The sequence below is a fragment of the Mustela lutreola genome, chromosome 6 (assembly GCF_030435805.1).
Source record: "Mustela lutreola isolate mMusLut2 chromosome 6, mMusLut2.pri, whole genome shotgun sequence".
Taxonomy (NCBI): domain Eukaryota; kingdom Metazoa; phylum Chordata; class Mammalia; order Carnivora; family Mustelidae; genus Mustela; species Mustela lutreola.
Window position 1 is genome coordinate 68,642,506 of NC_081295.1, and position 144,179 is coordinate 68,786,684.

General features: G+C 38.3%; 4 protein-coding genes, 1 non-coding gene and 1 pseudogene across 5 annotated transcripts; all 6 read left to right on the plus strand.

Moving 5' to 3' along the window:
* Positions 1-7,233: 7,233 nt before the first annotated feature.
* On the plus strand, positions 7,234-15,322 carry LOC131834605 (vascular non-inflammatory molecule 3-like; annotated as a pseudogene).
* Positions 15,323-19,883: 4,561 nt separating this feature from the next.
* On the plus strand, positions 19,884-68,410 carry LOC131833787 (pantetheinase). Its single transcript, XM_059177523.1, has 9 exons — positions 19,884-20,400; positions 35,020-35,163; positions 45,936-46,185; positions 47,480-47,610; positions 54,247-54,439; positions 55,267-55,558; positions 55,995-56,353; positions 64,169-64,339; positions 65,348-68,410. Exons 3-9 carry the CDS (start codon positions 45,973-45,975, stop codon positions 65,528-65,530), a joined length of 1,542 nt encoding a protein of 513 aa, XP_059033506.1. The 5' UTR covers positions 19,884-20,400; positions 35,020-35,163; positions 45,936-45,972; the 3' UTR covers positions 65,531-68,410.
* Positions 50,092-50,193, plus strand: LOC131834960 (U6 spliceosomal RNA). Its single transcript, XR_009355049.1, has one exon. It is a non-coding gene; the product is annotated as a U6 spliceosomal RNA (small nuclear RNA).
* Positions 68,411-81,654: 13,244 nt separating the features above from the next.
* TAAR1 (trace amine associated receptor 1) lies at positions 81,655-94,894 on the plus strand. Its single transcript, XM_059177524.1, has 2 exons — positions 81,655-81,817; positions 91,808-94,894. The coding sequence occupies exon 2, from the start codon at positions 91,913-91,915 to the stop codon at positions 92,927-92,929; it is 1,017 nt and encodes a 338-aa protein (XP_059033507.1). The 5' UTR covers positions 81,655-81,817; positions 91,808-91,912; the 3' UTR covers positions 92,930-94,894.
* A 20,242-nt stretch (positions 94,895-115,136) lies between these two features.
* TAAR2 (trace amine associated receptor 2) lies at positions 115,137-116,117 on the plus strand. Its single transcript, XM_059176340.1, has one exon. The coding sequence runs from the start codon at positions 115,197-115,199 to the stop codon at positions 116,115-116,117; it is 921 nt and encodes a 306-aa protein (XP_059032323.1). The 5' UTR covers positions 115,137-115,196.
* A 19,683-nt stretch (positions 116,118-135,800) lies between these two features.
* LOC131833159 (trace amine-associated receptor 3) lies at positions 135,801-136,907 on the plus strand. Its single transcript, XM_059176341.1, has one exon. It carries the CDS (start codon positions 135,876-135,878, stop codon positions 136,905-136,907), a length of 1,032 nt encoding a protein of 343 aa, XP_059032324.1. The 5' UTR covers positions 135,801-135,875.
* Positions 136,908-144,179: the final 7,272 nt, after the last annotated feature.

The window sequence follows — 144,179 nt, forward strand, 5'->3', positions numbered from 1 at the left end:
ATTAAGATCTAGTCTCTTAGAAACTTTGAAGTTCATGATATGGTATCCTTAACTATAATCACTATGCTATGCATCAGATCTCCAGGACATATTTGTTAGTTGCAACTTTGTACCTTTAAACAGTATCCCCAATTCCTCCTTCCCCTGAGTCCCTGGTAATCACTATTCTATTCCTTTCTTTTAGGAGTTCAGTGCTTTTCTGGATTCCACATATAAGTGATATCATACAGTATTTTTCAGTCTCTAACTTACTGAAATGCCTTAATTAAAATTTCATTTGGCTAGGTGGCTCAGTTGGTTAAGTGTCTGCTTTCGGCCCAGGTCATGATCCCTGAGTTCTGGGACTGAACCCCATGTTGGGCTCTCTGCTCAACAGGGAGCCTGCTTCTTCCTCTCCCTCTGCCTACTGCTCCACCTGCTTGTGTTCTCTCTCTCTGTCAAATAAATAAATAAATAAAATCTTCTGTTTAAAGAGATTTTTAAAAAAGATTTTTCTAAAAAATCTTTAAAAAAAAATCTTTTTAAGGGGAGCCTGGGTGGCTCAGTGGGTTAAGCCTCTGCTTTCAGCTCAGGTCATGATCCCAGAGTCCTGGGATCGAGCTCTCGACATCGGGCTCTCTGCTCAGCGGGGAGCCTGCTTCCTTCTCTCTCTCTCTGCCTGCCTCTCTGCCTACTTGTGGTCTCTGTCTGTCAAATAAATAAATAAAATCTTTTAAAAAATCTTTTTTAAAAAGATTTTATTTATTTATCTAAGAGAGAGAATGAGAAAGAGAGAGAGCATGAGGGGGGGAGGGTGAGAAGGAGAAGCAGACTCCCTGCAGAGCAAGGAGCCTAGTACAGGACTTGATCCTGGGACTCCAGGATCATGACCTGAGCAGAAGGCAGTCACTTAACCAACTGAGCCACCTAGGTGCCCCTAAATAAAATCTTTTCAGAAACATTGTATCTTTGTCAATCAATTCTTAAAATGCTAGTAAATTTCAATTTCTTTTTAAAATTTTTATGTAGAAAATAAATGTAGAGAGAAATTTTAATAGTCTCATTCCCAAGCTTGGGCATTTCCTACTTTGCAGACCACTTTATTAAACTCTTGACCCTGATTATTATGTTAGACTAAGTTAGTTTTTCACGTTTACCTGCAAGGAATCAAGGTGAATTGGATAAAACATTCATTTTCAACAGCAACTTTGAAAGCTGAGTAGGGGTCTCTAAAATTATTTTGGATGGAACGTGGTAAAGATGGAGGTGGCATTCCTCATCTGGTTAGCAGATACTTAATGTGCAGAATAACATGCACTATTCTTTGAATCCCTGATACCTAGAAACAAAAACGCTTCCTCAGCTTTCAAGGAGCTCATAGTTTTGGGAATTTACGTGAATGTATTTGGCTCCTAATTGGGCGGAAAGAGTAGGGATAAAGACAGACAGACAGACAGACAGACACACACACACACACACACACACACACACACACACAGAGGAGTGGGGGATTAACGGGGGATAGACAGAAACAAAGACAGAAAGAGAGAAACTGCATTTGTCCAGGTTTTCCTTGGAAATCTACTTCCGGTCACCAGATTCATGCACTTCCTATAGAGTTCCTGCTGTTGACTATAGCCAGATCACTCATTCTTTCTCTTTCCCTCAAAAAAATTTATGAAAATGTTTCAGACACACAGAAATTATAAAGGATTGCATAACAATCACCTGTGTACCCACTGCCCAGTTTATGCAATGAAGCAGGCTCCCCCTTGTCTTCTCTTCCAATCATTCTCCTCCTTTCCTTGGTCCCTTCTCTGGATGAAATCACTATCATAAGATTTTTCTAGATCATTCTCATGATTTCCTGGTAGTTTATTACATATATACATATTCCTACTTAGCACTATTTTGCATCTTTTTAAATTTTGTATATATGCATATTTATTGCACAGAAATAACATTTCTTATTTCTATATAAGAAATTGTGAGGTTAATCTACGTAAATAAGCATCACTTTAATTTCATGCATTTTCACTGATGTACAGTGTGCAGTTAATGTGCTAGTTATCAATGTGCTAGTTATTAAGCTGTTGTCACTCAGCTCCAAACCCACACTTCTGCATTCTTCTGATGGTGCGCTAGGACTAGGCAAACCTGTTTCTCCTTTGCAACCTGGCTCCCTATTAGACTATGCCGATAGGGGCCACTAGAAGAATACCAAAGGTTGGAAGAGAGGTGACAGGAACTTCTGGTTTGCTCACTATCAGAATTAGCCCATCCACCCGGTGGTTATAGTTTGTTCCCGTAGTGGATGCTCCTAATTTTCACTTTGTTCCCATTCAGACAGAACCAGTGTCACTGCCTTCGTCAGCTATTGTCTCCTCCACAGATTAGAGTCCTAGGTCACTGGGGATCCTCTTCTGGGGATCTGGCTCTCAGCTCCAGCTGGAGAGCACACCCACCTCGGGGTGGAGCCCCAGCTCCAGGGGCTCCTCTGGAAGCTCCTAACCCCTAACAGCCTCTGTTCCCTCTGTTCACCGACACTGGAAGTGGTATCAGCTTTCTGCAGTTGTTCTCTTTGTTACCCAAGGGTTGCTTTCATGTCCTTCATTCATCAAGTACTTCTTTAACCAAATTCCTATGTTAAATTCTCTTAATTTATTGGTGTGGATTCTGCTTTCCTGTGGCATCTTGTCTGGTACATTGGTGAGAACAATATTCATGGGTCCTTTCTGTTGTTGATGAATATGGTGAGCATGGCTAGGATGGCTGCCATGAGATCTCGGGTAAACTCCATGAGGTAGGAACAAACAATGTGGAGAGGAGGGCAGTGGTGGTTCCAGGATCCCCAGCCAACAGTAAAAAAGCGAAAGGCCCATCATCTAACTTCCTCTGACCTGCCATATTCACTTCACAAGGACTGTGGGAACCATGAACTTGGGAGGCACATCTGTGAGAACACAGGCTTTGTGGCCACATAGAAGCAGGTATTTGTATGATTTCTTAGTAACAAGCTGAACCAAGAAGCAGCATTAGCTGACTCTGAGTTATCATTTTTGATGGACTTTGTCCCTGGACCTTTTTCTGTGGTCTAGGCTGTTTAACAGATGCTTAGGTTTTCTAATTTGGGGTTATTTATTTATTATAGTTATGATTACTATTAATTCCTATTATAAATGACATTTCTTTGAACATCCTTGCATACGTTTCTTTAAACTTAAGTCAAAGAACTTTTTGGATGTCTACTATATGTCAGGCAAGACTTGAGCTGGATGGTGATTATGAATAGCATGAAATTTCAGTTTCTTAAGGGTCACAGTCTAGAAGAGGACACAGAGCATTGTTATCAACATCATTCATTACCATGGTAACCAAATTTGAATACTTAGAAAATGCCTCACATTGTGCTAAGTATTTTCAAACATCTCATTTAACACTGTATTAAAAGTCATAGAATGTGGGTGCCTGGGTGGCTCAGTTGGTGAAGTGACTGCCTTTGGCTCAGGTCATGATCCTGGAGTCCTGGGATTGAGTCCTGCATCAGGCTCTCTGCTCAGCGGGGAGTCTGCTTCTCCCTCTGACCCTCCCATTCTCATGTTCTCTCTCTCTCTCTCTCATTCTCTTTCTCGCAAATAAATAAATAAATAAAATATTTTTAAAAATCACCTTTTAAAAAAAAGTCATAGAATGATAATGCTATGATCAATATAAGGGCCAGGAATGGGTCCATTTTACACTGGAAAACAACAAGGATCCCAGGGGCCAGCTGGGTAAATCAGTCAGGGCCTTCTAGGTAGACTTAGTCATGCGTACAAAGAGGTGGAAGTACAGCATCCTATAAAAGAGTCCAGTATATTGAGGAGGGGATGGGGAGGAGAGGAGTAGAGGAGTAAAGGAGGAAGGGGAAGGAGAAACAATAAAAATAAGAGGCAAAGGGGACCCCTGGATGGCTCAGTTGGTTGGACAACTGCCTTCGGCTCAGGTCATGATCCTGGAGTCCGGGGATCGAGTCCCGCATCGGGCTCCCAGCTCCATGGGGAGCCTGCTTCTCCCTCTGACTTTCTCCTTGCTCATGCTCTCTCTCACTGTCTCTCTCTCAAATAAATAAATAAAATCTTTAAAAAAAAAATCTTAAAAAAAAAAAATAAGAGGCAAGGCCAGATCACTGATGACACACAAAGGAAGTTCTGAAACTAACAAAAAGACACGTTGAAGGATTTTAGACTATAATACTATGACAAATTAAAGAGTTTTAAAAAATAACTTTGATTGTGGTTTGGAGGATAGAGTAGATGGAAGTAGAAAGGGAAATTCTAAATGCGATGTGACCATAGAGGAGACAGTTTTCCTCAGGATAGTGGTGGCAGAACAGCTCTTGGGGACATGCTTGAGGAACAACAAGGAAACCAATACAACTGGAGCCACATGAACGTGGTGGAAATTACTAGGAGTTGATGTTAGAAGGAGCAGGAGGCTGGATCATAGTGAGGCTTGTTGGCATTGCAAGAACTTGGCTTTTTACTCTGAATGAAGTGGGATGCCATTGAAAGATTTTGGGCAGAGGAGTCACACAGTTTCATATTTTAATAGGACCATTCTGATTGCTGTTGAGCAAAAGTGGAAGTAGTAGTACCAAAACCAGGCAGGAGGGCACTGGAGTAATCCAGGACAGAGATGATGGTGGCTTGGACCAGGACTGCAGTAGCAAAAGGTCTCCTGACTGAGCAGAAATGAAAAGAGAGACAAAGAGAGAAATAAGTATAACTCCAAGGGCTTGGGCTGAAAATCTAGAGGACTAAAAGCCATTAACTGAGATCTGAAATCCAGATTGTAGAAGAACTTGAACAATGTCAGCTTTTCCGAAATTTCAGTTAATCATGTCATTATGTCATAGTCTCCATGATTTTTGCATTAACCATACACTATTTATTACTTACTTGGTATTGAGATTGATGGACATTTTTCATGTTGCCTCATCCTAAACTCTACAATCTATGAGTTTATGAATCATAAATTTTCTTTATTCCCCAAAAGGTTTTATTTATTTATTTTTGAGAGAGAGAGAGAGTAAGCTCAAGCAGGAGGAGGGGTTGGGCAGAGGGAGAAGCAGACTCTTCACTGAGCAGGGAGCTTAATGTGGGACTTGATCCCAAGACCCCAGGATCATGACCTGAACCAAAGGCAGAAATTTAACTGACTGAGCCACTCAGGCACCTCCCCCCACCCTTAAAAGATTTTATTTATGAGTCATAAATTTTCTAATAAGCATGGTATCTATAACTTTTAAAAAATATTTTATTTTATTTATTTATTTTAGGAGAGGGAGAATGAGATAGAGAGACAGAACAAGCAGGGGAGGAGCAGAGGAAGAGGGAAAAGCAGACTCCATTTTGAGCACGAGCCCGACTTGGGCTCCATCTCATGACAAAGAGATCAAGACCTGGGTCAAAATCAAGAGCTGGTTGCTTAACTGATCGAGCTACCCAGCTGTCCAAATCTGTAACTATTGAAAGTATTTATCTGTATATCTTTCAAAATCAACTTGCTTACCCCTCATGAAGCATGGACCACATTTGTAGAATTAATGTTTTATTTTTTTATTTTTAAAAAAATAATAAAAAATGGACATTTTTCATTTTGCCTCATCCTAAACTCTACAATCTATGAGAGGAACAACAAGGAAACCAATACAACTGGAGCCACATGAACGTGGTGGAAATTACTAGGAGTTGATGTTAGAAGGAGCAGGAGGCTGGATCATAGTGAAGCTTGTTGGCATTGCAAGAACTTGGCTTTTTACTCTGAATGAAGTGGGATGCCACTATATTTTAAAAAATTTAAAAAATTTTTTTTTTAATTTATTTGACAGAGATCACAAGTAGGCAGAGAGACAGGCAGAGAGAGAGGAGGAAGCAGGCTCCCTGCTGAGCAGAGAGCCTGATGTGGTCTCAATCCCAGGACCCTGGGATCATGACCTGAGCCAAAGGCAGAGGCTTTAACACACTGAGCCACCCAGATGCCGCTTTTTTAAAATTAAAAAAATTTTTTAAAATTAGAATTAATGTTTTAAACAATAGAAGATCGCTGACTCTTTTGGAGTCTAAATGACGTAACAGGAGCTGGACTTTAGAGAAAATTCATTTGGTGGCTATGGTGGAATGAACAACTTTGGCCATTGTGGCACATAGGGAGACAAATTTAAAGCAGAATATGGCTTGGCATAATAAATCAGAACATGAAGAGATGTTTAAAGGAAATTTTATGATGAGATGTGGGAGCAAAGGGAGAAGATAATGTCAGAAACTTGGGTTAAATAAATGACAACTATATCTAATATCTTAAACACTTTTAGCTTTCTAGAGGCACAAGGAAACCATCTCCTGAAAATGAGATTTTGGGTGATATTAGTACAAGTGTTTAGGGATGTGGACTTCACTTAAAAATGGGCACGTTCTATAAAGATGAAGAAATTGTATGACCCAAAGCCTAGCTTCTTGATTTTCAGCACACGAACACTACAACGTTAGCCAGGTTCTGGAGAGACCCAGACACTCAACTCAGTGGATGCTCATCGTTATTAAACATTTTATAATCTGTGTTTTACAAAACGGACAAATGCAATCTACATTTCAGACTATTTGATGGTCTTTCTAAGGGAAACTAGCAACTGTGGCTCCTGCTGAAATCCTTTTATAATGCAAAAGTTGAGAGTCACTGATCATGAACAAATGAACAGAATCACAAGCACGTATTTCTATTTTCCCTTGGTGTCTTGTGAGCTCTGTTAAAACTGGAGCTTGCCTAGAGTCTGTCTCTGTCTGCTCCAGCCACATACATAAGTTCTCAACAAATGGTTGTTGTGATGGCTACCTTCTAGAAGAGTTGAGTATTGGCTCTACTAATGGAAATGTTGAATTGCCAGGAAAATGTTTTATTAAAAAAAAAAAAAAAAAGAGTCCAAGAGTTTTTTGGATTGGGGTGGACTCATCTGATCAGCTCATTATGAATTGTACTTTGAGAGCAGAATGAACCTCTGAATCAGTGTCAGCAATAGCACTGCATACCTGGGTCAATCCAAATATGTACTTTCAGCTGTCCGTTTTCTTGTGCAACGTTCTTTCTTAATGTGTTGTGTAATGTATTTGTGAGAAAATACGAATAGCTGGTAGCAAGAGGGCTTTACCCTGAAAGTTTCTTCGGTGATACCACATATGAGGATCTGAGCTTATGGAAGGTCTCTAAATTTTAACTATGATTATGTCATATTTTCCAAAATACGTGGCAATATTTGCCCTCTATCCTGAGTGTGGGTGCGCTGGACACTTTTACAGCTGCAGTCTATGAACGTGCTGTTATATTACCAAACAGAACAGCAACACCAGCTCCAAAAGAAGCAGCTTCGCTCCTGATGAACAAGAACATAGATGTTTTGGAGAAAGTAGTTAGGGTGTCTGTGTGGCTCAGTTGGTTAAGCGACTGCCTTCAGCTCAGGTCATGATCCTGGAGTGCCAGGATCAAGTCCCACATTGGGCTCAGCAGGAATTTTGCTTCTCTCTCTGACCCTCTCCCCTCTCATGCTTTCTGTCTCTCATTTTCTCAAATAAATAAAATCTCAAAAAAAAAAAAAATAAACGGGCCACCAGACAGATATTATGCCCTTGCTTATGGTCGTTGGGGTACTGTAAAGGAAACTTGAAACTTGGAAAAAGTGTGGGTATTTCGGATTTATGAAGAAACTTTTTTGCTGTCACTTGTTTTGAACAGGGTGCATAGATCACTGTTACTCCAGAAGATGGAATTTATGCCTGGGTCTTCACAAGAGAGACCATTTACCCCTATCTGGAAGATATCCCAGACCCTGACGTGAACTGGATTCCATGTAGCAATTCCCCAGAGGTAATGTCATTACCCTTTGATTTTTGAACCCAAACTTGTGATACTGTAAAATACATATAACAAATCCATTAAGCTTGACTAGTTTTCTTGCTGGTAATCAATCTATGGCTCTGGACTTACAAGCCTCTAATGCCTCATAATATGTACCATCTGGCATGACGTGAGACGATGATGCTTGGTTGGTTATTTATTATAGTCTTCTTAATGAACAGTAGGTGCATATAGAGTTTTTATAATGTGCTTAATTGGGTTTCAATAAAATGAAAAAGTTGTAATATCTGGGACTTCTGATCCCAGATAAAGGAAGTTCACCCATAAACACTTGCCTCCTTTGCAGGAATGGTAAAAAAGATAAATGAGCTTATGTTTCCAAAGAGCTTCAAAGCTCTATCACTATCATGTGCAATGTGATCAGTAGAGTGAGTGGGAATTGTGAGACCACAACCCACCACCTCCTAGTTGAGTGATGTTTGGCAGATACCTATGCACTTGACCTCTTGGTTTCTTTATCCATAAAATGGAGATAGTAGACAAGACTGTCAAGTGAAGTAATACACATAGAATCTAAACACTGTTGTGCTGTCACCAACATCAGCTGTCACTGTTATCTCTTTTTAACAAAAAGAACTGGATCTGCACATCTTTGTTTTCTTGTCTGAGAGATGTAAGTAATTATTAATAGCTGTAGTTTCAGCATGACTTTCTTAGGAAAAATCTGTATAAAACTTAAAAAGGATCGAAGAAGTTACTGTAGGTGTATTTACTTTGTTAAATAGTTCATATGTAATTCCTTCAACAGGCAAAATCTATGCATTATAAAGTAATTTAATTTGCAGATTAAATTAGCAAACCTATACACATCTGCTCAGAACTATATCTGTTGAGCACACACACACAAAAGGAACGTCTTTAATAATTTTGACATTTGAAATTGACTGGGCAGTCAAGTCCAGTGCTGCAACATGGGAGCTCTACTGTGTGAGTCAGTCTCTCCCCAGGATTTTCATCTTTGGAAAAATATTCTCTGAGTGTTGTAAGGTCTGTGTTTACAGGAACCAGGTAACTATAATCCAATGTTTATTTGGTTATAAGTTTTTTTCCAGAGCAGGAAGGACTCATTATTTGCAATAATTCAAGAAGCTGATACTAAAATTCACTCTATTTTCCTGGGCTAATAAAACTGACTTTCCTAGGGCAAAGATGTCTCGAAGCCTAGTAATTAATCTCAGATGAATTATTTTAAGTTGGGAAGGTAGGTGACTAATGAAATTTTAACTTATTAGCGTCTTGCAGACATTTATTCAAATGGTAAGCTTTCAACTCTGAGTTATAAAAGAAGAAATCCAATATTTAATATAATTGTAATATTGGTTAAAAAAAGCCACCATTTCTTCCCTACTAATATTTATCTCTAAGGGAGATATTAGAGGGCCACATGCCCATCCCTGTGTATTTAAATACTATCATTTAGAATATTGACATGTCCTATACATCCTTGAGCTTTACCCTTGAGAAACTAACAGGAGAAATACCTTAATTATTTATCAGAAAAAAAGAAAGAAAGAAAGACATGTGGTAGTTTTATTGAAGGTCTTAGTGAATGTCAGCATTAACAATATTGCCCTGTTTTTCCTAAGGGCGGGAAAGAAAAGAAATGGTCTGAAGCAATAGTCATAAATCTGTCCTTTGTATTTAAAGATTAGCTCAACATGAACTGTAGAGGAGCTGAGAGATGATGGAGAGAACCCAATGGCTTCTAAAGGCAGTGAACCCATCAGTTTCCTGGGTTGTCTTCTTGTAGTTACAGAATCCATATTGGCCATTATTTTTTTATTGAGTACCTACTTGGTTCCAGGAACTGTACCTGGTACACTATACATATTATCCCATTCAATATATGTGGCAGGTGTAACTATTTCCCTTTTATTTTTTTTTTTAAGATTTTTATTTACTTATTTGACAGAGAGAGATCACAAGTAGGCAGAGAGGCAGGCAGAGAGAGAGAGGAGGAAGCAGGCTCCCTGCTGAGCAGAGAGCTGGATGCAGGACTCGATCCCAGCACCCTGAGATCATGACCCGAGCCGAAGGCAGCGGCTTAACCCACTGAGCCACCCAGGCACCCACTATTTCCCTTTTACATATCAGGGGAAGAAAGGAGGCTTAAGGTCTCATATTTATAATTAGCGTGGCAGAAATTCAAGCACAGGTAATTTCCATTTGAATCCTGTAACTTAATAGACTCTGAGTGCCTGGATGTGCCATATTATAATTGAAATTACCAGTGACCAGTGAATCCACTCCTTTGACAGAATGCTCTGGATGCTAAATTTTTTATTTTTTTCTGCATATCTGTCTCTATAACTTTTATCTTTCTTCTGCCTTTATTTTATGTTCATACATATGACTCAGTCCTTCAGATTAGAGCCTTTCAGATATTGGAAACCACCTATCATTCCACCCATTTCATCACCTCACTCCCTTATTTCTCCGATAATGCCCCCAGTGTGGATGGATTTGACACTACTTTGAGAAGCAATTTCATAGTATGTATTTATCTTGGGGCTTCTCATGAGCACCCTCTAGGGCAGGAAGGAAGCTTTTATGTTGTACTGACAGAAGAGGAAACTGAGCCAGCATAATGAAGCCCTTTTCTTTCTCTTTTCCTCCCTCCCTTCCTTCCTTTCTACCTCCCTTCCTTCCTGAAATATTTTGAGTACATCATGCTGCGTTTGCTCTCTATGGAATATAATTGACATAATATTTATTGCTTCCTAGTAAAACTATGACTTGAATTATAAAAAAGATCCTCCTCATTAGAAGAGTATGTTGGGTGCCTGGGTGGCTCAGTCCATTGAGCATCTGACTCTTGGTTTCCGCTCAGGTCATCATCTTGTGGTCATGGGATCAAGCCCTGAGTTGGGTTCTGTGCTCAGCAGGGAGTCTGCTTAAGATTTTCTCTCTCGTCTCCCTCTGCCCCTCCCCTTGCTCTCTCTCTCTCTCTCAAATAAATAAGTAAAATCTTGAAGGAGGAGGAGGAGGAGGAGGAGGAGGAGGAGGAGAGTGTGTTCTATTTCAACTCCTTCATTTAACCGTCTGGAAGCACTTTATGAGAGAAAGCATTGCTTCTCTTCTTTATCCTCTTCATCCACCTTCTTTCCTGTGCTTCAGTCTCACATGGCAGTTGAGAGTCTGGTACACTAAAATAGATTAGCTTTTAGGGGGCCTGGGCAAATCAGGTGAAGGAGTGAGAGGTACAGGCTTCCAGCTATGGAGTGAATAAGTCATGGAATAAAGGCACAGCATAGGGGATGTAGTCAGTGGTATGGTGATAGTGGTGTATGGTGCCCGATGCAGCTGCACTGGTGGTGAACACAGCATAGTGTATAGAGTTGTCCCATCGTTATTTTCTACACGTAAAACCAATGTAATATTGTGTGTCAATTATACTTCAAAAAATAAACAAAATAAAAGAGATCAGTTTTCATAAAGATGAAGATTATGTTGCTTGTGAAATGTTAGATCTTTTCTGATTAGGTTCTTAACCTAGAGCTTGTGTTCTAACTAACAGGCAAATAAAGTGCCATTTTGGAAGATTAGAAATCACTAAAATATAGTAAGCTTGAGGCAATATGTATAAGTTAGGTTTGGCTACACCCCGGTGCAACAAAGTCTCAACTGTCTGGCCAAGGGCAACTCTATCTACATTGTAGCAAATACTGGGGCAAGAAGTCATACAGTGCCAGTGACCCTCAGTGTCCTCATGGTGGTTGTTACCAATACAACACTGATGTGGTGTTTGATTCTGAGGGTGGGCTGGTGGCACGCTATCGTAAGGTGAGAATTTCTTCATTTGCTTATCTGTGGTATATGGTATGTATATATACTCTTCTGTTGAATGTGGGTGAAACAACTATAATGAATGAATTTCTTAATTATTATGTTTTAGTTGAACAGGGGTTTTTATTTGCCTTGGTCTCATATAAGGGTTCTGAGTTTGAATTAATTATTAAACAGAATATGGCAGAATATTGAAACAATGGGATAATATTCTCACAAGAATTTTAATAGTCTCTGAGAAAGAAGGCGAAATGTAGTTTCATCCATGATTTAATACCAAGGTTAGTTTTCTGGCTCAGTTTGTTAATATTTTACTAAGCTGTAGTCAGTCATTCATTCCATTAGGGCTTGTCTTTTCTTCTCTCTCTTTTTAAAATTCAAGTAAGTTCTATGCCCAGAGTGGGGCTTGAACTCATGACCTAGAGATCAAGAGCCATATGCTCTACCAACTGAGCCAGCCAGGTACCCCCATTAGGACAGTTTTTATTGCAACAATAGAAAACTCTAAACAAATTTACTTAAAAACACTCCATGTAATTTCCTTATGTTATCTGAAAAACTGTAAAACATACGAAGGGTGGCTCTAGTTTCAGATGTAGTCTATCCCTCAGAGGCTTTAAAGATGTCAACCGTTCCTCTAGCTCTCTCAGCCTGTCCTCCAGCTCTTACTCAGGCTGTCTTTTAGAGGCCACATAGTGCCCAACACAGAGCTTACATTCTGTAGCAGCAAAATTGAGAGGAAGAGCGCATTTCTTATTCTTAGAACACTGGCGAAAGGCTCATCACACCATGAGTCCAGTTAGGTTTTCTGCCGTCCTTGAGCTGATCACTGCAGGAGGGAGGATCATCTACCACCCAGACAGAGCAGGGAGGAGTCAGCTATCCTCTCTGAAGGGGAGGACATGTTGCCAGAATATGTGTAAGTACACATTGAGCCTAATCAAGACCTGAGCAAATACTCCTGAGCCCAGGCAAAGTGGAATTTGGGAACCATAATCAAGCTGGGAAAATCACAAATGGCTTACTGCTTAGCAAGGTTTCACTATGACATTGTCTAAATTCAGTTTAAATTTAAATGTACTTCATTTATATAAACTTAGCAGTATCATAGGGAGATATGGCAAAGTTAATCTTACTAACAAGAATTAGACTTCACACTGCCAGTGCTGTTGGTATTTAAAGAATATACCAATAAAAAAATCTGAAATTTGTAAGGTTCAAAATTTCAACCTGTGATGTTAAGACAGAAATACTCACTTTTTGAATATCATTTGTAGATATGATTTCATTCGTTAGTTGAGGGAAACTGATTTTTGATCAATATCATGGTAATAAAACTCACAGTGGTGGCTGGGTGTGATGCATACAAATCTTTTGTGTAATTGTTTTAAATATGTACATCAGCATGAAGGGGAAAAACTTTATGGATACAGAGCACCTCTATTTGGCAGTTTTCTTACTAATTTTCCCCTTCTTTGCTTTTTGTTAACAGTACAATCTTTTTGCACCTGAAATTCAATTTGATTTCTCCAAGGATCCAGAATTTGTGACTTTTGACCCTCCCTTTGGGAAGTCTGGCATTTTCATCAGCTTTGACCTTTTCCCCATGACCTGGTGTAGTGGTGGTTGATCTTTACGTTGACAGCGTTCTCTACCCTGTGGCATGGTACAACATGCTGCGCCTTCTCTCAGCTGTTCCCTTCCACTCTGCATGGGCCAGAGCCATGAGATTCAACCTCCTTGCTGCGAATACCCATAACACCATTGTGCACGTGACAGGTAGTTCACACCCATCCCGAACCTGCTGGCCATTACAGTCTCAGGAAATCTTCACTGATTTTCAATCCACATTTTTCTTTAATAATGCTTTTATGAGCTTTAATGTCACAAAATTAATAATAGCGTGGATTTCTGTACTGACATTATTTAAAGAACATTATCCCTGAGTACAGAAGGAGGTGGATGTTATTATCTCAATTTCATATGAGGGAAAATTGGAATTAAAGAGAAGTCAAGGGGTGCCTGGGTGGCTCAGATGATAAGGCATCTGTGTTTTGGCTCAAGTCATGATCCCAGGGTCCCTGGATGGAGCCCTGTATCGGGCTCCCTGGGAGCCTGCTTCTCCCGGTGCCTCAGCCTCTCTCTCTCTCTGTCTGTCATAAATAAATAAATAAAATATTAAAAAAAAAAAGAAAAGTCAAGTGACATAAACAAAAGGAAACAAAACAACACAAAAAACCAAGGCCAGATTTAAAGAACTGCAACAAGCATCCATTAGTCATATTGAAATATATCTTATTGAGGTGATAAAATTTATTTAAACTTAAGCAGATCTTTAGAATTTATCCTTCATAGCATCTGCATTCGAGGTAAGGCAGGCTCCTCTCTTGACTGCTTGGTTACTTGTTGATTCAGTGGAAGAAACTTAACCACAAATTAAGACAGGTCGGTGGGGAGCTAAAATTATTCTTTGTTTTTTTTTTTTTTTTTTTTTTTTTTAAAGATTTTATTTATTTATTTGACAGAGAGAGATCACAAGTAGGCAGAGAGGCAGGCAGAGAGAGAGAGAGAGGAGGAAGCAGGCCCCCTGCTGAGCAGAGAGCCCAATGCGGGGCTCGATCCCAGGACCCTGAGATCATGACCTGAGCCGAAGGCAGCGGCTTAACCCACTGAGCCACCCAGGCGCCCCTAAAATTATTCTTTGTATTTGGGGAGTTTTCTAATTGTTAAGTTGGCTGAAAAGGGGGTAGTTTACATAAAAAAGACAAGCCACCCAAGTCAATTGATAATTTCAGATCATTATGGGGGGTGCAGAGTCAAATTGGAACTATGCCAGTGTAACAAGCTATCTCCTTGATTATCCTGAAAGTGCTTACGGCTTGATATAGTTGTACCTATTTTCTAATGAAAATGATTCCATTTGTTTGAGACCATGCAAAATTTGGAACCAGTATTTGTGTGACTTTACGTTCACTTCTGTAGGGAGTGGAATCTGCTCATGGGAAGTGGTCCAAGGGAACAGAGAGTTGGCCTGCTGACTTCAGTATTGAAGTCCAGCTTCCAAATGAACCCACCTACCCAGAGGCTGTGGACTGGAGTGCTTATGCCAGAAGCTTCAAGCCTTTCTTGTCCCAGCAGTCAGATTTTCCGGGAATGACTTATTTTGGTGAGCTCACCTTCACTGAGCTTAAGAGAAACAAGGGACATTACACAGTTTGTCAGAAAGTCCTGTGTTGTCACTTAACTTACAAGATGTCTGAGAAGTGAACACATGAGATGTATGTATTAGGGGCTGTTGATGGACTGCACATGAAGATCAATATTACTTGAGGGAAAAAATGCTTCAGTGTATTAGAATAGATATTTTTATTTATTAGTTTTTTCTTTTTCTTTTTCTTTTTTTTTTAACTAGACCATCACTGCATTTCTTTAAAAATTGTGCTGGATTCAATTAGTTGGTATAATGCTAACATTGATTACTGAAGTTTTTCCCCCAGAATGCCTTATTTGTTTAGCTTTAGCAAAAACAGAATTAGTTTTCTTGGCTGCAAAAGAAAACACAAAGCAGATTGATCCATTCTTGGCCATCCAGACTCAGGAAGTTTAAAAGGCTGCAACTTCTCTGCTTTCTTGTTTTGTGTCAGGTGGCTTTAGAGCAGTTGTGTTCCAAATGGTCTTCAACTGGAGTCCAGAATAGGAACTTCATTTCTCACCACAAGGCCATTTCCCATCACGAGTCCAGAATAGGAACTTCATTTCCCATCACAAGGCAGTGCAGTCAAGATGTGTGAATGATTTATAATAGATTGGTTTTAAACAAATATCTTATTAATAATTTCAAATTAGAATTAGAAATCTTACAGGATTTTTTCCCCATCGGTGCCCTGGGATCTCGGTCATGCTGCTTTGAACAAGGAGGAAGTAGACCAGATGGAGTGACGAGCAGCAAAGCAAGGTTTACTGAATGAGAGCAAAGTGATAGTACAAAGCTCCCAAAGAATCAAGGGACCTGAGAGGGTGGGTTGCCACTGGTGTTTCTAAGTGTAGGGGTTTTTATGAACTTGTTGGCAGGCTGTTTTCATCTTATTAACCCTCCCTGCACCTGTCATCCAATCAGATTTTTTGTCACAGGGGAAAGGGTGGAGGGCTCTTTCCAGGGTGGTGTAAAATCCTTTCAAGGGTGGTTTCCTTTTAGGGTGGGGCCCTTCTCCCAGCTTGCCTTCCAACTATCCTTCATCAGAACTCTCTCTCAGGAGGCGTGGGTGGGAGGCATGGGTGGCTCAGTTGGTTAAGCTATAAGTTCCGCTCAGATCGTGATCCCAGAGTCCTGCCATCAAGCCCCACAAGGGGCTCCTGCTCAGTGGGGAGTCTGCTTCTCCCTCTCTGTGTGTTGCTCCCCTGCTTTGTGCTCTCTTTCTCTGACAAATAAACATAATCTTTCAAAAAATAAAATAAAAAAAAGTATCTCTAATTATGAGCAATGGTGCTCTGAATTTTTAAAATCTAGTTTATTGTTTTACACTTTATTAAAAAAGAGTTAATCTTGACCCACTGAATTGATTTTAGGATTCACTAATGGCTATGACCTGCAGTTTGAAAAGACTGCTTCAGAGGTGTAGGAAACAAAGGCTGACCACACCAAGATGAGCCATTTTAGCATGAAGATTATTGTGAGATAAAAAGAAATCAAAAGTCCGCAGACTCAGAAAAAGCTCTTTATCTCCCCCACAACTGCCTAAGAAGAATTCAGATAGAAGATCTCCTCTGGGAGAAGATCTATCACTGTAGATAACTCTGACTGTGTTGTAACATGAATGAAGAGTGACAGATAGGGAGGAACCAAACCCCTCACAAGGCCTATTTGAACAAATTATCTCTGTCCCTTGTTTCTGAGTGGCCCTGCAAACATTTGTTTACCAAATGGTTATTCTTTTTTTTTTTCTTCCTCTGAATTGCATTCCATCTCTTTGAAGTCCTAGACCCCTATGCCCTTCTCCTTACTTCAGAATGACATGTGTACCTCATTTCACCTGACTGCCTTTGGAATTTCCACGTCTGTGTGGATTCCCCATAAGTACAAAATTCAATTAGACTTTCTCCTGTTAATCTGTCTCATGTCAACTCAGTTCTTACTCTGACTAGAAGGACCATAAAGGGGACATGAAAGTCTTCCTCCCTGACAGATGCAACTTAACAAATTTTCCTCTATTCCTTGAGATTGTGTCTCTTCTGGAGAAAATATTTCCAAGATTTCTGACCTCTTCTATCTCTCCTTTGCTAACATAGATATGCACATTAATGAAGTGTCAAACCGCTGACCTGAGAACTTGTGGGGAGTCTGTGGGGCCAGCTTTCACCATGTTTGAAGAATTCTCCCTTAGTGGCACATTTGCCACATATTATGTTTTCCACAGATCATTCTCAGTGGAAGTCAACTTGTTCCTGAGAGACATGATGAAGTAGGAGGAATTCAGGATGATAAATTTCTTTGAGCAGATCGGGTAGACTTGGCATCATGAAAATCTTTGAAATTATGAAGCAGTTTTGCAGTGCCGTGACTCACATTATATGGCAAAACTTTAAAGGCAAGGGGGACCTATAATATGGAAGCAAAGTTGTGGTTCTAGATGTCTTTTTTTTTTTTTTTTAAGATTTTATTTATTTGTCAGAGAGAGAGGGCACAGGCAGGCAGAGGCAGAGGGAGAAGCAGGCTCCATGCTGGACAAGGAGGCAGATGTGGGACTTGATCTCAGGATGCTGGGATCATGACCCGAGCTGAAGCAGCTGTTTAACAGACTGAGCCACCCAGGCATCCCAGTTCTAGATGTCTTTAGGCTGTGATGGAAAATTTGGGGTTCATTTTTCTACATAAATGTGGGGTTGAGATCCAAGGCAATAGTAGGGATATGGAGAATTATAAAAAGAAATTACTTGTGGATAATGGCCCTTGTGTGATGTAGAAGGCCCAAGTTAAATGCACCTATAGCTTGCTTCATGGATATGTTATTTTATGAAGTTGTTATAATAGGAGCAATAATGATACTATTTCATGAGTTAAAAGAATTTTTTAATACATTTTTTTAAACCACCTCTGCCATAGTTTACTTGATGCACTTTCACCCAGCTCGCTCTCTTATTCGACCTTTAAATCTGGCACGTGGGTCTTCTGACACCGAATCCTGTGTGTGTGTTACTATTTTAGTGAGGTTGTTGGAGAAGAGCCTCTGGGCTGGAAACCAAAGCTCTGCATTGGAGTTAATCCTTTGATTTCTTTGATCAGGTTTCAGGAGATGGATGTCCCAGTGATGAAGTCCCAGAACCTAAGTCAGGTTCTGTGGGGTGAGGAGGTTCGGAGCTGATGACTAAAGAAAGAATTCTTAAGACGTCGTTGGTGCAAAAGGTGATTTATTAGAGCACGGGGACAGGGCCCGTGGGCAGGCGGAGATGCGGCTGCCCCAGGTTGTTAGGAGTGGTTGGTTATATACACAGGAGTTGGGTAGGTGAGGACAAAGGGGTGTTCAGAAGGGCTGTTGGGACAAAGAATACTATCAGAATATTGAAGGCTTAGTTACTATCAAGTAAAGACAATTGAGAGTCTCCTGGTGGAATGTTACATTCCTGCTATCAAGCATCCCTGTTAATGAGATTTAGGTTTAAAGACAATTGGGAGTCTGGTGGAATGTTACATTCCTGCTATCAAGCATCCTTGTTAATGAGATTTAGGTTTAGAAGAAATTTAACTTTATTTACTTTTCCTTCTACCTCCACCTCCTTCGGTTTTTATGGAGGGGAGGGTAACATTAGGCTTGAGGAACTGAGTTCTGTGTCTTTGGAAATTGGGTTATTGATAAGGTAACTTCTTTGTTGTAATCTCAAGGACATTTGCAAACCAAGGGAGACTCCTGTCTTGTAGGATTGTGATCTCAGCAAGTTAACTATTTATTTTATGGCAGTCAGGGGTGCCTGAGGAATGCCACACCTATGGAGGGGAGCGGATGGAAGGGGGGGTGCAAGGCGCCAGCTCTTGCTTTGTCCTCAGCCAGCCTCCTGCTCCCTCATCACCAGGAGCCAGAGCGGAGCTTCTGTGCCCGTCTGAGTTCGGGTCCTGTATGGGAGAGTGTTTGAGAAGGAGCTTCCGCACTTAGGGCAAGGACCTGGGAGATGATCATGAGCCCCTCCCCCCGGCACACTTTCAGGATTGCACTGGCAAAGAAAAGGAGAAAAAACAAAACAAAACAAAACAAAACAAAACAAAAAACCCGCTTCATGTCTGTTTAGAAGAGCTGTCACAAATTGGCCAAAACAACAAACTTAAAATTTAAAAAGCAGTGGATCTGTCTCACGTGTTTGACATTTTACATATTTGATTTAGCACAGACTCATTTGTGGGAGGTGCCTTTATCCTCCTTGGAGAGGTGACGTAAGTCTGCGTAAGCGTGGGTGTGTATATGTATTTAAATGGAATATATATTTAAATAGAGGGGCGCCTTAGAAAACTTATGTATTAACTATTCTAATGAATGCAAATGTCTTTCTATCATTTGTCAGCACACCAGGGTGAACACCAAATATGCAGAGGGTAATTGATCCTAGCTGACTAAGACACAGAAAGTTGAAAAACAAGGTCCTCTTGTAATTATGAATAACTTTTTAAAAAGTTATGAATAACTTTTTAAACTAGTTAAAAGTGTGGCATTATCTCTTTATTCCACTCTTAAGTTGTACTTGTATGGAAATTAGTTACTTAGAATGGAAATAAAAAAAAATAAATGACCTCCTTCAGACCACACCCTGTTCCCTTCTGACATTGTTCTATTGTAAAAGAAAGCCTCACCCTGGATACTCAGATTTGTGGCAGTCTGAGCTAGCCAGGGAGCCTCCATATCAAGGGCCACCCTCTCACCTTTCCCCTAGTCACTGTTGGTGCCTCAGTCCCAGGGTCCTCAGCTCTTTTTCTCTCCATTGGTCACTGATTAACTCTGGGAAGAGATAAACAGGACGGCTGGGGAGCTCTCGGGTTCATGTGGGAGTGGTTGAGGTTCCCTTGGAGGTGGAGACACCTTTTTCTCACAAAGGATAGGACGATTGCTCTCCTAGACTTTTCCCAGATGTTTATTTCCATTCCATTTAATTCTTCACAGTTCTGGTAGGCTAGAGATATTCTGGTCAGCAGATATAGCCCTTATCTCTGCTCCCATCAAGTCAGGATTCTCTATCCAGGGGCTATGATACTCAGATCCTAAAAGCCCCGTGCTGGTTCTAGGCTTCTTTCCTCTGTCTTCTAGACTGTTGTCTGGTGGCTACATTGGTACATGACGGTCCCAACCTCCTCATCACCCGTCGGCACCCCCAGGCACTGCTACTTCCTCTCTCTAGCCCCGGAAACTGCAGAATCACCTGATCCGGATGGTTTCCCAGCTTAATCACCATGACTAAACAACCAAGCTGCCTCTCTGCAACTTATTTGGATCCTTATCTTTTCACACCGCAAGCTTTTTTATTACTTCTAGCTATCTTATCTCCGCCCCTCTCGCCTACCCCTCTCATTTTATTTACCGGGACTTATATATGAAGACCTCTGACACACCACAATCCCCAGAGCAGAATCCCTACATTCTTTCTTTGGAGAGACAAGTTATTCTGGCTTCAACTAGTATTTCTGAGGCAGCAGAGTATAATTCACAGGTGAGCAAAAATAATTTTTAAATTTCTTTTCTCTTTATGGGAGCCAGTTCAAGCCAGAGAATAATGGTTAGGGGTAATGTTAAAAAAAATTAGAAAGTTTTATTAGGTCCTATGGCAAATCTATAGATACACACATAGGTATTTTTCTTACACTGTACCTGACTGTATCAGTTGGATTAATGTCCATAAGGAAGCCGCAAGTGTGCTAGTCATTAAATATTACTAAGTACCAAGAAGTCAGCTGAGTCAATTTAAACATCATGTTGGCTTCGTTTGATGATTCTTGAATCTGACAGCATTTCGCCTCTTAAAAAGTTCCGTTGAGTTTTCGAAAAGGGAAGGTTTTTGAAGGCAGAGAGGGAGTGAAAAAAGAAATTATTATCAAAACAATGCATTATTTTAGGCAAGGTGGCTCTCCTAAGGAGAACTTAAAGATTAATTCCTGGAGTGGGCACCCGGGGAAATTCTAGGTTGGCTGGTTAAAAAGTCCACATTTTTCTGGGAGAAGCTGAAGCTGCAGTGATGTTAGACATTAAGTCTTAGTTGATTTAGAATAAACGACTCCATTTTGGGCCTGTTGTGTTTTTAACAATTTAATATCTAGGCATATATATTTATAGCAACCCAGAGGCACATTTCTCATCTTTTACCATACAGAACACACAGTGACTCTCACTCAGTTCTGACAACACAATCCCTATGTGTTTCCCACACCATTAATTGTCCGACACTGGCTGTTGGCGGGGGGAGGGGGGGTCCTATAATTCAGCTCTATTCTGACAATGTGTACCTGGAGAGCGTGTCAGGTCAAACAGGTGAAGGGTCAGTCCCTCAGTCCCACAAAACTGCCTTCTCCCTACTTTAGATCCCAGTTGTGAGCCCAGATTGTGTCACCTGTGCATCTGACTGCCTGGCTATGGAACGGAGGGTCCAAGGACCCCCCTCTTTCAGTTTGGTTAATTTGTTGTAGGGGCTCACAGAACTCACACATTTTACTGACTGGATTACCAGTGTTACTCTTTTTTCTTTTTTTTTTTTTTTAAGATTTTATTTATTTATTTGTCAGAGAGAGCGAGAGCGAGCACAGGCAGACAGAGTGGAAGGCAGAGTCAGAGGGAGAAGCAGGCTCCCTGCGGAGCAAGGAGCCGGATGCGGTACTCGATCCCAGGACGCTGGGACCATGACCTGAGCCGAAGGCAGCTGCTTAACCAACTGAGCCACCCAGGCGTCCCAAGGATTACCAGTGTTAAAAAACAAAAATCGACGTGGTAACTTTGAAGATCTAATTTGTCTTTTTAAATGATCCAGGAATCAGGCAGACAGCATCCCATCTAGCAAGCAGAGGGGAGCTCCCCTGAGCTCAACAAGAGACAGGTTTTTTAAAATTATTATTAATATTTTAATATAATTTTTAAAAAGATTTTTTTAAGATTTCATTTATTTATTTGTCAGAGAGAGAGAGAGAGCACAAGCAGAGGCAGAGGGGAGAGACAGGCTCCCTGCCAAGCAAGCAGCCTGATGTGGGACTTGATCCCAGGATGCTGGGATCATGATCTGAGCCAAAGTCAGCTGCTTAACCGACTGAGCCACCCAGGTGTCCCAAGAGACAGGTTTTTAAAGGCAGGGAAGGGGTATCAAAATAAAGAATGTATTAGCAAGGAATTCATTGTTTAGGCAAGGTTGCCCCCTTAAGGGGGAATAATAGGGACCTATCAGAAAATGTTCTAGAATTGACCAGGAAATTCATTGTTGACTGGTGAAAGGTTACATTCGTGGGGGTATTACAATTGCATTTAGGTTAAATGTTTAGTCTTGGTTTATTGACTTGGAGCTTTTACCTAAGTAATGCCATTTTGGGCTGGTGGTTTTCTTTCCAACAATCCCCTCCTTTTGATCAGATTTTCAGTTTAACTGAGAGACAAGATCAAAATTTAAGGCATGAATGCCACTCATAGCTACTGCTCTGAGAGGTTCTTGAAACTTTTGCTGATCCCTTGTGTGGCTTTCACAGATCATGACCTTTGTCTCTGGGATATTTAGAGGTTATGAATTCAGGTTTATATTTTTTAAATCAGTTATCCTTGGTTCCTTTTCTGATGTGCTGCATTTAAAGCTTTTGAAAGAATATAATGTACCAGGAAGATTATTCTGATTACTACAAGTGAGATAATTCTCATTGTTTGGAGTGGGCTTTGAAGCCGTGGTTCCTAATGCAAAACAAGAATTCTAAGAATTCTTGGGACATTTTTACTACAAAAAGGTACCTTTATTAAGCATGGCAACAGAACCCATGGGCAGAAAGAGATGCACTTGTGATTGTGACATGTGATTTTGATTATATATTTTGGAGTTGGGAGGCAGTAGAGGTGGTAACAAGTCTCTGAAGGGATATCTGATGTTAAAGAAGACTTCAAGGATCCTGGAAGTCTGGTTGTTGTCAAGCTAAGGATGCTTTTAGTCTCGGGCAAAATGGCAAAGCGGGCAAAGCGTTAATATTAAAGCAGCTATGAGTTCCTTGAGGAATGTCACACTCTGCATGCCCAGGTATTTATCAATGGGCTGCAAGTGATAGGGAAATTTAATTTTATTTACATTTCCCCTACCTTTGTTCTCCTCCTTGGTCCCTAAGAGCCAATCCAATCAAAAATCAAGTTAAAAAGGGAGACCCCATGGAGGGAGTCACTTTGTTAAGCCAAACAGCTTGCTTTGTGAATTGTATATGATTGATTGAGTTTTAACTTCCCTAGAAGTGTTAATCCGGACTAAAGTTGTATCCAACAGATAACTGAGGGCTATTCTATTATCAAGAACAACTTTGGCCAGAGTGCCTAAGGATCCTAGTTGGGCAGCTGTTGCTTCGCAGTGGTTTCAAGAATTAAGGAGAAGTTCCCCATCAAAGCCTTGTTTATATTTATACCCTTGCCCAGGAAGTAGGAACCTGCCCAAAGGAGTGAATCCTGAATCCTGAAAGCCTCCTGGTAGATCTTTTCTAACTTGATTATGTGAATTCAGGGGAGTCAATCGATGAGGTGGAGTGGCTCAGATTTCAGGTTCCTAGTGTGAAATAAATAGTTTGCTCTAAATTCAAGAGGTTACTGTAAGGACCTATTTAGAAACTGTCCCTATTCCCCTTCCCCCCAGGGGATTTACTTGGAGACAAGTCCCGGAAACCAGCTTCAGGTAACAAAGCCCAGATACAAAGGTGGGTCAGGCAGGTGGAGACTTCCGATCAGTGGTGGTGGTGGGGGGGATGCGTGCTGTCTCCCTGGTTACCAAGGAGTATGGGCCCCGCCCTTTGGGAGCCTTTTGGGCACCAATCCCAATCAAGATGTAATAGGCTGGTTCAAATGTCTGCTAGGGTAAATTGTAACTCAATTGGTCACCTAGCATCACTCACTGTGTCACTCACTGTGAGTTTCCTCACAGTGTGGAGTTTCCTGTGTGTGTTACAATCTCATTGGCCACCTGTGCGTGTCCAGGCCTGACTGCATGGCCTTTGCCCTTAAAAGCTGTCTGTGAAACAGAGAAGGATCACCTTCTCTTGTAAGAGGTGCGGCCCCAAACGTTGGGTTAGATTCTTGATGCTTGGCGCGAAATAAAGCTTTGCTTGACCTTCGCTTTGTATCAGTCTTGCTCCTTTAATCACAGACCCATTATTGGGGCATAACAGTTACTCATCTTAGCAATGGCCTGGGGGATAAAGATGAGGATGTAACCTTTCCAGGCCAATGCCAGAGTGAAGGAAGGGAAAAGAAGGGGTTTCAGTGTTCGGTTTAAGTAGGAAGTCTTGATCTGGCTTCTTGGCCAGAGCAGTATACCTCAGTGTCAGCTACTTTTCTTCCTTGTCAGTTTGATTCGGAGGTCTCCAGTGTCTGCACAGGACCAGGTGTCAGGTGGAGTCTTTTTTTACCTGTGCGACTTGTACCCAAGGCTGAATACATTCTAGTTTTGCAGCAGTGTTAGTGGTCAGGAACACTTGGTAAGGTTCTTTCCAGAGGGGCTTGAGGTCTTCCTCTTATGATGTGTTCAGAATACTTGGTCACCAAGCCCTAAATTGTGATAAACAAGATCCTTTGAAATGGCACCTGGGAAGGCTTCTCCAACCCATTGATGACAGGCTTGAGCATAAGGCATTAGAGACTTAGAGTAGTGGTCATCTAGCATGAGACAAGGGATCAGCAGGAGGTTATATTTGATAGAATTCCAGGTCGGCAAGGTTTTCATTAAGGCCCATATGATTGACCCAGTGAAATGGGTGCCTTGATCACTGGAGATTATAGGAGATACAGTAAGTGGGAATCACATTTTTTAGTAGGTCCCCTCCCATTGTGAGAGCATCGGTCTTGTGGTAGAAAAAGGCTTCAACCCATCTGGAAAAACATGCATACAGTAACAAGGACATACTGATAACCCATACTTAGTGACAATTGAATGAGGTCTAGCTGCAGGTAGGTGTTCAAAGGGTCTACAGCGAGGAGGTTTGAGGACACTGGAGACAAAAATCAGTTTTTCCGGATTATGGATCTGACAAATGTTACTGGCAGACTGGTTGTTTTGTTTTGTTTTCAGTTTTATAGACATTTCTCCACGAATGGCTATAACTCAAGTCATCATCTTAAATGCCTTACCGTGGATAAAGGAATGCAAAAATCAGAAAAGAGGGTTTTCAAGGAGCTGGGAAAAAGCAAGCAGCCACCTTGGGTTTCCCATAGCCCCGTCTATTCATTTAATTTACAGTCATTGTTTACCCATCTCATTTTCTCCAATTAAGGAGCAGACTATTGCCACGTATAAGGAGATCAGGTTGGCAAAAGCCTGGCAGCGAGGAGCCATTTTTGTAGAAGCAGAATGGACCTCATCTGAGTGTATTACAATCATTATAGATTCTGTTGCTGCTGCATTTCAATGGAAGTCAGCTGATCACATATTCAGAGTTCCAAAGATTCCTTTTTCACAAAATTTCTACAATTTTTTTTACACTCTGATTTTGTCCTAAGTTTTCCCTCTTTAAATAGCCAGGCTCACTTTAGGACAAAAGTACTTTGTTTTTCCTTAACAAAAATGCTATCTCTATTCATCATAATTTTTTTCTTAAAAAATGCATCTTTCTTTGCATATAAACTTACTTTCCCTTATTATTTCCAGTGGTCTAATAAATTATTACATTTACTAGAATTTTTAAGTCTTAGAAATCTCAATTTCTAGTAAAAATTAAGTAGTAAATGAACTGTCCCTTTAACCACAATTCTTTAGATTTGCAAATTTATGAATATATCTCATAATATTTAGAAGCATATGCCTTTTTAAATCTTCCAGTATAGTGCAAACAGTTCCAGATATCTTTTAGTTTCTCTGTAATTAGAAGCCAAAAATAGATAAGACTAAGTTTAGTAATCAATGTTTTAGTATTTTGTAACAGGATTTTTTTCTGTTGGTGCCCCTGGTTCTTGGTCACACCACTTCGCTGAATGAAGAGGTAGACTAGACAGAGTGGTGGGCAGCAAAGCAAGATTTATTGAGCTGTAGCAAAGTGGTAGCACAAGGCTCCTGAGGAGAGAAGAGACCTGAGAGAGTTGCCACCAGAGTTTCTTTTTTTTTTTTTTTTTTTGCTTGTTTTTAATTTTTTTTATTTATTTGAGAGTGAAACAGTGAGAGAGGAACATAAGCACAGAGAGTGTGGGAGGGAGAAACAGGCTTCCTACTAGGTAGGGAACCCCACTGTGGGGCTCGATCCCAGAACTGGGACCATGATCTGATAGCAGATGCATAACAACTGAGCCACCCAGACTGAGCCACCCAGATGGGAGTTTCTGCTTCTAGGGGTTTTTATGGGCTTGTTGTCAGACTGTTTTAATCTGATTAACCCTCCCTGTATCTGTCATCCAGTCAGGTTTTTGTCACATGGAAAGGGTGGAGGTCTCCCTACAGGGTATAAAATCCTTTCAAGGGTGGTTTCCTCTTAGGGCAGGGGCCATTTGTTCCTGCCTGTTCTCCTTCATCAGTTTTACTTGGAAGTGATCTAGATATTTAACTTAACTCATCATTTAACCTAACTATGCAAGATTTTAAGGTTTTAGGTTACCAGTAGGATTTGAGAAAACAATTTGAAGGGTTACCTAAAATTTTCTTACTTATGTCTATTAAATTAACTTGCTATTAACAATTATGCTTAGATTACTCAAAAACTATTCAGTCATTCTTCCAAGCTATTTTTCTTTTGAATAGTCTGTAAAAGAGATAACATTGACTTATGACTTTTAAGTAAATGCAGGTAGAATAAAAGTTTGTTTTATTGCTGATAACTCTAAAGACATGTCTATTTTAATTAAACCAATAATCTTAAACAAACTTTAAAATTGAATCTTTTTCCAGATCATATGAACTTAAAAAAACCATTTGGGTTAGTTTCTTTTTGATAGGTTTAGAATGGTTAATCCTTATTAGCACTTGTCTTCAACTAACAGAGCTCTTTTGAAAATTAGCAATACCATCCAGAGGTAGAAGAATATCTCACATTTGTTTATTTTATTTTTTTTTCATTTTTTAAAAGATTTTATTTATTTGCGAGAGAGAACGAGAGAATACACACAAGCAGGCAGAGAGAAAGGCAGAGGCAGTGAGAGAAGCAGGTTCTCTGCCAAGCAAGGAGCTTAATACAGGACTCTATCCCAGGACCCTGGGATCATGACCTGAGCTGAAGGCAGTGGCTTAACCAACTGAGCCACCCAGGCGTCCCAATATCTCATATTTATAACAAACCCACAAACACATGAATGCAAGAACATTATCGTTACAAATGTTGGGGAATATTTTTAAGATTTGTACTTGTCCCTGGAATTCATCTTAAAGCTGTGCTAGAATCTGGGCACAAGAGACTTTAGCAGTTTATTTTATTTTTTGTTTATTTTTAAAGAATTTTTAATTTATTTGTCAGAAAGAGAGAGAGCTCTCGCTGGCACAGCAGGGGGAGGGGCTGGCAGAGGAGGAAGCAGGCTCCCCGCTGAGGAAAGAGCCCCATGTGGGACTTGATGGAAGAACCCTGGGATCATGACCTGAGTGAAAGGGGACCCTTAACCCACTGAGCCACCCAGCGTCCCTAGCAATTTATTTTTAAAAAGACCTCTCTCTCTCTTTTTTCTCCCTCCCCCTTCAGTCTCAGGTGATAGTGGGCTGTATTTACATTGCTTTTAGGATGTTTACATAACTTTAAGGCCAAGAGAAAAATAAGTTCTTCCAAGAAGAACTTTGGTTTTCTAAGGCCAGTAATTTATAGTGTGTTTCAGATAAACAAGGGAAGTTTGGGGATTGGTCAAAGAATAGGTGAATCTTGAATTGCCTGTATGCTGATTTTTGTTTCGTAAAATAAGGATGGTGTTTTCGGTTCCTCAAAAAATTGGGTTATAATTTAAATGACATCTTCTGTCCATTCACCTATCCTACTACATTATCTTCAATTTGTTGCTTTCCCTCTGTGTATGTAGTTTTGTTGGTTTTTAATTCTAGTATAATTAGCATACAGTGTTATTAGTTTTAGGTGTGTAATACAATGATTCAACAATTTTGTACATTGCTCAGTGCTCATTATGTTAAAAATACTTTCACCTGTTTAACCCACCCCTCTACCATCAGTTTGTTTTCTATATTTAAGAGTGGGTTTTTTTTTTTTTTTTTGGTCTCTTTTTTTCTTTGTTCATTTGTTCTGTTTATCAAATTTCCACATGAATGAAATCACATACTGTTTGTTTTTCTTGACCTGCCTCATTCCACTTAGCATTATACCTTCTGGATTCATCCATGTTGTTGCTAATGGCAAGATTTCATTCCTTTTTATGGCTAAGTAACACTTGTGCCTGTGTATACACACCACTTCTTTCACAATTCATTCATCCACGGACTAGGGCTGCTTCCATAATGTGGCTATTGTAAATGGTGCTGCTGAGTACATAGTTTCACTTTTAAATATTTCTGAGAGGATTGAGAAACACTCCGCCAGTGTCTGTCAGATCCCCAAAGAGGATGCAAAGGATATCATGTTGCACAAATCCAGAGTGACTCCCAAAGGCAACCAAAAGAAAGAAAGAACTTGCCAGTACCAGGCAAGGAGAAAGTCAAGCCTAGTTATGCAAAACGGGACAAGCAGGAAGGCCATTGCTCTCTCTGGGAGAGAGGAGAACGATCCACAGTGGGCTTGAATATGAAAATGTAGGGACAACAGTGAGATTTTCTTTTCCTCTCCAGACTGGGCACGGCAGACAGAGATTCAAAAGAATAGATTCTGGTAAGAGTTTTCATCCTTCACTGGCTTTTGACAGTTTATCCAGGATCCTGTCTGTAAGCTCTGTTACCCACCAGAGTTTTCTCTTAGCTGTTTAAGGAAATAATATAGCAACTTACCAGAAAAGTCCTCAGTTTCTTCCACTCTGGGAGGGGGACCTCAATGGGAGCCCTTCTTTGAAGGTAGATGTGGGAGTATCTGTAAAACCATTAACTGGCAGGCTTTTGCTTAGAATTATGTCTCTTTCCAGAGTGGAAAAACAACTCAGACAGATGATTAGTAGAATGAGTACTCAAAGGCAGATAGAGGTGAACCTTAGGAGTTCTTTTGTTGTCTGTATGTCAGGGAGCAAGACTTTCCTGTCCCTTTCAAGGCTCATCTAGTATATTGGGAATTAAACTGATACGAAAATTAACAGTAGAAAATCAGATTTCATTTCGGATATATGGGGAATCCACACGCATGTGAAGTTTCCAAAGAATCAGGCAGAATGAGGTATGTATGTCATTCTGCAGGAAGGGGGGGTTCTGGGATTTCAAAGCAAAGGAATGTAATTCACAGGAATATGAAAAAGAGTAAATGGCTGGTAAACATGTTTGCTGGACCACTCAGAAAAAAGGAGACCTGGGGAACTTTGACCCGATGGTCCTACAAGTTTCCTCCCTGTCTGCCACACCTAGTTCTTGTTACAACGTGCAGTTATCTATGGTGATCTCACTCTTGCTGGAGCAGATTATCTAAATTCTTGTTATGCAGTTGTGGGGGAGGTAAAGGGCTGTTCCTGAATCTGCTGGCTTTTGATGACTTTTTGGGTAAGATTTTATTTATTTGATAAAGAGAGAGATGGCTTGAGAGGGAACATAACCAGGGGAAGTGGGAGAGAGAGAAGCCGACTCCTGTAGCAGGGAGCCTGATGGGCTCCATCCCAGAACCCCAAGACCATGACCTGAGCCGAAGGCAGATGCTTAACAACTGAATCACCCAGCTGCCCCTTTTGATTACTTTTTAGACTCAAACTAATTTTCATGCAAAAGTGGCCCATGTTGGGGCTGCCGGCCTTTTGCCCCTATACTTCCTTCCTCTGAAACTTACCTGAAGTTTCACATATTAAAAGTTGAGTTGGTAGATTCTTTGATCCTGTTGAGCCAGTGTCTGTCCAGGCAAGAAGTCCAGTTTAGCTAAACTCCTTTCAAGAGGCGGTGATGCAGGTGTGTTCTCAAAGTTAGGCCTATGGCTCAAGAAATTAGGTATTAAATAAGAGGCATTTTTATAGAAACAAAAGAAAAACAATGGTTAATGGTTAGATCCTGTTATAAACCAATTTCTGAGTTTTAATGGTAGCTGGTCAAGAAGATGTCAGGCTATGTTTCTGAGTGACCCCCAGAGAAAGAGGCATGAAGATTATTTATAAATGAGCTATTGTGGTGATTTCTCTGAAATTTATATCAAGTTGTTTATATTCCATTTGTAGACCTTTGGGAAAAAGAGCCATTTTAGTTTTTAAATGATTCCAAGTCATAAATATGAGAGAAAAATTAAAACATGTTAGTTTGGAGACTGGTAGCTAGGCTAATTTTCATTAGCCTTCTAGGACACTAGAAGAAATCAGGATCTAGTCCAGTTTATAAGGAGGAGTATTAAAACCTAACATTTATGAAGGTGTGTCGAGGAAAAAGAATTTCTTCTGCTATCCAAGGTCCTTCTAGCTGGACTAAGAATCAAATTGACATGAGACAGACAAACAGACAAAAATCAAATTTAACTTCATACATACATGGGTCCACAGAGGCATGAAATTCCATAGACTTACATGAAACTTATATGAGTTAAGAAGAGGGGTAGGGGCCTGAGGATAGAGAGGTGAGAAAACCATCAGCAGGAAGTTGAGATGTTTGGAAAACAAAACTTGTCCTTTTATGCAGATGGATTTATTAGGTAAAGAGAAATCTCCATTAATACCTGTTTTCCTAGTACAGGGAGGCAGTTAAGGGGGAAGATAAAGAGTTTTCCTGAATCTGCTGGGTTTTGATGGCTTTTAACTCAAAGTAATATTCATGCCAAAGTGGTCTCTCTTGGGGCAGCCTGCGCTTAGCCCCTACAGGTACTTCTTATATATTAAAATTTTCATTAGCCTTTTGCAATGGATCTTTCAATGAAGCTGTTGGAATTTTGAAACTTTCTGGAGGCTTCTTCTTGCCAGTTAAAACAGGTAGCCCATTCTGTTTACCTTGGGAGCCCTTGCTTTCAAGTGCATTCCTTAGATGACCGTATTTAACTGAAATGTTCTATCAGGGCCCTGATAATTCTGTCTTGTTTTTAGTAAAACTTTACCATTTCTGTAGATAATCACAGCTCCTGGCACCATAGTTTTGTTTGTAGACATAAAGTAAGCAAGTGCCAGAAGGTAGCATGCTTGACTCTTACGATTTTAAGGATCCCATTAACTAAGCTTTTGTTTACACAAAACAAGCAAACATGGGTTCCCGAATGCAAAGGCAATAACCAAAAATCATCATTGTGGACTGGCCAGGAAAAGGCTGTGTCCACCACCTGCAATTCCCAGCATGGACTAAGCCAGTGACATCGATTATGGAGACTGCAGACTGGAACTGGGGAAAGGACTAAACCAGCACACCACAGTCCATGGGGACTGCAGGTGGGAAATCAAGAAGGAATTCCAGCGTGGAACTGTGGACTGAGCCAAGGGCTGAGGACTGGCACTCCATTCGACTATTCTATCTAGACTGACCTGTTAACCCTGGACGAGAAAGCCAATTAGGTCAGGAGCTGGAATGCAAAAAGAGCGCAGCTCAACTGAGTGAGATTTGCCCGTGGCCCTCAGAATCAGCGAGAAAGATCGGGAACTCGAAAGTGTTCACAGACCACCACCCCTGTGTTTCCCATTGTTTTCAAACCCAGTCAGAATTTTGCTTCAGATCCTGATGCTGCCACCAAATCTGTTTAAAAAATAAGGCAACCAAGTAAATCTGAGGATCTGGTTGGCTTTATTAAATGACTCATGACTTGGGCAGCACATAGGGGGAGCTCCCCTGAGCTGAACAAGAGACGGATTTTATAACTGAACCAATGAGAGTTTGCTCTTGGGTGGGTCAGAAACTACACAAGGTTAAGTCGTCGCACAAAGAAAGGTTTATTTGGGGGCACCTGGGTGGCTCAGTTGGTTAAGTGCATGCCTTTGGCTCAGGTCATGGTGCCTGGGTTCTGGGATCAGCCCCGTATCGGGAAGCCTGCTTCTCCCTCTTCCACTCTCCTGCTTGTGTTCCATCTCTAGCTGTCTCTCTCACTGTCAAATAAATAAATCTTTTTTAAAAAAGAAAGAAAGGTTTATTTGCAGCAAATAAGGAGATCACGGGGGTGGAGGAGTGGGGGATGGCTTCCAAAGCCATGACTGAGCAAAGGTGAATGGATTCTCTTTATTTAGGGTTAAGATGAATATTTAGATTAGGAAGCCTCATCATCTTGTGAAAAGGTGGGCGTAAGGTCGCACATGTGCCTTAAGGAAGCATGCCTATACATACATTACACGTATGTAGATGAGGCTCGAGAGCTCTTCCTTGGGCAGAGATTTTAGTAATAGAACGAAGTGAAGGTAGTCAGTTCTTGGTCTGTCTGCAGCTGTGAATCGGGAATTAAGGTCAAACTGGTCTTGTTTGTCTGGGCTGGCTGGAAGTCTTGTCAGGGCAGTCACTAGTGCCGGAAGGGTGGTTTTGGTTTCTATTTACCTGCGTTAAGACATAAACTGGAAAGAAGAGCTTAAGGGGACACCTGGGTGGCTAACTTGAGGCTGCCTTTGGCTCAGGTCAGGATCCCAGGATCATGGGATCAAGGTCGGTATCAGGTTCCCTGCTAGGCAGGGAGTTTGTCTCTCTATCTACTGCTTTCTCTGTTTGTGCTTTCTCTGTCAAATAAATAAATGAAATCTTAAAAAAAAAAAAAAAAAAAGAGCTTAAGGAACAATGTGGGCCAGAAGTTGGTGAGTATAAGCAAGTGAGCAGTAAAGGTCAGGTCTTGGGGTGTAGCTGGTGATGGTTTTTTAAGACAGAGGGAAGGCATTAATAGAGAAAAAAAGGGGGCACCTGGGTCTGTTAAGTGTCAGCCTTTGCCTCAAGTCATGATTCCAGGGTTCTGGGATCAAGCCCCATGTCGGGCTCTTTGCTCAACGGGGAGTCTGCTTCTCCCTCTCCCTCTCTGTGCTCTTTCTCTTTCTCAAAGAAATAAAATCTTAAAAAAAAAAGGGGGGGGGGGTTTGCACCTGAGTGGCTCAGTGGGTTAACCCTCTGCCTTCAGCTCAGGTCATGATCTCAGGGTCCTGGGATCAAGCCCCGCATCGGGCGCTCTGCTCAGCGGGGAACCTGCTTCCCCCTCTCTCTTTGCCTATCTCTTCCTACTTGTGATCTCTCTGTCAAATAAATAAAATCTTTAAAAAAAAAAAAAAGAAAGGAATTTATTAGCAAGAGACACGTTGTTTAGGCAAGGTTACCTTCCTAAGGGTAGTGATAGGGGCTTACCAGTAAATTTCTAGAATTGACCAGGAAATTCTGTGTTGATTGGTAAAAGGTTACATTTTCCTGGTGTTGCAATGACAGATAGGTTAGGTATTAGTTCTTGGTTTACTGACTAGGGGCCCTAAGTGATGCAGTTACAGGCCTGTGGTTTTCTTTTTAACATCAGTTTAATTAAAAAGGATATAACTCATGAACAGCCAGATGGAAGGGATGCATAGGGAAAGGGAAGGGACCCAGAGCCCCATGCCCTCTCCAAGCATGCCACTCTCCCCACATCTCCACGTGTTTGCCCAACCGGAAGCTCTCCAGACCCCTTTATTATATAGGCACACTTGATTAAATCATTGACCATGGCTACTAATTCAACTTCCAGGTTGAGTCCCCTCCCCTGAAGTCGGGGTGGGATTGAAAATTCCAACTCTCCAATCCCATGACTGGTTCTCCTACACCGACCTCACTTGGATCAGGGGCATCAGCTGGATCACCTGCGTTAGCTGGAATCACTGAGGAGATCAGGGAAGTATCCAAAGTGCTATGGCAAGCTAGTGGCTGTTCTGGGGCAATTCATTAAAGGATGCATTAGGCTTTTTGTGTACCAGGCACTGTGGTAGGCACTGGGGACATAGAGAAGTATGAGAGGCAATGCCCACCCCATTCAGTCTTTGCTCTCCCTCCTTTCCCTTGTTTTTGGTTCTTTCCACTTGGATGAGGTATGATTTCCTTTTGGGGCCTGCTACCTGGGTGCTGGTAGCGAATGGTCCTGCTGCTGTGGGTCTCCTTCCGACTCCAGGTAGTGGGATGTCGTACTTTCCCTCTACAGAGGCAATCCCTCCATCCTTGCAGAATTTGGTGGTATTAATCAAGGCTTCTCTCCACATAAAAGATTTGTTTTGGTCAAGGGCCATTCCAAAATGTGCCACTTTGGCATATTGATTATTTTAAACTAAAATGACTTAAGAAATAGATGATGTAGGGCGCCTGGGTGGCTCAGTTGGTTAAGTGTCTGCCTTTGGCTCAGGTCATGATCCCAGGATCCCGGGGTCAAGTCCTTCATTGGGCTCCCTGCTCTGCCTCTCCCTCTCCCACTCCCCCTGCTTGTGTTCCCTCTCTCCCTGTGCCTCTGTCAAATAAATAATATCTTTAAAAAAAAGAAAGAAAGAAAGAAAGAAACAGCCAATGCAAAAAGAACACTGACTTCTGGGTACCTGGAGGGCTTAGTTGGTTAGACATCTGCCTTCAGCTCAGGTCATGATCCCAGGGTCCAGGGATCAAGTCTTGGATCAGGCTCCCTGCTCAGTGGAGAGCCTACTTCTCCCTCTGCCTGCCACTCCCCCTGCTTGTGCTCTCTTTCTCTCTCTCTCTCACACTCTCACTCTATCTCAAATAAATAAAATCTTTTTTAAAAGTCTTAAAAAAAAAAACCAAAACACTGACTTCTTTATCTTCAGAAAAAAATAAATAAATCTCTTGTATAAAAAGTGGCCAATCTGTACCAGGAGATAAAGAGATTCTTATTACGAGGCATAGGAAGTTTAGAGTCAAAAAGGCTATATAAACAACCCTTGCTACCTTTTTAAATTTACTACTGCAGCCCACATTCTGTTTACAATTCCTTACTAACTGAAGCTTCCCAAGTTAAGTTTTCTTTGTCCTGTCAATTCCTCACAGATTTATTGCTTCTTTGTCTAAAAAGTGTAACAACTTCCTCCATTGGTCATTTTTTTAGGTCTCAGTGTCATTACCCTGTCTCTGTGTGCAAGTAATAAAACTTTTTTTTCCCCCTCCTGTTACTCTGTCTCATGTCCATTTAATTCCTAGACCAGCTGGAAATCCTTGGGAACACAGGAGTTGGTTCATCCCCTCCAGTTGGCGTGACCAGTGGGATCAACTTCCGCTGGATATTTGCTCTGAAGTTTCCATAGTTTCAAGATCTTGGGAGAACTGACATACGGCTGGCAGAAGGTAAGATTTCTTACCATGTCGGCCTCCCTGAATCTGTCTGTGAGGTCTGGTGGAGTGAGAATGATGACAGTCCTTTACTCTTTCTCTCAAGTTAAATTAGCAGGAGAAAATATTTGTGGAACTAGTTCCTTTGGCTTAGCGACTCTCAGAAAAAAGTTTGGTAGAGCACGGTTTGCTAAGTGATCCGTTTCCTTCCAGAGATGGTCTTTGTTTTCCTTTGTCTGTGTCTTTTGTCACAAAAGGGGAGTAAATCCATAAAGCGTAGCGTTCATGGCTCACATCAGACAGTGTCTGTGTGGACATACTTCATACTTCGCTGTGGGTCCCCTGTGTAAAGACTAGATGAGGTTTTTCCTTTTATCGTGTTCTCTGTCCTAAGAGCTTGGCTTTGTGACCAGTGAGAACATTTCCTCTGGTCTCAGCCATCTGGAAGGTGCATTTACTGGGGTGCTCTTTGGTGGCAGCCTTCTCTTTGCCCAGGTGAGCCGGCTCTCAGGGGGGTTTGTCCTAAGAAGTCCTAGACTGTAAGGGCCTTGGTCGTCTCAATCTTCATTGCTTGTGAGTGCTAGAAAAATCCCATTCCAGTAGCACCTGCCTCCTGTCACAGATTGGTGAGTCTGCAACTGGAAGCTTCGTACCTTTGTGGGAGACTGGAGACAACCTAATAATACCACGTCATTCCTCCCACCTGTCCCTGACGGTCTTTGCTTCCTTAGACTATTCTTGGAAGTAGACTGTTAGATCATGGGGGCTTCATCAACTATGCCCTCTCTAGGGACATCTCTTGTATCTTTGGTCAAACCATAAAAAGGCTTATTGGTTTGAGTGGTTGTGAATTGACATTAATAACAAAATCCTATTCATCATGGCCAGAGGATGGATCCTTGAAATTAGCTAAATTAAGGATTGCCTAGGTGGCTCAGTCGGTTAAGTGTCTGCCTTTGGCTCAGTTGGTTAAGTGTATGCCTTTGTCTCAGGTCATGATCCTGGTGTCTTGGGATGGAGTCCTGCATTAGGCTTCTTGCTCAGCCGGGAGCTTGCCTGCTTCTCTCTGCCTGCTACTCCCCCTGCTTGTGCACTCTCTCTCTCTCTGACAAATGAAATCTTTAAAAAAAATTTAAAATTGGCTAATTGTCTTATTAGTATAAGGCTATCCTTGACAAGATAAAAGAACAGACTCAGACTCAAGACAAAAATTAATATCTACATCCATTGTAGATTTCTCTTCCTCAAATCTGACCCCATCTCTCGTTTTTTTTTTTTTTTTTTTTTTTTTTTTTTTTTTTTTCAAAGAGGCAGGCAGAAGCAGAGGGAGAAGCAGGCTCCCTGCCCAGCAAGGAGCCCGATGTGGGACTCGATCCCAGGACGCTGGGATCATGACCTGAGCTGAAGGCAGCCGCTTAACCAACTGAGCCACCCAGGTGTCCCCCATCTCTTGGTTTTAACTTCTCTTTCCCTACAAGATTTTTTGTACAGTACTCCGGCTTAATCTCAAGTTCAAAGTATACAAACTACTCTTATAAATGCTAGAGGCCAAAAAGTGAATTTAGCATAAGAACCTGGGACAGACAGTGGGGTTTGCTTTGCTGTAATCAGGTTTTGCCAACCTTAGGCATTTCTATGCAATGACCTTGGCAGATGTAGCTTAGAACTGTGCACTCCCCCAGCCTGCCCCCAACTCACAGAAAATTCATGTCCCTTGAACAGCAGCAGATCTTGTAAATTATAAAGCCCCTTTTCCTCCACTTTCAAAAGATGCCTACCAAATTTAGAGGAATTAGAAAGGTTGATGGCTATTCACAAGCTCACTGAAAGAGAACTTGACTGGCAGCTAAGGGAAGGTTCTTTCAGCTTCTGATTATGCTATGGGTATGAGGCAAGACAGAAGGGCCCCAGGACACAGCCCCACTTCACAGAGGAAGCTGATGACCAGAATTTCTCCTAGGCCCTCCTGCAATTAATCAGTGGAAGACTTATCTAAGGACCTAATATCAAAAAAGTCCAAGGTTAAATTACGTACTTAGAAAAAAAGCTTTTATTAAAACACTTTATACAGAGTTTATCAAGGCATAAAGCTCTTGATTCCTGTTTTAGTTAAAAATATCCCTGGTATATATACATATATAAAGTTTAGTTAGGCAAATCCATCCCTTGATATTCAGGTTGCAATCCATGATCTTTGGGGGAATTAAAGGCAACTGTCTTTGTCTTACAAATCCCAAAAAACAAAACTAGAAATAAACTCTAAAAACAAGTCAAAGCCCACCTATTTTTACCTTAGGCAAAACCTTGCCTATTCCTCTTTAAATGCTTTATAGCTATTACAAAAGATCGAATATTGGAACAGAACTGTCCTGTACCTAAGAAAAGAAACAGTTTTTTAAATAGCAATTATCTCAAATTTCTTTAAATTTGCAAACAAAACAACTTGCATTCTTTCTCTGTCCCTTAGAGTTACAATTTCAACATGTCTTTGAAATGAAAACACAGTCCACAATTGTTTGAAACTGAAGAAAAAAGGCAGGGAAGGGAAGAGGGCTTTTTTTTTTTTTTAATGTCATTTTTAAAATTTATTTTTTATTTTCAGCATAACAGTATTCATTGTTTTTGTACCACACCCAGTGCTCCATGTAATCCATGCCCTCTCTAATACCCACCACCTGGTACCCCGACCTCCCACCCCCCCGCCCCCAGCCCCTTCAAAACCCTCAGATGGTTTTTCAGAGTCCATAGTCTCTCATGGTTCACCTCCCCTTCCAATTTACCCCAATTCCCTTCTCCTCTCTAACACCCCTTGTCCTCCATGCTATTTGTTATGCTCCACAAATAAGTGAAACCGTATGATACTTGACTCTCTCTGCTTGACTTACTTCACTCAGCATAATCTCTTCCAGTCCCATCCATGTTGCTACAAAAGTTGGGTATTCGTCCTTTCTGATGGAGGCATAATACTCCATAGTGTATATGGACCACATCTTCCTTATCCATTCGTCCGTTGAAGGGCATCTTGGTTCTTTCCATAGTTTGGCGACCGTGGCCATTGCTGCTATAAACATTGGGGTACAGGTGGCCCTTCTTTTCACTACATCTGTATCTTTGGAAGAAGAGGGCTTTTTAAAAATACAGAGTGCTAAGGGGGCAACTGGGTGGCTCAGTCACTTCAGACTCCTGATCTCACCCCAGGTATGGATCTCAGGGTCATGAGTTCACGCTCAGTGATGAGCTTTATGCTGGGTGTGGAGCTTACTTAAAGAATAAAAATACAAATTGCTAAAAGGGCTATGCCCAGACTCTAGCATCTCTAATGGATAATGTGTTCCAAAAAGTCCACCTTGGAGAAAACTTGGGTACTTTGTGCCTTTGTGGTAAAAATTTTCTACCACCTTTTCTAGGACCTAAGAGCCATTCTTTGAAATATAAACTTCAAAAAGAAAAAAAAGTTTCTCACCAGAAGGAAAAAAAAAAAAGAACAAGAAAAGGTATATAAAAATCAGGCCTATAATGTTCTCTCCACAAAACAAAAACTATAGGATCTTTGTTTACATCTGTAAGTATGTCCATATTGTTAAATAAGAGAAATCCATCAAAGTAAATGTTAAAGATTGAATTAGCTTATCAATCAGTTCATGAATTGGGCAGCATCCCATCCAACAATTAGAAAGTAACTCCAAAGTGCTACAGAAAAGGAACTGCTTTTATAGAGGTAGAGATGGAGCGGAAAAAGACAGTTATTAGCAAAGAATCCATTGTTGTAGGCAATTTGCCCCTCCTAAGGGAAATGGAAGGGGTCTGTCAATAAACTTCTTGTGCTGACCAGGAAATGCCATGTTGCCTGGTTAAAGGTTACATTCCTGGGGAGTTGAAACTGCAGTTTATTTAGGTATTAAGTCTTGGTTTACTGACTTGGAGCCTTAAAACTAAGCGACGCCATATTGGGCCTGTGGTTTTCTTTTTAACAATAGATAAGTTGTAAGTGTGAGATTTGCCTACATGTGGATGGTAGTACTAAAATTAGTTCATAAAAGAGCCCTGTTTAGTCAGTTTGAAGGCAAGAGCTTATTTTCAAGAACACATGATTTCGGAGAATATTCGTTGTTAAAGCTAATTTAAGGCTGTCAGTGTAGTTAAAATAGACATGTCTCTAAAATTACAATCTTAAAACTAAAACTTTTATTCTGTCTCAGCTTACTTAGAGTCAAATAGGCTGCTACTATCTCTGTTTTTAAAAAATAATTGACTTGGAGGGATAACTGACTTTGATATTTCAGAGTTTTTTATGGGTAATCTAAGTATAATTGTTAAGAACAAGTAAATTAGATATAAATTTTAAAAGTTTTTTTAGGTAAACTTTTAAAATAGTTTCCCTCATCTTTTTGGCAACTTGAAACCTTGAAGTCTTGCTAAGTGGTGAGTTAGGTTGAATCCACTGAGTATCTGGGTCATTTCTAAATAGACAAAATAATAACCATTAAATACTGAATATAGGTTTATCTACTTGTGGTTTCCTTATTACTTTAACAAAACTAAAGATTTGAGTCTCCTAGTAAACATGTTCTGTTCTTTATTAAACTTTTGTACTATGAAGAAACATATGTTGGGGCACCTGGGTGGCTCAGTGGGTTAAAGCCTCTGCTTTCGGCTCAGGTCATGATCCTGGGGTCCTGGGATCGAGCCCCGCATAGGGCTCCCTGCTCAGCAGGGAGCCTGCTTCCTCCTCTCTCTCTCTGCCTGCCTCTCTGCCTACTTGTGATCTCTGTCAAATGAATAAATAAAATCTTTAAAAAAAAAAAGAAACATATGTTTCTAGAAATTATGAAATATCTCCTTAAATTTGCCAATCTAAAAAATGCTGGAGAAACAGACAACTTACAGTTGTTTACTACTACTTCACTAGAAATTAAAGTTTCTAAGGATTAAGAGTTGTGATTAACATATGACTAAAGCTGCTAAAAATTATAAGGGAAATAACTCTGTCTGATGCATGTTTCTGGTAGGAAAAAGTATGAGGAAAGGCAATACATTTTTGTTGAGGGCAAAAATAAGTTTTCCTAAAGTGAGGCTAGTGATTTAAAAAGGGAAAACTTAAAATCTGATGTCCTTTGAAAAATAATTTTATATATAGCTAAGATTAGAATAAGTATATTTAAAAGAGGGTTTTGGAGAACAGTGTGGAGATTCCTCAAGAAATTAAAAATAGAGCTTCCCTATGACCCTGCAATTGCACTACTGGGTATTTACCCCAAAGATACAGATGTAGTGAAAAGAAGGGCCATCTGTACTCCAATGTTTATAGCAGCAATGGCCACGGTCGCCAAACTGTGGAAAGAACCAAGATGCCCTTCAACAGATGAATGGATAAGGGAGATATGGTCCATATACACTATGGAGTATTATACCTCTATCAGAAAGGATGAATACCCAACTTTTGTAGCAACATGGATGGGACTGGAAGAATTATGCTGAGTGAAATAAGTCAAGCAGAGAGAGTCAATTATCATATGGTTTCACTTATTTGTGGAGCATAACAAATAACATGGAGGACAAGGGGTGTTAGAGAGGAGAAGGGAGTTGGGGTAATTTGGAAGGGGAGGTGAACCATGAGAGACTATGGACCCTGAAAAACAACCTGAGGATCTTGAAGGGGCGGGGGATGGGAGGTTGGGGGAACAAGGTGGTGGGTATTAGGGAGGGCACATATTGCATGGAGCACTGAGTGTGTTGCAAAAACAATGAATACTGTTACGCTGAAAAGAAATTTTTTAAAAAAGTGAGTTTTAATATCAAAGGAACACTGATGGAAAATTAGAATTTGTTTTATCTCTCTGTTAAAAGAAATACTTTCTTAGATGATTGGTTTGGTTTTTATGAGAAATTACAAACAAAATTTTCGTTACCTTTTATGTAATCTGCCTAGAAAATGATTCTATGTTTTGTTTTTTATCAAATCTTTGATCATTCAAGAAGACAGTCTTCTTAATATTAAAATAGCTAAGACTTATTTACAACTATGAAAACTTCTGTATTTGCCTCTCATTGTCACTTTGGTTAAATCATTTAATAGTTTTATAATCTATGATCCTTCTTTTTTTTTTTTTTAAGATTTTATTTATTTATTTGACAGAGAGAAAGAGATCACAAGTAGGCAGAGCAGAAGGCAGAGTGTCATGTTGGGGGGGGAAGCAGGCTTCCCGCTGAGCAGAAGCCTGATGTGGGGCTCAATCCAAGGATCCTGAGATCATGACCCAAGCCAAAGGCAGAGGCTTAACCCACTGAACCACCCAGGTGCCCCATGTGATCCTTCTTTAATTAATGCTTGAAACTTTTGATGTTTTTGACATATTTCCTATAATTGAATTTTCTTAATGGTCTTATATTTAAGTAATCTCTACACCCAACATGGGACTTGAACTCATCACCCCAAAGTCAAGAGTCACATATTCTTCCAATTGAGCCAGCCAGGTGCCTCCCAAAATCAAATTCTTTTTTTTTTTTTTTTATTTAATATTATAATTTTATTTTTTTTCAGTGTTCCAAGATTCATTTTTTTTTAATATAATTTTTTATTTTTTATAAACATATATTTTTATCCCCAGGGGTACATGTCTGTGAATCACCAGGTTTACACACTTCACAGCACTTACCAAAGCACATACCCTCCCCAATGTCCATAATACCACCCCCTTCTCCCAAACCCCCCCAAAATCAAATTCTAAAATAAAGTCTTTTGCCTGCAATCTAACTGAAATGTTCCACAGGGCCCTTGGAACATTTCAGTGATTTTTTTTCTCATTGTTAAAGAGAGAAATTAGGCTTGTTTGGTATGTGAAATTACATGGGAAGTATTGTCAAACAAATATTACTAAACTGTCTTATATTTGTGTAGATATATGCTATTAAAGTAACTATTCTGGAAATTGTATGAAACTTCTAGAAATTTGATATGTCCTGGTATGTTGTTATCTTAAAATGTTAAGTGTCACAAAAATAACCAAATTTCCTTGTCAATTACATTGTAATGAATTTTAATCAGATTTTTAATCATGGGCATTTTTAAAGTCCTTTGTCATTCGTAGACAGTTACACTTTTACTCAGATGCTTTTACAAAAGCTTCCTGCAACTGTGTTTCTTCCTCAATGAGAAAGAACCTTGAGTATAGGTTTCTGAAACCTTAAGATCATAAGACTAAATTTGTTAAGAATTTCTGGAACTAGTAGAAAAACCAGATTCAAGCAGAAAAAAGATTAATAACATGAGACTAAATGAACTGAGAACAATTATAATTTTTTAAAAGATTTACTTATTTGTTTGAGAGAGAGAGAGAGAGAGAGAGAGAGGGAGAGAGAGTGGAGTAGGGGAGGAGCAGAGGGAGAAGCAGGCTCTCCACTGAGTAAGGAGCCCATTGCAGGGCTCGATCCCAGGACCCTGAGGTCATGACCTGAGCCGAAGGCAGATGCTTAACTGACTGAGGCACCCTAGGATGATTATAATTTTTATGACTTTCTTGTTTGAAACATTGTTGATCTTTTAACGTTTTATTTTTCCAGATTTAAGCAAACGTCCTCTTAAGCTAATTGTGACCTGCAATAATATGATAAAATAAGAACTTTTCAACAAATACTTTTTCTTTCTGTCTTATCCCTCCAGAATTTTCAGTGAATATTCTTATATTTTCATGGCAATGTTTTCATTTGCATAAATTCAACAAGAATCTGTTCTCCTTGTATCAGCACATAATTGGAAACATTGATTATATTACTGAGGCTTTGATTGGCATGTCATATTTGAGGGAAACCTGCAAAAACTTAGGTATGACCAGACAGCATTAAGGAAATAATGTTGGTTATATGGAGCCAATAAGGCCCCTTGAAAAAACAGCCTAATACCTTGCTTATGGGGTTGCTAGCAACGTTATAGGTAAAGGACATCACTTCTTGGAAGGTGCAGGAACCTCAGGCTATTTTGCAGATCTCAACAGAGAGGAATTAACCCGAATCTAAAGGTATTATAGCCAAAGTCTGATGGCAAGTATTTGGCTTGGCTTCTGACCTTGAGAGGCTGTTAAAAGTTCAATGTAGAGATTCTCTGTAAAAAGTTCCAGCAAAGCAGATTTAAAAGAGTATATATGATCAGTTGCTATTCTTGCTGAACTTACATATATAATCAGGCCAACATTGGTTCCCCCCAACCTTGGTTTATTTTATAAACAAATCAGTCTTAATTTGGCTATCTTTGGTAGAATGATAGTGATTATAAAGAGGAAAATTATGTTTTCATAACACACCTTTATGGATATTGGGTTCTAAAACAGTTCTTTATAAACAAAACTAATTTTTTCTAGGTGCCTTCAGTGTCTGGCCACAAATCCTAGTTATCATCTCCAATTTTTTCCCATAATTTTGACTGGAATCAATTCATAAATAAACTTCCCCTTTTCTTGAAGCCTTGCAAACTAATACAAACAACTTCATGTAAACTTGAGTGAAATCATAACAGCTCATTTATAGACCATCTTCATGCCTGTTGTTCTGTGGGAGCAGAAGGGTCACCAGAGACATTTGATGTACAAACTGAAAGTCTTCCAGATTACCACTGCCTGCCCTCACCCAGTTTGAAGATGCATTTAGCCTGACATCTAGAAATCTCCACTGACTACTCAGAAATCAGAAACCAGTTTTATAATTTATCTAATCTTAACCATTGCTTTTCTTCTGCTTTCATAAAAATGCCTCTTATTTATTATATAATTAATGCAATCCTAGGTTTAACTTTGAAAATACATAAGCATCACAGCCTTCTGACTTGAGTTTTATTAAACTAACCTATTGTCAGAAATAAAAGACCACTGAAGTGAGATAAAACAGTCTGCCAGCTCAACTTCCTTTGGAAGTTTCAGAGGAGGGAATCATAGGGACCAAGAGCAGGCCACCCCAAAATGTGACACTTTAGCATATTGATTATTTTAAATAAAAGTTACTTAAGAAACAACCTATGCAAAAAGAATATTCTGACACCCCATCCGCCAATGTTGTTTCCCGAAAACATGAAATGAATCTCCCTGTGCAAGGTAGCCTGTCCATACTGAGAGGTAAAGAGATCCTTATCCCCAGAGACAGAAAATTTAGAGCCAAAAAGGCCATATAAACAACCCCTGTTACTTTTATTAATTTATTACCCCAGCCCAAACTCTGCTTAGAATTCCTTACTAAATGAAGCTCCTCAAGTTAAGTTTTCTTTGACTTGTTGATTCTTCACAGATCTATTGTCTGTTTGTCTAAAAAGTATGAAAACTGCCCACTTTGGTTATTTCTTTAGGTCTCAACTTCATTTGAGGGCCTCCATGCACACTCCATAAAATATTACGTTTTCTCCTGTAGATATGTCTTATGTCAATTTAATCTCTAGACCAGCTGGAAGGTCCTGAAGGGTAGAAGGAAATTGTTTCTTCCCCACCAGGACAATTTCCCCAAGCTCTCTCCTCTGTAAGAGCAGAAAGGCTACCTTTCAGGAGTTTGGCTCTTGGTAGGTGGCTTAGCAAAGCTGACACAGTGACAGTACTGATCAGGGGACACAGCTCAGGTACCACAGTAGGGACTGATGGTCCCCAACCAGTTACTGTTTCAGCCAATAGTGTTCTACTCCAAGAACTGGTTATTCATCTGAAGACCTTCTCTTGATGTAATATATGCTACATAGGCCACAAATGATAGATTGACTAGGTGGTAACACATGAGGACAGGGGAAGGGTTATTTAGTCCAGTGATTAAATTTCTGTCATGTCTTGAGCCTGAGCTTCTGGGCTGCGACCTCCACTAGTGCTTCTCAAGTTCTCCCTCACTTGAGACAAGAAGGCTAGGAGGGCTGCAGTTTCAGTTTGAAACTTCCCTTTCCTCAGGTTAATTAGGCTCTAGTAAATAGTTTCCCTGGAGGCAGTCTTTTGTTAAGGAGAACAAAATGCTCTCCTTTTGTTAGGAGAACATTGGGCATATTTTCCCCCTCCCCCTCTAGGAAGCATGATGCAGAGGATTTGTCTCCACTGTTCTCCCAGGGGATCTGTAGGGTTCTTAGAGGTAAAGCTCACAAAAGTGTGATGGCCTCTCTGATACTGGGACCTCCCTAAGATTTTTACTCTTAAGCTTGTCCACACAGAGTGTCTGGCAATTAGTCAGTGGCAGTTAATGTGGTCATACCAGTTCTGGCCCCAACCACCTATATCTTAGAATGTGACCTCATTTGGAAACAAGATTGTTTCAGATAGAAGTTAAGATGAGGTCATTCTGGAATAAGGTGGGCACTAAACCATATGACTCATGTCCTTTTAAGAAGGGGAAATTGGGATTCAGACATGCATACAATTAGAATGCCATGTGCAGACACAGGGAAAAGGCAGCCATTTATGCAGAGAGAGAGAGAGAGAGAGAGAGAGGTCTTGAACAGATCCTTCCCTTGCCGTCCTCTGGGAGAACCAACTCCACAGACACTTTGATCTGAAACTTCTTGCCTCTAGAACCATGAGGTAATACATTTTTGTTGTTCAAACTGCCCAGTTTTGGGCACCTTGTGATAACAACCCTAGAAAACTAAAACATACCTATCCTTATTAGATCCTCACAGATCCTTGCAGTAAGAGTCCTTTGTTATGTAAGATTTGTTTACATCTGTGTCTACAATGCAATACCATAAGGCTTGCTTAGAATAGATTTTGTAATGTATTTATAAAGTAAAAGTCCAGGAAATCACATGATTAATTGTGTTTTCTCTCTGTACATGTCAGGACTTGCTCTGCTCATCAGTGGTCATCAGACTTCAGCATGATCACCTCTAAGTTGCTGGCTTATGTGGCAGTTTCAGTTCTCTGTGTCTTCAGAGTCAGCTCCCGGGATACATTTATTGCAGCTGTTTATGAACACGCAGTGATATTACCTAATGCCACCCTGATACCAGTGTCCCATGAAGTGGCATTAGCATTAATGAGCCAAAATCTGGATCTTTTGGAGGCAGCGGTCACTTCAGCAGCAAATCAGGTACCATCTCTCAGGCGTGTTGGATTCCACCAGGAGAAGGGGTAGGGTCTTAGGAAGCAGGATCCCTATCAGGTTTGGTTAATACTTTTGGAAGACATATGTGTCAGGGTAGCCAACAACTTTGTTGTACAATCAGACTCCTATCTCCTTCTCAAAACTATTATAGCTGGGGCTCCCAAATAATGAGACCAAGTTAAGAAAAGAATGGCTTCATCGTCATGAAGGCGGCAACAGACCGTTGAGGAACTTGCTGTACATTCAATGACTTAGTTGCTCTATTTTGCTACACATGGAGAGTGGAGGACAAATGAGTCAAGACCGGATGTTCTGCTCAGAGTATCAGTAGCCTTGATACACTTTTGTGCTCCTAAGCTTGTACAGGTTTTTGGATTAATTCATAACATCAAAATAAAGTTAAGTTGCAAACTACTTAACAAGATGTATTATGTACTTCATACTTCATTCTAATTATAGATTAACTGTATATTAATGCATATAAGTCCTGAGTTGAATGAAGGGTTAGGTATAAGTGGGTGGTTTGAATGGATATGATTGAAACAAGGTATTTGTAGATCAGGTGTAGAGGAGGACTTTGCAAAGTGGGATGAGTCATGACTACATACATATCACTGATATCTACCAATACATATTCTTAAACAATACAAACATTTTAAAGATTAATAAGAATTCTGAGGTTCTTTTTTATCCTTAGTAGGACTATTTTCTTAAAGGCTGCAGCTTTCAGGGTGACTCTCCCATATGAAGGTGCCCAGGTGCATCTGGGGTGTACCTCTGGGCTTGGCACCTTTAAGGGGAATCAGTGTCTGAGTGCCCTCCTCCTGAGAAACCAGAATCACTTTTGCAGGGTACAGAGCAGGGAGGGTTGGAGTGGAGCAGGAAGTAGAACAGAGACTTTGAGTATAAATCGATTCCATGTCACCCGGGTACAAAATCTACCCAAAGTCCAGGGAGGGGGCCAATTTTAAGAAGAGTTGGGTTTATGCTTCACAACGGCAGTGGATAGCAACCCTGTGAATAACCATAACCTCTTGATGTTTATGAAATAATGGAAACATTATATAGAAATGGTGATGTGGAATTAGACAATGCAATTGTGCAAAGAAAATAAATTTTAAAAATATAGAAAACAAAAGATTAAGATTGAAAGGAAAAGAAAAAAAAAAGGCCTAATGGCAGTTGCTCATCCACCCACTTCCTCAGGGCCTCTTACAGACCCTGTCTTGGATTCTTTGCTTCTCCGAGAAATATTTTAATTAAGCTACATTTTTAACAGGGTGCAGATATTATTGTGACTCCAGAAGATGGTATATATGGCTGGAACTTTAACAGGGAAACTATCTACCCATACCTGGAGGATATCCCAGACCCTGAAGTCAACTGGATCCCTTGTATTAATCCCAGAAGGTAATCCCAAACAGGTAGTAGACAATCCAATCATGAACATGCACTTAGTTTACCTGGGAGGACTTTTTAGTAGATCACCACCTAAGATCCACTATCAACTCTAAGTTCAAGATAGTTCTATTTTTCTTCTTCTGTGGATACATTTATTAGGAAAGTGATAGGAATTGTGAAATCACAGAAATCAGTGCTGGAAGGTAACATAGAAATAATCAAATTCTATGTGAATATATTTCCATTGAGGGAAGGAATCTGGAGAGACAATAGCATAACTTGCTTAGGGTTACAGGGGTAGTTGGTTAGCAGGAGAACCAGAATCAAACTCTAGTCTTCTGACTTTTTTTTTTTTTAAGATTTTATTTATTTATTTGACAGAGAGAGATCACAGTAGACAGAGAGGCAGGCAGAGAGGGAGGGAACAATAGCTAGCCCCTCAAGATCCTGGAGACCTTGCTTCCTCAGGGACTTACATCATCCCTCATCCTCTTTGTCCTTACCCACCGCTGAGTCCACTCCTACTCTGCCTTTAAAAACTGACTGTCATCTGGTTCAGGGTCCAAGTCCCTACTCCGCTGTGCTGGGTATACTTGGGCCGAAGCTTAAGCTTGTCAAATAAACTCTTGTGTGATTGCATCGGTGCTTGGCTCCTTGGTGGTCTCTCGGATGTGAAAACTCAGGCATAGTGTGTGTGTGTGTGTGTGTGTGTGTGTGTGTGTACATATTATGTACAGATACTATTCTGGACAGTAGGTGGACAAAATACATTAAAAATCTATCTTCTGGGAGATTATATTTTAGTGTGGGGAGATAATAAAGAAAAAAGATAATATCTGTTTAGATATCTATTAATCTATCTACATATCTATGATAGGTAGTAAAGGTAAATGCTGTGGAGAAAAGGAGGATAGGCGGATATGGCAGCCAGCGTGGGGCCTTAATTTTTGGTCATCAGTTGTCTTTATGGTGACATCTAAGCAAAGACTTGGAAGAAATGAAGGAGCAGGTCATACAGGGTCTAACAAAGGTTTTTGTAATCTTTCCTGGATATAACAAACAGTCTGAAAAATGTAGTTTAAATATATATATTTAAATATGTGATGCACTTCCAGGATTAATAGAGACAGGAGGGAAGTATGTAATCAATGTTTAAGAAATATCAATACCAAATATATACTTCATGTACCAATATATTCTGCCAGTTGTGGTGATCTGAAAAGACTTCGGCTAAATATGTTTCAAGGTTTGATGTGTTGTGTTTACATCTGTCTTTCAGACATTAATTGAAGCAAATGAGAGAGAGGAACTATCATAGTCATTTTTTTATGTAATGCATTAGAATAATTCTTTGTAGTTTCTCATCCTTCTTGGTCTTTTTCAAGGATATGTTTTTGTAGATAATTGCTATGGTTTTGCTTATATTAATTGTACCAATTAGTAGATTTGATACTCAAAGCTTTTACTACTATTGCCAGCAGATGGCACTAAATCTCCATACATTCAACAGTTACTTTACCCTTTTCAGCTATTCTTCAATAACCTATATGCTATTAACCATTTATTACTTAAAGGTTGTGCCAATAGAGTTTATTAAATATAGCTATAATGTTACATGTAGTGGGTTTCAGTTTTGAGGATTGCATTTTAATTGCTTTATTGGGACAACTACAGTCAACATGATAAAGAATAAAGAAATCAGAGGCACCTGGATGACTCAGATTTCTTAAGCATCTGCCTTTGGCACAGGTCATGATCTTGGAGTCAGGTCCTGTGGTTGAGCCTCAGATTGGTGTCCCTGCTTCTCCCTCTCTCAGCCTATTCCCCCTGCTCATGTAGTGTTCTCTCTCGCCATCTTTCTCTGTCTCTCAAATGAATAAATAAAATCTTAAAAAAAAGAATTTAAGAAATCAATTAACAAGTGTTCCAGTATTTCCATTTTCCCATACTGTCTGGCACTGCCCTAGCCCAATTCTTGTTGCCTTTAATCTGAGCCAATGCAACAACTTCTTAATGATTTCCTACATTTAGTCTCTTAATCATTCTAGTACATTCTATACCCTAATGGCCTATTATCTTAAAGAAAATTCAGATTATGTTACTTCTCTCCTCAAAATCTTTTTCTCTTAAATTTGAAAGAAGTTTTTTAAACTTCTTGTGCTGAGCTCTACCTTTTATGACCCCACATGCATCTTTTAAAATTCCCTTTTTGCTTTTTCTACCTACCAATGCCTCTGCTCCAACCAGATTGACTAGTTCCCTGAACAAGGTTTCCCTTTTCTTAACATCCAAGGGTATTTTTTCCTATTTTTTTTTATTGTGTTGAAATACACATAATATAAAGTTTACTACCTTAACCATTTTTAAATGTATAGTCAGTGGTATTAAATTTGTATTGCTAATTCAGCCATCACCATCCCTCACTTCCAGAACACTGTCTGTCTGACAAAACTCAAACTCTATGCCCATTAAACAATAACTCTACCTATGCTAATTTTGGCAGTACATATACTAAAATTGGAGCAATGCAGATGATTAGCATGTCTCTTGCACAATGATGACTTGCAAATTCCTGAAGCATTCCATATTCCTAGAAATGAAAAGAGGAGACATTACAAGTGATACCACAGAAATACAAAAAAATCATAAGAGACTACTTTGGATAATTATATGACAACAAATTGGACAATTTAAAATAAATCCATGGATTTCTAGACACAGGCAACCTACCAAGACCAAATCATGAAGAAATAGAAAGTCTGAACATAGCCATACTATCTCAGAAAGATATCCGCACCCCAATGGAGTATTATGTCTCCATCAGAAAGGATGAATACCCAACTTTTATATCAACATGGATGGTACTGGAAGAGATTATGCTGAGTCAGATAAGTCAAGCAGAGAGAGTCAGGTATCATGGTTTCACTTACTTGTGGAGCACAAGGAATAACACAGAGGACATTGGAAGATGGAGAGGAGAAGTGAGTTGGGGGAAATCAGAGGGGGAGACCAACGGAGAGACGGTGGACTCTGAGAAACAAACTGAGGGTTTTGGCGGGTGGGGAGAATAGGTGAACCTGATGGTGGGTATTATGGAGGGCATGTATTGCATGGAGCACTGAATGTGGTGCATAAACAATTTTGGAAGACTAAAAGAAATAAAATGGGAAAAAGGAGAAAAAGAAATAAATAAAATCTTTTTAAAAAGGGGAAAAAAAAGATATCTGCACCCTTATGTTTATTATAGCATTACTTAAAATAGCCAAGACATGGAAATAACCTGTATGACCAACAGATGAATGGATTAAAAAAAAGTGATATATACATATATTCAATGGAACTTATTCAGCCGTGAGAAAGAAAGAAATACTGACATTTGCAACAACATAGATGAACATTGAGAACATTAAACTAAGTGAAATAATCCAGGCAGAGAAAGACAAAAACTGTATGATCTCACTTATATGTAGAATCTAAAAATGCTGAGCTTACAGAAGCAGAGAGAATAGTAGTTGACAGGGGCTGGTAGTGGGGGAAATGAGGCACAGTTGGGCAAAGTGTATAAAGTTCTAAGTAAGAGGAATAAATTTTAGAGGTCTAATGTATAGCATGATGACTTAACAATATTGTATTGTTTACCTGAAAGTTGGAATGGGAGTACATTTTAAATGTTCTCACAATAAGAACAATAAAATGGTACTTCTACTAATTAAAAATGTGCTAACCTAATTGTGGTAAACATTATTAAAATATACATGTATCAGATCATCACATTTTACATTTTGAACTTACACAGTGTTATAGTGTTTTATTTCAGTAAAGCTGGGGAAAGAACACAATAACTCCCAATTTCCTCATCTCTGCAGCCCCAGGAAGCCATCATATTACCTTGTATATCTATGAATTTGATGACTATAACTATTCTAGTTACCTTATAAGTGGAATTGTATGGTTTTTTTTTAACTTTTTGTAATTGATTTATTTCACTTAGCATAATATCTTCAAAGCTCATTCATGTTGTGGCATGGGTCAGAATTTCCTTCCTTTTTAAGTTGAATAATATTCTACTGTGAATAATATGCCACAATTTGCTATCTTTCATCCATATCTTCAAGACACTGCTTTCAGGTTTTTGAAATCTACCCAGAAGTGTAACTGCTGAATTATGTAATGGTTCTATTTTTAATTTTTTGAGGAACTACCAAACTGGTTTCCTGGCAGTTCTTTTCCTGACCATATCATTTTTATATTTCCAACAATAGTGCCTTTGTGTTCCAGTTTCTTCACATCCTCAACACTTGCTATTTTCTATTTTGTTTTTTTTAATAGACATTCTAATGGGTATGAGGTGATATTTCATTGTGGTTTTGATTTACATTTCCCTAGTGATTAGTGAGTTTGAGCATCTTTTCATATGCTTATCAGCCCTTTGTGTGGCTATCTTTTTGGAGAAAAGTCTATTCAAGTCTTTTGCCCATTTTAAAATCAGATTGTTTTTATTGTTGAATTTTAAGAGTTCTCTTATATTTTGAATTATTAATGTATAATGTCTTTCCCCAAATCTTATAATCTTTTTTCTTAATTTAAAGTCTGTTTTGTCAGATATTAGCATAGAGTATCTTAATTTCTCCCTCATATTTGAACAGTGTTGCTGGATACCATATTCTTAGTTGACAGGTCTTTTTTCTTTCAGTGCTTCAAATATATTGGCCCCTGCTTTCTGGTCTCTAGTGTCTGATTAAAAACTGCTGATAATCTTATTGGGGAATCACTTACCTCTCGTGGCTTTCAACATTTTTATTTTGTCTTTGGCTTTTGACAGTTTGATAGCAATGTGTCTTGGTATGGGTGTCTTTGAGTTCATCTTTCTTGGAGATCATTGAACTTCTTAAATCTTTATATATTTGTGTCTTCAAATTTGGAAAATTTTTGGACACGATTTCTTCATATAATCTCTCTGACCCTTTATTTCACTCTTTTTGGACTCCTCTAATCTGTATATTATTCCACTTGATGATGTCTCACAGGCCCCTTAGGCCTTGTTCACTTCAATCTTTTTCTTGTTCTTTTCTTTTGACTTGATCACTTCAACTGGCTTAACTTTAAATTTATTGATTCTTTCAGCTCAAATCCATCTTTGAATCCCACTAGTAAATTTTTCATTTTAATCATTTTTAATTTTCAGCTCCAGAATTTCTTTTTGCTTTCTCTTAGGTTTTTCCACCTCCTTATTGATATTTCCATTTTGTTCATATATTATCTTCTTGACTTTTTCCACATTTGCTTTTAGTTCTTTGAGCATCTTTAGGATAGTTTTTTTAATCGTTAGTCTAGTCTTTAGTCCAGGTTTGTCATCTGGTCTTTCTCTAGGATGGTTTCTGCAGGTTTTTTCTTTTTTAATTTTTTTTTATTATTTTCCCCCCTTAGAGTGGGCTATCCTTTCCTGTTTATTTGTATATATTATGCTATTTTTGTTGATAAGTTCATATTTGAATCTGAAAATGTGATCACTCTGAAAGTCAAATTATACCCCCAGGGTTTACTGCCTTTTGCTTGCTTGTTTGTTTTGATTCCTGTATACTGTTTCTGTGCTAGGCATAAGCTTGATGTGTAAACTTAAGATCTTTTGAAGCATTGTCTTAGACTGTGTCTCCCTGAGAACATGTGATGACCTTTAAATTCTCCTATATATACGATTGCTTTTGTATGTCTTAGTTCTTAAATGTCTGACTTCAGAAAAAGAAAAGGAAAAATTAAGGAAGAAGGAGAGAAGCACCTCTGGCTCTTTAATTCCTCTAGAAATTACTTCAGCCAGTAGGGGAAGGACTTGCAACTATATAGTGGTGATGGTGCTGGAGTGTAACAATGGCTGCCTGCCCCCGTGTTTGCTCTCTATGATCAGAAGCAGTTATCATTGATGAGAACGCAGATCTCTGATATTCAGAGAACAGATATTTGGAGTCCAACCTGGTTTTGTAAGCTGCCTGCATGGTGCTCCAACATGGCTGTCTGCATGGGCCTGGGTGTGGGGTAAAGCATGGGTAGCCACTGTTGAGCTAAGAGCTAAAATTGACTGAAATTGACTGTGTTTTGCCATCCCAGCTTTCCCTTGGAACTTAGAAGCCTTGAAATAGACTCCCAGATTTCAAAATAGTTATCCATCAGATTCTGCCAGTACAAATACTGTCTGGGTGGAGGGATGTATTTCTGGTGCTTCCTACTCTGCCATCTTCCCAGAATTCTAATTCCAACCTGTTACTCTTTCACTTGAAATATTTTTTTCTTTAATTCCTCTTTTTTGCCAGGGTTAGTGAACAGAAGATGTGTATCATTGCCCCCAAATATCTGAGATGTGCCACACATAAGATAAACACATAGTGAATACATTATTATAAATGATCTTAAATGCTATTATGAAAAAAATACATGGCTTAGAATCTTATCCTAGAATAGTTTTCCTACAGCCAAATTTCCACAAGCATGTACTTTCTCTGAAATCTATTCTTGTTTTAATCCTTCTCTTCTATGATGTTATTTAGAATTATTTTTGTGTATATCACATAATAGGTTCAGGCAACATAATTCTGAATTTTATTAAAGGATAAGCTTCATTTTTGCTTTCCTTTTCTAATGAACCTGTATCAGGTTTGGCTATACCCCAGTGCAAGAAAGACTCAGCTGTCTGGCCAAGGACAACTCTATCTACCTTGTGGCAAATATTGGAGACAAGAAGCCATGCAATGCCAGTGACTCTCAGTGTCCCCCTGATGGTCATTACCAATACAATACTGATGTGGTCTTTGATTCCCAAGGAAAACTGGTGGCACGCTACCATAAGGTAAAATTATTTATAATTTTATAACAAAATTTATAACAAAATAATTTTTGTATAATTATAATTTTGTATAATTTTTATTTATAACAAAATAATTCAGTTCAGTTACTGAATATTTAACAAAATAAAGTGGACAAGAAGGAAAAATCATTAGTGTTGATAATAAGCATACTTTAGAAGCAGAATAGAGACGATACATAGAAAGTAATGATTAGGTATGGTAAGCTCGTAAAAGAGGATCGAAGGGTTTTCTGTGCATTTACAAACAGGAATGTGTCTGGAAGTGTATGAGAATCAGCAGGAGGTACCTGTATAGAAATACAATGTTGCCTTTTAGACCTTGTCCTTTTGAAGACATACCCTGGCAAATGGGTCAAGCCAAGAAGGAGAAACTACCCACCAGACACTTGATTTTGAAGAGAAAGGAGCAAAGAAAGTTGTTTGTCCACAGAAAATAGTTAAGTGTTCTTGGCAAATAGAAGTTATCTATTTCACTTCTATGTCTTGTAGTATTCAAGAGGGTCTTAAAGCTTTGCGCAGTGGCAGTATCATAGCCAATGAGGTTTGTTCGAGACGTGATTACTGCTAATCAAGAGGGTCTTAATAAATAGGGATTCCCATCGACATATCTATAAAATGTGGAGGTTGAGCCAAATGCTCTTATCAGCCATAGTAATCTCTGATTCTCTTACACTTTTTCCCTGTGAAGACAGTGCTCATGGATTAAATTCGCACTAAGAGATGTTGGCTTGCACTTTTTCAGACCCAGTAACACACAGGCTGGCTTCTGAAAGGAGAATTTTACTCCCTTCATCTTCTGTTTATTACAGCACAACCTTTTCATGAATGAAAATCAATTCAATGTACCCAAGAAGCCTGAGGTTGTGACTTTTGACACTGTCTTTGGAAGATTTGGCATTTTCACGTGCTTTGATATACTCTTCTATGATCCTGCTGTTACTCTGGTGAAAGATTTCCATGTGGATACCATAGTCTTCCCAACAGCATGGATGAATGTTTTGCCACATTTGTCAGCAATTCAGTTCCACTCAGCTTGGGCAATGGGCATGGGGGTCAACTTCCTTGCATCCAATATACATCACCCCTCAAACAGAATGACAGGTAATGTGTAAACTCTAAGATTTACAAACTTTAAGTAATCAAAAAAGTAAAAGAAAAAGTAATTTTTTTCTAGCTAACATGTACTCTTTAATGTTTTCCAACTCTTAATTTTTGCATATCTAGCTGGTGACATACTGTAGAATCCATCTCAGTCTAAATTGTTTTGTAGATTTATTTAGTTTTATTCAACTTACATGCACATTTCTTCTTTTTTCCTCTAAAGTTCACCACTTCCTACATGGAAGTTTCTCTTACTGGCTTTTTGGTACCATACTCTGTTGGATTTCCTCTCACTTATTGTCCTTCTCACTATATTTTACTGAAATTAATGACATAGATAGCTTAGAGAGAGAGAGTAAATGGTAACAATAAAATAAAACAAACAGTAACAACTATGCAGTCCTTTTTTCATTTCCATTTCAAATATCCCTTTCAGGAAGTGGCATCTACGCACCTGATTCTCCCCAAGTATTTCATTATGATATGAAGACAAAGAAGGGAAAACTCCTCCTCTCAAAACTGGATTCTTACCCACACCGCCCTGTAGTGAATTGGACTTCTTATGCCAGTAGTATAAAAGGGTTTTCAACAGGAAATCAGGAATTTAAAGGTACTGCCTTTTTTGATGAATTCACGTTCCTGGAGCTCACAAGCGTCACGGGAAATTACACAGTTTGTCAGAAAAAACTCTGCTGTCATCTAAGCTACAAGATGTCTGAGAAGAGAACAGATGAAGTTTATGCCCTAGGGGCATTTGATGGACTACATATTGTCGAAGGGACATATTATTTGCAGGTAATGATCGTTTTGGTGGCAGGGGAATTAACCAGATAAAATACAGGACACCTAGTTGAATTTTAATTTCACATAAACAATGGATTATTTTTATTATAAGTATGTCTCACTTTTGAGGATACCTGTACACTAAAAGTTTTGTTTTGTTTGACATTCAAATTTAGTTGGGCCTCCTGAATGTTTGCTAAAACTTGAAATCCTAGATGTCAGTCCATTTTAAACCGGCTGGAAAAAAGGCAGAAAATTTATTTACGGTACCTGTATTTAAAATGATAATCAAATTACAGATGATTTTAATGGATGATTAGCCTCTGGTATTTCCTGCCTGAAGAAATTTATCCATTTTCTTTATATGTTCACTGAAACTTAGCTCGTTTCATTAACTAAGTATGTCTTGGAAACGTATAGGGTTTACCTCTGGGATATGTGGTAGAATAGTTTATTACTGCAAAGCTTTGGGTATCTCACAGCCCCCAACACTAGAGGAGGAACTATTTATAGCCCAGTGAGGTGTCACTCCTAAGAACAACTTTCATCTTCTTCTCATTCTACTTGCCTCTTCCTGATCTATCTCCCAATTGATTTCAGGGCTTCTTGCTTACAATTTCAGCTCCATCCAATCTATTTCCTACACTCTAATTATAAAAATTACTAAAAGCCAGGCGCCTGGGTGGCTCAGTGGGTTAAGCCGCTGCCTTCGGCTCAGATCATGATCTCAGGGTCCTGGGATCGATTCCCTGCATCGGGCTCTCTGCTCAGCGGGGAGCCTGCTTCCCTCTCTCTCTCTGCCTGCCTCTCTGTCTACTTGTGATCTCTCTCTGTCAAATAAATAAATAAAATCTTTAAAAAAAATTACTAAAAGTTATTTCTCATTATTTCATTCTCTTGCTTAAAATTCCTGCAGGTTTCTAGTTGGTTTCTAGTTTCAAATTTCTTAACAAGACATACAATTCAAATTCTTAAAGTGTGCCTTTTCCTAATGTCTGTTCTCTTCTGTCATTTCTACTCACATGTGCCCTGGGATTCTCTCTTACTGAGACATTTCCTCATCCCCAATGTGTGGGCAACTGCAGACCCTCGGGATGTGTTGTTTCCTTTATCTGTGATGGCCCCACCTACTCATCATTCACAGTGCTTTTCAGATGTTGTCTTCACCAAGAAGGCTGGCCTAACACTTTCTTTAGCATGGCTCCCACCTCTGGGGCTAAGTGCTTCAGACATCCTATGCTCAGTTTTGTCAAGGGCATATTATGTGAAATTTTGCACAGGTTGTCTGAGACTGAACCTTTGAGTGCTAGAACTGTGCCCACTGTGCAGTATTCTGTTTGCTGCTGCATGATGAGACTTTACGAATGCTTGCTGATTGGGTAAATGACGCACTTATTGACTGTCTACTACATAGTAGATATATATTTGGTGCTAATGATACAAAGATGAATAAGTAAAGGCCCTCTTCTTGAAGCATTTAGTAGAGAGGAAAGACATAATGAACAAATGATGTCAGGGTAGGTTGGCATGGAGAGAACGTAGAAAGCACATTTTGTTGTAGGAATACTAAGAAGCAGTACCTATCCTAATTTGGGGATTCAGGGAAGTTTCTGGAGACATGATGTATGAGCTTATGCCATTATCCAGATGAAAATAGCAGGAAAAAATTCTAGGTGGAGTGGAGTATGAGCAAGGGTGTGGATGCTCAAGAAGTAGGGTATGCGGGTCAGTGATACTAAGGTGTATTGTGAGAAGCAAGAATTAATGGAAGATGAGCCCAGAAGCAGGCTCACATCTGACAGCTTCTTACCTGTCATTCCTAAAGTTTGGACTTTTCTTTCTGGGTAATAGTCTTCTACTGGAAAGTGTTCAGCAAGGGCATGATGTGATCAGATATGTCATTGAGTCGATCACTATGGCAGCACTGTGGCTGATGAAACTAGGCAAAAGACAAGTTAGATTATTAAAATGGTCCTAGATAGTCTCTACCAAGAGTAGTGTTAATAGAAGTGCAGGGTATGGAGTCAAGCAAGAAATAGAAAACTTGACTTGTAGCCAATTTGGTACAGAGCAGGAAAGCATGGGCACCTGGATGGCTTAGTCTGTTAAGCGTCAGCTTCTGGCTCAGGTCATGATCCTGGAGTCCTGGGGTCGAGTCCCACGTTAGGCTCCTGCTCCCTGTTTCTCCCTCTGCCCTTCACCCTTTTTGTGCTCTTTCTTACTCTCTCTGACCCCAAATAAATAAATAAAATATTAAAAAATAGAACAGGAAAGCAGAATGAGGGGATTAGGTTTCTGGCAAAAGCAGCTAGCTGGGTGAATATAATTCTCTGACAGGTCAGGATGCTAGAGGGGGAGCAGATTGGATGGCAGTGGGGAAATGCTCAGTTCACTTTGGATGTTCTGGTTTTGAGGTATTTATGGGACATTCAGCTGGAGCCACAGTACTTGATATCACCAGCAGAGCCTGGGGCAACACCCCAAATCAAATATGTTAATGTCTGCTGGAAAACATGGGACTACTCATCCTAAATAGCTTAAAAACAACAACAACAACAACATAGCTTTATGTTGGTTCAAGTTAGGTCTCAGTGTCAAATGTGCTACACATCCTTTATTTAATTTAGAGAAGTTTGGTCTTAGAATTGAGGATGAGGGAGTTTGGTGTTGTATTATATTCATAATCTCCCAAAGTCTGTGATGATATTTAATGCTAGGAAAATCTCTGTAACACCAAAATCTATTTCTTAACTAATGAGAGAAGAGAAAGAAAAGGAGATAAGGGTACAAAAACTCTGCATCTTGCCACAGAGATTTCCCGAGTGTTCTAGAGTAAATTTTAAGGATGTGGGGAAAGAAGGTGCTTGTAGCATTTTCTAGAGTAGAAAATGGCAAAAGGTTGGGTACAGATTTATAGTAGTTGTTATAGAAGAGTGGGAGAATGAGCAGTCTACATATTTTAAAGAATCATTGGGTAACCAATGAATAAAGAAGGAATAAACTAAATGAAAGAAGTTCATTGCCTTTACCCAATATACTTAGGAAACTTTCTTCTTCAGATTGCTTTCTCTACCCTTTGCCTCTCTATTTCCTCCCACCAAGGTCAGAGTCATTCAAATCACTGGCCTATCACTCTTCTAGAATATAAAGCTATTTCCCAACAGGGTAAGAAACTAGGGATAACAACTCTACTAAAAACCAAAGATTAAGTTCAGGGGCTCAACACAACAGGGTGAGAACATAGATTCTGGAGTCAGAAGTTCTGGGAAATGGTTACGTGGCCTTGAGCCAGCCTAAACCTCCGGTTCGTCATAATACATAGATTATCTTCATTCACCAAATTTTTATGTAATGCTTTCTGTGTTCAAGCATTTGATAGAGACTGAAGATATTAAGATGGAGGAAGACAGATATAGTCACCGTCTTCATAGAACTTAACACTAGTGGGAAAACAGGATTGAGCAGAAACCTAAGAAAATCACTAGTTAATTTTAGTTGGTGACCAATGCCACAAAAGGAAACTACTATGGACAATTAAAGCATATAACTGGAAGATGTAACCTAGTCCTAAGAGGGGAATTAGGATAATTAATAATAGAATTCTTTAGAGTTTTTGGCATGTTTGATTTCATAAATGTAAAGGGTTTAGCACTATGCCTAGCACCTAGAAAGTCCTCGGTAAATGTTAATTATTATTATTATTGTTAATAAAAGTAACATAAGATAATTATCAGACCTATACCATCAGGTTTTATTTACATAAACACTGACTTCATTGCAAGCAGCTCCTGATTCAACTCTTGTATTTCTTTAGTCCTTCTCATAGTCTCAATGTCCTATCCCTTCCCACTACCTGGATTGGTCCTATCACTTCTTTCTTCATTTTAATCAAAATAATGCATGAACATAACTAAGAAGACAAATAGCAATGAAGGCTTGTAAAACACTAGTGCCTTCCATAATCCATCCAGTCCTCTCTCTGAAGGCAAAACTTTTTGAATCTTTTAGCTGTTTCTTCTTAAATTTACTCATCTGACACCATCTACCTGGAGCTAATGCAAAATCCACAGATTAAGGGCTTGGTCCCACAAGACTGGTCCCTTACCCACTTGAGGCTCCAATTGCAAGTCTAGGTTGTCACCTGTGCTTCTGACCTGACTGACTATAAATCAGGTGTTCCCATCACCCTTGCCTTGGATTTGTTAATTTTCTGGAATGGTTCTTAGAACCCAGGAAAGTGCTTTATGTATTGCTAAGAATTTATTGCAGAAGATATTTTAAGGAATATAAATGGACAACCAGAGGAAGAGATACATAGGGCAAAATCTGAAAGTATCCCAAGCATAGGGGTTTCTGTCTCCATGGAGTTTGGTGTGTTCCACCTTCCTGGCTTGTAGATAAGGCATTTTTGTTTGCCAACCTGAAATCTCTCTGAACCCCATACTTTAAGGATTTTTATGGGGGCTTCATTTCATGGACATGATTGATTAAATCATTCACCACTGGTGATTAATTTAACCTCTAGCTCCTTTCCTCTGCAGAGACAGAGGTAGGGATGGTGAGGCTTAAAGTTCCAACTCTGTTTCCATCCTGTGGTTATTTGAGGCTTTCCAAAAATCTCATCATTAACATGTACTCAGGTGTGGTTGAAAGAGGCTCCATTATGAGTAACAAAAGCCCCTCCTTTCACATTTCCCCTCTTATCACTAAGGAAATTCCAAGGACTTTTGGGCCTTCTATGTCAGGAACTAGATAAAGACCAAATATGTATTTATTACTATAAATCGCAATACCACACACTTCCTTTGTTGTTGTACGTTCCAGAAAGAGAACTTTCTGAATGGGTGATAAAACTGAATGGGTGATAAAATGTTTTCAACTTACAAGACTGAAAATGTCTTTCCTTTCATATCTGATGGAGTATTTTTCTAGGTATGGAATTTGAGGTCACTGTATTGCTACTGTGAATTCTTGAGTTATTTTGATTCCTGATCTTTTGTATGTGTGTCTCTCTTCCTCTGGGTCTCTTAGAAACCATTTAGAATTTCCTCCCCTCCATTTCTTTTTCTGGAACTCCTATTATTGGGATCATGTGTCTTTTGGATTGGTCTTCTAATTGTTTAATCTTTTCTTTGCTATTTCTTTTCATTTTTTTCCATTTACTTTCTGATAATTTTTCTCCTTGATCTTTAAAGGCTTGTGTTAAGTCTTTAATTTTCACTGACATGTTTTTTTTTAAATTTTTATTTTTTAAAAGATTATATTTATTTATTTGAGAGAGAGGCAGAGATAGTGAGAGAGAGCGTGAGCAGGAAGGGGAGGGAGAAGCAGGCTCTCCAGAAAGCAGGGAGCCCACTGCAGGACTGGATCCCAGGACTCTGGGATCATGACTGGAGCTGAAGGCAGATACATAACTGACTGAACCACCCAGGTGCCCCCATGTTTTTATTTTTCAAGAACTATTATTTTCTTTATAAGGTGTTTTTTTTTCCCTTTACTGATACTGTGTTGTGGATACAGTTTTTTATCTCTCTGTGGCTATTAAGGAAATTTTTTTTTTCTTGAAGCTTCTTCTGCTTAAATACTCTATTTTTTACTCAAGTTTCCTGTATCTACTTGTTTTGCTCTCTTGTGTTAGAAGCTGTCCTCATATGGTAACCCTTTAACATTACCAAAAACTGACTGATACTTGCCAATTTTAAGCTTTGGCATAGGAGTGATACTTGCCAATTTTAAGCTTCACAGTAGGGTAATCTAGGCAGGCCTTTTGTCAGAGGAATCTCTGAGTTAAGCATATTTGTATATTTGGAAACTTCCTCTTAGGATGGGTCAGGTTTCTCAGGTTTTAAAATTCTTCTAATTCCCTTCCTGAATAGTATTGCCTAATTTAGGAAATAAAAGTACAGGATGCCATAGTAAATGCAAAGTTTGGATAAACAACAAAAGTTGTTTTGATCCCCCCCAACCCCCCCCCCCAAAAAAAAAACAACAAAAAAAACATTTTGTTGAGGGGCTTTGGGGAAAGGTCGAAGGGGAGGAGAACAGGGAGATCTGATGTCCCCAGCCCAGGTAGAACCTCGCTTTTCCAGCGTCAGAGTCTCCAAAAGCAACAACAAATATTTTAAAGAAATGTAAGTATGTCCCAGGCAATGTTTGGGACACACTTCTACTAAAAACCATTTTTAGTACTTTTAGTTTATCTAAACTTCAAATTTAACAGGACTCCTTTTCTGTGTTTATCTGGCAGTTTTATTTCTGAAGTATTAATTATTTGCTGGCAGGATTTAGAGAGCCAGGTGGGAGCAGTGACCTTGTTGGATGTGGTCGTGGTGTTGGAGATAGTTGCAACATTTAGTAGGTTTCATTCTTGTAATCCCCTTCAACTAGGTTTTTCAAAAGCTCCACTCAACATCTGCTTTACCCTCTCTGGAAATAGATGCCCCATCTTTTTTTTTTTTTTTTTTTAAATATTTTGTTTATTTATTTGAGAGAGAGAGAGACAGTGAGAGAGAGCATGAGCGAGGAGAAGGTCAGAGGGAGAAGCAGACTCCCCATGGAGCTGGGAGCCAGATTTGGGATTCGATCCTGGGACTCCGGGATCATGACCTGAGCCGAAGGCAGTCGTCCAACCAACTGAGCCACCCAGGCATCCCGATGCCCCATCTTTTATGGAAATAGCGGAAGGACAGTTGCCCATCCATGTGGGGAGCTCAGTATCTGAGGCATCCTTAACAACTTCCCACCAATTTTCCTTATGTTAGCCACTACTTTACCAGCCCCTGAGGTACCTCATGCTCCCAGTGATGGAATCTTCTGGGCATTCTGTGATGTGGATAGCGTTAATTCTTGGTTCTCCCATTGTCAGTTTAGGACTTGGCTTTCTTCAGGTCTCCTAAATCATTGGCTGCTCTTGCATCATCACCCCAGCTTCCACCATTATACCATGGTCTGTCCACCCCTTCTATCCATGCGGGTTTATGTCTTAAAAAAACAAATGTTGGTTTCAGTAAGAGGTTAAGGGAATAAAATAGGATGTGTTCGTGCTACCTTTACCTGAAAGCAAATTGTATCCCATCTTAACACACTTGCTCTAAAGCGTGTACTCTCCAACTTCAAAAGTAGAAGCAGGGAGACCAGTTAGAGGCTATTGCTTTAATCAGGCAGGTGGTAAAGGTGGCTTGAAATGAGGCTTGGGAGATGCAGTACAGATGGAATTCAATGAATACAGATCTTCCTTTTGTGGACTTTGTATCAACATAGTGAGATTACTCATAGATGACTCATATACTTAGATTTTAGATTCAAATTACGTAGTAGTATAGTTTAACTGTGTAGTATAGTAAGAACTTTTTCAGTTCTTGCTCAGATAGAAAGTATGTAACTTTTCCAATTCATAGGGATTGCCTCTAGATCAACTCCAGGGTTCATCACAGTTTTAAAGTTCTTTTGTTGTGCAAAATAGCCAAAACAGAGAGATTAAACTCCTGCCTAAATTTAACCTTTTTAAAAAAAAATAGAACACTTGATTATTAAAAGCATTGCTAGCTTGAACAATGAGGGTATAGTTCATGGCTATCAACCAAAGGTCTGATTGTTTCTTTAAGCGATTTAATCTGTTTGGCTGAATTGGAGAAAGCACTAGGGACTGAAGTCCTTTATTTTTATGACTAGTTAAATTAGCTGTGTATCAATGAGCTAGATTAATCTAATTAAAAAAACATTTTACCAAACAAAGGGGAAAAGGCATTGCATAGGCATTATTTCTAGGTCGGGAGGATATATTAATTGGCTTTCTCAGGACTTACTGGTTTGCATTGACTTTCGTAGATTTGTACTCTGCTGAAGTGTAAAACAGCAGACTTAAACAGTTGTGGTGGTGCAGTTGAAACTGCCTCTACCTGGTTTGAAATGTTTTCCCTCAGTGGCACTTTTGGAACCCAGTATGTCTTCCCTGAGGTGTTGCTAAGTGAAAATCAGCTTGCCCCTGGAGAATTTCAGGTAAGAACCTTTGCTTAATATTGATAATTCATTTCATGTAAGAGGAAGTGCTTTTTGAGTACAAGACCTACAAATACCAAATATAAATATTTACAAATATCATACAGCTCTCCTCTCCATTTGGAAAGCATAATATTGTTCTTGGGAAATCATGAAGGAAACTGAGCAGGTTGAATTTCTTATCTGGAAATTTGTAGTATAATGATTAGTGTATCCTAGAGAATACATAAATATATTATTGTGGAGAGTATTGGGAAGAGGCTGGGCTGTTTTGGGTCTGTTGAGTAGGAAAAAGACTCTTGAGAGGGTTTCAGGACTGGTCCCACCAGAGGAAACCCCTTCAGGACTGGTCCCACCAGAGGAAACCCCTTCACATCATGGGCAGTGATAGCCTTGCAAAGTTAAAGGGAATTCCTCTCACTGTTTGGGTAAAGACCCAGTGGCCGAAATAGGCAAGAAAGCAAACACTTTTTTTTTAAAGTCCAGAAGTACTTCTTACCTCATAAACTCTGCCCAGTCATATTGTTTCCCTGACTTACCGGTGGGTTTTGCTCTTATTCCGCCTTCCTTGTAGGAATAGCTACTGTGGGAGTACTAGGGACAAACAGGTTGGGAGGCTGTGGTGAGTGAGTGACAGGGATGACAGAGGTTTCGCTCAAAAGCCCTCAGTCACTCCCTTCTGTCCACTTGGAGGAGCCTATTATGTCTGAGAGGACTAGATTTCTCTATGACATTCCCAAACCCATTGCTGTATGCTGATTCTTGGAATACCTCCTCAAATAAGTAAATGATAAGATATTGATGATAGCCATTTCAATAATCATAAATCAGTGCCAATTCCACAGCTGCAATTTTTCTTATACTCTGTACCATTTCAAAATTTCTTTTAGAAGAGAAGTTAGCCATTATTTTTTATTTCTTCATCCAGTTGTGCTGATTTTTAGAAGTTGTTGTGCAGTCATATAACTTAACGGGACGACCCAGCCAACTACTCTGTGTTTTAATTAGGTGTCAAGTGATGGACGCTTGTTCAGTGTGAAGCCGCCATCTGGACCTCTCTTGACCGTGACTCTGTTTGGGAGAGTGTACGAGAAGGACCAGACATTAAATGCTTCATCAGACCTCCAGGCACAAACACTAGAAATAATGCTCTTAGTCATAATACCAATTGTGTGCTCATTAAGTTGGTAGAATATTTCCCTTTGCTCTCTTTTATTTTGTGTAATTAAAAAAATGATGGCTGAGAAAAGAAGGATGAAGATCATAACATGGTCTCTTGTACAAGTAATTACAAATACATATACATATATAGTTCACAGATTTTGTACACACACACATACACACACACACACCACCCCTAGATAATAGAAGCCAGATAAACAGTGACATCACTTTGAAAGGTTAAAATCTATAAAATGAGGGTAACAGTTTTACTCACAATTTTAGGGTTTTTTTTTTTTTTTAATTTAAATAATTGAATGCATTTAAAGTCCTTAGACAAGTTTCTGGATCATGGAAAGTACTGGATATGTGCTAGCTATTCACAACTGTATAATTATCACAGTAAAACCATGTGTGATATTTTTATTGCTAAAATTACATCACCTCTGATTGTCTAAATTTTTAAACATCTTCCACAGGCTTAGCCACCCTCCATATTTCAATTAGAAAATCAGTGAACTCAACATCAGATAATTGGTTTAGGCTTGATACCTAGCAATGACGTATTCTGGAAGGCAGCTGGACATACAGCTCTAACAACCTGTTAGAAGGCCTTCACTTTTTTGAGTGTTTTTCAGTGCCTCTTTAGTGTTTTACCTATCTTGTTAGCCTATAAGCATATCAATAGGGTGGTTCTTTTTTTTTTTTTTTTTTTTGATAGGGTGGTTCTAAAGCAAACATTTTACCAAATCTGTACTGTGATAAATTTTTGCATGGCCTTAGGTTTTTATGTTTCTAAAAGGTTGAAAAACAAAGAAGAATCAAAAGAAGAATAATATTGTGTGATATGTGAAAATGATCTGAAATTCAAATTTCAGTCTCCTACCTAAAAGTTATATTGAGTACAGCCATGTTTATTTAAGTGCTGCTTATGGTTTTTTTTTAAATTTATTTTTTACTTATTTTCAGCATAACAATATTCATTATTTTTGCACCACACTCAGTGCTCCATGCAATCCATGCCCTCTATAATACCCACCACCTGGTACCCCGACCTCCCACCCCCCGCCCCTTCAAAACCCTCAGATTGTTTTTCATAGTCCATAGTCTTTCATGATTCACCTCCCCTTCCAATTTACCCCAACTCCCTTCTCCTCTCTAACTCCCCATGTCTTATGGTTGTTTTTATGCTATGGTAGCGAAGTTGGGTAGTTGTGACACAGGCCCTATGGCCAGAAAAGCTGCCATTGCCTTGCCCTTTACCGAAAAAGTTTGTTGACTCCTGACCTGAAGTATAAAATAACAGTGGATTATAGTATTGAAAACCTTTAAAACAACTCAGGGGGGAAATTGTCTTTAAGTGTCTTTCTTGTAATTCTTTCACAAAAGGAAAAATAAAATATCTTTATTTGTTTTGTATGATATGCCATCACACACACATAAGACTACACTGATTAACTTACAACCAGATGTGCTAAGTAAACTAATACCTTGAATAAGTAAGTAATTTTTATGAACATTATTATTTATTCACTAAAGGATACACACTGCAAAGTTTTTTTGTTTTTTTTTTGCATTTGGTATGTTCTAAAATTCCTGAAAGAAAGCATGTTAGTTTTTATTTTCAACTTTTTCCTGGAAATCAACTAAGAACTACTCATCTGAACATACTATCTGATATTTTCCCCTGTGACAAACTTACTAGCTTGCCTTAGCATGATTTTTTTAAAAGTTAAACATTACACATAGTGAGTTTACCTTTTAAAAATGTTTACTATGTCCATGCCCAGCTCTGATACTAGATTTCTTTAAGACGTATGTATTTTATGATAGCTTTGATACGCTTCCTAACTGTGATTTTTATTTGCTCTGCATAAAACATTTGTGGTGCTCTTTTAATACAAACAACCCAGTTCCAAAAAAGATCAATGTTCAAATATGTTTTCCTTAATTTCTTTGTACCTTGATGAATTTGAGTGGTCTAAAGAGCAATTTTTGATACTCCTTCATTTAAAGATATAACTTATTATCAATCTCCTGCTGATGTAATACACACACACCCAGACACACACACACATACACACACACACACACACACACACACAGTGTCTTACTGTAGTAGCTCTCTTCCAAGATGGTCCCCAGTGATCCTCACCTCCAGGCTCCATGGAGAGAAATTCTCCCTGATTGTTTTGTTGTTATTGATTCTTGTATTCTTTTTTTTTTTTTCCCTAAGAAAGAGAGATTATAGATAGTGAGCACATTAGTGGAGAAGGAGAAGGAGCTAAGGGGGAGAGAGAATCTTAAAGGCTCCATGCCCAGTGTAGAACCCAACACAGGGCTCAATCTCATGACCCTGAGATCATGACCTGAACTGAAATCAAGTCTGATGCTTAACTGCCTGAGCCACCAGGCACCTGTGATTCTTATTTTCTTATGTAGTTCCTGAGCTTTGTCACTTATAATAAATCTGAATCCATTGCCACTTTTACTGTAACACATATCTGTTACTCAGCTCTGCTTAAGTGTTCTAAAGATTTTACTTATTTGTTCTTTTAGTTTTTTATCTAAACAGTATATTTCAGGTCTCATAGACCGAATTGTGTCCCCTCTCAAATTCGTATATTGAAGTCTCAACTTTATACCTGAGAATGTGATTGTATTTGGAAATACGGTCTAAGGAGGTAAAATGATGGCATTAGGGTGGACCCTAAGCTAGTATGACTGGTCTTGTCAGAAGAGGGGATTAGAACATAGACATGCACCAAGTGGAAACTATGTGAAGACACAAAGCAAGATGGCCATCTACAAACCAAGGAGAGAGCCTCAGAAAAAATCAACCCTGCTGATACTTGATTTGTATTTCTAGCCTCCGGAATCTTGTAAATAAATTTTTATTGTTGAAGCTAATCCATGGTACCTTATTATGGCAATCCTAGCAAACTAATACAGGTTCCAACCCCCTCCTCCATTTCCGCCATAAGTTGAAGCTTAAAATGGTTGTCCAGTTAAGAGTATCCAGCTAGTCTGCTTCCCCAAGACTCAGCCAGATCCTCTTAGAGAAGAACTGATAGTGAAACCATCAGATGACTGAAGATCCTCTGGAGTTTGGAAATCAGAAAGTCATGTTGATGAAATCGTGTAATTAATCTGACCTTAAATGTTATTTTTCTGTTGACATAATACAATTTAGTGAAATGAAGAACATCTTTTAAGTCAAAATATCTCTCAACTGGTAGACTATCCACTATCCACAGAACCCTGAAATCAGCCCCACGCTGTGCAAAATACACCCTTCGGCAAAGGAGAGCAGTGATCCCTATCAGCAATACAGCATTTTGAAATAAAAAAAAATTCTTGGCAGATGCTTTTCTTAAAAAATACTATATCATCCAATAAATATTTGAGTAATATTGGAGTAAAATTAAGTAAAATTTGGGGTGGACTTAACTGTCTTAAAAAAAAAAAAAGACCCATTAGAAAATAAACCCATGTGTATTTAGGAAGCAAGCCTCAATTCCATCATACAATTTTAAAGAAGAGAATTTCAACAGTGATAAGTTTAAAATATTAAAGGCTTCAATAAACTCTATATGCTTTTTTTTTCTGTTCAATTTTCACAATACATTATATATCCATTGTAGCATAACAAATTACTGTCAATATAACAGCTTAAAACAATATATTATCTATACACAGTTTCCAGGAATCAGGATCTGGAAATGGTTTAAATGGGTCTTCTAGCTTAAGGTCTCAAAGTTGTAGTGAACCTGCTCAGGGGTTCAGTCATCTCAAGTTCTGCTGGAGCTGAAGGCTCTGCTTCTAAGCTCACTCACATGGCTGTTAATGGGCCCCAGTCCCTTGCTGAAAGTTTTCTGAGGCCTTTGTTCCTTATGCATGGGCTGCCTGAAAGTCTTCACAAAAAGGCAACTGGCATCTCCTACAGTGAGTGATGGGATAGATAGGTAGAATAGAGGTAGAGAGAGAGAAACAGAGATGGAAGGACGGAAGGTTCAGTCTTTTCTATCTTAATTATGGAAGTGGCAACAGTTCTGCCATTTGCTATTAGCCACCCAGACCAACAGTGGTACATTGTGGGAGAGAATTACCCAAAGTTGAGACTATCAAGAGACAAAGATCCTTGCAGGTCAGCTGGGATGCTGGGCATTACAGTTAGTATATATATTTTATATATCTATATATAAAATACAAACATATACACACATATATATATGTATTTGCTACATAATTTTAAAACAGGATTTTTCCTTTTCTTTTTGCTGTATATGTAATAGATGCTTCAAAATGGACTCTTAGTATTTATATCTAAAAGGTATTGTGCCAAAGAAATTTTTCTACAGTTACTTTCTATAATAAAGATTAAATTTGGTGAGTTCAGCTTTTGGTCTGTAATAAAATTCAAATTGCCTGGTTAACTCATTTGTGGCAACACCATCTTCTCCTGATATACATCTGTCACTTTTACATTCACGTCTCAGAATTCTACTTTATAAGAGTATACATTAAAAAGTAAAATAGAACAAACAGCATAAATTCCAGAATCATTAATTCATGAAATGACACTACTAAGAAAAAGGTCTTAAGAACATGAGCATATTTCCTTTTTTATAATCAGAAAGGATTTTTTTCCAATAATCTATAAAAAGGAATATATTAAAGTGGAAAAAGTTGACTTAGATAGTTAAAGCGTTCTGAATATCAAGAAGGATATGGTAACAAATCAATCAGAAAGTCATCAGTGTCAAGAGCCATTCTGAAACCTATCACTTGGCTCTTATACTGAAAATTAACACCACATTCCTCACATTATTCTGATTCTTTATTCTAGATGTCTTGGGCATACTCTAAATGCATCACCTTAATTTTAGTTTTTGAACAGAGTCCTAAATGTGGAAAATATTTCATATCCACTAGCAATACATAGGTAGCATGTTCTCATGTATAATAGGTTTAGTATCTTAAGTACAGACAGTGCAAAACCAAATTTCTTTCTCTGCACTGAGCTTCCTCTTTACTATGGGTATTAGTCAGAATAGGTTAGCTTACTGTGCAGTAGCAAATAAAACCAAAAATTCTGCTGTCTTAATAAGACAAAAGTTGCTTATTCAAAGTTGCTCTTGTTTATTTAAAGTCTACTCTAGGGAAGCCTCCTTGCCAAAGCTCAGAACCTCAGACTTTTTCATTATGTATTGTTTCCTTATCAACCAATGCTCCCATCATTGCTGGAGCATGATAAAAGAAAATGGAGCAATTGCACACTGCCTTTTAAATGGTTTCATCCACTTGTATTTATTGGCCAAAGCAAGTGGATGCCAAATTTAGCTGCATAGGAAGTATAATTTCCCTGTGTGTCCAGGAAAGGGAAGAGATTGATAAATGTTGGCTAGTACTAGTAATGATTATCACTGAATGTAAATTCCTTAAAGGCATGTATCTTACATTCTTCTTCCACTTTGACATATAGAAATCACTCAGTAAATGATCGTCTGCCATGAGTCACCAGGGCTGCTATTTATCATTCCTTTCTTCTCCAACCTATAGTGATATTATACCCCTTGCCTTCTACCCCATTTTTTTTTGTTGTCAGCCCTCTGACCTGCCAGTTGCAAGCTGATACCACCAGTTTCTTTAAACCTTTCTTGCCTTTGCCATTATTCTGAAGGAAATTTTATCTCCTTACCCAGAGTAGTAAAGACATCATTAATATCTTACGCATAGTGTTTTATAGTTTACAAGATGTTTTAACGTACATTTCTTTTATTTCACAAAGTTGGTGTATTTTTCCCCATTTTTTACCTCAGAGAACAAAGTACTGTTTCCTAATTTCCTAAGTTAATGTGTATAAGATCCTCAAACCAGAATCTTTTAGTTTCATGTCCAGTGCTTTCACTAGTATTTTAGGTTACAAGTGGTTTCTCACACAACCACACTAGATTGTAGCTTTCTGGGAGACTCAGGGTTAATCTTGTCAGTTGAAATGCTGGACATTGATTATGTACTCTGATTATTAAAGCAGTTTTTAATTGCATCCTTATGCAATTAAAATGCAAGAAGGGCTAAGGTGAAAGTATATGATTAATATTAAAGTAGATATATATATATCCCAGAACAAAGATTGAACTCAGTCGGTCATACCTGTTGAAGTGGCATGGAGAATAAAAATTTGCCTTGAGAAACTGAGAGAAGACTGTGAACATAAAGAGTGGGAACTTTTCAGTCTTGGGAGATAAGTTTAGAAGTATCAATGAATATGCAAACAGAAGGGTGAGCTCTTTTACTCTTTCTATTTGAAATCGGTTCCATGTGGTGGTCTAGCCATAGAATTACAGCAAGAGCTCTTAGCAGTGTTAAGAGCTATTTAGTTACCAATACCTTCTAGAAACTTTGAACTCCGGCCAAGGCAAATAAGGTCCACCTGTCAGTATGGTGGTAGATTACCTAATAAAAAGTTAATGTTTGGACAATGTGCTTTGTAGACATGTTGACTGGATAAACTTTGAATTGAGTTATGAAAATATTAGTATCCCCAAATACTCTTTTAACAGATTATGATGTTGATTTAACTGAAATTCATTGTGAACCAGTTGACTTTTTTCTTTCCATCTATGATAAAATTTCATCTTGCTCTATAAAAGACAATTACCGAGAGTTTATTTACTATTGCAATATGAGTAAAAATTGATTGAAAAACATGCCATTGTGTGTAGTTAGCTCTAGGAAAGTAGTTGTTGTAGAGATGGATTATAAAAGCATTATAGCAAGAAAATAAAGTCTGATAGCCTGCAATTTTTCCTTAAGTACATATATAACTTAATTTTAACTGAAATAAAGATGTGAAAGTTGTCTTCAGAGATTGTTGATAACAGTACACTGTAATGATGTTACTGATTAAGACAATTACAAATACTATTTTGAAAAATGTTCTTTTTAAAAAATATTTTATTTATTTGAGGAGAGAGAGAGAGAGAGTGAGCACCGAGCCACCGAGGGGCAGAGGGAGAAGCAGGGAGCCTGATGAGGACCTCGATCCTGGGTCCCTGGGATCATGACCTCAGCTGAAGGTAGATGCTTAGCCAACTGAGCCATCCCGGTGCCTCTCCCCCCACCTTTTGAAAATGTTCTGAAATTACTATTTAGTATGTTATAATGTCATCTTGCTTAGCTTATAATTAGTAAGATTCCCTTCTCCACCTATCCATAGATGGATGTTAGGTGAAATTTTCATTAATGTAGTAATTATTTCAGTTTTTCCCTCTCCAGCTATTTGGAGGGTATTGGGAATAAACTAGAGACTTCGTGTAACGCCCTTAGCACAGTGATGGGCCCAGGTTCAGGAAGTTATTCTGCCTCCCCTTTCTTTCTTTGCTCCTCTTTTTTTTCTCCTCCTTTTCTTTCTTTTCCTCCTTCACCACTGCTCTTTCCCCTCCATTTCCTCCTTATTTCTTTTTATTACTACTGACATTAACCAAGCTTAGGCTGCCCACTTGAGATGTTCAGGTTCTACCTTCAAGAGTTCCCAAAATGTGGGACGCCTGGGTGGCTCAGTTGGTTAAGCAGCTGCCTTCGGCTCAGGTCATGATCCCAGCGTCCTGGGATCGAGTCCCACATCGGGCTCCTTGCTCTGCAGGGAGCCTGCTTCTCCCTCTGACTCTTCCTGCCCTTCTGTCTGCCTGTGTTCGCTCTCACTCTCTCTCTCTTACAAATAAATAAATAAAATCTTAAAAAAAAAAAAAAAAAAAAAAAAAAAAAAAAAAAAAAAGAGTTCCCAAAATGTGAAAGCAGTTTCCCAGCAGCACACGGTGGGAAATTCACTATTGTAAACTGTTGTCCTAGTTTGTCCCTCTTCTCTGCCCCACGGGGAAAACAAAAAAGACAAGAGAGTTGAAGTTACTTCATACTGGGTCGTACTCCATTCTGGGGCCCTGGGGAGTAGAGATCCAGTATAAAAATCCAAATGTTGCCTTCTATAGGTACAAGTGGCTATAATATCTGGGTCAGAGCTTCAAGTTCAATAAGAAATTAACATTCAAAGTGAGTGTCTTAGGAGAGGTTCAAAAAGAGAGAATATCCTTCCTGAAATGTATAAGCTAAATTCCCCCTGTATTCCATTCTTCTATTTGTGGTGCCAAGAGAATAGATATACAGACAATCCTCTAAGTCTTCTTCCTGTAATAGTCATATAAATATTCAGGGTTGTTGACATCAATATGCTTTTAGTTGATAGTCAACCTCTTTTCTGAAAGAAGTTTTCAGAGATTTTACAAGACCAGCTAGCATTTGGTCTGTTCTCAGGGCTTTGAACTGAGCACAATTAAAAAAAAAAAAGATATTATTTATTTATCTATTTGTCAGAGAGAGAAAGAGAGAGAGCGAGAGAACACAAGCAGGCAGAGTGGCAGACAGAGATGGAGAGAGAAGTAGGCTCCCTGCCGAGCAAGGAGTCCAATGTTGGACTTGATCTCAGGACCCTGGGATCATGACCTGAGCCAAAGGCAGCAGCTTAACCAACTGAGCCACTCAGGCGTCCCTTAAACACAATTTTTGAAGTATCACTTTGCTTTTTAGCTTCTATACTATTATTAGTTTCCATAACTAATACTTACCAGTTTAGAAATTCCAGGGGATATGCTAGGGCCTTAGGATATAAATGTTTCAGATATGCTGAGACACTTAGATATAAGTGGCCCCAGATACAATATTCAGCAGTAATGTAGAGATCTGCATGAAGATTAGTTCTATAGTCACATGACTCCCAACTAGATTCCATGCCCAAGGATGGCTGCATGTCTTTTTCTAGGCTAGTAAAAGTCATTGTTGTCATATCCTGTAACTAAACACTGTCTGCTAATACAGTTAAGAAACCGATGAATTTTTTTTTTTTTTAAAGATTTTATTTATTTGACAGAGAGAAATCACAAGTGGGCAGAGAGGCAGAGAGAGAGAGGAGGAAGCAGGCTCCCTGCTGAGCAGAGAGAGCCCGATGCGGGACTCGATCCCAGGACCCCGAGATCATGACCTGAGCCGAAGGCAGCGGCTTAACCCACTGAGCCACCCAGGCGCCCCAGGATGAATTTTTTTGAAGGGGGAAGTGTTCTATTTCCTGTCTGGATCTCTAAACGGCAAGCTCTACAACTCAGTTCTGTCAAGACCACTGGAAGTGAACAGGGTGTGGGAAACTGAATGGCAAGTGTCTTTGGGCATGGTTGTATTTGCTTTGCTGTTGAAAACTTGCCATCATTGATCATCATTCACTGAAAAGATGAATTCACTGAAAAGATGAAAAGATGAATGGAAGGAAATGGGAGGGCATCTGAAAATAACGAAAGGTGGAAAGGCTTCATATAAGTATGTTTGCTACATTTACTTTAAAAAACTGAGGGATGCTTAGGAAGTGAGAAGGCCCCCCACATACGAGAATATTCCATAAGTCTAAGACGTTTCTGGAATAGTTTCCAAGTAATGACAAGTTATGCCTACAAAGATGTTTATATAAATGATTTCTTGCTATGATGACATTGTTTCCTCTTTATGTCAGTAGGCAATAGCTCCAAATATAAAATTCAAATGGAATTGTAAAGATTTCCTTTTCCTTATTTTTGCCTTAATCAACTGATTTTTCCCCCACTGCAAGTGCTATTTCTACCATAGTAGAAACATGTAGGTGTAGCAGAATGGAAAGAAGGATCTTACCAGTAAAATGGTTTTGAGTCTCCATCATTTTGCTTTGATTGATGATATGAAACCCTATAGTATCTCTTCTATAATCTTTTCTTTAAAAGATTTTATTTATTTGACAGACAGAGGTCACAAGAAGGCAAAGAGGCAGGCAGAGAGAGAGAGAGGAGGAAGCAGGCTCCCTGCTAAGCAAAGAGCCCGAAGCAGGGCTCAATCCCAAGACCCCGGGATCATGACGAGAGCTGAAGTCAGAGGCTTTAACCCACTGAGCCACCCAGGTGTCCCTTCTCTTCTATAATTTCTATCAGGGATCAGTAAGCTCTTTCTTGCAGACAAAGTTTTATCAGACAGAGCCACACCCACTCATTTATGTATCATCTGAGTACTTTAATGTTACAGTGACAGAACTGAATAGTTGCCACAACCCTATGGCCCTCAAAGCTTAAGGTATTTAGTATCTAGCTCTTCACCGAAACAATTTTTTGACTCCTCACTTATATGCTAAGGAAAACCTCTATGAATCTAAAAGTGGGTATTTTACTCCCTGCTTATGCATTTCATGACTTATGACCTTTTCTATGAATTTGATTCATTTGTGGTGCTAGCTGGTTAAAGTACTCATCTTTTCCCATTATATTGGAAAGGAGATCTTGTGCCAACTACATTCTACCTCAATACATCTGCTTTCGGTACATTTTTAATAGTTCGGAGCATTTAAAGTTATCTGCTTTGATACCTTGATTCTCTCTATGAGAACTATCTTCAAATCTAACCCGAAATCTTCTTCCCACCTCTATTACCCAGAAACTCTGTTCTCATAAGCTCACTTGTGTTAAAGGTCTATTCATGTTAGTGGGTATAATTTTCTGAGAACTTTACTTCATTCATTGTTTACATTAACGTCACCGTAGGAAATGTGAGATAAAAGATACGGTTACAATAAATTACTATAAGAAAATACAACAGAAGATATGATATTTGCATTTCAAAAGAAGATTTCCAGAGAGAACAACTTAATCCAAAGAAGCTATTGTAAAGAGGTGATTTCAGATTCCCTTGCTCATTGCTGGGAAGGATGGCTCAAGGCAGGTGTATTTGGTTTCTGGGGCATTCAAATTATATCTCATCATTCTATCTAATTGCTTAGTATTCATGTGATGTGTATTCATGGGATGTATAGAGGCCAGAGGACTGTAGAGTATCTAGCTTGAAAACTAAAAAGTACTGACCACATTTACAATAGGAGAAAGATAGTTAGGAAAGACTCCTTGAAACATGATTTTTGCGAAGGGAGCCATAGATGTAGAAGCTGAGAAACAAGAGTAGCCAGGCAAACCAATGGGTTTCATGGCAGCTCAGAATTAGAATGTAATTCTTTTACCTTGAGGATAGGAACTCAGTCTTACTCATTGTATTACACACCCTGAGATCTGTGTCTGTCATGTAGCAGGTATGGTTGTCTCCTATGGCCTGTCTCCCTGGCTTGCAGTAGACGGCCTTCTTTCTGTGTCCTCACAAGGCCTTGCACATCGCTGGTGTCTCTGTGTGTCCAAATTCCTCTTCTTATAAAGACACTAGTTAGATCGCGCTGGGGCGCACCCCATCGGCTTCACTGTAATCTTGGACTTCCAGTTCCAAAATGATGAAAACACAAATGTCTGTTCTTAGAGTCTGTTCACAGAGCTCGGCCTGTGACATTTGTTATGGCAATTGTAGCAAACTAATTCACTGGGAAGAAGAGGAAGAGCAAGATGGGAGAATTCCTCTTATTTTTAATCCTCATCGCTGCTTGTATTTCTGACCTCAGCCTGTGTCCCATCCAATTCCTCCCCTTTGGTCTGTCCTGGTGGCTGACAAATCCTTTCATGCTTATTCTAATCCAACTGATGTATCAATGCTTCTGCTGGGGGAAATAAAACCAAAACCATCTCTCAATCCAGAAAATCACCCCACAAAGCTAGAAGAGAAAAAAAACAATTTTGTTACTGAATAAGCATTGAACCAGAATGTGACACACACCACGGGCAATCTGCTAATAAACCGCAAAGACAGAACAAACTCTCACTCTTCTGTGTAGCCCAGCAGATACCCCAGCCCACTGTGATGGCCAATTTTATGTGTCATTTTATGTGTCAACTTGACTGGGCCATGAGGTGCCCAGATATTTGGTAAAACATTATTCTGAGTGTTTCTGTGGATACATTTTTGGATGCGATTAACACTGAAATTGACAGACTGAGTAAAGCAGATTGTCTTGCCTAATGTGGATGGGCCCCAACCAATCTGCTGAGGGACTGAACAAAACAAAAAGGCTGACCCTCCCTGAGGAAGAGAAGATTCTTTCTGCCTGATGCCTTTGAATCAGGACGTTGGCTTTTTTCTGCCTTGGATTCAGATGGAAATGTTGGTTCTTTCTGGTTCTTGAGCCTGCTATCCTTTTGATTGAAACCCTGGGTCTCCAACAGGCTGAATCCCCACCCCCTGCAGATCCTGAGCCTGGTCAGCCTTCATAACTGCATGACCCAACTTCCTATAATAAGTCTCTTTGCATATGTGTGTGTGTGTGTGTGTGTGTGTGTGTGTGTGTAACCTATTGGTTTTGCTTCTCTGGAGAATGATGACTAATACATAGATGTTCTCAAGATAAACAATCACTAGTCCTCAAGGAAAAGCACAGACATCATTGTTTGGCCCACATAGTTCATCCTAAATTCACTTGGTCTTTGGGGTGACCATCATGTGAGCTAAGTGACTTCAACCAAAGGAAAATTAAACTCTTTACGACAAGAGGTGGTCTTGCACATTGGGAGTAAGGTGTCCACTGAGGTTAGGCTCATCCCACAGAAACTGGGAGATAAGGATATTATCTTCCTTAATGTTTACATTTCAAAGAGTCGGTTCTCAGGTCCTTGAGCAAGACAGCCCTGGGTCATAAAGTTGGCAAGAGGATTATGAAGATTTTAAAAATATTTATATACATTTCAAGGAGAGGGAAACTTGCATATCTTCTAAAGTAAATGCTTTAAGAAAAGGGAGCAAGTATCGGGGGAGGCAAAGTCTCTTATATTCAACAAGGAAAATTAAGCATCTGATTTAAAATTTATATTTGTCCTTCTCTGAACCTCCCATTCCTTCAAACTAATATTCTATTTTTCATCTTTCTTTCACTGTCACATGTCTCAAAAAGTTAATTTAATCTGGCCTCCTCCCTTTTCTCACTACACACTATCTTCCTAATCTCATGAATCTAGCTTTTCTCTGACCCCCTGACCCCTCCCCATGGCCCATAATACCGCATTGACATTGCTCCAAAATCACCAATGACACTTTCTTTACCCTGTGGTCTTATCCTCAGTCCATGTGCTTATGTTGTCACGTAGTATTTTATACTGTAACTCGATCTTAAACATTCTTTTTCTTCCCCTTGGCTGTATTGTTTTATTTTTCTTCTCAATATCTAGAAGTATTTTCCACACATTTCCACCTTCCTCTCTCTTTCTTTCTGTCTCTGGGATTTTTTTAGTCCTCTATCACAGACAACTTCAACTGTGACCAAAGGAATTATGCCTTCCACAAGCGCCTGAGTGGTTCATGTGGTTAAGCGTCTGCCTTCAGCCCAGGTCATGATCCCAGGGTCCTGGGATGGAGCCCCGAGTCAGGCTGTCTGCTTGGCAGGGAGCCTGCTTCTCCCACTCCCTTTGCTCCTCCTCCTGCTTGTGCTCGCTCTCTTGCTCTTGCTTTCTCTCTCTCAAATAAATAAATAAAATCTTAAAAAAAAAATGATGCCTTCTGAATCATACTGTGGGTTCTGACTCATCTTGTGCTATACATATAAATATTCAGCTAAACTGCTAGAAATCCCAGGCAGCCAACTAACCAGTCATTATTGAGCACACATTATGTGCCAGGTCCTGGGAACACAGCAATAACAAAGCCTATATGGTCTCGGTCGTCATCTGTATGTAATCATGTAAGACACAATTGTTCTAATTAAATGATTTAATTGTCCACTATTAAAATGTTTTATTAAAATTAAATATGAAGTTCTCATGTATATTTACCTATTTTAAAATGTAGTCTGTTTGTGAAGTTCTCTGAGATCTTTCCTGATTCAGCTATATGTGACCACCTTTTTGGTAATCTTTCCAGGTTACCGCATGAGGTTTCTAGATCTCTTAGGTGCTCCCCAAATTCAACCTTTCTAGTTCAAGTCAGCACTTTCTCTATGATACTGTACCTGTTTGCACATCTAACTCACCATTAGCTACATATCCCTAGAAGGAAGAATCATAATTATATTTTATCTCACAGGCTTGCCATTCAGGGATTGTCAGCTAAATAAATGTTCAAGTTAAAAGAAAGAATGTGACATAAAGAAAAAAGAAGTCTTGTGGAGCAGTTTTGTAATTAACACAAGTGAAATGATGAGAATCCCATATTCATGTAATACTTGGATTAAAAAAACCTTTAAAACTGAATAATTAACTTAATTAGTAATTTATCATCATTCAGCCATTGAATATCTATGGAGTAAATGATTCGCAGGCACCATTTTAGGTGATGAGACAGAATGAACAAAGCAGACGAGAGCTCTGGTTTTCTAGAGCATACTAAACTCCGCTACATGAGGCATTGTGCTTGCTTGCAAAGAAAACTCACAAAATGACATGTGTATGTTTGATTCAGGCAAACCTGGAACTCATGCTTGGAAAGATGAGTGATATTTTCTATTTATTGTTATAGGAAGTGAACTTGTATGTTATTTCTTGAACCAAGTTTAGTATCTGGAAGTTTCTGAAACAGGAGTTATATTCACCTGGTAAAATGTCAGCTTCAACTTAGTAAAGGGTAATTTTCATTTTATGTTTCTTTGTTTTTGCTGTGGCAGCTTTTGTTAATGGCTATTTAGACCATAGGTGACCCATCGTGTCGTGTCAGTGTTTCTGCAAGATGGATCTCGGTGGCTTCTTTCAGAAACCAATTAACCCAATAATCTGTTGCCATGAACATGCTGTATAACCAACCACCCCAAAACTCAGTAGCTTAAAATAATAGCAACTTATGTTCATGAATCTGTGGGGTCAGCTAGGGTGGCTCTGCCATATGTTTCCTATCCCTATGACCCAATCTGTTCCACATGACTCTCATCCTTTTGGACCAGCCGGCTTCCCTGGGGCCTGGTCTCATCATGGGAGGGGCACCGAAGACATTCGTAAATATGGGAGTCCTCCTCAAGACAAGGCTTAGAACTGGCACACTTCTATTTCTGTCTATATTCTTTTAGCCAAAAAAGTAAAGTGGCAAAGCTGAAGTTTGAAGGACAGGGAAGAAACGTCCATTCTCAATGAAGAAAAGACCTATGTGTAGACGCTAGGAGAGTGAAGAATCGGAAACAGTAATAGTCTATCATAATAATCCTATGATTTCCTGTGGCAGAATAACAAATAGACATAGATGAGAAACTGCACTTGTGAAGCTAGTTATTTGGCTATTTTGAAGGATCTGGCTCCATGTGTGAGAGGGTCATTTTAGAAGTTTTGTTTAGAGGAATTAAAAAATTGATGACATCTCACCTCTAAAACAGTGTTTCTATAATTGTGATTAGTAAAATTATTGGGATATAAATCCCAATTATTAAAAAAAGAAAGTGAAAAATATCAGAACGGGTTGAATGAAGCATATATATATATATTTTAAAGATTTTATTTATTTGACAGAGAGATCACAAGCAGGCAGAGAGGCAGACAGAGAGGGAAAAGCAGGCTCCCTGCTGAGCAGAGAGCCCAATGTGGTACTCGATTCCAGGACCCTGAGATCATGACCTGAGCCGAAGGCAGTGGCTTAACCCACTGAGCCACCCAGGGGCCCCGAATGAAGCATATTTTTAATGAAAACATTTAATAAGCATAAATAAACACACGTTTTAATGAAAACATTTGCTTCTGTTATGGATGCTTACCTACATGTATATTGAGTCATGATGTAAAATATTTTTCTTCCTATTGTGATTAAAACAAAGTTTGGGAGAACCGTTGTTTTAATTTATTTTCTATCAACAGGATGTTATTGGGCTTAAATACATATTAATTTTCCAAACTAGTCCTTTGGCAGGTTAAGTTACCTCTTTTGAAACTAAACTGCTTTTTTAGTGCTAGTTATTTCCTTTGTAAAGATGTCTAATGCAAGAGTACTTTTCTTTCAAATCCATCCACAATTAAGGCAGTTTTAATGGACATGTATTTTTATATATATGCTGTTAACACCCATGACTGTGGTTACTGGTGGCCCATGTTTGAGATTTTTTTTAAAGTAACGGTAATATTTACTTTCTCTGTTTAGCTTGTTCACTGCTAGCTTCCTGATGCTGGTTTAGAATAAAAGCACCTCCCAGTTCCATGTATTAATATTATATTGTTACCTTGTTTCAGAAAGATTTATTATCAGCTTATCTTTTCCAGATTTTAATATTTGCGTCACTTGCCCATGTGAAATGTGGCCTATTGGAGCACAGCAGTGGCTCTAGCCAGCAGCAGCCGTGCTGGGGACAGATGCAGTGGGTCTCCTCCCAAAGGCTGTTTCTTCTCCCAGTTCATCCACGCTTGTTGACTCTTGCCGGAGAAGGTAGGTCTCAATGCACTCAAAAGCCACAGCAAAAAGCAGGTACTAGCCTGGGGGTCTAGGGGATCTTTTATTGAGAGAATGCTGAAGACCATAAAAGTTATCCGTGGTTTGGTACTGACTCATACATTAAAATTCATGATTATTTAATAGAAAAGTTAACAAGGTTTCTGTAACGTAGTTACTTAAAAACCTGTGTTAATAAGAGAAGCTAAAAAACTAATTATATATCTTTAAATAGCTTGCTTTATATGTGCTTTTAAAATGTTTCACGTTTATAAAAATTTCACCTATGGAAACCTAGGAGACTTAAAGTTGAAACATGATTTTTTATCTCTTCTTCTTGTAAATAAAGAATGGCATTCCCTCTGTGTATGTTGGCTAATTTTAACATTATGAAAGGAACTTCACAGAGATTTGTGCAGGTTTAAAAATTAAATTATTTGTTATTGTCATTGTATACTAAACTACAGAACTAAAATCTTATTTGCACAAATATTATTTGGTGGGAAAAATCCTGGCCCATTGTTGAATGACTTCACTCTTTAGTGTATTATGTGTGTGTGTCTTTTTGTGTCTACATGCCATATATTAGATTGACTAGTTTAAGAATCTTTTAGTATGATGACTTAAATCTGATACATATTATCTTATGCAGGTCTACATAGCAGAAAAACTTCCAGGTATATTCTATTTACCTATTCATAATTTGCTGGAAATGGTTTTTTCTCTTATCTGTCGGGCCATGTTGATGGGTAAGCAAACATGGAATTTGCATGCTTCCTGTTTCTTCAAGATGGAAACAGATTGCTTCCAATGATGTTCCCCATCAAGACTCATGCCTTAAATAACATTAACATTAAATAACATTAACATTATTTCTTTTGCCCCTTGACTCTTTCTCGCCTTTAAAATAAGTATTTTGGGGGTGCCTGTGTGGCTTAACAACTAAGCAACTGCCTTAGTTGTTAGCTGGCTTAGTTGTTAAGCAACTGCCTTCAGCTCAGATCAAGATCCCAGGATCCTGGGATCGAGCCCCTCATTGGGCTCCCTGCCCAGTCTGAAGCCTGTTTCTCCCTCCCCCACTTCCCCTGCTTGTATTCCCTCTCTCGCTGTCTGTCTCTCTCTTGTTTTATTAATAAATAAATAAATAAAATCTTTTTAAAAATAAGATAAAATAAGTATTTTCCAGGGTGTCTGGATGGCTCAGTGGCACTGGACTCTCTACTCAGTGGAGAGCCTGCTTCTCTCTCTTCCTCTGCTGCTCCCCTGCTTGTGCTCTTTTGCTGGCTCTTGCTCTATTGCAAATAAATAAATAAAATCTCAAAAAAATAAAATAAGTATTTTTCAAAAATATTTTAGTATTTTATTAAGAAATACTGGGTAAATTACGGAGCTGCAAACATACTTTTAGAATAAAATTGTTATCAACTTTATTTCTAATTAAATTTCTAAATTTATATAGAACAAAAACAGGATATCGGTTCAGCTCAGAAATTCAGCAAAAATTTAATTTTAATATAAAGTTAAAATGGATCAGTAACTCATATAGAAAATTATACAAGCACAAAAAGCACAAATTGTATAATTTGTTACTTGTTATTCCCCAATAGTTTTTTTGTTTTATTAAACTTTCGTTTAGACGAAAGTTTATAGACAATCCATTTAATTTTATTAAATATTTTTTTTCTAGTTATGAAAGTGAAGCATTCTCATAGTAGAAAATTTGGGATATGTATTTCAAAAAAACACTTAATGTTAATCTGTAACTTAAATTCTCAACTATCTCAATGTCTTCCAGTTTTTATCAGGTTGGTTAGGGGCTAGCAAGTTAATATGTATTAGTGAGAAGAAAGTAAAACTCACCTGTTATTTTGCCACCCAGGAAAAGTTTTGCTACAATTTGATATTATTTCTCTTTTATGTTGTTGTTTAATTTTAATTTTTTTTTAAATTTTAATCTTACCATCTCTGAATTAAGGATACTAAGCATTTGGAGTGTACCATTTCATATGTATTTTCCATGCTTATACAAATATGTGTGTGTGTCATTATGTGTGTCTCTGTACATGGTATTTTAAAACATTTTGCAAATTCTTTTTTTTTCTTACTTGACAAGATATCATGACATCTTTCTATACCTGTACATTAAAAAACCCAACTCATTTAATTAACATCTTATTTTCTTAAGATTCATTATTTATTTATTTATTTATTTGAGAGGGAGAGAGAGAGAGAATGAGTGGGAGAAGGGGCAGAGGAACAAGCAGACTCCCTGTCGAGCAGGTACCCCACTGTGGGGCTTGATCCCTGGACCCTGGGATCATGACCTTAGCCAAAGGCTGATGCTTAACCAACTGAGCCACCCAGGTGCCCTAATTTAACATTTTATTGAACATACATCATGTCTACTGATGTGTGTATCTGATGGAAGTTCAGACTATTTTAGTTTTTACTTCTGTTGCTGTTACAAAAACTACTGCTGGGTTGAACAACATAGGCATTTTAAACTTTATAAAATACTGCTAGAGAAACTTGCCAAAATAAAAGATTAGCTGTACATTTTGTTATCTTGTCAAGATGTTTAACTTGCTAGCCCCTAACCAACTTGATAAAAACTGGAAGACATTGAGATAGTTGAGAATTTAAGTTACAGATTAACATTAAGTGTTTTTTTGAAATACATATTGTTCATTTCAAAAATCCTTATATAACCAGCATTATTTGTGTCCTATAATCATAATTCTTTTTGATTTAAAATAAATCTTAATTTAGATAATATTACTCACAGTTGTTGCTTTTATTCTTCATCTCTTGTTAATTAGAAATTTTTGGTTTGGTTTAGTTTTTATACTGTTAGAGTATTTCCTAGAGTTTCTCAGAAGGTAGTTATAAATGCATATTTGTTATCTTTCTTTTGCCTTCCTATGACTACCATTTTGGCTGAATATAGGACTGCTGAGTTGCTATTTCCTGAAGAGTTTCTAAACTCATTCCACTGTCTTCTGGTATCTCTGCTTTGCTGGCTCTGCTCCAACCACATTGACATGTTGTAATTTTGCAGACACATCTCAGGGCCTTTGAGCTTGCTGTCTCCTCTCTCCAGATTGCTCTTCCCCTACATATCCATGTGGTTAGTTCCTCAGTTCCTTCAGGTATTTCATTCAATCAGCTTCTTATTTAAGTTTTCCATGGCTCCCTAATCCTGAGGTTTGGTCCTCTCCCCAAACATTGCAACTGTCTCTTCTCTGCTTTATTTTTTTCCTTTAGCAAACACTACAATTTAACTTCTTATTTATTGTTCATGTTTATTATCTGTGTCCCCCATGCACACTGGAATATAGGTTCCTCAAGGGGCAAGAAGTTTAGTTATGTCTGTTCACCCCAGGACCTTGTGTCTGATGGAGTGAAGTCATTCACTCCATATTTGTGAAAAAGAATGAGTGAATCTCTCTTTTTTTGTATTGTAGCTTAGCATGTGTGATACTCTTCCATTTGAATCCCAGGGTCAGTGATTTAGTCTTTAGCTGTGATTATTCTCTTTTATAAATTCTTTATGGATACCAGATATCATTTCTTTTGGTTGTAAAACCTTTTCTGTCTGCTAATTTGATGTTCTTGTGTGTTTTTAGTACATTTTTTTTTTTAAAGTTCTCACTTTTCTGCCTCTAGAGTAGCCGCCCACCTTTTCTAATTGACTTGACTCCTCTCAGTGCTGCTACTGCTATTTTCTTAAATGAATTGTGAACTCTGAGAGGTCTTATCAGGGGTGTACACATAGTTGGCAGGCCAGGCTGTCAAAGTCTCTTGGGTGGAAGCTTTTCTTTCACTGGCAAGGCTGTTTAAAATACTTGCTTCCAGTTTGTAAATGGTATTTTAGAGGTATTTTTCCTCAAACTTGCTTTTAAAAAATGTGCCTCTTCATCAATTGCATTTCAATTTTAAAGGAAGAACTATTTTATTGTATTATATATTTGAAAAGATTTTATATATTTATTTGAAAGAGAGTCAGAGAGAGCACAAGCAGGGGGAGCTGTAGAGGGAGAGAGAGAAGCAGACTCCCTCTGAGAAAGGACTCCTCTCCCCAACATGGTCATGGGGTTCAATCCCAGAGTCAGATGCTTAACTGACTGAGCCACCCAGGTGCCCCTGCCAGAATTATTTTAAACTCGGTCCTCTGATTTGCAAAAGCTAATTTTTAGTCTTTTTACGGCTTCATTTCCAAATTCTTGAGATCCTAATTCTCATGACTTCCAAAAGCAACTGATGTTTCCCAGCAAATATATATATATATTTTTTTTTCCAAAAGAATACATGGGTAGAATGTTTTATGAACACTGGAATATAGTAAACCATCTTTCACAGTCCATAAGTACATTTCCTGTGTATAAAATTCTCTTGTTTCAAATTTTTCTCCTCATAGCTCTCTGTATACTTGAGGTCAGCCTTATTTTTTGTTCCTGTGAAGGTACATTATTTTGGGGTTTTGGATTTGTAGGAAGAAAACAAATTATATTTACTGTATTCTCAAGCTAAATTTTCAACTGTATTGATGGTGAATAAAAGTATTACTTACCAGGTAACTTTAAATAGAGAAGAAAATTAGCTAACCCGGCAAATATCAGCCATCTTATTTTCTCCAGAAACTCTGACAGGGACACACAGCCTCTGGCCACAATCTCATGCAGAGTGGGGTCTTGCTAGATTAGAAAGTTTAGGCGTGCTACACCTAAACTCTTTTAATGGGGCCTTGAAAACACTTTCGGACGATTTCATTCTAAGCATTGTTTTTCCATTTTAGGGCTGGTTAATAACATCCTGCTTTCTTGGTTCTGGAACCAAATGCAGGATCAGCAAGTTTTTGGTCCCATCTATTTGGAGAGGGCAATTATGGTCTCTAAACAGACTTGAGGACTATTTACTCGATTCACACAGATTGTATGGCTTTTTCCTAGCATACTTTAAATCCATTATCTCTTTTGAACATCATAGACTCATTAGCTCAAGTGGTCGCATTGGGTGACAGTGTATTTTTATGACACTCAAAGGTCACATACTGGTCAAGCAAGAATCATCTGAAACTTTGAAAGTTTACCAAAAGTTTGAGTACAATAGTTTATGTACGACCATACAATTTTTTATAACATTTTCTAAGAGCAGTAGAATAATCATAAGACAACAATCTGTTTGGGTTAAAACAAAGTTTAGTTGCAATTTTAGGTCCATATTACTTTTAAATTCCCTCCCTCAAATCAGTCAGGGTATTATACACTTCAGAGATTTTCTTATAAAAAGCAAGTACAGAATATCCATGGAAATTTCTAGAACAAAAAATGAAATCCTGAGTTATAATGTTTCATTTCTCTGTCCCTCATTTTATATTATGTGCTAATTACAAAGTCACCACCTAGAGGAAACACAAAGTTAGTGAAAAAATCTGAACAAGCCAATAAGGCATTGACATTCTGGCTTCTATTTGGATCAAGGACAGTTGTTTATTCTTAGTTTCCTTTAAGGTATCAAGTGGTCTTTGGCTTGAATTACCAGGAATTTAACTGCTCTGTTTCCTGCTAGGAAACTGCTTTTGCATTTCTATTTGGCTTTGTGTGTTTGGGTAAGGACATACCAGAAGGTTCTAAACTATTGCAGCTCCAGGACATTCTACTGTTGTTTACCTTGTAACTGCCAGTTTCCTTGGGTTAAGGGGTGGAAGTTCTTGATGTCTCCCTAAATGTACTTTGAAGCTCAGATGACTTTCTCCTGTAGGGTTGTGACATGCTGAGAAATTCCTCATCTAGGCTTGTGTGGCTTCTGCCTCTCCCTGGTTCTGTTCACGTGGACAGCCGTGATTGCTGTTTTAAAAGTTATGACTTTGGAGGTGGGCCCGGTGGCACCCCAAGTCCCCAACCTCGCCTTCTCTGGAGCTCCACTGTAGGTGCTGGACGCCAAAATACCAGGCCTGGGAGGCGTTCAGCAGCGCTAAGAAACTACCTCACCGGCCCTACGAAGGTGTGTGTGGTTCTCAAAAACTGGCATTCTGATGGGGGAGTTCGTGTGTTAAAGTTAACAGGTGATTTAGTTTGTTTGGTGCAAAGAACAGGCCAAGCCCAAGTCCTACAAAAGATTGAGAAATTCCACAGTCTACTAATGCGACTTCTGGGAACCAAGGAACCCTGCACTGTTGCCATGGAAACGGACTGAAGGGTTTGAAATGAAGATCCTCAAGTTCTTAGGAAGTAAATATCTTTTGAATCTGAAAAAAGTGCTGTGAAAGAGAATACTTCATGTAACTAAGTGGACTCTTCAGAAGCCGGGAGGTCATTTTTTGTACTTGTTTCTTAATGTTTACCTTAGAGAGCTAGAAATGTTTTCAGATAGAAAGCCTTTATTTATTTTTGGAACTTGAACATGAAATGCATCTGTGTTTGGAAACTTTTTGCAGTTTGATGTTGGGCAAAATACATAATTATTCTCTGACCAGTTTGTATCAGTAATCTCAAAATGATGTATCAATAGAAAACAATTTAAAAAAAACAAAACCAAACCAAATCCTATGACTTTCTCCTCTGTGCTCCATGATTACTTTTTCAAGGAGCCCTATGGGTCCCCTTCCTTGACTTTATAACTGATTATTACAGCTGATAGCAAACGAAATGAGTTTCTCCTCTGCTTAACATCGTCTGTGAAACACTTTCCACACCATCCACAGAATGGATTCATATTCTTTACCTTTTCTGAAAGAATGGTGAGGAGGGAACCAATCCTCTCCTTGGCTTTGAAGCTAGGTGCTCAAGTTAAGACTCTAGAATTAAACTAGGAAGGCAGGGAAAAAAGAAAAGAATCAGGGAAACCAGTCGGGAGGCTACTAATTTGAAAGTGGTTAGTGGCTGGGACCATGAGAACTGGTCCGATTATGGATATATTTTCAATGAAGTGTCAAGATACTTACTGATGGATTAGCTATATTATTGAGTGTGAGAGAGAGTAGTCAATAATTACTTCAAGGTTTAGGACTGAGGATTTGTAAGAACGGAGTTGCCACTTTTTGAGATGTGTGGAAAGGAAAAGGAGCTGGACACATGTTGTGGAGAAGACTGGAGGCTTTATATATAGTAAAGGGTGATATTCTCTAGACACAGGAAATGTTTGTCCAGAGTGTGGGATTGGGGGAGGTCATGGCTGGAGTTATTCATATGAAACTCCTCAGCGTATAGATTAGTTTAAGGCCAGAAAACTGTAAGAAATCACCTAGGGAGCAGACCTCAGTAGAGAAGAGAACCAAGGACTAGCCTCAGGGCAAGTGAGTTGAAGAACTGGCAATGGAAACTGAAAAGAGTAGCCATTGAATTCAGAGCTGCAAAGGAAGGGATTGTTTCAAGAAGCATCTAGGGGGTCAAGCGAGAAGAAGCCCGAGAGTTTAGCACTGGAGTTAGTAACCTAGGACAACAAGATTAAAAAACGGTTTGGGGCTCTTGGCCTTAGTGCCATCTTCTTGGAAACCTCTGCACCATGAAAGCCAAGCAGAGGAAGCAGCACAAGCACAGGTTGAAGGGTAAAAGAAGATGGAGCAGAGGACCAAGTAAAGCTCAGGCTTGTACGCCCGTGGAAGCCACAGGAGCAGAAATAAAGAAAGCCAGAAGCCAGCGACACTGGTACCAATTTGTGGACTGCACGCCTATTGTCTAGAACTTGAGTCAGTGGATTCAGAACATCTATTGCCTTCTGATCACAATGACCATCTTTGAGAGACGCATGTCATTCATACCAGAACAGTCCCTTTTGGTCCTTTGCCCTGGACCTGTGACTTTCTGGACTAATTCTCTTTTCATTTGTGCCTGAATGCAACACATGTACAATAAACTATCTCTTTTACTGTCTTAGCTGGAAAAAAAAAAAAAAAACCCAAAACTGTTTTGGTAGAGTGTTGACAAAAGTCCGTTAGAGCTAGAGCTTATTCAAAAGGCTAGTAAATGAATGAAAGACAGAGTGTAAATGACTTTTTGGAAGAGGTTTTGTTTTGTTTTCCTTTCTCATAAAGTGGAAGTAAAAGGGGATCTTCTGAAGATGGGAAATTAAAAGTAATTCTTTTTGAGGAATTTATTGTTTTTATGGAAGAGTACTACATATTTGAAGGAATTGGAGAAGAAGTGTTTTAAATTTATTAAAATATACATTTTCATAGCTAGATATTTTATTTATTTTTATTCCTCCAGTTCCAGTTATGGGTACATTTAAATTTTTATGTAGTCTTGATCTAAACTGTTAGCTCAGAGGCAATGGGAGGAAATGAAAAGGAAGGCAGACTGAGAATATTCTAAGACTTGTTGCTCTTTTCTAGCATTTCAACACAGTGCAGGTTGTTTACTTAGTGCCAGAAATTCCCATTCTTCTTCCACATTCTCTCTCCTCTTCATATACAATTACACATACATATATATTTATACATACCATATATATACACATATACATATTTCAAAATATATTGAAAATTCCAGAATTTAGTTGAGAATTACAGAATCATATAGAATCAGAGGGGATTTTTTAAAAAAGACTTATTTATTTATTTTTAGAGAGACAAAGAAAGAGAGTGTACACTCCAGGGGAGGGAGGGACAGAGGAAGAGGGAGGAGAGAAACAGACTTGGATTAGGGGGAAGGGTCTCAAACTCATGATCCTGAGATCCTGACCTGAGCCTAAATCAAGAAGGTCATGCTTAACTGACTATGTAGGTTGACAGGTGCTGACAGGCACCCCCAAAGGGGATATTTTTAAATGAGCTCTCATGGAGCCTTGGATTCTTTAATGGGCATGAGGAGGAACAAGGTGCCATCTCTGTTTTAACCAGATTTTACTTTGGTTTTAAAATTGGGAATGAATGAAAAAAAAAAATTAATGGGCTTCAGAGCTTTAAAAAAAAAAAAGAGCTTCAGTGCCATGCCCACAGCCCATACTCAGCCATCTTTTCCCTGTGCCACATCATGTCTTTACCACAGACTTTGGTCTGTGTATTTAAAAGCCTTAATAACTGAGACCACAATATCACACTTCATTAATAGATATCACTTTTCAAGGGATCTTTGGTTCTTATATGAAAGTTCAAAGTTTAATGAAAATAATTTATCTGAATTGATCCTTTCTGCTGTGGGAAAAAAATGTGGATTAATAAAAAAAGAATGGAAAGAAGAATTGATCCTTTCTGCCACGGAAAGAAAATGTGGATTAACAAAAAAGAACCTATACTAGTAATTGAGACCTCAGGTCATATTCTACTTTCAGTGGTTTCATGAATGAAAGCTCAAATTCTTGCCAGTATAATTACACTAACAAAACATGTCGTATCTTTCTTATAAGCAATAATGTTTACATTGTAGATGCAAAAATGTTAAATGAAGTAATGCTTGGAATATATGTATAAGTGCTTTGCAAACTAGAAGTAAATGTATGTAAGCTTCTTTCCATTACAGTTAATTAGAAAATAAGAAATATCTTATATGTTATCAAGTACAAAAGCATGCACTAGCAGATATTATTGTGTACAAGAGATACATTTAAAATATTTCACTTTTCCTCTTGAACATATTTGAATTCTAAAATCTCTGGCAATTTATATGTACCCTTTGGAATATAAACTTTCCCCACAAGACATTCTTTTGAACAAATACTATTTGTTCAAACAAATATTTGATTTGCTTGAAATTTCCATAGATTGAAGCATATGAAAAATCCATCATTTGACCTTCTCTAACCAAAAAAGTGTCAGTTTCATGTATTTCAATCTAATAATTCAACTTTTCATTTCTAGCACCATTATCCAACGAGGAGATGTTAAAAAAGTTATTGAACTGACCTATGGAACTAAACTTAGGAATAAAAGCTCTTTCTAAATTAACGATTTTCAGCCAGAAGTAATAGGGAGTATGCTAGAAGTGAAAAGAATCAAATTTTCAATGATTCTCTCTTCTCTTTTTTTTTCCTCCCGGATTTCTGGAATAGGTATATGGAAGTAAAAGAAGGAACCCAAACCTGATTATGGATTTAAAAAAAAGATTCCTCAATACACAAAGGAAGAAATAAACTGGTAGAAAACCCTCAGGAACAATGTCTTTTTGCCACAATATAATTAATATTTCCTGTGTGAAAAACAGCAGGTCGAATGATGTCCGTGCTTCCCTGTATAGTTTAATGGTGCTCATAATTCTGACCACACTCATTGGCAATCTGATAGTCATTATTTCCATATCACACTTCAAGCAACTTCATACCCCAACTAATTGGCTCATTCATTCCATGGCCACCGTGGACTTTCTGCTGGGGTGCCTGGTCATGCCCTATAGCATGGTCAGATCTGTTGAGCATGGCTGGTACTTTGGAGAAGTCTTCTGTAAAATTCACACCAGCACTGACATTATGCTGAGCTCAGCCTCCATTTTCCACTTGTCCTTCATTTCCATTGACCGCTACTATGCTGTGTGTGATCCATTGAGATACAAAGCCAAAATCAATATCTTGGTTATCTTTGCAATGATCTTCATCAGTTGGAGTGTTCCTGCTCTTTTTGCATTTGGAATGATTTTTCTGGAGCTAAACTTCAAAGGAGCTGAAGAGATGTATTATAAATACATTCACTGCATAGGGGGTTGCTCGGTCTTCTTTAGCAAAACATCTGGGGTACTGGCCTTTATGACTTCTTTCTATATACCTGGATCTATTATGTTGTGTGTCTATTCCAGAATATATTTCATAGCTCAGAGACAGGCAAAATCAATTCATGATGCAAATCAGAAGTTTCAAATTGGATTGGAAGAAAAAAATGGAATGTTACAAAGCAAAGAAAGGAAAGCTGCAAAGACTTTAGGGATTGTGATGGGAGTTTTCCTAATATGCTGGTGTCCTTTCTTTGTCTGCATGGTCACGGATCCTTTCCTGGACTATAGCATTCCACCCACATTGAATGATGCATTGATTTGGTTTGGATACTTGAACTCTATGTTCAATCCAATGGTTTATGCTTTTTTCTATCCTTGGTTCAGAAAAGCACTGAAGTTGATTCTATTTGGTAAAATTTTTCAAAAAGATTCGTGTAGGTATAAACTATTTTTAGAATCACATCCATAGAATTATTATATTTACTGCTTACTGTTTTGCAAAACAAGTGGCGATCATATTTATGACCACAACATAATCAACCACATGGACCAATTGCAGGGGTTTTATGAATTATTTGAACCAAAGAACATGTAATAAGATAGAATTCTTACATTTCGCTTCCTGTTTGAGATGCAATAGATGTAATCTTTGCCATTCTTACTATCCACACTGAAGCTTTTTGAGTCCAGAATTAGAGGCTCTACATGAAAGAATTTTCCAGGCCTTGCATGAACTGCCATGAAATTGCCAGAAATACCTTACTCATCTGTTCAGGGAATGCATTTGGGAATGCAAATTAGAATGGCTTTGTCATTCATTTTCTTGACTATAAATGCCTTTTTGTAAAATCAAAGAAAGTACACATTAAATGTTATTGAATAATTGTTTATACATGATTTGCCATTTTTCATGAATCCTTATTAATATGTATTCCAATTTTTAAATATCTTAATTCTCCTCTTTTTATAATAGGTTTTCTTGATTTCAGAAAAGTTGCAAAAAAATCAGAAAATAAAGAAAAAATAAAATAAAAAATCATACAGAAATGAAATGAAAATAAAGATATCACTCATAGCTTATCTCCTGAAAGAACTATATCATTTAAAATTCTTAAAAACATAATATTTTGGTGACTGTATAATGTTACATTGTATGAATCTACAAAGATTTTTTTTCCCCCCAAAATGTGGGGCTTGAACTCATGGCCCTGAGATCAAGTCTGGACCTAAAATCAAGAGTTAGATATTTAACTGACTGAGCCAACCAGGTACCCCCAAAGATTTTTTTTTAAAACCATTTCCCTATTGTTGACCACTTAGATTTCAATTTCTTTTTTTTTAATGATAGAAATTAAACCAAATTTCTGTCTGTTACTTGCTATTGAAGGTTATAAAAGTGTCTGGAAGGATTTTACCATAGTTCAAGGTTGTGCCTGGTATGATAGGACTCAAAATACAAGCTCTATGAAGTAAAACAGAATCACTTGTTGGACTCCAGGCTGCACCAAAAGAGAAGCAGTCATCAGGGATGAACACGAGGTATAATCAGAATAGACATGCCATACCTATGAAGATGGCATATACAAAAAGACAAAGAGGAACAAATGGTGCTTTCAAGTAAGATTCCTGATTATAAGCATTGATTTCCAGTTGTACTGCTTCTCATACAGACTTCATGCAGTCTGTTGCATGTTGAGTAGCCCCAGTGATTTGGATTTATTTATTTAATAACAATGACTTAGGTTCATGAGTAGATTAAGTTAAGGTAGCTAATTTTAAATGAAATTACAGAGCAACTTCCTGCATCCAAGTTTCTGTTCACAGGCTGGATGCTCTCTGAGGATATGTTAAATCCTTCCATTGCTCACGGTCTGTTTCAGGACTGTGTATAATGTTTTAACTATCGGACTAGATTTTTGTTCTGGGACATTTACTTTTTTTACTCTTAGTGTCAAAAACTACCTTGACTTTTTTTCACGCATGAGATCACTTCGTCAGATTTTTAAAAATGAACAAAAGGGGTGCCTGCGTGGCCCAGTCGGTTAAGCATTTGACTCAGGCTCTAGTCATGATCCCAGAGTCCTGGGATTGAGACCCCCATGTTGGGCTCCCTGCTCAGCTGGGAGGCTGCTTCTCCCTCTCCCTCTGCTCCTCCTCCTGTTCATGCTCTCTTGTTTGCTCACTCTCAAATAAATCAATAAATTTTTTTTAAAAAAGGAGCATAAGTATTTAGACAGCTTTCTGTACCTTACAGCAAGTTTCTGTGGTGTTCTTCATTTGCTTCCACATGTTCCTCTCAAAATTATTTGCAGACATTCTGTTTTTTGTGTACGTGTGTTTTACCTATTGTGAGTAAATCTTTTAAAAAACAATATATTTTCTATGTAACCATTATTGCTGGCATACATACAATAAAATTTATTTTAACTCTCCAGTTGATTTGTTTGGACTTTTATTCCATGTAGTTATATTTTCCTCAAACAATGCTAAGTTTTATCTTCTTTCCAATAATTGATTCTTATTTATATTTTCTGCTGTACTGTATTAGTCAGAATTTCTAGAACAATATTGATAGTGGTGATAAGAGTCATCCTTGTCTTACATCTATTTTAAATTACTATTCAGGTTTTACTATTGATTCCACATTTTTCTTGGGACAAGTTCATGACTCAGATAATTTTACCTTTTTTTACTCAATACTGTAGCCCTATAGCCTATTTCTTTTGGTAACTTCTGTTTTTAATACTCACAATAAGAGATAACCCATAACCCACTTTCTTAGCACAATAAAAAGACAGGCTCACTTTGTCTTTCTATATTCCCAGCTTCGCTCTAACTTCCATCCCCTCATGCAGAAAGTATTTTTCCCTTTTGGTTGTCCAGAGTTCACTTTCCAACTGGCATCCAATTAGCCTTTGAGAAATTTTCCACTCTGCCTATTGGAACTGTAACGAGAAGATAGACCCCTGCTTTTCCCCTTAACTAAATAGACAAGTGGGTAAGCCATGCTAACATTTCCAGAAAGTCTTTCTTTAGAATTTGAATCTTTAGCAGAGGGGAAAGACAGTGATCTTTAGCAGAATCATTAGCAAGAAACAATGAAGACATGTGGAGTTCCATTCCATCCATGTGGTAAGGTCATGACCAGACTGCTCTTGGTGTTATTGGGGTTCATGCTTACCAGACTCCAGGGCTGCTTCATGGTCTTTCCGTTTCCAAGCTAAGTTCTCCAGTCTCTCAGGTATTCCATGAATCCTAGATAGTATTCTAATAAATTCTCTTTGAGAATAATTTTTAGTTGAACCCATGGAAAGGACCTTAACTTGATACACTGTATTATGGTAAATGCCAAGAAAGTGATTGCAGTGACATGACATTCTTTACCAAATCCAGACAACTTCCAATCAAAACAGTCTCATTTTCTACTTACTCCCTCTCAAAGGACAGATTTGTATAAAATACCACTCAGGAAGTGATAAAAATAGATGCATTAGCAAAGAAGTTTGTTGGAACTGACTTGTTAATAATAATTATAAAGCCATCTTAAGACATCAGTAAACTGGAAGGTCCATCCCCATTTTTAACTGCACTCTTGAACTCAATAATCCAGTCTTTAAAGAGTCATAGATTCTAGTCAAAAGCATAAGGCAAACCAAATGAACTCTAATCCATTGTAGATTCTGGTGAGTCACAGTTTCTGTTTAGTTGTACATTGTCAACAAGAGCTTGTACTTTAACTTCAATGTGTAGATATATGAAGAATGATTTGTTTTTAAGTCTAACAGACTATGAAATGTACTAACAAAACAACTCTCCAGAGAGATATTTTGAATGCTGCATTGAAATAATCTAGATGATGTAAGAATCAGATTGAAGTATTTTTTCAGATAAGGTATATATGCATCTTCCAAAGTGTTTCAATATAAGTTATTGAGTATATGGCCAGCAGTAAAAAGTATTCAAAGAAAATAAATTTATCTTTGACAAGTCCTGACCTTCTTTTCCACATTCCTCCTCTTCCTAAAACCCCTTTCCCAAGTCTTTAAGCTCCCAGTAAATTTACACTACTCCAACATTTTAACTTGGTTGAGGCTGGTTCTCCTGTGAAGTCATATCATCATCAGCATCTAATTTGTTTCTGTCTTTGACTTTTCCTGGAAGAGAGAAATCTTTGGCTCATACAAATTGAAAGTTTTTAGCATATTTATCAACTTAAGTGACTTAGAAGCTTAAAGTGAAGCCACTCACAATGGTTTATCAATGGCAAACCTTCCTCCCCATAAATATACAAGTCAGATAAATAATAACTGAGATAGAGGATAAACTCTAAGATCTGTTTATTGGTCAGTGTTTTCACAATGTGTTATGTTAGAAAGTAGTGTCTCTCAACCCTGGCTGCTGCTGGGGAGCAATAATATAAATATAAATTATGTGGATACTCAGGTCCTATGCCAAGAAAATGATCTGTGTGAAGAGGGAAAGCTTAGCTGCCAGACACCATGGATTTGAATTCTGGCACCATATTTATCTAATAATGTTTGGACAAAGTTACTTAAAAACTCTAAGCCTTAGCTCACTCACTTACAAATGAGAACAATATTACCCATCTCACTGGACTGTTATTTATTAGATGAGAGAAACCATCTAGCATGGAAACTTGCACATAAAAGAAAAAAAAACACTTAGCAAATATACAATATTAGTATTACTCCTTGTTATTTTATTGGCATATGCTATGGTGGTACTCACTCAGAATATGCTCAGGCAGAGAAGTCGACATAGGCAAACATTACCTACTGGATTGTTTTTTCTTTTAAGGTGGTGCAGAATTATATCATCCTCTTTCCTAATGAATTTCAAAGTTACAATTATGCAAAAGAATAGCAGAAGATTTAAGGCAAGGTCTACACAGAAGGATATTGAACCTGGGGCCACATTTTCACATCACTGTTCTGTGATGTAGTATGTTTGAGAGGCTATGGGAATTTTTATTTCTTTAAAAAATAATGTATATAAATGTGTATATAAATGTGTATTATATATATATATTATATATATATAATATATACTTAAAAACACACGTATAATACTGACATCCATTTGCAAAGTAACTATTACCTACCTATCTGATGAGTTTGAATAGATACTTTATGTAAGCCCGGAAGTACAGCAGAATAGAGCAGAAGCCTGCTGCACGCCCTCAAGGACATCCTCAGGCTTTGGAAGCAGGAAATCCTGAGTTCAAATTCCAGTTCTGTTCCTAGTTCCTATGCTTTCTCTCCTTTGTGCCTTTGCTCTTGTAGCCCCCTAAGCCTGAAATGCTGAAATGCCTCCTCCCTAACTCCACCTCCCTTAACTGGCTGACATTTACTCATTTTAAAGGACTCATCTTGAGTCCTCCAGGAGCTGTCTATAATTTCCATGGATCAGGTAGACATTTTTCTCTGAACTCCCAAAATATCCAATGTGCTTCCTTGTTGGTGCCCTTACTCATTGTGCTAAGATATCCTCTGCCCCCACTGAACTGTGAATTGCTGAAGTTAGGGTGTGTGTTTTATTCATTGTTGTATAACTTGTGCTTAGCACAATGCCAGACACAGACAAGACACTTTATGCTTGTTTTTAAGAGGGAATAAATGAATAAGGGATTATAATAAGGTATCCAAGGGGATCATGCTAATAAAAGTTAGAGATAAATAAATAAATAAATGTTAGATGTGAGTCCCAGTCTCTTTGACTACAATCTCCACCCTCCAGCAAATCTATTTTTGTATGGAATCAGAAGAGACCCCAAATCACTAAGGAAATGTTGAAAAGCAAAAATAAAACTGGGAGCATTATGCTACCTGATTTCAAGCTTTACTACAAAGCTGTGATCACCAAGACAGCATGGTACTGGCATAAAAATAGACACATAGACCAGTGGAATAGAGTAGAGAGCCCAGATATGGAACCTCAACTCTATGGGTAAATAATCTTCGACAAAACAGGAAAAAATATACAGTGGAAAAAAGACAGTCTCTTCAATAAATGGTGCTGGGAAAACTGGACAGCTATATGTAGAGGAATGAAACTCAACCATTCTCTTACATCGTACACAAAGATAAACTCAAAATGGATAAAAGACCTCAACGTGTGACAGGAATCCATCAGAATCCTAGAGGAGAACATAGGCAGTAATCTTTTTGATATCAGCCACAGCAACTTCTTTCAAGTTATGTCTCCAAAGGCAAAGGAAACAAAAGCGAAAATGGACTTTTGGGACTTCATCAAAATCAAAAGCTTCTGCACAGCAAAGGAAACAGTCAACAAAACAAAGACGCAACCCACGGAATGGGAGAAGATATTTGCAAATGACAGTACAGACAAAAGGTTGATATCCAGGATCTATAAAGAACTCCTCAAACTCAACACACACAATACAATCATATCAAAAAATGGGCAGAAGATATGAACAGACACTTCTCCAATGAAGACATACAAATGGCTATCAGACACATGAAAAAATGTTCATCATCACTAGGCCTCAGGGAGATTCAAATTAAAACCACATTGAGATATCACCTTACACCAGTTAGAATGGCCAAAATTAGCAAGACAGGAAACAACATGTGTTGGAGGGGATGTGGAGAAAGGGGAACCCTCTTCCACTGTTGGTGGGAATGCAAGCTGGTGCAGCCTCTTTGGAGAACAGTGTGGAGATTCCTCAATAAATTAAAAATAGAACTTCCCTATGACCCTGCAATTGCACTCCTGGGTATTTACCCCAAAGATACAGATATAGTGAAAAGAAGGGCCATCTGTACCCCAATGTTTATAGCAGCAATGGCCATGGTCGCCTAACTGTGGAAAGAACCAAGATGCCCTTCAACGGACGAATGGATAAGGGAGATGCGGTCCGTATACACTATGGAGTATTATGCCTCTATCAGAAAGGACAAATACCCAACTTTTGTAGCAACATGGACAGGACTGGGAGAGATTATGCTGAGTGAAATAAGTCAAGCAGAGAGAGTCAATTATCATATGGTTTCACTTATTTGTGGAGCACAACAAATGGCATGGAGGATATGGGGAGTTAGGAGAAGGGAGTTGGGGGAAATTGGAAGGGGAGGTGAACCATGAGAGACTATGGACTTTGAAAAACAATCTGAGTGTTTTGAAGCGGCAGGGGGTGGGTGAGAGGTCGGGGTACCAGGTGGTGGGTATTATAGAGGGCACAGATTGCATGGAGCACTGGGTGGTGCAAAAATAATGAATACTGTTATGCTGAAAAAAAAAAAAAGAAGAAGTGGGGCCAACAATGGAGAAACTCTAGGATTTCATACTTTGATCCCCAGCCAAGTATAAGAGCAGATGTGCCTAGATGGGTTTAATTTTGGCAGTAAATGTGTACTTGATATGAATAGAAATTATTTTAAGAGTTATTTTTTAGAATTGTATGTATTTGGGAGAGAGAGAGAGAGAGCAAGCATGAGTGGGGGGAGGGGCAAAAGGAGGGGGAGAAGCAGACTCCCCACTCAGCAGGGATCCCCCACATGGCGTTCTATCCCAGGACCCTAAGATCATGACCTGAGCCCAAAGCAGACATTTAAACAACTGAGCCACCCAGATGCCCCAAGAGTTAAGTTATTAAAACACATCTAGATTTAGCTTACAGTGTACTGCCTAAGTTGATGTTTGAAGCCCTGCCTTGGAATTTTGAGGGGATATTTGGACTGAGACTCAGAAGTCTTCAATTTCAACCCATAATGTAGGTTCTTTGGGTTACATCTCTTCTGACAACCACTGACTTAGCCTCTTAAGAAAACAGAATTTAAAATTTTTCAGTTTGTATAGTGCGGTGAAAACGTAGGAAGATACTAAATACGTAAGCACATGTAGAAAGGAGTTCAGAAGTCCTGACACATGAATCTCCAGCACCTGCCACAGGCTCTAGCACAGGGTAGTTGCTCCAGGAATGTGTGTCCAAGGAAGACAGAGAGGAAAGATAAGTGATTAGAATGTGATGTTTTTAAAGCAGCAAGAAAAAGATTATTTCTCAAGTTATCTCCTGAAATTTAGGCATTTTAATGTCATTTTCTCAAATTAAGGGTGCCTTGACAGTCCAACTCAGGGTTTCTCAAACCCTCTCAGCCTGTGGATTAGAGCTGGATGTGACAAACATTTTACAGATCATTGTGAAATACGAAAATAAAAGGGGTTTGGGAGAAGAGGATGGGATTATGGACATTGGGGAGGGTATGTGCTTTGGTGAGTGCTGTGAAGTGTGTAAACCTGGTGATTCACAGACCTGTACCCCTGGGGATAAAAATATATGTTTATAAAAAATAAAAAATTATACTCACAAGGTAGTGAGTTTTTCATTTTTGAATACTTACCTAACTTAATTGATTACCTTTCTTTCTTTCTCTCTCTCTCTCTTTCTTTCCTTTCTCTCTCATTCTTCCTCCCTCCCTCCCTCACTGTTTCTTTCTTTCTTTCTTCCTTCCTTCCTTCCTTCCTTCCTTCCTTTCTTTCTTTCTTTCTTTCTTTCTTCTTTCTTTCTTTCTTTCCTTCCTTTCTCTCTCATTCTTCCTCCCTTTCTTTCTTTCTTTCTTTCTTTCTTTCTTTCTTTCTTTCTTTCTTTCTTTCTTTCTTTCTTTCTTTCACTAAGTAGGCTCCATGTCCAGCATGGAACCCAACACGGAGCTTGAACTCAGTGTCCTGAGATCAAGACCTGAGCTGAGATCAAGAGTTGGACACTCAATCAATCAAGTGAGACACTCAGGTGCCCCTAATAAATTTTCTTTTATTTAAGGTCATGACCTTGCTAAATGTTCAGGATTAAGATGTTCTTTTCTTTTATGAAAATATGGTGATAATAGATGGAAGGTTTTTAATTTTTTTAATTTTTAATTTTTTTAAAAGATTTTATTTATCTGACAGAGAACACAAGTAGGCAGAGAGGCAGGCAGAGAGAGAGAGGAAGGGAAGCAGGCTCCCTGCTGAGCAGAGAGCCCAATGCGGGGCTCCATCCCAGGAGCCTGGGATCATGACCTGAGCTGAAGGCAGAGGCTTTAACCCACTGAGCCACCCAGACACCCCTGGAAGGTTTTTTAAATGACTATTTGACAAACCTACATTTACCACCCATGTTTTTAAAATTTTTATTTGTGAAATATCCACTGTTCTACCCTATTACTAACTAATCCCAATGGCAAGAAACGTGTTTTGGGCAACAAGATCTTATGGTAGGCCTGAAACATATCAGGAGGGCAACTGGTCAGCTCCAATCACTGAAGAAATTAATGTCATAAGGACTGCTAACAATCCACAATCACAGTCAGTAGTACCAGATGACAAAGGCAACAACCAAACGCAGAATAATTCTTGCTACAAAAACAAAATTAGCCTTTCTTTTTTTTGTTCCTCCTTTCACCACAGGATCTTAATTTATTTCACCTGTCTAGCTCACTGATAAATTTAAAATCTAAAATTACCCATTAAGGGACAAAGAAAATAAGTATCTAGTTAAGAGTTCTTTTGTTTCAGCAACCAGGGCTAAGGTGTGATACTATTTGAATGGTTTTGCTGAGACTTCTGAAATTTTCCAGATAGCTGGTTCTTTGTTTTGTTGCTCATGATGCCAACTCTGTAAACATATTTACATCAGTTGGGAAAAGTAAACTAAGGTAGAAGTCACTATTTTGCTTCTCTTGCATCAGCTGAAGTTTTTGTCCTCAGATTTCCACTTTGTCTTTGCTTAGTAGTCTGAGAATCCCCCAAACATTTGATTCCTCAAATAAAGTTCTGTGAGAAATGTTTTCCTATCTCTACTAAGCACAATTGCTTCCCTAATGACTTAGAGTGTGAAATTATTTCCCATCATGACCAAGACAAACAGCCGATGTGTTAATAATGCCCTCTGGTCTCTATTTACTTGGAAGTTTGGCAAATGAGAGCAAAGCAAAAGAGATGCTGCTTATACTTGTCTCTTTGGATGTGGACTCAAATTGCCTCTTCAGAGTGTCAAACTGTAAATGAATTGCGGTGGGCATTGGCAAATATCCAATCAACACATTTAATTACTGTTATTAGCAATTCTCACAAGACTTTGAACAAACAAGAGTTTGAAAACAGTGATATCATATGCTTGAAATATTTTAGCTTTATTTTAAAATGGCTTAGGATTTTCATCTTATCTGTATATTGTCCTAAGCATGGAAAATTTTAAAAGTTTGAAGAATAAGGAAAACCATATAGATCCAACCATTGGTTTTCCTTCCATGGTTCAAATTACAAGGAACAATAAAATAAAACTCAAGAGAACAAACACTGCAATAGCACCTGTTTTCTATCATGCAGTAGACTAGATGTGGAATTACTACCAAGCTAAATTTGATTATGTACAACTAGGTGACAGGTTAGTTCTGTATAAAAAAAGGAAGTGAAAAACATGGTCATTTCCTGGGTGCATCATCTAAACTGTTCCTCACAACTCCTGTTGCCACCAAATAAAACCACAACCAAAAGAGACCAGAATCATTGCTTGTGATGTACACTAGAAGCATACTTCCCTGAGTTTACATTCAAACACTGGTGATTATTAGCTCTTTAGCCATGTTCAGTAGCAGAAAGTAATCTTTTAAACCTCTTTAAATTTCAGTTTTCTCACTTGTAAAGTGGATAATACATAACTTCTAGTGTGTTTTGAAGATTTATTCTTTCATTAAATCACTTATTCATTCATATAGCAAGTATTTATTGAGCACCTGTTATAGCCCATTGTGTGAGCTACATGCTAAAGGTACAGACAGGAATGAGACCAACATGTTCCTGGTCCCTCTGAAATTTTCATGGAAAGAAAACTAAGCTTTTGGAAATGAAATGAGATTATAGTTTATCATATGTTTGCATGATGTACAGTACAAAGTTCATAGCACATGGTCAACAAATTAGCTATGGTTATGATTATGATTTACAATTCATTTAGGTATTGCCGACTTAGTCCATACCACAGAGAATTTTTTTTTAAAGATTTGATTTATTTGACAGAGAGACAGAGAATGTACAAACACACAAGCAGGATGGAGCACCTGGCAGAGGAAAAGGGAGAGGCAGACTCCCCACTGACCAGGGAGCCAGAAGCAGAGCCTAATGACCTAAGCCAAAGGCAGATGCTTAACCAATTGAGCTATTCCAGGAGCAGAGAGAATTTAAAGATATATCCCTGATATCCATCTTGAGCTCAGATCTCTTTCTGCTTAGCTGATATGTCAAATCCTCAAGGTCATTGCTATGATGGTACAGTCACTGTCTCCTACTCTGTTTCTATTATTTTTTGGCCAACTTACATAAAACACATGGGTGTCTTTGTCTGCCTATTAGACAGCTCCATTTCAGCAGGAATCAAAATTCTGTATGTACTAATTAAATTGATTTATCCCATTATCCCACCTTCTCCACCCATATTCAATGTTGAAAGACACCACTATTCTTGCAATTGCTCAAGCTGAGTCTGGGAGGAGTTCTTGGTTCCTCCTCTTCCTTACTCCTCACATCCTGTCAAATATGGGGTATGTATCCTAATTCAGGACCCAAACTTTCCTCCATGAACTCTGGATAAATCCTAATACAGGTTTCATTCCTCAACTCTTAACCATTCTAGTCCAGTCTCCAGACAGTAACCATTGATTCATGTAAAACCCGTATTTGGCCCCTTGTCCAAGTATCTTTTTGCTGTTGAACATCTTTATGTCTTTTGTAGTACTTTTTGTATTACTTACATCACAATGTCCCAAATCCCTGGCTAATGTAAAGGACTGTGGTCTGTCCTGCCTACTTTTCTATCTGTATGTTCAACCCATTTCCTACAAGCATATTATATTTCAGCCACATCAAGTTACCTAAATTTCCTGAGAATTCTGTCTTTTCAGAACCAGGTTTTTCAAAATGTGGACTTTCAGCACTCTATTTCTGCTGTTCAGAATGTCCTTCATCATGGTGAGTGAGTGATTCAGTCAGCTGAGTGGTCAACTCTTGGTTTTGGCTTAGGTCATGATTGCAGGGTCCTGGGATTAAACTCCTCTCTGCCTCAGGATCTATGCTCAGCTTACTAAATCTCACCATTGATAGTATTCTTTGCATATCAGTGCTTGATTCTCTCACTCCTTGTCCCTCTGCCCCTACCCATTCTCTCTCTCTTTCTCTCTCAAACAAATAAATGAATCTTTAAAAGAAAAACTAATTTCTTTTATCAAATTGTTTACATCTTCATTCTCAAAGCCTTGCCATGGCCTCTTTCCCAAAGCTTGCCTGCTAGAGAGCCACTTTGCCCCTGATGGTACTTGCTTCTCTGATCTCCAGAGGCAACTCAGGCATAGTTCTATTACTGCACATAATTCAGTGCAGCGTGATGAACTTTTTAACAAATATTGAATAGAATATTTAACATACTATATGTAAGGTACAAATGTTAGGCAAAAAACTACTACTACGAACACCCATGCAGCCTATACTCAGATTAGAAAAAATAACATTATTTAAAATTTTTTTTTACTAATTTGTAGTTCATTACATATTCCTTATGCTAACCTTTTGTCAGTTACATGTGTGACAAATACTTTCCCCCAATTAGTAGTTTAATTTTTAAGTTTCTTATGGTAACTACTGTTAAACATAAATTCTTTATTCTCATGTAGTCAAATTTATCAAGCTTTATTTTTTGTTCCTTTTGTGACAGCAGTAATCCTTTACTATGATGAGATCATAAAGAAATTTTCCCAAATGTCTTCTTTGAGTTTTATAGCTTGGCTTTTCATACCTAGGTTTTTAATTCACCTTAATTCTGGAATTGATTGGTGCATGTGGTGTGAGATAGGGCCTGATTCATTTATCTTTTGTATATAATTGTCCTAACCCCCTTAACCATTCTCCATTAATCTGTTGTGAGCAATATCATAATCATATTTCCATATGTATAAAGGAAAATATGTAATTTTAGTCTCTTTGAAGCTTCCCTTCCTTGTATCAACACCACAATGTCTTAACTACTATAAATTTATATTGTCTTTAAATGAGGTAAAAGAAAATTCCCTTCATCCCATTTTCATCCTCCTCCTCTTCTTCCTTTATCTTTTTCTTCATTTGGAGAATTTAGGTTTATCGCCCTTTGTAATTCCTTATAAATTATTGAGATGACTTGTCAAATAATACACACACATGCACATACATATGCACACTCATACCCTCTGAAATTTTGATAGAGGCTATATTAAAGATATAGATCATTTTGAGGAAAATTAGCACCTTTACCAAAATGATTCTTTCAATCCCAGAATATGGTATATTTCTTCATTTATTTAGGGCTTCACTTACATCTTTAAATAAAATTCTAAACCTTTTCCATAAAGAATGTTCACATCTATTTTTAAAGGTATTTTATATATTTTTTGATTATGTTGTAAAGATAGACTTTTAAAAAGTTATGATTTCTAATCTTTTATTGTTATAAGTGATATATTTCTGTACACTGATTTTTTATAACAACCTTGTTAATCTCTCTTATTAATTCTAAAAATGTAACATATATTTTGAATATTTTATATAGATGTTTATATCATTTGTCAATAATAATTTTTCCCATTTCTAATCCTTATAAGTTTTTCTTTACTGGCCAAAGCCTTCATCAAAAGAAGGAAATGAAGTGGTTTTAGAGGGTTTCAGAGGGTTTTCATCATCCTCAAGGGAATAATGTTTCATCATTAAGATAAGCTGTCCATTGAAAACTTTTCAGTTTTTGCAGAGATACTCTTAATTGGGTTATAGAAATAATTCCCCCCCCTAGTTTGCCACAAGTTATTTTTTAAAATCATAAATGGATTTGAATTTTATCATGTGTCAGTTGAGATAATTGAATGATTACCTGCTCTTATTCCAACACTGTGAATAACTACAAGTCATGTCCTAATGTCAAAATGTCAAACTGTGCTTATATACCTGGGTAAAAATGTAGGCAGAATTTATCTTTTCTTTTAAAAAAATAAATCAGTAGTCTATAGACTGTTACCTTTATGTTTATGAGTAAGAACAAACTTTAATTTTCCTATACTATATATCCTTGTGAGGATTTCATAAGCTCATATGAAGTTTATGCTAACCTCACAAAAGTCTACTGGCAGACTGGCCATTTTCTGTATTCTAGAGGTTTGTGTAAGACAGGAATTATTTGGTTCTGGAATGCTCAGTAGGGCTTGCTATTAAAACCATCTGGACATGAAGTTTTCTTTATGAGTACGTTTCAAATTATTCATTTTAATGTCCCCAGACTAAGCACAGATGTTTCTGCTTTAATGTAATGTGTGGGTACCAGAGAAACGCAGGTTATTAAAACAGTGCTCTATGAATGAATAATAGAGCTAATGGAGGAAATGGGATTACTGGCAGACCACCCAAGCCCCATGTAGCATTGTACCTGGGACCTAAAAAGCAATAATAATCCTAACAAAAACATGAGGAGAGTAAATTTCCACTGGAATTTGCACTCAGCTTCTCAGTGAATTTCTTTGATGGGCTTCTACTTGTGCCTGTGAATTCTGGATGTGTGAATGCATTTGCTTCCAACAGAGAATAGTTTAATGACAAAATAAATATTAAAAATCTAACCTCTGAAAATGCATGCCATTGATCATTAATTTAAAAACCCACAAAAACAAAAAACAAACAAAAAAATAGCATTGGAGGAAACACGTCTACCGTCTTTTCATATGTACTCTTGACTTCCCCAGAGATTCCTGATGCCACCATTTTCAAAACCACCAAAGAAGCTACTACTTCTGCTTCAGCAAGGTCCTTAAGACCTAAGACCTAAGAGAGAGAGGATATATGTATATTCTCTCTCTCTCTCTCTCTATATATATATATATATATATATATATATATCTACTGCTAGGGTTCTTTTTTCAATTGTAAGGAAGCCTGTCATAATTACTTCAAAACATTAATGTGTTGGGAAAGATCATAGGAGAATCAGCATATAATTCTGAATTATACTGACATCATCCTACTATGGATCAATTGGAGATGAGCTGATTTATAGTATGGAAGCACACACTGTCCAACAGACTGTCTCCCATTTCTCCTTGAGTCAGTTTCTTTCTTTCTTTTTTTTTTTTTAAAGATTTTATTTATTTATTTGACAGAGAGAAATTACAAGCACACTGAGAGGCAGGCAGAGAGAGAGAGAGAAGGAAGCAGGCTCCCTGCCGAGCAGAGAGCCCGATGCGGGACTCGATCCCAGGACCCTGAGATCATGACCTGAGCCGAAGGCAGCGGCTTAACCCACTGAGCCACCCAGGCGCCCCAATTGAGTCAGTTTCTATGAACTATATTTTTCTAGGAATTTCTAGGGTTTTCCATTGTTTTGGTATAAAGTTGTTCATAGTGTCTTATTACGTTTTTAATATTTGCTGAGTATGTAGTTACACATATTCATATGCTTTTAAATTTCTAATATTGTTTATTTTTTCCTCTCTCTTTTTCTCTAAAATATCTAGGCTTTATTTAACCTTTCTATTTTATGTTGGTTTCCCGGGTCAATTATTGCTCTTATTTTATTATTTTTTCCTTCTTTTTCTTTGGGTATTCCATTGCTCTTTTTCTAACTTCTTAGTTTGGATGATTATTTAGCTAATTTTCAGTCTTTCTTCTTTTCTAATATAAGCATTTAAGGAAAAGATTATCCTTTTCAGTTTTATTTTTAGATGACTCTTTCAAGCGTTAATACATTTTTTAATTGCCTAGTTCAAAGTAAGTTCCAATTTTAATGTGTAATTCCTTTTTTTTTTAGTCAATGAGTGATTTCAAAGTGTGTTTTTAATATCCCAAGGTAAGGAATTTTTTTCTAGTTACCTTTTTATTTACTTCTAGCTTAACTGCTCTGTGCTTAGACAACCCTGATGTACATCATGTCAGTCGCTTGAAATTAGTTGACTTTACTTTATATCCCAATATTTTATCTGTTTTTGTAAATGTTTTGTGTATACCCTAGAAGACTGTATGTTCTGCAGTTGTTTTGTTGTGCCTTACCTATTTTCATTAGGTCTAGCTTATCTAAAATTCTTACTGATATTTGGTACTTATTCTTTCAATTATTGATAGATATGTGTTAAAATCTGCCACAAGTGTTGTGGACTTTGTCTAATTTTCCATGTAGTTTGGTCAGTTTTTCTCTTTATAGATTCTATATAGTAGACTATTATTAAGTATAGACACATTACATCATCTTGGCAAATTGAACCTTTTTAATTTTGTATCCTTTTCACTAGTAATGCTTTTTGCCTTAACATATATATTGTCTGATATTAACATGACTATACAAGTTTTCTTTTGATTATATTTGTTTGGGATTTTTTTTATTTTCAAATGTCTGCATCCTGGTTTTTGATTCTTCTCTTTAAAACAGCTTATAGTTGAGCTTTTTTCTATCAAATCTGGCACTCCCTTTTAAGAAGGAGAGTTATAGAAGACAAGATCAAATAGGTAGCTGGAATGGCTAACATTAGAGCTTTGAATGTTATTTCAAGAAGGGAAGCCACTGGAGAGAAGTGAGCATGATCATATCACACATTTCTCCTTTCATGCCTTTCTCATTTCTTTCCCCCACTTCCCTTCCTCCATTCCTTCTTTCTTTGCTGGTTTCCTTCCTTCCTTCTCTTTTTTTGTAGTACAAAATTTCTTTGCTTAAAATCTTCTCTGTTAGTATGTATTTGTGGTGGGAAAGGATAAAGGTAAAGATAAAGTGGAAACAGAATATAGTAGCATAGGATGAACTGAAAATCTCAATACAAAGTATTTGAGTGACAAGGAAAGTTGCCACGATAAGTGAGTGCTTTAGAAATCCAGAGAAGATGTCATTATCAGACTAAAGTAAACATAATTCTATTTTTTTGCAGATTAAAAGAGCTAAGATATATTTTTTTAAAAAATCTTTAATGTGAATTACATTTTTAGAACAGTAAGAAACACTTTAAGCATAGTCTCAGTGATTTGATTGGGTAATAAACTGTGGTATTTATTTTCTAGAAGGGAACATGTACTGTCCTAAAATGTCTAGTGTTTTGTGTCTGAATTAAATACTAGAAGAAAGGAGTTCCTAAAGTGTTTTGAGCCATATCATCTCCATAAGACTTTTTCAGTGTCATAAGACATGTGAATTTTGTTTTAAAACCAGCTTCATCATTTTCTAATGGTAGCTTAATCAACATTGTTCCTGAGGTCTTAGCACAATACATTAAGAATAAGAAATTAAAAGCCTAAAGTATCAAAAAGGAGGAAATAAAACTATAATTATTTATATATAGTATGATTAACCACATAGAAAATCCAAAAGAATCTACAAGGAAATTATTCAAATAAGAGAATTCAGCAAGTTGCCCCATTCTTCCAGATCTAACAGGGTTGATGAGATTTGGTCACTTTTAGTCACTTTTATGTGGAAAAAAAAAAAAGAAAGAAAAAGAAGACAATGGATGGTATAGCCCTTTCTCAGTGACTGGAATGTGAGACAAATGTGGACTCTGATAATCTCGGATTTTCCTAAAGAAATGCAAGACACATGTCCTTTTTCTACTGGAGACACTGGTCCCATCCCTGTGCAGTTGGGATCAGATTCCTTGACGCCACTTGTAATGAACACAACAGTTCAGATTTGCTTTTACAGTCATTATGGGATAGCAGACTTCGAGACCTAAGGTCCGGTGATGACAACGTAGGTAAGCAGACACTCCTGAGAGGATGGGAGAGTGCTTTAAGCTTATTAAACCATTCAACTTTAGAGCAGCAAGGGTTTGTTTTTTGCTTCCCCTCCCCACCTTAAAATGTTCAGCCCCAGTTCCCTCAAGACTAATTGAAAGTTCTATAAGAGCACAAGTCACATAGTTCAGGTCTTCTAGTTCCATATAAAAGAAACAAGGCAATAAAATTCCTTCTGGAAGGAATTTCATTAACAATGGCATCTTCTGCTGTACAACAGGTATGTGGAAAAGGGATTAAGGATGGACCTGGGTTTTCTCTTTCTTGAGGTTTTGTTAAGAAGTAATTGTCACTCTAATTATGTTATAGCATTACGCATGACTTGATTCTTCTGTTTTGCATTTTTGTCATGTGCAAAGAGTATGTATAGGAATGTTAAAGATGGTGGGTGCAGGATTTAATACGAATTTGTAATAAAAGGCTGAGTCAGTCTATTATGTGAATAGGGTAATGTGTTGCCTTTTGGAAGGGCAACAAGTTTCTTGGAAAGAAAATTGGAATCCTAGAAAGGGTTACCTCTTCACAAGTGGCTGAGTAAATTATCACTGGTGTTCACCTAAGTGTAGAGAGAGTTAAGACAGAGCTAGGATTTTACACATAATCCCATTCCTTTACTTTCTTAGGAACAGTATTTTCTAGTCAAATGTATTCTTGAGTGGTGTTCATCCCAACAAGGAAGAAAGATGAGAAGAAAATCACATTGATAGTATTCTTTGCATATCAGGCATTGTGCTAAGGCTGTTCATATGTGTTATTTAATATGTTATGATTCATTAACATGGAATATTTGAGAGAAATTGAAAAACTGAAGGAAACTAAAAGCTTGGGTAAGGACAGAATAATTCCAGAAAGGTATAAAGAATGATTAGCAGGAAAAAGAACTTTGTATTCTGTTGAAAGTTTAAAAAATGGTTGCTAAAGCAAAGGGATTTTTACTATTTACTGTATTTACCAAATTTAATAAGGTACAGACAAATGAGATTGAGGGTGCTTGGGTGGATCAGTCAGTTAAGCATCTGCCTTTGGCTCAGATCATGATCACAGGGTCCTGAGATTGAATCCTGCATAGGGTTCCCTGCTCCTCAGGGAGTCCACTTTCCCTCTGCCTCTCTCTCTGGGTCTCTCATGAATAAATAAACAAAATCTTTAAAAAGAAAAAGAGAGAAATGAAATTGCATTAGAAAAATCAGAAAATTCCTTATTATTGTGGTCATGGCCCTGCAATTTAATCATTTTCCCAGGGAATGTAGAAAATATTTTTATTTTTAACAATTTAGTAGAAAAAAGTTTAGATATGGTATTTATTTATTATTCATGAATGGGCAAGCAATTCTTTATGTTCTGGATTGTTAAATTTTGTGCTTCTTATAGATACAGCAATAATGGAGAAAAGACCAGACTTTAATTCTCTTGCCATCCATGTATCTATATGTGCTTATATTAGTAGTTTAAAAAACAATTTTTAGTGTCACTAGAAAAATATGGCTTTGAAAGTATTGTTTTATGTCTTAGCATATCTTTCACAGATAACCACTGTGGAAGATGTGAAAGATATGGCCATCTAGAGGTTTAAATTGATGATGGATGTCACGTTACCCAAGAGAGGACAATGATGCTTACAGGGAGCTTACTTAAAAGTCTTGTTTGGTGAAGTCACCAAATAGTCATCTTCTGTGTCCCTTCCTGCTCTATGGCAGGGGTTCGAGGCAGACATATTCTAATGTATGCATCATGCTATGTGTTTCAAAGAATTTTATTATAGTTCTTAGAGTTGATTGGCTAATTAAGTTTGCTACACGGAAGGGAGGTCAGTTCTGTGCTCTATGATTTGAAACTTGGAAGATTGAGTATGACTTTCCAAACATGGACTGTAGGATGATTATTATATCAAAGTCACTAAGCCAGGATCACAAAGAAGTTTGCAGTTAAGTCCACATATAATTTAAAGGGTCAACTGTACTGCATTTTCTAATTTGTAAAGACCTATGAGTTCCTATGTTCATTGCAACATTATTTACAATTGCTAAGAGGTGAAAGCAACCTAAATGTCCATCGATAGATGAATGGATAAAGAAGATGTGATATATATATATATATATATATATATATATATATATATATATCTAAATTGAAATATTATTCATCCATAAAAAAAAGTGAATCTTGCCATTTGCAACAAATGGCTAGACCCTGAAGGTATTATGCTAAGTGAAATGAGTCAGACAGAGCAAGACAAGTACCATATGGTTTAATTTATATGTGGAATGTAAAAAACAAAACAAATGAATAAAAAACCCAAAACAAAACAGAACATATGAACAAAACAGAAATAGACTCATAGATGCAGAGAATAACCCTATGATTACCAGAAGGCAGAAGGGTGGGGATGGACAAAATAGGTGAATAGAATTAAGAAGTACCATCTTCCTGTCAAAAAATAAGACGTGGGGGCGCCTGGGTGGCTCAGTGGTTAAGCCGCTGCCTTCGGCTCAGGTCATGATCTCAGGGTCCTGGGATCGAGTCCCGCATCGGGCTCTCTGCTCAGCAGGGAGCCTGCTTCCTCCTCTCTCTCTCTCTCTGCCTGCCTCTCTACTTGTGATTTCTCTCTGTCAAATAAATAAATAAAGTCTTTAAAAAAAAAAATAAGACGTGGGTATATAATAATGGAAAGCATAGGAAATATCGTCAACAATATTGACTATTATATAAAGTCAACAACTTTGCTTAGTGACAGATGATAACTAGATTTATTGTAGTGACCATTTTGTAATGCATATAAATATCAAATCACTATGTTGAACACCTGAAATAAATACAATCTTGAATACCAATTATTGAACAAAAAGAAGAATCAGTTGGAGAAAGCTTTTAATTTCAAGTCTGCACTCATTCTCCTGCAGCTATCTTAAAAGCTTTATTTATTTTTCTCTCTTTTAAATCACTACTTAAATTTGACAACAAAATGGGAAAGTTCCTTGGGTACATGATGGCTAAGATCACTGGCTTGAGGGGCAACAGTGAAACTAGAAACCCACCCTCCTCCCACTCTATCCTCTCCTCAACCCCCTATGTTCTTTGTGTTGTTTCAGAGACTCTTAGAATGAAGGTCTCTGAACAACCTCATGTCTCTTTTTCACATTTCCTTCTGCTTGGAACAGGCTTTCTCTCTTCTGTTTTAAATCCCACTCACCTGTTGAGAACCAGATGGAAAGTCTCACCATCACTGGATCATCTCTTGTCCACTTTTTATCTTTGCACATTTTGCCTCAACCCCTCTTAGGTCAGTTAATCTCAATAGTTGTTGGTTTTTTTTTTTTTTTTTAAATCTATAGTGCAGAATCATTTAAGTGTTGATGTGTTTTGCTCATCACCTGTTATGTAGACTCTCTGAAGCCAGGGATAGTGATCTAATGCTTTCCTATTCTTTCATTGTGTCTTGTGTGTTGTGGGCACTCAATAAACAGGTATTGATCAGTGTGTGATGGTGCTCACAGGGGCTGAGAATCTACTGGTGTGTCTGTTAATAAGTAGTCATGTCTGATATTTATGAAGTCCTTGATAGCCAAAGATTCTACAGTATTAATAGCTAATCCTTTGTATTAGGTAGTGTTTTTTCCCTCAATGTACTTTAAGAAAGTAAAGCGATCCTAATTGTTGGACACGTTTCCTTTCAAATATACATGTAAAATTGCATCATGCAGATTTTTATATGCAGAATGAAGATACTAGACCATCACAAGAAGGGAGTGGAGATGGTTTGTGGTCCTAATGTTCACTTATCATCTGCTCCTAGCTCTGTACATGACCCACACACTGAAACACTGGGCTTTTATTTTTGCCTACTATGCATTGACCAAGGCTCTGAGGGGAAGCACCATGGAGAAGTGCTTTCTCTTCATAAAGAACTGAAGGTTGTCCAACTTTGGTCTCTTTCCATATATGATTGAGCTCCTCTGGCTGGTGAGATGCTTGCCAAGTCTCCATGCCTGGCTGAAGATGTTCTACTAGATCATTAGATATCTTTAAAAGACTCTTTCCCTTCCAAGCAACCTTGGCATGAACAAAATCAAAACACCATGAAGGGACGCCTGGGTGGCTCAGTTGGCTGAGCGGCTGCCTTCGGCTCAGGTCATGATCCCAGCGTTCTGGGATCGAGTCCCACATTGGGCTCCTTGCTTGGCAGGGAGCCTGCTTCTCCCTCTGCCTCTGCCTGCCACTCTGTCTGCCTGTGCATGCTCTTGCTTCTCTCTCTATGACAAATAAATAAAATAAAATCTTAAAAAAAAAACAAAACACTATGAAAATAACACAACACATGAATAAAACAATTTTCAAATAATAATAAACTCCTGGTCACACAAGACAGTAGACCTGAATCAAATAAAATCTAATTATTTGTTCAAGACTTATTTGAGGAAGAAGTGAATGTATTGTCTGATACATATCTAATCTTTCTATGAACAAGAAGAACATCGGTTGTAATGAATTAGATAATGAACTTGTTGCTTCTTCTCTTCCCCTTCATCTCCTTCCAGTCTTCTCTTTCTCTTCCTCTTCTTTTTCTTTTTTTAAAATTTCTGGCCCTGGCATAAAGTAAGAGCTTACTAAATGTTGGTGGTATAATTTGTATCTGGGAATGTATAAAGTAAATAATGATCATTTAAGCTCAGGTTAAAAACTCTATGAATTTCCAAATAAAGGTTAGGATAAATAAATGAGAAAGATCATAACTAATACTTCAGCATAAATTAAGTATCTTCCTTGAGTCTTCAATATTTTTCTTGAGTTGTTCTATGAAAACTTAACTAAATTATAGGATGTTTTATGTATTGCTGACAAAATTTCATGTGTTCTTGATTTTTCTGAAGGAAATATTGGATTGCTCTGGATATGGAAATGGATCTTGCCCAGAAAATCAAAGATCACTGGGTGTCCGAGCAGCTATGTATTCATTTATGGCAGGAGCCATATTCATCACGGTGTTTGGCAACCTTGCCATGATCATTTCCATTTCCTACTTCAAGCAGCTTCACACACCAACCAACTTCCTCATCCTCTCCATGGCAGTCACTGATTTCCTCCTGGGGCTCACCATCATGCCTTATAGTATGGTCAGATCAGTGGAGACTTGCTGGTATTTTGGGCTTACATTTTGCAAGATTCATTATAGTTTTGACCTAATGCTTAGCATAACGTCCATTTTCCATCTTTGCTCAGTGGCCATTGATAGATTTTATGCTATCTGTTACCCTTTACGTTATTCCACAAAAATAACGATTCCCCTCATTAAGCGGTTGCTACTTCTCTGTTGGTCTGTCCCTGGAGCATTTGCTTTTGGGGTGGTCTTCTCTGAGGCCTATGCTGATGGGATAGAAGGCTATGACATCTTGGTGGCTTGTTCCAGTTCCTGTCCAGTGATGTTCAATAAGCTATGGGGGACCACCTTGTTTATGGCGGGTTTCTTCACTCCAGGGTCTGTGATGGTGGGGATTTATGGCAAGATTTTTGCAGTGTCAAGAAAACATGCTTGTGCAATCAATAATTTGCCAGAAAACCAAAATAACCAAATGAGGAAAGACAAAAAAGCTGCCAAAACTTTAGGAATAGTGATGGGTGTTTTCTTATTATGTTGGTTTCCCTGCTTCTTCACAATTTTATTGGATCCCTTTTTGGACTTCTCTACTCCTGTGGTTTTGTTTGATGCTTTGACATGGTTTGGCTATTTTAACTCCACGTGTAATCCCTTAATATATGGTTTCTTCTATCCCTGGTTTCGCAGAGCATTGAAGTATATTTTACTAGGGAAGATTTGCAGCTCACATTTCCATAATACTAATTTGTTTACTCAAAAAGAAACTGAATAGATTTCTCCTGTAGGAGTGAATTGAAGCAAAAGGACTGGAATTTAGAAGAATAAAGTCACTTAAAATGTGTGTGGGGGGGGGCATGGCCATGTGCACAAATGTGTGCACACTTTTGACTATCATGGCAAGCTTTTCATTTCCAAGACTTGAGGGGGAAAAAAAAGGAATCTTTTTCAGAATACTTGATATATCCACTACTTATAGGTAGGTAGGTAGGAAGAAGAAGAAGAAGAAGAAGAAGAAGAAGAAGAAGGGAAAGAGAAAGAAAGAAAGAAAGAAACAAACAAAGAAAGAAACAAACAAACAAACAGAGGGGAAGAGGAAAAATCAGGAATGGTGTGAGGAGAACACATAGGACTTTTACCCCATTTGGAAGGGATCAGGGCACAAATAGACCTTGAGGGTGCTGCTCCCTCTTACCACCACCAATATTTTGTGTGGTATTTCCATTCACTTTTTGTTCCTCAGCATCCAAACAAATGTATTTTGAAACATCAACAACTAATAATTATAGATAAATAAATATAGCAATAATTTCAAAAATACATATTCTGTCAGGAACCAGTCCTTGGTTTGCAGGAAGTTACACTTTACTAGATTTTACTGTGGTGAGGCTAAACGTTTCTTAAAAGAAAAGGGCAACTGCACATCAGAGGCAACAGATTTCATTCATATTTTCACTCATGTATCACCTTAATCACAGCCACTGACAAGTTTCTGTTTATTTGCAGAACTCTGCTCAGTGTTTCCTTCCTTCCTGAGACTCATTCACATTTTGTATTGCTAGTTGGTGTTCTTATTTCTTTTTATTTTGAGAGAGACAGTGTGTGCACAAGTAGGGGTAGGAGCAGAGGGAGAGCGAGAGAATCTTAGGCAGACCCCATGCCCAGTGCAGAACTTTACTGGTAGCGGGACTTCACTGCCCTGAGATTATGACTTGAGCTGAAACCAAGAGTCAGCCACTAAATGGACTGAACCACCCAGGCATCCCTATGTTCTGATTTTTAATAAATGTAAATATATACCAAAAACTTGTGATTTTTGGTTTGTTTAATATATTTATACATACATGTTTGAATCATAGAGTGGTGAGAGGAGGAAGCTAAGAAAACCAGTATTTACGGGTACTGGTTTTCTCAGCTTCCTCCTCTCACTTATGGGTCTCAGCTAGTACTGGAAACCATATTTTTGATATTCAGTGTCCTTTTAACTGTAAGCTGAGACCCATAAATAACTCCTGAAAAGAAGCTAGTCATCTGCAGACTGTGGTGTGCTGTTAAGTATTTAACAACTGGCTCTGAAAAGAATGGAAGGAAGGAAGGAGGGAGGAAAGAAAAGAAAGAAGGAAAGAGCCACTATTTGTGGAATTTGACTATTTCCTTGAGATAAATAGATATATATAGATATAGATTGCCTTTTATGGTATTCCATGAAAATGATTCTAGCTTATATGTGTATACACACACACACACACACACACACATATATATATACATATCTTCCTTTGCTGATTTATATGCCATGAATGTGATGTCATCTGGCTCTCAGAATTCCTGAAAAATTAATCTCTTCTTGTCAGTGGATTTGAGAGGTGGCACCAAACCACTGACTGCAAACATTTTTCATGAAAAACAAAATATAACAAGAGAAGATAGATCATCTCAGAATATATCAATTGTATTAAGGATAAATATTGCCTTATAATGTTTTAATTTTAGTTGTGTGTGTGTGTATGAACTGCATTTTGCTAAAATTTTTTTGTTAATTTCTTTATTTACATTATAGTAATGAAAAAATTAGCAATTTTTTCTCTTTGTGGAAAAGTTTGCGTAACTGCCCATAAATTTGCTTTGATCTTAGCTAATTGCACAAATCACAATTAAACAGTGACCATTCAGTGGTCAGCTGAAATATTAATTTTGCATACCTGCCCAAAGATGGCCCAGCCACATGTGGTCTAGACCTTTTTTCCTTGCCAGACTGCTGATAGTTTGGTCCCTCCTTATAGCCTTAGAGTAGAGGAGAGATGGTGGAGATGCTTTGAGATGGTGAAAGAGATTGTAAGTACAGAATAAATAGAAACAATAATTTTCCAAAAAGAGAGTAATTAAATCCAGGTGCAATTAGGAGAGCTAATATGGTGTGTTGGATGCTATTGAGTCTATTTGGTAATTCTTTTTAATGAAATACTGATGTTTGTGTGTTTTGGCATTTGAGCACATACATATGCACACAGATGTTCCTGTCTTTATTTATTTTATTTTATTTTTGCCTTTATTTTAAAAAATGAGTAAAGTAGATTTTAGTTTAACTGTAAAGTAGAAAAATTTTGAATTAATATTTATTAAATTTTCTCCCAATTCTTTAAAATATGGTTTTAAAAAATCAAAGTAAATATCTTGGTGTAAGTTTGTCTATTGACATTTGTTGGAAAGCTTGAGACATTCCTTTCTTTCTTTCTTTTTTTCTTTTTCTTCTTTTAACAGAAAGATACTGTTTGTGATGGTTGTTACTATTTATGCTGATGCTTAGAGATGCAAGAAAAATTTGACAGCCCTGTGTGCACTGTAAAGTTTCTTATAATGCTTCTTTCTTTTTCTCCTAGATCCTATTCATATTTAAAAACATTAAATAGCCCCTTTGTAAAGTTCTGCTCATTAAGTCCACTTTCACTGAAACAGATAATTTTTTCTGTAGGTTTTCATGACACTTTTTGGTTTCAGAATGTAGTCATCCCGACTTATTTACTGGTGAAGAAAGTGATCCAGCCTCCTATGCAGTGTCTGCCTTTCATCAGTGTCCCACAGTTAATAGTTTCCCCTCTGCACCCACAGTTTTGTAGGAAGTTGCAAATGAGAAAACAGAACCCAGAGATATTAAATGATTTGCCCTAGAATATATAGCTAATTATAAAAGCAGAAATAGAACCTGGTTCTCTAGACTTCTTATTCAGTGTTGTTTACTGAACAGATTTTTTCAAGATTTTTGACATTTTATTTATTTATTTATGTAAAATTATACTTATTTATTTGATAGAGAGCACAAGCAGGCAGAGCAGCAGGCAGAGGGAGAGGGAGAAACAGAGCCCCTGATGAGCAGGGAGTCCAATGCAAGACTTGATCCCACGACCCTGGGATCATGACCTGAGTAGAAGGCAGTCACTTAACCAACTGAGACACACAGGCACCCCACTTTATGTATTTTTTTGACAGGGAGACAGAGAAAGAAATAGAGAACACAAGCATGCAAAGCAGCAGGCAGAGGAAGAGGGAGAAGCAGACTCCCTGCTGAGCAAGGAGCCAGATGGGGAATTCGATCCCAGCACCCTGGGATCATGACTTGAGCCAAAGGCAACCACTTAAGTGACTGAGCTACCCAGGCACCCTGGTTTGTGACACTTTAATTGACTGCTCTTACTAAGTATTTTAGTCAAACTAGTATAAATCTCTAAGGCAAAAATAAATACTTCCCTCTTACTCTAATATCTTATTACATTCAGGAGTCAAAGTGTACACAGTCATCTTTTCTGGATCAGACAATTGTCCCTCCTTTGGATATCAGCCAATGTTTAATTTAGCCTACACATATCTGTATATTCTTTTTCTTTTTTAAAGATTTATTTATTTATTTGACAGACAGAGATCACAAGTAGGTAGAGAAGCAGGCAGAGAGAGAAAGGAGGAAGCAGGCTCCCTGCTGAGCAGAGAGTCCGATGCGGGGCTGGATCCCAGAACCCTGGGATCATGACCTGAGCCGAAGGCAGAGGATTTAACCCACTGAGCCACCCAGGTGCCCCTGTATATTCTTAATATACAGAAAGATACCTTATCTTTGGTAACTTATCTTCCCAGAATGAAGCAAGAATCCCCATACAATGGATATAAAATTGTCTTTAATTTGGAGAAAAAAAGAAAAAGAAAAAGAAAAACTGAAAACTACTTGGGACATTAAAAACACACAGCATAGGGGACAAAGATGGTGGGGAGTAAGGAACCCTATTTCATCCAGTCCCCTGAATTGAGCTGGATATCTACCAGGCCAGTCTGCACACCCATGAAATTAGCCTGAGATTAAAGAAGATATGTCTGGATCTCTATGAACAGGATATCCTCAGTGGTTAGTTTTGAGGTATGAAGCAGAGAGCCATGATTCTGCAGGCAGATATTGCAAGATAATGGAAGGAGGAGGGAGTCTCTGGGATCCTTGGCCACTGGAGTGTAAAAGTCTCCTGTGCTGAACTGGGCACCCACTTGCAGACTGGTAGTGGCAGGGAAAGGACTTTAGGGAACCTCTCCAGACTGAAAGCTGGAGCTGTAGGACTGTGGAGCTGTGGAGCCAGCAAGAACTGGGAGTGCAGCTGTGGGGCACACAACCCAGGATGCTGCGGTTTCTGGCAGCACAGACAAAAATGGAGTCAGTGTGCCGTGGAGGACTCTCTGGAAATCAGACTGCAATCTCTCTGTTCTGAGACAGGTTTGGATATGGTCACTTCTGCTCTGCCTCTTAGAAGAGAAGCAGAAGTCGTCAGAGAAAGCACCCAGAGAATAACCCCCCCCCCCAAAAAAAAAACTGTTTTTACAAAGCCCATCCCCACCATAGGAGGCTGGGCAACTCTGCTCAAACTGGGTTGCCTGAGTAACAGCAGGACAGACCCCTCCCCCAGAAGACAGACTGGAAGATCAAGAGGCCAACAACTCAAAGGTTCCTATAAAACAAGTGAATCTTGTTTCAGTTGTGGTCAATAATCTGGACTCTATATATTCCCTCAACCACCCCTCAACAGAATGACTAAGAGGAGGAACCCCAAATACAGGAAAAATTCACAGACTATGATCTCCACTACAGAACTAATAGATAAAGATATAAACAAGATGTTGAAAATAGACCTCAGGGTAACAGTTATGCAGAAAATAGCTAGGATGGAGAAAACCATTAATCACAACATAGATTCTCTAAGGACAGAAATGAGACCTGATCGGGCAGAACTTAAAAATGCTATCAATCTGGGGTGCCTGTGTGGCTCAGTGGTTTAAGCCTCTGCCTTCAGCTCAAGTCATGATCTCAGGGTCCTGGGATGGAGTCCCACAACGGGCTCTCTGCTCAGCGGGGAGTCTGCTCCCCCCCCTCTCTCTGCCTACCTCTCTGCCTACTTGTGATCTCTCTCTGTCTATCAAATAAATAAATAAAAATCTTTAAAAAAATGCTATCAATGATATCCAATCTAATCTAGATACTCGAACAGCTAGGGTAAATGAGACAGAAGAATGAATTAGTGATCTAGAAGACAAACTGATAGAAAAGAAGGAAAGAAGGAATAGGAGGAAGCCTGAAAAAAGCAGCTTAAGACCCATAAAACAGAATCAGAGAAAAAAATGACTCCATAAAATGTTCCAATGTCCGAATTATTGGGATCCCTGAGAAGGTGGAGAGAGAGAAAGGACCAGAAGATATAGTTGAGCAAATCATAGCTGAGAACTTCCCTAAACTGGGTAATGAAATAAGCATTCGTGTCCTAGAGGTAGAGAGGTCCCTTCCCAAGATCAAAGAGAACAGACTAATGCCCAGGCATGTAATAGCAAAACTCATAAATCTTAAAACCAAGGAAACCATCTTAAGGATGCTTAGAGGGAAGAGATTCCTTACATACAGAGGGAGGAACATCAGAATAACATCAGACTTGTCCACAGAGTCCTGGCAAGCCAGAAAGGGCTGGAAAGATATTTTCAGCTTCCTAAATGAGAAGAACATGCAGCCAAGAATATTTTATCTTGCAAGGCTGTCACTTAGAATGGATGGAGAGATAAAGAACTTTCAAAACCAGCAAAAACTGAAAGAATATGTGACCACGAAGCTGGATCTGCAAGAAATATTAAGGGGGGGGGGTGTTCTATGAAAGGAGAAAGACCCCAAGAATGATATAGAACAGAAATTTACAGAGATAATCTATAGAAACAAGGAACTCTACAGACAACAGGAAGACAGTAAAACCATATCTTTCAATAATCACTTTCAATGTGAATGGGCTAAATTCTCCCATAAAATGGCACAGGGTTGCAGATTGGATAAAAAGACAGGACCCATTCATATGCTGTCTACAAGAAACTAATTTTGAACGTAAAGATATATCCAGACTGAAAGAGAAAATCCTGAAAGCAGCCCGGGAAAAGAAGTCTGTAACATACAATGGTAAAAATATTAGATTGGCAGCTGACTTATCCACAGAGACCTGGCAGGCCAGAAAGAGCTGGCATGAAAGTAAAGGGATTTAGGACCATCCTTCATGCCAATAGACTACAAAAGAAAGATGGGGTAGCAATTCTCATATTAGACAAACTGAATTTTCAGCTGAAGACTGTAGTTAGAAATACAGAAAGACACTATATAATTCTTAAAAGATCTATCCAACAAGAAGTTCTCACAGTTGTAAATATCTATGCCTCCAACATGGGAGCAGCCAACTACATAAGCCAACTGTTAACCAAAATAAAGAGACATATTGATAATAACAGATTAATTGTAGGATACCTCAGCACCCCAGTCTCAGCAACAGATAGACCATTTAAGCAGAAAATCAACAACAACAAAAACAAAACAAAAAAACAAGAGTTTTGAATGACACACTGGACCAAATAGACCTCATAGATATATACAGAGCATTCCCCCCTAAAACAACGAATACTCATTCTCCTTGAGCGCACATGGAATTTTCTCCAGAATAGACCATATATTGAGTCCACAAATCAGGGCTCAACTTATCCAAAAGATTGAGATTATTCCCTGCAAGTTCTCAGACCACAGTGCTTTGAAACTGGAACTCAATCACAAGAAAAAGTTTGGAAGAAATTCAAACACTTAGAAACTAAAGACCATCCTGTTCAAGAATGTTTGGGTCAACCAGGAAATCAAAGAAGAACTTAAACAATTCATGGAAACCAACAAGAATGAAAACACTTCAGTCCAAAACCTATGGGATACCACAAAGGTGGTCCTAAAGGGGAAATACATAGTCGTACAAGCCTCACTCAAAAAATAGAAAAATCCCTAACACACACTATCTTTACACCTTAAAGAACTGGAGAATCAACAACAAATTAAGCCTAACCTATGCACAAGGAGGGAAATAATTAATATTAGAGCAGAGATCAATGAATTAAAAACCAGCAATACAGTAGAACACATCGATGAAACTAGAAGCTGGTTTTTTGAAAGAATTAGTAAGATCGATAAACTACTGACCAAACTTACCCAAAAGGAGAGAGAAAAGACCCAAATTAATAACATTATGAATGAAAGGGTATATATCATGACTAACACAAAGGAAATAGAAACAATCATCAGAAATTATTATTAACAGTTATATGCCAATAAGTTAAGCAACCTAGAAGAAATGGATGCATTCCTGGAAACCTATAAGCTACCAAGACTGAAACAGAAAGAATTTGACAACCTGAATAGACCAATAACCAGTAACAAGATTGAAGGAGGGATCAAAAACCTTCCCAAAAACAAGAGTATAGGACCTGATGGATTCTCTGGGGAATTCTACCAAACATTCAAAGAAGAAATGATACCTATTTTTCTGAAGTTGTTTCAGAAAATAGAGACAGAAGGAAAACTTCCAAACTCTTTCTATAAAACCAGCATTACCTTGATGCCCAAACCAGGCAAAGACTCCATCAAAAAGGAGAATTTCAGACCAATGTCTCTGGTGAATATGGATGCAAAATTCTCAGCAGTATCTTAGCTAATAGGATCTAACAGTACCTTCAAAGGATTATCCACCATGACCAGGTGGAATTTATCCTTGCAATGCAAAGGTGGCTCAACATTCCCAAATCAATCAAAGTGATAGAACACATTAAGAGGACAGAGAAGAACCACATGATCCTCTCAATTGATGCAGAAAAAGCATTTGATTAAATACAGCATCTTTCCTGATTAAAACTCTTCAGAGTACAGGGATAAAGGGAACATTCCTCAATTTCATAAAATCCATCTATGAAAAACCCACATGGAATATCATTCTCAATGGAGAAAACCTGAGAACTTTTCCTTAAGATCAGGAACATGACAAGGATGCTCACTCTCACCACTATTGTTCAACACAATACTAGAAGTCCTAGCAACAGCAAGAATAAAATGTGTTCAAATTGGCAAAGAAAAAGTCAAACACTCTCTTCACAGATGACATGATGCTTTATGTGGAAAACCCAAAAGACTCTACCCCCAAATTAATAGAACTCATATAATAATTCAGTAATGTGGCAGGATACAAAATCAATACACAGAAATCAGTTGCTTTCCTATACACTAACAATGTAACTGTAGAAAGAGAAACTAGTGAATCAATTCTATTTACAACAGCACCAAAAGCTATAAGATACCTTGGAATAAACCTAACCAAAGTGGTAAAGGATCTATACTCTAGAAACTACAGAGCACTCATGAAAGAAATCAAAGAAGACACAAAGATATGGAAAAATATTCCAAGCTCATAGATCAGAAGAATAAACATTGTTAAAGTGTCTATGCTGCCCAGAGCAATCTAGACTTTAAACGCCATCCCGATCAAAATATTAATGATACGGGGTAAGAGAATGGTCGAGTTTCATTCTTCTACATATAGCTGTCCAGTTTTCCCAGCACCATTTATTGAAGAGACTGTCTTTTTTCCACTGTATATTTTTTCCTGTTTTGTCAAAGATTATTTGCCCATAGAGTTGAGGGTCCATATCTGGGCTCTCTACTCTGTTCCATTGGTCTATGTCTATGTGTCTTTTTTTATGCCAATACCACAATGTCTTGGTGATCACAGCTTTGTAGTAAAGCTTGAAATCAGGTAATGTGATGCCGCCAGTTTTATTTTTGTTTTTCAACATTTCCTTAGCAACTCGGGGTCTCTTCTGATTCCATACAAATTTTAGGATTATTTGCTCCAGCTTGTTGAAAAATACTGGTGGAATTTTGATCAGAATGGCATTAAAAGTATAGATTGCTCTAGGCAGTGTAGACATTTTAACAATGTTTATTCTTCTGATCCAAGAGCATGGAATGGTCTTCCATCTTTTTGTGTCTTCTTCAATTTCTTTCATGAGTGTTCTGTAGTTCCTTGAGTACAAATCCTTTACCTCTTTGGTTAGGTTTATTCCCAGGTATCTTATGGTTCTTGGTGCTATAGTAAATGGAATCAATTCTCTAATTTCCCTTTCTGTATTTTCATTGTTAGTGTATAAGAAAGCCACTGGTTTCTGTACATTGACTTTGCATCCTGCCACATTGCTGAATTGCTGTATGAGTTCCAGTAGTTTGGGGGTGGAATCTTTTGGGTTTTCCATATAAAGAATCATGTCATCTGCGAAGAGAGAGACTTTGACTTCTTCATTGCCAATTTGGATACATTTTATTTCTCTTTGTTGTCTGATTGCTATTGCTAGGACTTCTAATGCTATGTTGAACAAGAGTGGTCAGAGTGGGCATCCTTGTCGTGTTCCTGATCTCAACGGGAAGGCTGCAAGCTTTTTCCCATTGAGGATGATATTTGCTGTGGGTCTTTCATAGATAGATTTTATGAAGTTCAGGAATGTTCCCTCTATCCCTATACTTTGAAGCGTTTTAATAAGGAACGGATGCTGGATTTTGTCAAATGCTTTTTCTACATCGATTGAGAGGACCATGTGGTTCTTCTCTCTTCTCATATTAATTTGTTCTATCACATGGATTATTTGCAAATGTTGAACCATCCTTGTAGCCCAGGGATGAATCCCCCCTGGTCATGGTGGATAATCTTTTTAATGTACTGTTGGATCCTGTTTGCTAGTATCTTGTTGAGAATCCTCGCATCCATATTCATTGATATTGGCCTGAAATTCTCCTTTTTGGTAAGGTCTTTGCCTGGTTTGGGGATCAAGGTAATGCTGGCTTCATAAAAAGAGTCTGGAAATTTTCCTTCTGCTTCAATTTTTTGAAGAGAGAATAGGTGTTATTTCTTCTTTGAAGGTTTGTAGAATTCACCAGGGAATCCATCAAGTCCTGGGCTCTTGTGTTTTGGGAGGTTTTTGATCATTGCTTCAATCTCGTTACTAGATATCAGTCTATTCAGGTTGTTCATTTCTTCCTGGTTCAATTTTGGGAGTTTATAGTTTTCCAGGAATGTATCCATTTCATCTTGGTTGCTTAGCTTACTGGCATATAACTGTTGATAATAACTTCTGATGATTGCTTCTACTTCCTTGGTGTTAGTTGTGATCTCTCCCTTTTCATTCATAATTTTATTATTTTGGGCTTTCTCTCTTTTCTTTTGGATTAGTGTGGTCAATGGTTTATCAATCTTATTGATTCTTTCAAAAAATCAGCTTCTAGTTTCAATGATATGTTCTACTGTATCTCTGGATAAAAGACCTCAACATGAGACCGGAATCCATCAGAATTCTAGAGGAGAACACAGGCAGTAACCTCTTTAGTATCAGCCACAGTACCTTCTTTCAAGATATGTCTCCAAAGGCAAAGGAAACAAAAGCAAAAATGAACTTTTGGGACTTCATCAAGATCAAAAGCTTCTGCTCAGCAAAGGAAACAGTCAATAAAACAAAGAGGCAACCCACGGAATGGGAGAAGATATTTGCAAATGACAGTACAGACAAAAGATTGATATCCAGGATCTATAAAGAACTCCTCAAACTCAACACACACAAAACAATCATATCAAAAAATGGGCAGAAGATATGAACAGACACTTCTCCAATGAAGACATACAAATGGCTATCAGACACATGAAAAAATGTTCATCATCACTAGCCTTCAGGGAGATTCAAATTAAAACCACATTAAGATACTACTTTACACCAGTTAGAATGGCCAAAATTAGCAAGATAGGAAACAACATGCGTTGGAAAGGATGTGGAGAAAGGGGAACCCTCTTCCACTGTTGGTGGAAATGCAAGTAGCCACTTTGGAGAACAGTGTGGAGATTCCTCAAGAAATTAAAAATAGAGCTTCCCTATGACCCTGCAATTGCACTCCTGGGTATTTACCCCTAAAATGTGGTGAAAAGAAGGATCATTTGTACCCCAATGTTTATAGAAGCAATGGCCATGGTTGCCAAACTGTGGAAAGATCCAAAATGCCTTTCAACAGACAAATGGATAAGGGAGATGTGGTCCATATACACTATGGAGTATTATGCCTCTATCAGAAAGGATGAATACCCAACTTTTGTAGCAACATGGACGGGACTGGAAGAGATTTTGCTGAGTGAAATAAGTCAAGCAGAGAGAGTCAATTATCATATGGGTTCACTTATTTGTGGAGCATAACAAATAACATAGAGGACATGGGGAGATGGAGAGAAGAAGGGAGTTGAGGAAAATTGGAAGGGGAGCTGAACCATGAGAGACTGTGGACTCTGAAAAACAACCTGAGGGTCTTGAAGGGGCGGGGGATGGGAGGTTGGGGGAACAAGGTGGTGGGTCTTAGGGAGGGCACATATTGCATGGAGCACTGGGTGTGGTGCAAAAGCAATGAATGCTGTTACACTGAAAAGAAATTTAAAGAAATATTAATGGCATTTTTCAAAGTGCTGGAACAAACAATCCTAAAATTTGTATGGAACCAGAAAAGACCCTGAATCACCAAGGAAATTGTGAAAAAGAAAAACAAAGCTGGGGGCACCACATCACCTGATTTCAAACTAATTTACAAAGCTGTGATCACAAAGACAGCATAGTATTGGCACAAAAGCAGATGCATAGACAGATGGAACAGAATAGAGAGCCCAGATATGGACCCTCAACTCTGGTCAAATAATCTTCGATAAAACAGGAAAAGATACCTAAGGGGAAAAAAGACAGTTTCTTCAATGAATGGTGCTGGGAAAATTGGACAGCTCTATACAGAAGAATGAAACTCAATCATTCTCTTACACCACAGAGAAAGATAAACTCAAAATGTATGAAAGACCTCAATGTGAAACAGGAATCCATCAAAATCCTAAAGGGGAACATAGGTAGTAACCTTTTCAACTTTGGCCACAGCAACTTTAAAAAAAAATACATCTCCAAAGACAAGGGAATCAAAAGCAAAAATGAACTTTTGGGACTTCACCAAGATAAAAAGCTTCTGCACAGCAAAAGAAACAGTCAACAAAACTAAGAGGCAACCCATGGAATGGGAGAAGATATTTGCAAATGATACCATGGACAAAGGGTTGATATTCAAGATCTATAAAGAACTTCTCAAACTCAACATCCAAAAAACAAGTAATCAAGTAAAAAAAAATGGGCAGAAGACATTAACAGACACTTCTCAAAAGAAGATAAATGACTAACAGACCCAAGAAAAAATGTTCATCATCATTAGCCTCCAGGAAAATTCAAATCAAAACCACATTGAGATACCACCTTATACCAGTTAGAATGGCAAAAATTGACAAAGCAAAAAACAACAAATGTTAGAGAGGTCATGGAGATGGGGAACACTTTTATACTATTGGTGGGAATAAAAGTTGGTACAGCCACTTGGAAAACAGTGCAGAGTTTCCTCAAAGAATTAAATAGAGCTACCCTATAATCCTGCAATTGCGCTATTGGGTATTTACCCCAAAGATAAAAATGTAGTGAAAAGAAGGGCCATATGTACCACAAAGTACATAGCAGCAATGTCCACAATTGCCAAATGGTGGAAAGAGCTGAGATGCTCTTCAGTAGATGAATGGATAAAGAAGATGTGGTCTGGGCACCTGGGTGGCTCAGTGGGTTAAAGCCTCTGTCTTCAGCTCAGGTCATGATTGCAGGGTCCTGGGATCCAGCACCACATTGGACTCTCTTCTCAGTGGGGAGTCTGCTTCCTCCTCTCTTTGTCTGTCTGCCTCTCTGCATACTTGTGATCTCTGCCTGTCAAGTAAATAAATAAAATCTTTAAAAAGAGTACCTTTATAAAAAGAAGATGTGGTCCATATATACAATGGACTATTACTCAGCCATCAGAAAGGAGGAATTTTACATAAACATGGATGGTTCTGGAGAAGATTATGCTAAGTGAAATAAGTCAAGCAGAGAAAGTCAATTATCATATGGTTTCACTTATTTGTGGAACATAAAGAGTAGCATGGAAGACATTAGGAGAATGAAGGGAAAAATGAAGGGGGGGCGGATCGGAGCGGGCGACAAACCATGAGAGACTATGGACTCCAAGAAACAAACTGAGGATTTTAAAGGGGAGGTAGGAAGGGGAATGGGTTAGCCTTGTAATGGGCATTAAGGAGAGCATGTATTGCATGGAGCACTGGGTGTTATATGCAAACAATGAATCATGGAACTCTATATCAAAGACTAATGATGTACTGTTTAATGACTAACATAACAGAATAAAAACACACACGGGGCACCTGGGTGGCTCAGTCAGTAAGTGTCTGCCTTCAGCTCAGGTCATGATCCCAGGGTCCTGGGATTGAGCCCCGCATCAAGCTCCCTGCTCAGTGGGAACCCTGCTTCTCTCTCTCCCACTCTCTCTGCTTGTGTTCCCTTTCTTGCTGTGTCTCTCTCTGTCAAATAAATAAATAAAATCTTTAAAACACACACACACACACATACACACACACACACACACACACTTTCAATATCCTCCAAGAAAGAGAGTTAGAAGAGCAATCCCACTGGGGCTCTGTACTTAGCTCCTCTCTTGGAGCTCCTGTATCGGAGTTTTCTATTTCAGGTCTCTGGAGAGCAGAGGCAAAGTTATATGAATCAGATATCTCAGTCCTCAACACTACACTTTCTAGAATTTCCTGATCTCATACTTGCAAAGCCACCAGAAGAGACTCATGGTTCACAACTAACTTTTCAGGAGAGGGAAGGTACTGGGTCAATACTAAGAATTGGAAATGTACTATCCTTTTTTTTTTTTAAGTGCTAACTTATTCTCTTTTTCAGAATAATTGAACAGAGATAATTAAATTTTATAGAGAACCAGAAATTGTTGCAGTAGAGGACGTAGGGGTTTTTTCCTGACTGGAAAATGATTCTTATGATATTTAAGTGAAAGAAACGTCTTAAAATTTTCATTAAATTTTGTTTGGCAAGATTTGTAAATTTCTATGTGGTGACATATAAAAAATGTTTTTGTAAAATTCAAAAACCATGCCAAATATGATTTAATAAATGAAAGGTATTTATGTGTCTCAAATGCTAAAATGTACTCTTCATTTTAATATTATAATTTAATAAACAATTCCTGTAATATACTACTTAATTCACTACCTATTTCATTTTTTGTATTTTTCTCTTGTCACCAACATTGATTAAAGGTATTCAGTTGCTCTTTGCTGCTCTAAATCATTCAGTCATTTCAGATACTGAGAGTGTCCAAACTAAAAATGCAGTTTCTCTTTAGTCTAGAATTGTTATTATGGAATTCATTGGGCATAAAAATAATATAGGTATCTTGCTAAGATGTACACTTTAGGATGGCTTAAGATTTTTTAATTTCCCAAAATATTCCCAGGATATGACGATGTGGCTGGTTCATGGATGATACTTTGATTAGTAAGGCTAAGAGGGAAAAATGATAAGCAGATGAAGCCATAAACTTTCATGCTTTCCAAATAGATCAGGAGTAAAATGTTACGATAATTAGAGAAAGTAAGATGTGGTGGGAGAGTCACTGGACAGGAGCTGAAAGACCTATGTTTTAATGTTGGTTACAGCCTTTAATGGCAATAGTTCCTTCAAGGACTTAGGTATAGTGGGAATGTGTTGTCAAGTAATTTAGAAACCTTAAGACACACAAAATTTTCATTGTGGGCTGCATTTCATTCAACAAAATACTGTTTGTTTTGGGAGGAAGTTTATTAGCTACTTTCTGAAGAGGATTTACTGTTTTCCTAATATTTTAATCTTACTTAAACCAGATGTCTCTTACTATCATGAGTGGAGATGCTCATTAACCAGGTTTCATGATGTGTTGGGATTAGTGTCCTTGCATTTAACTGAGTAAGGGGTTCCTACATATCTGCCATGTACATAGCTCTGTCTAAAGTGTTGCAAGAGTTGGAAGATTAATGGGGATAGATACAGAAATCTTTCAAGAAACTTATGGTTAAGGGGCACCTAAGGGGCCTCAGCAGGTTAAATGCCTGCCTTCAGCTCAGGTCATGATCCCAGGGTCCTGGGATTGAACCTCACTTTGGGCTTCCTGCTCAGTGGAGGTCCTGCTTCTCCCTCACCCTCTGCCCCTCCCTGGCCTTGTGCTCTTTCACTCTTTCTCTCAAATAAATAAATAAAATCTTGAAGGAAAGAAAGAGAAAGAAATTAATTTATCATTAAGATAAGGCTGTTTTTAAAAAAGAATTGTACCAGAAGAAGGAAACAAAGGTATTTGAAAGCAAAGTCAGCTGTAAAATGAGGAAGCAGAATCACCTAGCTCTACCACCTTTGGCCACCCCAACAGTCTATGATTTCATGAGGTTAACTCCCACTGGTAGAGTCAAAAAAGGTTTCTGGAAAGAAATGGTAGTTTTGTTGAGCCTTGAAGTGCTTAGAGATGAAAGGACAGGCAATCAGACAGAGGAAAGGGGATGCTGGCCAAGCCACGTGGTTTGCATTCACAAGGCAACATGGAAAAGACTGTGGGCAGAAGTGGCTGTGCTATTGCGACTGAAGGCAGGAAAGGCAACAGATGCTGAAAACATAAATTTACAGCCTGCAAAATCATGTTCTGGTGCTTTAGCCAAGGTGTTTTCTCAGACTCTTTCCCTTATATCTGTCATCTTGATAAAAGATTTATTCAGCTCAGTTCCTCTTGGAGCCTCTACTTTGAACACATTCTCTGGTGCCTAGATTTAGTAAAGATTCTTCTGTTCTGCAGGCGTTCGAGATGCCATCGTTGATAACTAATTATAAGAAAGATGTTTTGCTGTGCTTTTCATTTTCACTCTTCTTTCTGCCCTGCTCTCTAAAATGAAGTTTATTCTGCCTGTTCCCCATGTGTATTTATTGTCACTTGAAATGTGTTTCCTGATCTCAACTACTTTTGAGAAGACAACATTTCAAGAGGTCATCTCTGCCTGTGACCCGAGCCATGTGGTTTTATAAGGCTGACTTATGAATTGTGAGCCATTTGGAATAAATCAGTCATTCATATGCCAGATATTACTTTTACTTTTTGATGTCATGATGTATAAAGTGCTATAGAAAGTTATAAAGTGGACTTAACAGAACCCTTTTTCTTCTATTTTAGTTTTCAGTGTTACATTTGAATACGGACTACTTATCATCCCCGAAACCTCTTCCAGAGTCTTTGTGATTGCAGGCTTTCAATATTCATTATAGTTCATATTAGATGTTAAGGAATTAACCAGAAAAGATCCAATATCATGACTTTTCATAAATTTCAAACCTTGGCTTATTTTTTCTATTATACTATATATGCTTGTACTGTCATTCAGCTGTCTTGATTTGACAATTTCAATCAGAAATTCACACAAATCTGCTCTCTGGGTGGAATTTGCTTTTAGGCTAAGAATAATTTTGAAGCATGAAAAACAGAATTCATATTTGAGACTTTGCAGCTTAAGATCAATTTCTTAGAAGATTATGTTAAAAATGGACATTTTCTGACCTGTGGTAAGAAGAATAACAGTCATTGTTAATATTAGTTTTAGGTCTTTAAATTGGTATGGGTTTTGATAAGAGACTGTCTTACTGGTACACCATGAGCAGACATTCAGAGTGTATGTTTTAAGAGGTTAATTTGAAATTTTATGTGCCTCTCTTAAGCAGTTGAGCAATCAGCTGAAATGCTTCAGACACTTTATACTTCGGCCTTAAATTGCAGGGCAATCAGAGTTTAAAGGAGAAAAGGAAAGAAAGCACATTATTTATAAACATTATCCAAATTTGTGTTCAAATAAAAAAAACTTTAAAATTTCCTTCTTATTACATTTAATTTGAATAATTGTATTAAAGAACAACAATACCAGTTACTCATATCTTCTTTTGTTGATCCTTCATCACTGATATTTTCTCAACAATTAAAAATGAGAAAAATCATAGGGTGCCTGGGTGGCTCAGTCAGTTAGGTATCTGACTCTTGATCTTGGCTCAGGTCTTGATCTCAAGGTCATGGGCTCCACGCTGGGCATGCAGCCTACTTAAAAAAAATGAGGAAAATCTTAATTTAGATTAATTTTTATATCTGTACATACATACACAGAATAGTAATGGCAATTTTAAGTTCTTTACCACACAGGTTCCAGAACAAGGGAATGTTTTCTAGCAATGGTGATACTAATATTAGTTGGTACATTACAGGTAGCATGTACAAATACTTGCCTCTTTCCGTTAGAACTGTGGATTGTAAATTTCCAATTTTCTACTAAATCTTAAATGATATTTGTACTTTAAAGTTACGAAAATTAGATTCTGAACCTATAATTTGCTTGGGCTACCTTTTCCTCCTGCTAAAATAAATGTGCTCACTGAAGATTCTTTTTAATAAACTTTACCTCCATAATATAATCTTACATTGAAAATCTGACTTCTAGCACATGTATGTGACTGAGGATATGCCAACCTTTTTATCAGTCCATTCTTCCATCTGAAACTTAAGAGGGAAAAAGAAAAAGTTCCCAATAGTAAATTCTTTGAACTTATTAATATTTGAACATTTTTTTACTTACAAAAATGGCAACTTCATAGAGGTCTGTGATTCAACATAATAGATTACATGGAAGATTCAAAATAAAGCAAACTTGGAAGAGATGCTGTAATTGTTGGGAGGAAAATCAGGGAGGAAGGTAAAAATAATGTAACTGGTTTAAAATACCTTCAGAGACAGCGTCCCCATTTTAGAGGAAACTGAGGCTCAGGGACACCGAGAAACTTGTCTAAAGTAATATGGTTAATAAGTGGTTGAGCCAATCATCAAACCAGGTTGGTCTGATTTCAAAGCCATACTGTAGGATTTAAAACAGCTAGGAGGCTAGAAACTGCATCCCATAATATGTCTTATGTAAACACTCCATTTGAAGTCTTCTCCAGTTCTGAAATTATGTGAAGTTTCCCTTATATAAGTAGTAATGTGTATGGTGGAAAATTTGATCACGTGTTGAAACACCTCCTAGAATCCTCTCAATCCTTAAAAAAAAAATGGAGCAGTTATTTATATGCAACATTCATATGATGTTTCAATGTCCTGGCTGTCATCATTAAGTTCATATGTATAATTTAGGTATGACAGGGAGTTTCTTGGGCAATAATACACTTAAAGTATACTAATCATCATGAACTTACATACTGTACAAGTTTGTGAGTCTGTGCTTTCCATACAGTATTAAATTTATGATTATGTGAGTTTCAGCTGGAAGAAAATCCCCAACTCTGCACAGTATCAAACGTTGCCAGAACCAGCCATTGAAATGACTTTTCATGATAGCCTATATCCCAAAGTCAATAGCAAAGAAGGTGCAATAACTTACTAAGAGTTTGGATTTATGCCCATTTATCCATTATCTCTTGTTCAGCCCACTGTAACCAGTAAGAATCACATGAGATTTGACTGGCCTAAGTCTATGAACATGAAATTTGTGAACCTTATGGATCACTCAGGGATGGAACTTATGACATGGTTCCAGTAGTTAGAATTTCAGAAGAGTGACAAAACTCAAGAAACATAGGGAAGGGGAACAAAGAGGAGAGGGCATTAAAGGACAGAGAGGAGGGGATGAAGAGAGTAGAGAGTAGAGAAACTATGAAGAATTGACCCAGATTTGACCCATAGGTACATGATTTTCCTTATATTTCAACTGCCATATGCCATTTATAACTCTTATAACACCTGCAGACTCTTTAAAGAGAAAATGTGAAATTATTGAAAGAATGTGTGAAGAAAAACATTGTGATTTCACGTAGCTTTCATGAATTAAGTATTTTTATGATGAGGGATGTTAACTTGCTGTAGTTCAAAAGAGTCTCTAGAAATGTCATTGCTCAAGGTACAAGTTAACCATAAATTCTTTTTTTAAAAACAGCTTTATTGAGGTGAAATTGACATACAAGCTGGACAATTTCATTAGTTTGGACATATACAAAACCTGTGATACCATCACCATAATCAAGGTAACTGACATAGCCAAAACCTTCTGTCCCCCTGCCTTTTTGTTTTCTTTTTTAGTTTTAGTTGTTTGTATATGTGTGTGTTAGGAACACTTACATGAGATTTACCATCTTAACATATTTTGAAGTACACAATACCATGTTATTAACAAGAGGGACTATGTTGTATAGCAGATCTCTAGAAATTTATTCATCCAGCATAACTGAAAGTTTATACCCATGGCACAATAACTTTTCCCTCCCCCATTCTGGTAACCAGTATTGTATTCTCTGCTTCATGAGTTTGACTATTTATAGATACCTATAGAGGGGAATAAACTCTTGAGAAGCTTCCAATACATTAAAAAGAACAGAGCACTCAATAGATAAACTCATGTTGGATAAACAAACAGATGAGTGGAATAGAATAAAACAGAACAGGAAAGAATAAGCAGTTGAAACTTTTCCTTTCCTACTGCAGCAAATAACTCAGAAAAGCATCACAATTTTATAATTTTAAATATTTAAATAAATAAAGATGGAAATGAATTAATAACAGATGACTTTGAACCTTATTGCACTTTTAGGAGCTGAAATTTCTGTAATCATTTTAAGAAGAGAAGAAACATTGAATCATCTTTCTAGAGAACGGAATTAGAAATGATAAAGCACCATGGATCTAACTTATATTCCTGAAGACTTATCCAGTTGTCCAAAATTTGGAAATAAATCTTGCCCTCCCATCAGCCGTTCTTTGCATGTCCGAGTGATAATGTATTCTATTATGACCGCAGCCATGTTTATCACTATCTTTGGAAACTTGGTTATAATGATCTCCATATCACATTTCAAGCAGCTTCACTCTCCCACAAATTTTCTGATCCTCTCCATGGCAACCACTGACTTCCTGCTGGGTTTTGTCATTATGCCGTATAGCATGGTACGATCAGTGGAGAGCTGCTGGTATTTTGGGGATGGCTTTTGTAAATTCCATGCAAGCTTTGACATGATGCTAAGCCTAACCTCCATTTTCCACCTCTGCTCCATTGCTATTGATCGATTTTATGCCGTGTGTTACCCTTTGCACTACTCAGCCACCATGACAACCTCTATGATAAAGCGACTGTTGGCATTTTGCTGGTCAGCCCCTGCTCTTTTCTCTTTTAGTTTAGTTCTGTCTGAGGCCAACGTTGCTGGTATGCAGAGTTATGAGATTCTTGTCGCTTGTTTCCGTTTCTGTGCACTTACTTTCAACAAATTTTGGGGGACAATATTGTTCACTACTTGTTTCTTTACTCCAGGCTCCATCATGGTTGGTATTTATGGCAAAATCTTTATTGTTTCCAAACGACATGCTAGAGTTATCAGCAACATGCCTGAAAACGCAAAGGGGGAAGTAAAAAAAAACATATCTAAGAAAAAGGACAGGAAAGCAGCTAAGACCTTAGGTATAGTAATGGGGGTCTTTCTAGCTTGCTGGCTGCCTTGCTTTCTTGCTGTTTTGATAGACCCATATTTAGACTATTCCACTCCCATAATAGTACTTGATCTTTTAGTGTGGCTTGGATACTTCAACTCTACCTGCAATCCCCTTATTCATGGTTTTTTTTATCCGTGGTTTCGGAATGCTCTTAAGTACATATTGTCAGGCAAAATATTTAACTCTCACTCAGAAACTGCAAATCTGTTTCCTGAAGCACATTAATAATAATAATAAAAAGCTAATTATAAAAGTGAAGAGAGTATTGAAAATGAGACTTATTTTGGCCTCATACTTCACATTAATTATTTTATTAAATTTCAGTAATCTAGATAAGTGTTTTGTAATCTGCACAAGAATTATATTCAGTATCTTTGATCAATCAATCAATCAATCAATCACTTATTAATTGTGAACTCTGTCAGTCAACACTCCCATTTGACTGGGGGGAAATATACAAAAGAAATATGAAACATTTCAGAATAGGTTGTCCTCTATTTACACACACAAGACAATAATAAACCAATATAAGAAATAGCAAAAATCAAGTGTTAATGGTTTTGGCTGTTGATTCCACTCTAAAATTCAAACAAGAGGGGGCGCCTGGGTGGCTCAGTGGGTTAAGCCGCTGCCTTCGGCTCAGGTCACGATCTCAGGGTCCTGGGATCGAGCCCCACATCAGGCTCTCCGCTCAGCGGGGAGCCTGCTTCCTCCTCTCTTTCTGCCTGCCTCTCTGCCTGCTTGTGATCTCTGTCTGTCAAATACATAAATAAAATCTTTTAAAAAAATAAAAAAAATAAAATTCAGACAAAAGAAGATCGTTGTGGGCTGTGGACCCATGGTAGAAGTGGGACAGAAGGTTGGACTTTACTATCAACTAGAAGTCCACTTTATCATTTGACTTTGGAGAATTATTAACCATCATTACATAAATTACTTAGTCATTTCCTGACACCCTGAAGCTTGTTATAAAGAGCTAACCATAGGAGAAGCAGTTGATTACAAATCATCATATGCAATTTGTGCTTTTATTCTTGTGATTTTTCACTTTGTGGTTTATATTTGAAATGATTTCCTGTTTCCTTGTCTCTACTTTCTTCCTCTGCATGATGTGTCTACATTAACAGCCAGCAATCACAGGGCTTCTCCCTGTACTTGTTTTAATCACTTTTTCTAAAAGTTTCCCTAGAGTCCTGCCAAATAAATTTCATCCACACTACAATGTCTATGATTTAAGTTGGATCATTAATGTTTGGTGAAAATCCTTCTAGAGATTCTTCTGTAAAACATTAAGAAACAAACAGAAACTTTGCTTTACCTGCCAGATTGGAAAATACATGAATACTTGTAACAACCATGTCCTCTTCCTCTCCTACATGGGATTACATTGTGGGAGGGAAAAGAAGAGGAGCAGAAAGAGGGCAGACTGTTCCTGAGAAGAGGAACAGGATAATTTAGTTATTTAGATAATTTAGAATAGGAAAATTTAGTTTTGGCTTTTTCTGACTTTCTTCTGAGTTCTTCTCTCCACATTCCCTGACACACCATGTCCTAGATCCAACTGTGAACAATTAGCCAGACTCAACATGTGCCTTGAAGGACAATATGATTCCATAAAGATGACTCCTTTTCACCATCATTACAGTTTTCATTCCCTGTACTTGTTGGTAGAAAAGCAAAGGTGCATAACAAATGCATAATTGAAGTACTTTCATGTCACCCAAAGGATATTTACTAATACAGTATAACTGCTGGTCTTGAGAAGAACATTTTAGGTTGTCTCCAGGGAGAGATATTAGGTGTGAGTAGAACTGCCCAGGTCCTTTTTCCTGAGAATCCTAAAAGATGATGGATACTTCCATGTGGACCCACAGTTGAAGACCAGGGTGCCCAGCTCTATCGGTTGATAGAGTGTACGACTCTTGATCTTGGGGTCCTGAGTTCGAGCCCACACTGAGTATAAAGACTATTTAAAAAAAAATGATTACCACAGATAAAGACCTTAAAACTGACTTGCCCCACTTCAGTAGTGACAGATATTTCCTATCAGTGATACTTGTACTACTTTTGACTTCCTCTCAGTTCTTGCTTTTAAAAGTCTCATTTGGGGGTGCCTGGATGGCTCAGGAAATTAAGTGTCAGACTCTTAGTTTCAGCTCAGGTCATGAACTCAGGGTTGTGAGATTGGGCCCCATCCCAGGCTCTGTGCTCAGCAAGAGTCTGCTTGGGATTCTCTCCTTTTCTCTCCCTCCTCTTCTACCCATCTTCTTGCTCTCTCTCTCTCTCAAATAAATCCATAAAATCTTTTTAAAAGGTCTCATTTGTTTCTCTACTTCTGAACTATTTCTCTATTTTAAAAACATCATGGGGGCACCTAGGTGGCTCAGTGGGTTGGACTTCTGCCTTCTGCTTGGGTCATGAACTCAGGGTCCTGGGATTGAGCCCTGCATCTGGCTCTCTTCTCAGCAGGGAGCCTGCTTCCCCCCCCCCCTCTCTGCCTGCCTCTCTGCCTACTTGTAATCTCTGTCAAATAAATAAAATAAAATCTTTTTAAAAAATCGCTACATGGTGTGTGTGTGTTAAGGAATAAATTATTCATTCCCTCGTTAAAGGAAGTGAGACAGACTTTATTCAAGGGAGGCTACTACAGCATGGCTTGCATTGTAGGAGAGATTGGACTCCCACAAACTCCAGTGGGGATCTACACCCAAAGAATAGGGTGTGGGACAGTGGGTGGAAAATTACTAAGAGGAAACACCAGGGTTAAAGGGAATTCTTGCTAGACTGGCTTATCAGAATTTTTGCTGAGGGCAGAATGATCAGAGGTTGAAGCTGGTTAGATACCAAGGGTGGGAGATTTTTGCGGAACTGACTGACCAGGATTCTTGCTCAAACTGGATTTTACAAAGGCAGAGAGGGAAGCCCAGTATCTGGTCTAGCTAAGTACAGGGATAATTTGGTCAAAGGAGAGAGCCTTGATCATGTGTCCTTCCCCACCTCTGTATGGTTATCATGGAAATAGCATCAGGGGTTTCCCAAGGAGGGAGGGATCATTACAGGGATGGCCAGCTTTTTAGTATGTTGGATAATGGCATGTGGCTGTTAGACTAGGACTGTCTGTAGATATAAATCTATCTGAATAGAAATGGATTCATCTATTTGGATAGATTTAGCTAGCTAGCTGCATGAAATATATAGCTATTAGGCGATAGGCAAGTTGTCTCTATTTATTGATATAGACATTAATTTACTCAATGAAGGACATGCATAGTCATCTGGAAATAGACCTCCCCTCCCATCCATGTTAATTTGTGTTCTTGCTAGAGGTTTCACAGCTTTCCAATCCACTCTGCAGTTAATCTGAAATTAATGACTGTCCTCTCAAATATCTCCCATGGTTTCTATACTAGATTACCTCTGTTTTTCCTAGAAGGGAGCAAAGATTAGGATTAGAATTAAAGGATTTCAGGAGACAGAGTCAAGATGGCAGAGAAGTAGCAGGCTGAGACTACATCAGGTAGCAGGAGATCAGCTAGATAGCTTATCAAACCATTGCAAACACCTACAAATCCAACAGGAGATCGAAGAGAAAAAGAACAGCAATCTAAAAACAGAAAATCGACCACTTTCTGAAAGGTAGGACTGGCAGAGAAGTGAATCCAAAGCAACAGGAAGATAGACCGCAGAGGGAGGGGCTGGCTCCTGGCAAGCGGTGGAGAAATGGAGGACTAAATCAGGACTTTTTTTTTTTTTTTAAAGATTTTATTTATTTATCAGAGAGAGAGAGGGGGAGAGAGAGAGCACAGGCAGACAGAATGGCAGGCAGAGGCAGAGGGAGAAGCAGGCTCCCTACTGAGCAAGGAGCCCGATGTGGGACTCGATCCCAGGACGCTGGGATCATGACCTGAGCTGAAGGCAGCTGCTTAACCAACTGAGCCACCCAGGCGTCCCTAAATCAGGACTTTTAAAAGTCTGCTCCACTGAGGGACATCGCTCCAGAGGCTAAACTGAGGTGAAGCCCACGTGGGGTCATCATGGCCCCAGGTCCTGCAGGGTCACAGAGGATTGGGGGTGTCTGAGTGTTGCAGAGCTCACAGATATTGGACTGGGGAAGCCAGCTGCAGAGACAGAGCTGAGGAGTGAACTCTCAGCTGGGGGTTACCTTGAACCAGTCACAGGCTGGGTGAGCTCAGAGTGCGGCCAGAGGCCAGGGAGATGGGAGTGATTGGGCTCTTTTCTCTGAAGGCGCACTGAGGAGTGGGGCCCTAAGCTCTTGGCTCCTCTGGGCCGGAGACTGGGAGGCCGCCATTTTCATTCCTATCCTATGAAACTCTACGGAAAGCTTCAGGAGACAAAAGCTCCTGAAAGCGAACCCGAGGGGATTACTTAGCCTAGCCCCTGGTAAGGGCGATGCAATTCTGCCTTGGGCAAAGACACTTGAGAAGCACTACAACAGGCCCCTCCCCCAGAAGATCAACAATAAATCCAGCCAAGACCAAGTTCACCTACCAAGGAGAGCAACAGAATTCCAGAGCAGGACAAAGCAAAGCACAGAACTCATGGCTTTCTCCCCATGATTCTTTAGTGTTGCGGTTAATTCAATTTTTTTTAATTTAATTTTTTTTCTTCTGCTAAATTTTTTTTAACTTTTACCCATTTCTTTTTTAACGTTTTTTAACTAGTTTATCTAATATATATATATATATATATATATATATATATATATATATTCTTTTCTTTTTTATATTTTCCTTTATTTGTTTTCTTTTTTAATTTTTTTTTTCTGAACTTCTTTTTAACCTCTTTCTCCCCGCCATGATTTGGGCCTCTTCTAATTTGGTTAAAGCACATTTTCCTGGGGCCTTTGCCACCCTTTTAGTATTTTATTTGCTCCTTCATATACTCTTATCTGGACAAAATGACAAGGCAGAAAAACTCACCACAAAAAAAAAAAAAGAACAAGAGGCAGTACCGAAGGCTAGGGACCTAATCAATACAGACATTGGTAATATGTTCGATCTAGAGTTCAGAATGATGATTCTCAAGGTTCTAGCCGGGCTCAAAAAAGGCATGGAAGATATTAGAGAAACCCTCTCTGGAGAGATAAAAGCCCATTCTGGAGAAATAAAAGAACTAAAATTTAACCAAGTTGAAATGAAAAAAAGCTATTAACGAGATGCAATAAAAAATGGAGGCTCTTACTGCTAGGATAAATGAGGCAGAAGAAAGAATTAGTGATATAGAAGACCAAATGACAGAGAATAAAGAAGCTGAGCAAAAGAGGGACAAACAGCTAGTGGACCATGAGGGGAGATTTCGAGAGATAAGTGACACCATAAGACAAAACAACATTAGAATAATTGGGATTCCAGAAGAAGAAGAAAGAGAGAGGGGAGCAGAAGGTATATTGGAGAGAATTATTGTAGAGAATTTCCCTAATATGGCAAAGGGAACAAGTATCAAAATCCAGGAGTTGCAGAGAACCCCCTCAAAATCAACAAGAATAGGTCCACACCCTGTCACCTAGTAGTAAAATTTACAAGTCTTAGTGACAAAGAGAAAATCCTGAAAGCAGCCCGGGAAAAGAAGTCTGTAACATACAATGGTAAAAATATTAGATTGACAGCAGACTTATCCACAGAGACCTGGCAGGCCTGATATATTCAGAGCACTAAATGAGAAAAACATGCAGCCAAGAATACTATATCCAGCTAGGCTACCATTGAAAATAGAAGGAGAGATTAAAAGCTTCCAGGACAAACAAAAACTGAAAGAATTTGCAAACACCAAACCAGCTCTACAGGAAATATTGAAAGGGGTCCTCTAAGTAAAGAGAGAGCCTAAAAGTAGTAGATCAGAAAGGAACAGAGACGATATACAGTAACAGTCACCTTACAAGCAATACAATGGCACTAAATTCATATCTCTCAATAGTTAACCTTGAATGTTAATGGGCTAAATGCCCCAATCAAAAGACACAGGGTATCAGAATGGACAAAAAACAAAATCCATCAATATGTTGCCTACAAGAAACTCATTTTAGATCCAGAGACACCTCCAGATTTAAAGTGAGGGGGTGGAAAACAATTTACCACGCTAATGGACATTAGAAGAAAGCTGGGGTGGCATTCCTTATATCAGATCAATTAGATTTTAAGCCAAAGACTGTAATAAGAGATGAGGAAGGACACTATATCATACTCAAAGGGTCTGTCCAACAAGAAGATCTAACAATTTTAAGTACCTATGCCCCTAACATGGGGGCAGCCAACTATATAGACCAATTAATAACAACAACAACAAAAAACCCCCACATCAACAATAGTACAATAATAGTAGGGGACTTTAACACTCCCCTCACTGAAATGGACAGATCATCCAAGCAAAAGATCAACAAGGAAATAAAGGCCTTAAAAGACACCACACTGGACCAGATGGACATCACAGATATATTCAGAATATTTCATCCCAAAGCAACAGAATACACATTCTTCTCTAGTGCACATGGAACATTCTCCAGAATAGATCACACACTGGGTCATAAATCAGGTCTCAACCGGTATCAAAAGACTGGAATCATTCCCTGCATATTTTCATATCAAAATCCTCTGAAGCTAGAACTCAATCACAAGAGGAAATTTGGAAAGAACCCAAATACATGGAGACTAAAAGGCATCCTTCTAAAGAATGAATGGGTCAACCAGGAAATTAAAGAAGAATTGAAGAAATTCATGGAAACAAAATATAATGAAAGCTCAGCGGTTCAAAATCTGTGGGACACCATTATCGCCCTCGACCCGCAAGGACGACAAGACGCCCCAGTTCAGATGTATCTTCTCTCTCTTTATTTCCGCAAGTCTACACACTTATATACGCTTACATGACCAATCAGTGAGCAGGGTACAGGAGGGAGCGAATCAGGCTGCTCACCTAAACGAACAACTTTTGCTAGCAACCAATGCTGTTTACCTCCTCTTTGGGCATTCCGCTTAGTCTCATGAGGCAACTTTTCTTGGCAACTCGCCAGGCACCATCTTTTAATGGCGGAGGCCGCCCTGACCAGGGGCCTGCCTCTGACATCTCCCCCTTTTTTGTTTTATGGCAGGGATCGTGCCTGTCTTAGGTTGTCAGTGGCAGGGAATATCCTTACCCGTCATCAGATGGCAGATATCAATGATCTGCGTCCTGTCTTAGGTTGGTATATTTCCCCCACCAATCTTACCCGTCGTTGACTACCGATCCAGCATACTTAGCCACACTTGGGGGGAACGTTCCAGCCTCGATGGCTAACAAGGCCTGCACCATGGCTTGCTGTTGCCTATGTTGCTGTCGCCTCCAAATTTGCAGTTTCCTTACTAGCAGAATCAAGCCCACTACGAGGATTGTCATCAGACCAATTATGCTAGCCCATTGTTTCGTAAAGGTTAACGCATCTTGCAATGTTTTGATTATCTCTGGGAGGGTTGCAAGCTCAACTCTGGTGTTATGTATTCTTGT

Excerpts from the sequence above, each read along its gene's own strand:
- TAAR1 (XM_059177524.1), top strand. The coding sequence starts at position 91,913 with ATGTCTTTTTGCCACAATATAATTAATATTTCCTGTGTGAAAAACAGC.
- LOC131833787 (XM_059177523.1), top strand. The coding sequence starts at position 45,973 with ATGATCACCTCTAAGTTGCTGGCTTATGTGGCAGTTTCAGTTCTCTGT. Across the intron at positions 46,186-47,479 it reads TCACTTCAGCAGCAAATCAG|GGTGCAGATATTATTGTGAC; the intron begins GTACCATCTCTC and ends CATTTTTAACAG. Across the intron at positions 64,340-65,347 it reads TTGCCCCTGGAGAATTTCAG|GTGTCAAGTGATGGACGCTT; the intron begins GTAAGAACCTTT and ends TGTTTTAATTAG.
- TAAR2 (XM_059176340.1), top strand. The coding sequence starts at position 115,197 with ATGTATTCATTTATGGCAGGAGCCATATTCATCACGGTGTTTGGCAAC.
- LOC131833159 (XM_059176341.1), top strand. The coding sequence starts at position 135,876 with ATGGATCTAACTTATATTCCTGAAGACTTATCCAGTTGTCCAAAATTT.